At 37.7% G+C, this 108005-nt stretch overlaps 1 protein-coding gene, 1 long non-coding RNA gene and 1 pseudogene across 4 annotated transcripts; 2 read left to right on the top strand and 1 right to left on the bottom strand.

Moving 5' to 3' along the window:
- Positions 1–696: 696 nt before the first annotated feature.
- On the bottom strand, positions 697–73814 carry LOC138918317 (regulator of DNA class I crossover intermediates 1-like; annotated as a pseudogene).
- Positions 73815–73864: 50 nt separating this feature from the next.
- Positions 73865–78663, top strand: LOC138918313 (uncharacterized). The gene is made up of 3 exons (XR_011427523.1): positions 73865–74003; positions 76430–76533; positions 78526–78663. It is a non-coding gene; the product is annotated as an uncharacterized lncRNA (long non-coding RNA).
- Positions 78664–78734: 71 nt separating this feature from the next.
- On the top strand, positions 78735–97079 carry LOC138918312 (ATP-binding cassette sub-family D member 2-like). 3 transcript variants are annotated; one of them, XM_070239336.1, is made up of 7 exons: positions 78735–79971; positions 81515–81695; positions 90148–90269; positions 93619–93787; positions 94525–94619; positions 95457–95492; positions 97011–97079. In XM_070239336.1, exons 1-6 carry the CDS (start codon positions 78853–78855, stop codon positions 95457–95459), a joined length of 1689 nt encoding a protein of 562 aa, XP_070095437.1. In that variant the 5' UTR covers positions 78735–78852; the 3' UTR covers positions 95460–95492; positions 97011–97079. The 3 variants fall into 3 exon arrangements, with proteins under 3 accessions (XP_070095437.1, XP_070095438.1, XP_070095439.1); XM_070239337.1 differs by having other exon boundaries at positions 96977–97062; XM_070239338.1 differs by lacking the exon at positions 97011–97079 and adding an exon at positions 96587–96673.
- Positions 97080–108005: the final 10926 nt, after the last annotated feature.

Below are 108005 nucleotides of genomic sequence, written 5' to 3'. Positions count from 1 at the left end.
GTAATACAGTCATACAAATGTCTGAGTATGAACATTTAAAATCTTACTGCAAAAAATGTTATGTTGGAAACAAAACTTGTATTTTATAAATGAGAAATCTTGATGTAATATTTATGAAACAAATCTTAGCAATATTAAAATTAGTGAACATAAATCATTTTTTCCAATGTTGAACAATTCTTTTATAAAAGTATGAAAACATTTTTTTAATCTTGAAGAAAATAACACTTTCCTTTGAATTAATATAAGTTGGTACTTGTATTACAAAAAACATTATCCAGGGCCCACCCAGTGATATAGTGGTTAAGTTTGCAAGCTCTGCTTCAGCAGCCCGGGGTTCACCAGTTCAAATCCTGGGCAAGGACCTAGACACCTCTCATCACACCATGCTATGGCAGCATCCCACATACAAAATAGAGGAAGAGTGGCAACACATGTTAGCTCAGGGCCAATCTTCCTCATCAAAAAAAAAAAATGTTATCCAAACAAAATAGAAAATATATTGTATCTAAAACTTAATGCCAGAAATTTTTACTGAGGGTATAATATTTAATGTAAGTAGCTAAGAAAATCTTATAATGAGGTTAGAAAACATATTTGATACTTAGTATTATTTTGTGTCTTAAAATCTTGGAAGAGAACATTTTGACTAAAACATGCAAATGCACCAAATCTAACAATAAATGTGACAAGAAAGCAAGTAAACATATTTTTAATCCACAAACAGCAGCATATCATAATATAATGAATAATCACCATAAGAATGATAGTAAATTTACATATATACTATTTTCTAAAAACTTGAAGATACTAAAGAAATATCTATGCAAAGCAAATGCATAAATTAATAATATTAAAATGTTTAAAAATAAACCATAAATATATCTTGTGACTACTTCCACCTTGTGCTTAGCTGCATTTTCTCATTCCTTATTATGTTAATGAAATTCTGAACATTAAGTGAAATGCTAAATCTCAGGCTGAGATCTTAACATATTAGCTGTTCTTAAGGATTTCCTGCCCTCCAGTGGTATCTGCCTTAATATTTTCACTGCACCTTTCAACATTACAAAGAGAAGACACATCACTTATACATTTACATTTTGAAATTATATCACGCTCTATGGCAGCATCTAACTTTTCTTTCATTACAGGTTCACTCTCAGTTTGTACCCATGCATCACATCTTGCAACTTGTACAGTGCAATTACTGCTTTTGTTTTGCACAATGTGTGCTGAATCACACTGAGACTGTGGAAACTGATCTGTCTTATCTTTAAGTGAGAACTGGTGAAAATTCTATTTTGTTTATGAATTTTGGCATTGTTTTTAGCAATCCTATCATGTGGAAGTTTTGCCATCCTTTCTAAATAAAAACTGTTAGTTGTTTCTTTGGTTTTGATGGATCTCCTATTTGAATCTTCAATTTGCTGCAATATTTGATCTTCATCTTCAGACAGCTAAAAGAAATTTAGTAATTTTGCTGTAAATGATGCTTTAATTTTAAAAAATCATTCAATGACTTCAAAGCAGACATTCTTAAATTCACATCATGGAAAATTTCAAAATACAGAAGAGACTTTGGCAGGTGGCAAGTCAACCTGGACTTTTGATTTTTAAAAATCATGGAGGTTATGGATTTTTTAAATAACAAGAACAATAATGATAATGACAATCCTTGTATTAAAAATTCAAAAGAAAGGGTCGGCCCTGTAGGGTAGTGGTTAAGTCAGGCGGGCTCCACTTTAGCAGCCCAGGTTCATGGGTTCAGATCCCATGGACCTACACTACTGCCAAGCCATACTGTCTTGGCAACCCATATACAAAATAGTGGAAGACTGGCACAGATGTTAGCTCAGGGCTAATCTTCCTCAGCAAAAAAAAAAAAAAAAAGAGGAAGATTAACAACCGATGTTAGCTCAGAGAGAATCTTCCTCACCAAAAAAAAAAAGAAAGAAAGCAAAAGAGCTAAAAAAGAGAAGGGGAATTTTGTCTCTTATCAGTCTCTATAATCACATGCTACATCATCCCCCTACCCTTTCACACAGAGGAAACGATATACACCACACTCTTCAACCACTTAAAAAGAATGGAGTAGAGGTAATAACTTCGAAAGAAACAGTTGACACATATAACTTGTTCAACTATTCACTCATTGACTTTAGTCAAAAAATATCTATATTGTATCTTTTATGGGTCCAGTCTCATAAAAGAAACAACTTAAGGAGAGTATCGGCTAACAGAAAATCAAATAGACAAAAGGAAAATTAAACAGCAATAAATATCACAACTGTTACATAAAAAGTCAAATTTTAAGTACTTTTAATAGGTTTATATTTCAATTTACTAGCTTGAATTTTTCAACTTCACAAAAAATTTATCTCTTAATTACTGCACTAACCAAAATATTCTTTTAGTGAAAATCTTATATAAAAGTACTGATTAGCCAAGCTAAAAAAAAAAAAAAAAAGGCAGAGTTAACATTAAAAACCAAAATGAGGTATACGTCTCAGTTGTTTGGCACTGAAATAGGAAAAGTAAGCCCAAGAAACAGCATCAAGACTGGCTGCACACAAATTAGAGAAAACAAGCTCAATACATTTGTTTATTCAAGAAACAAGTATTTTTTAGCATCTGCAATGCAAGTGAAGCAGACACAGTTGCTGCCCTCTTAAAGCACACATTCTCATTGGTGGAAATGGCATTAACCAAATAATCACACGCGTGCATATGTAATGACAGAATGAGAAAAGCACTATGAAAAACAAGTATGAAGGACCTTGAGAGGATCATTGAGGGGCCTAATTTAGATTGAGGAACCAAAGAGGGGCTTTCAGAAGTAGCGACATATTTACGCTAAGACCTAAAGGATGAGTAACAGTAAGGCAGAGGAAACAGGATATATAAATAAATGCCCTGAAGCAGAAAAGAGACTGATAAACTAAGGAAAGTGAAATGTCGTACGTGTGGAGTGTGGTGAGAGAGGGAGAACACCAGAAGTTGAAGATGTAGCCAGACTCTAAAGTAAAATAGAAATCCACTCATAGGAATAACATGATTCAATTTAAGTTTTCAAAAGATCACGATGACTGCTAACTGGAGAAAAAGTGGAACAAGAGTGGAAAATAGATCTCTTAGGAAACAACCACAATAGTTCAAGAACAAGATGATGGTACCTTAACTAGGGTATTGACACCGGAAGTTGAGGAAGTAGATAAATATGCCAAGTATTTTGGAAGTACAATTGACTGAATGAAGTGATGGAATGAATGGGGTTAAGGAAGGCAGATGAGGCAGAAAGAAATGACAGTTAATTACTAAGTTTCTAGAGTGAGCAATTGAGTGGACAAAAAGGTATCACTAATATAGGAAATATCAATAAAACTGACTTGGGGAGAAAATCAGGGGTATTCAGTTTGAGGAATAAAAATAAGGAGATTTTTGTGAAACATCCAAGAAGAGGTATCCGCTAGGAAACTGGACATCTAAATAAGGATCTGGGCTAAAGTCATAAAGTTGAGAACTGTCATCAACTAGACAGTATATAAGTCATTGGAGCACATAACATCATCTAGAGTTTGGAATGTAGGTTAAGAGAAGAAAAGGATCCTGCAGCAAACCGTAAACACTATGTCATTTATATAGGAGGAAGGGTGGAAGAGAAGTAGACAAAGGCATAAAGTAGCACTCAAAGAGGTATGAAAAAACCAAAAGAGTGTGTTATCATAAAAGCAAAGAGAAGAAAATGTTTCAAAAAAAAAGAACATAATTTCTATTAATATTACTAAAAGTTCTTGTAAAATAAAAACTTTAGTGTCCAACGAATTTGACAAAATAGAAATCACTGGGGTCCTTCCTTAGCAAGAGCAGTTCAGATGGAAAGTGAGAGACAAAAGGTGGACGAAATGAATACGGAAGAATTGATGGAGGAGAATTCCATTAAATGTGATTTACGAGAAATGCAGCATTCCCACTCAGAACATAGCATGTCATTCCAATTATTCAGACGACAGTCTTCAGTAACACTTTAGTGTTTTCTTCATATAAGCCTTAAGGTTTTCTTTTTGTATGTATCTTTGGTTGTTTCAGGTTTTCAATTCTTATGAGTGGGTTCTTTTAAAAACTCTTTTAAAAGAAACACAACTTTATCATATACACACACACATATCCTGATAAGATTGGCTTTTGTCAATAATAATGAACACATTCATTTATACTTTAATTTTATATTTCTGTTTACGTTCTTACATTTTTAATATTTTTCATTTTTTGTTTACATTTATATTTCCACTAGTTATTGTCTCAACTATTTGTTTCAGAATGTAAAGGTACACTATGAGATATACAAAGAATTCTAAACTAGTATAGCATATATTAATAAGCAAAAAAAACGAAAAGCATAACTTACCATCTCTGAACTAGAACTGAAACAACTATCTGTGGGCCTTGGAGAGTAACTGGTAGACCAACTACTCTGTGAAGACTCAAGATCTGAAAACGAACATTTAACTCATGAAGAATGGTATTTATTAATACTCTACTAAATATATACACAGGCAGCAGATATCAGCTGGTAAAATAAGTTTAGCTAACATACTGCAGAGCATTTTAAAAGTGTGCCAAAACTAGTTAAAACTTGAGAAACTCTGCATCTTGAATTTCTGACAGAGTATTACGGGTTTATTCTACACTTAAAAGTTTTTCATCTACAAGTAAAATAAGGGTACATAAGGCAAGAAAGGAGAACAGAGAAAATTCATTTGTTTTTTTCTAATATATGAACAATGTTTTATGAAGAAATAATTTAAATAATAATTTAAAGTGTCAACCTACAGGAAGGAGGAATAAGGCAATTTATTAAGTCCAAAAGCACCAGATATTTGCTAATCTAATAAACAAAGCTTCCTTGTACAATAAAAGCTGTATTTAAAAAATCAACTCAAAGCATCCAGTCCGATATTCTTTCATTATGTGCTTAATGTGTTCTCTTATGATAGCAAGTAAAGTTTAAAAATAGGCCTGAGAAGTAGGTCATGACTCCTCACAATGCATAAATACTGTAGACCAAGAGGGACGTGCATTCACACTAAAGTAGCAACAAAAACAACAAAAAGTACCTACCACCAAATCTAACAAGAGACATGCAGAATCTACTTGAGGAAAACTTTAAAGTGCTTAAAGGTGTTCTAAACAACTATTGAAGATGCAAAATTAGGCTGAATTAACAAAAAGACATCCCTTGTTCTTAGATAGGTCTACTCAACATCATTAGTATGATAATCCACACTAAATCAATATATACACTTAGCATTTTCCTGATAAAACTAAAATATTTCTTTGGAGCTACACAAGTTGATTTTAAAGTTTATATAAAAAACAATCAAAATTAGCCAGAAAAATTCTTTAAAAAGTACAAAGGGAGGTGTAACTGTTTTAGAAATTAAGCATACCATAAAGCACTTACCATAAAAATAGTACAGTATTAGCACACAAAGATTAGGAAAGACCAGTAGAACAGTAAAGAAAGCCCAGCACATATGAAAAGTTAGTACATAAAAAAGGTGGTATCACAAATGCCTAGGGAAAAGATGCATTTTAAAAACCTGAATCAATACACATCTCACACCTTAAATCACAATAAACTCTAAATGGATTAAAGATTTAAGCGTAAAAATATAAAATCATACTAACACTAGAAGAAAACATTAAGTGAATTCATTTAACCTGGGAGTGTAGAGTCTTTCTAATCAAATCCAGAAGTATAAAAGAAAAGATGAATAAAATCAACCACATAAAAAAATACATTAATCCTTTGGCAAAGCAGGAGATATCATAAGCAAAGTCAAAACAAATCAAAAACCAATAATAAACTAGGAGGAAATATTTGTGACATATCACAAAGACCTAAATCTCTTTAATATATAAAGAGTTCTTAAATATCAAGAAAAAAAATACCAAAAATTCAATTGGTCAAAAGACATGAATGGAGACTTTAAAGAAAAAGAAATGAAAACAGACATTAAATATTTTTAAAAGACGCTCAACTTCACTTATAGAAAAAGAAAAGCAAACTTAAACTGCCATCTATACGTCTGTCTACCTATCTATTTTTATAAAACTCACAAAAATTCCCAAGTTTGAACACAATCCCTATTGGTGAGGCTGTGGAATAAAAAGGCACATTTCTGGTGAGATTGCCAAATGATGCAACAGGGAATTTGGTAATATCTATCAAAATTGAATTTTGGCAATAATAACTACACAAAAAAACAATGTATCCCCCCTTTGACACAGCAATCCTACTCCTAGAAATTATACTGAAAATGTACCTCCACAATTAAGAAACATATACACAAAGTTGTTCACCAAGCATTGTTTATAAGAACGCAATACTGGAAACAAGCCAAATGTCCACCAACAGGGCATGACTGAATAAACTATAGCCCATCCACAAAATAGATTACCAAAATTGTCATAAATAAGGGATGAAGAAATGTCTAGTACTAAGATGGAGAAATCTATAAGAAACTTACTAAATAAATGAATCCATTTAATTCATCTATAAAATATCCTATATTATACAAAATATCCTATACTACATTTAAGTGAGAAAAGTGGAGAACTAAGACCCATGTGAATATGTGTGTTTATATATTCTTAGGCTTTATTTTGAAGAAAAACAGAACACAACAAAACATAGTAAAATGATAAACCACAAACCAATAAAAAAGTTACTCATATGAGGCAAAAGGAAATAGGGCAGACAAGATAGGATAGAAACCAGACTACTGGTTTACACTTCAAAAATTTAAATTAAATCCAAAAGAAAAAAGTTGATAAAGATTTCTAGGTATCCTAGCAAAGTAGATATCCGAAAGAATCATTCCATCACAGAATATCTAAAAAGTACCACAAACTATTTTTCATAAAAAGACAGTATAGACTAAAATGACCACTCAAATATGAAGTATTTGCTACACACAGCCTACAAGCAATTAGAATCTAGTATATATATATGAAAGATATATAGGATATATACATATATATCTACATATAGAAAAGATATATCCTATAAGGAAAGCCAAACTTTCTAAAAGAAATATGACCAATAGACATGAAAGGTATTTCACAGATAAACAGGGGTGGCAAATCAACCTAATTAATAATGGGAAATATAAATTAAAATTACAATGAAATACCAGATTCCAACAATGATAAAAAGCTGATCCAGTGTTAGTGAGAATATGGAACAACTAAGAGTCTTAGCTCCTGCAAGTGGGAGTTTAACCTGGCACAACTACTTTATAAAACAATTTTGTATTACCTAGAATAGATGAAGATGCGCATAACATTTGAACTAGCCAATTCTACTCCTTGACTCATATTCAAGAGAAATTTTTTATACATGTGTGCCAGGAGAAATGTCAAGAATTGTCCAAGTAGCATTGTTTATTATAGCAAAATATTCAAAACAATCTAAATAACCAATGCCAGAAAATGTATAAATTGAGGTACATTCACACAACAGAAGGTTGCATAGCAGTAAATAAATAATCAAGTATATTAGAGTCACAAATATCAGAGTGGGTGAACAAAGAAAAGCAAGTTGCAGCAAAATATATAGCATTTGTCTCAATCTGTGAACAGTTCAAAACCAAGCAATGTAAAAGTCTATGTGTGATACCATAAAAACAAATTCAGGATAATAGTTACCTCTAGGGGGCAGGATAGGAAATGCAATTGAGAAGATCTTCAAATGTACTGATTACGTATTATTTCTTAAGCTACAAAGTGAGTACAAGGGTATCTATTTTACTATTATTCGCTAAAATGTACATATATGTTACATATATTCATCATGTATAACACATTTTATAAAAGATAAAAGTAGTTTTGAAGACAATTGCATTACTAGTATATTCTAAGATATCTAGGAAACATATTTGCCGGCAAAAACCTAAAAAAAAAAGCACTTAAAACAATTTCCACTTAAATGTTAGTTTTTTTTAAAGAAAAAAATTCACTTATACTGACAGACTTTCATAGTAGAGGTTGGCCTGCCTTTTAAAGAACACATTCCTCCTTTTTCCATCAGAATCTAAAAGAAAAATGAAATTTAAGAACTCCTAAGTATACACAATAATATCCACTTATAGCTCCCTTTTCACCCCATCAAATCATTTTACAGTACTCTTCCTTCATATTACTTTAATTCCACAAAGATAATTTTAAACTCCCAAAGAAAAATTTGCCTATGACAAACAATAAAACAAAACAAAATTGAAATTCATTTAGAAACAGCAAGCAACAGAAGAGACACTTGATAAGAAATGAAGTGACAAAAAAGAAAGGATTCAGGTAATCATAACAAATGCAGCTGAAAAAAGGAAAAGATACTAAAGCAATTTGGAGATTTATTCTGTTTTTCTTTTTCTAATTTGTTAAGTTGGATATCAGTTCATTTATTTTCAGGTTTTTTAAATAGTAAAAGCTCTTAGAGGTATCAATTTTCTACAGAACACACCATTGGTTTTGGTTTTCATCAATCTCTATGTAATTTGTAATTTATTTTCATTTCCTTTTCTTTTTTTCTTTTTCAAAACCAGAGTGTTTCTTAATTTTCAAGAAGATAAGGGAGGTTAAGCAACTTCTTTTCCTCTTCTTTAGTTCTAATTTAATGAATTTTTTATTAGAGAATATGGCTATGAATCTCTCCTTAGATAAATCTCTTAGACTTTCTTTGTGGCTTACTACATGAATTAGGTTTGCAAATATAGTAGGGACTTATAGAACACATATATTCTCTGTTGGTGGGATATACAGTTTTTGATAGACAGATAGGTAGCATAAAGGAGAAACCATCTAGTTGTTCACCAAACATGTTTCCCTTTCCTTTTAAGCATACAGCTAAAACACATTTCCTACCCTCCCTTGGAGTTGGTTTGGACACGTGATTTAAGTTCTGGTCATGGGCAAAGTGGTGTACACCACGGCCAGTGCTGGCCCATAAAAATTTTCTCCACAATCCTCCACTTCCTTTTCCCTTCTGCTATACCCAGTATCAACAAGTTGGAAACCTACCAGTTGAAGATACCAGAGTCCCTACCAGCTTGGAGCCCTGAATAACTTTGTCGAGCAAAGCCTCTTTTCTAACCTCACTATTTAATCATTTAAAAAGCCTTGTACATTCAACTCTTAGAATATTCAAGCCCCAAACCTGCACCAGTAAGACACAAGCTGAGAAAGCTATATAGACCCCCAAGACAGGCAAACACTCCAATATCCACTTCAGATCTGTTGATAGAGGATAACAGACAAATAAAATGGTCCCAAAGAGAAGAAACTAAATTATTTAAGGAATTTCCCCATCCTCTAGGATAGCAAGATTTTCACACAATGTCTGCCCAGCAGGATTTCATGATCGGCATGGATCAGTAACTCTGTATCACCTCTTCTTCTCCTTTCTGAATGGGCTTTTCATTGAATTTTTACTCTCCTTGTTTCAATAATATATATTTTATTTATATATATCTTGCCATCTTTTTATTTTTAACCTCTATTATTATGTTCTACATGTTTCTTGAAAAACTATAAAGATTATTTTTTCCTCTCAATTTGATATTCTTTGAATCTTGTTAAGAAAAATCAACCTCTTTATATTTCACATATTAATTGCTAAGCAGGTTTCATTCCTTACATTTTACCTTTCCCATTTATCTAAACGTTATTTCATTCTTTCCCATCTTGATCAGGTTTCCTAGTGTGACATCCCCACTCCCTTGAATTCTGAATGTCTTCTACGTGTCTTTATTTCTCTAGTGATTACCTTCCCATTGGTAACAACCATAATTTAAATCTTATTCCTCTACTACTTTAAAATTAAATAAGCTCCAGTTCAAGATGGCAATGTAGGAGGATCCTGAACTCACCTCCTCCCACAGACACACCAAATCTACAGCTACATACAGAACAACTTCCTCTGAAAGAAACCCCAAAACAAGCTCAGAGACTCCTATACATCAGGGGAATGAGAAAAAACCCACAGTCAAATGGGTAGGAGAGGCCGAGACACAATCTTACCATAACCCCACCCTGGGCATGGTGATCCACAACCAGGAGGGAACCCACAACTCTGAGCTTCTCCCCAAGGAGTGAATGGCTTGACCCTCATATCTGGTACTTGAACTTTTAAGACCTTCACCAAAGAGATAAGCCCCCAAAACGTCAAGTTGTGAAAGCCAACAGGGCTTGTGTCCATGAGACCCACAAGGCTACACGGAACTGAAAAACAGTTCCTAAAGGGCTCGCACAGGCTCACCATGCTGCACCCCAGGGCCTAGAGCAGAGGCAGCTCACTGACTATCCAGTCTTTCTGTGAAACAAGCCTGTTAGCTTATCCTCATAGCTGCAAACTAAGAGTCAGGCTTCTAATTAAACTCACATCTAAGGGCTGACTGTAATCCTCTCCAGTGAACTCGGAGGCTGGGTACCATCTTTCCACTCTCCCGCTGCCTCGCTCATGGTCACCAGTACCTTGCAGAATGGAACTTACATTTGAGGGTCCCACAGGACTGTAACAAATGGAGAAAGAGTTCCTAACTGGCTACCCTCCAGGGCAAAGCAAAGAGACAGTAGATTGAATCACACCCCAATCCTTCTGTGAGAGAAGCCTATTTGCTTATCTTAAATCTTTGGCCTAAGGAGCAGGCTTCTAATTTAACACACATCTACAGGCCTACTGAAATATTCTCCTAAGACCATAGAGCCCAGCGGGCACCATCTTCACAGTCCAACTCTGCCTTGCTCCAAGTCACCAGTATCTCCCAGAAAAGAGCTTGTGCACATTGTCTGGAGGCCCAGTTTTCACAGCTGCCACCCATGGGATGCCCCTTGATCAGCTGGCTCTGGTGGCCAGCAGGGCTTGTGTTCATAGATTCAACAGGATGTCAGCAAACAAACAGTTCTTATATGGCTATCACACCAGGGCTCAGTGCAGACGAGCACACAGAAATGCTCATGTCAAAGTCTTCCCATGAATGAGGTATATTTACATACTTCAAAAGCTGCTGCATCAGGGTCCAGTTTCCAATTAGACTGAATCTAGATGTTGACTGAGATCTTCCCTATTGGGACACCGGCAGGTTTTTGCACACCCTCAAATACTGGGAGCCACTAAAAATAAAGTAGACTGCTTGAACAACCACAAAGGTTTGAGAGACAAACAAGAGCTACAGCAGGGTTGAAACATAAGGTTCATCTCCTGCACGAGGCCACTTCTTCAAGACTAGAGAGGTGGCTGTTTTACAGAATGCATGGAAACCAACACAGAGAATCAAGGAAAATAAAGAAACAGAAGAAGACATTCCATATGAAAGAACAAGATAAAGCCTCAGAAAAAGACCTTAATGAAATAAGTGATTTACCTGATAAAGAGTTCAAATTAGCCATCATAAAGATGCTCACCAAGGTCAGGAGAAAAATACATGAACAAAGTGAGAATTTCAACAGAGAGAACATAGCGTAGAACGTATAAGAAAAACACCAAAAATAAATCACAGAGCTGAAAAATACAATAGAAAGGTACAAAAGAAGACTAGATGAAGCCAAAGAAAGGATCAGTGAACAAAAAGACAGGGCAGTGGAATTTACCCAATCAGAGGAGCAAAAAGAAAAAGGAATGAAAAAGAATGAAGATAGCACAAGGAACTTATTGACAGCATCAAGTGGACTAATATTTGTATTATAGGGGTCCCAAAAGAAGAAGGGGGCAGAAAATTTATCTAGAGAAATTATGACTGAAAATTCCCTAACGTGGGGAAAGAAACAGACATCCAGATCCAGGAAGCCCAGAGAGTTCCAAATGAGATGAACTCAAAGAGACCTCACCAAGACACATTATAATTAAGTTATCAAAAGTTAAAGACAAGGAAAGAATCTTAAAAACAGCAAGATAAAAACAACTTGTTACATCCAAGGAAACCCTCATAAGACTATTAGCAGATCTTAAGCAGAAACTTTGCAGGCCAGAAGGGAGTGGCACAACATATTCAAAGTGCTGGAAGAAAAAAACTGCTAGTCAAGAATACCCTATCCAGCAAAGCTGTCCTTCAGAATAGAAGGAAAGATAAAAAGTTTTCCAGACAACCAAAAGCTAAAAGAGTTTATCATCACTAGACTGGCCTTACAAGAAATGTTAAAGGGACTTTAAGCTAAACTGAAGGGCCCTAAATCAGTAACAGGAAAACATATAAAATTATAAATCTTACTGGTAAAGGTAACTATATAGTAAAATTCAGAATAATCTAATGTTGTAGGTGATGGGTTAATCACTTATAAAGCTAGTATGAAGGTTAAAAGATAAAAGTACTAAAAATAACAACTACAATGATTTGTTAATAAATACACAAGATAAAAAGATATAAGTTGTGACATCAAAAACATAAAACTTGGGAGGGCAGTAAAAATTTAGATCTTTAGAATGCATTCAAACTTAAGTTTTTAAGAACTTAGAATGTTATAAGTTGTTTTACAGAAGCCTCATGGTAACACAAAGCAAAAACCTACAGTAGATACACAAAAGATAAAGAAAAAGGAATCCTAAGCACACCATTACAGAAAATCATCAAATCACAAAGAAAGAAAAAAAGAAAAAACAAAGGAATTACAAAACAGTCAGAAAAAAATGAACAAAATGGCAATAAGTCCACACCTATTAATAATTACTTTAAATGTAAATGGACTAAATTCTCCACTCAAAAAATATGGAGTGGCTAAATAGACTGAAAAAACAAGATCCATCTATATGCTGCCTATAAGAAACTCACTTCAGAGGTAAGGACACACACAGTCTGAAAGTAAAGGGACAGAAAAAGATATTCCATGCAAATGAAAACCAAAAAAAAACCTGGCATAGCTATACGTATATCACACAAAATAGACTTTAATACAAAGAGACTTGGAGACAAAGAGAGTAATAAGAGACAAAGAAGGTCATTATATAGTCATGCACCACATAAAAACGTTTCAGTCAACAACAGACTGTGTATACAACAGTGATCCTTTAAGAAAAGTAACATATAGTCTAGGTGTGTAGCAGGCTATACTGCTGGGAGCCGTGGCTACATCATTTGATCGGCTGTTTGACAGGGTCCAGCCGATTAACGCTGAGGGGTGCAGGGTCGCCCCTTGGTGAAGAATAACCGGCCAGCCCCTCACATAGTTCTGAAACCTGTGCTGCTTCTAATTGCCCTTCGTTCCTTTTCCTTTCTTAACCTCCAGTTTTCACTCCTTTGGGTGGCTGCTTGGGAGGCACTACCTCCTGGGAAAATTAGATATAGTAAGAGAATGTGACCACCTGCAGGTAACTTTCAAGATATTTTTCAGTTAATTAATGGAGGAGCACACAGTCCCATTTGAGACAATCAGAAAGGAATCCTGCCCAGATAAGATGTCGAATTAGGTTTATGGCCTCCATCTGGTTAATGTTTCCTTCTCCCTCCAGTTCTTTGTCTAAATATACATATGCATCGTCCTTCTAAGTTTGTTGGCTAATTGGTTGATCAAGAAGTATCTATACATTATTCTTGACCTTCTGCTTTCTGTTAAAATGTTATAGAGGTTTTCTCCTAAAAGCAATAAATAATAAATAATTGGTGAGTAGAAGGGCCGAGGGGTGCAAGAATGCCCCTCGGTGAAGGATGGCCGGCCAACACCCCCAATATTTTCTGAATTATATGCATGCTTTCTATCAAGGTTATGTGTATACTTATTTCTCTTTTTTATTCTTGAAGATATATAGTTTAGTTTAGCTTTTCAGCCCTTTACTTTACTAACAATATGATACTTTCTCCGGCAGTGTACTTAAGGGACCGTTAGCTCTACAATCTAAAAGACAAAGGAATGCTTCCACTCCCTAAAGGGCGCGGAAAAAGTAAAGATGTTTAACTGCCCGCTGAGAATGCAGATAGCCCTGGGGATAAGACACCCTGGAGTCGCCTTTTGTTCCCATTAACCATCTATACTAATGGCGTAAATGATTGAGGGAGGCAGGGATGGCTCCACCAGGATGTAACCAGAGGGGCTGCTGTCCTGTCCGGAGGCCTGGACCTTCTCTCTTTGATTTAACTTTACCATGAATTACAACAGACGCCTAGGTACCTATCTCCTTTAGCTTAGAGACAACAAACACTAGTTAATTGCAGAGAAGACGATCATTAACCTTATACTCTATAGAATGGAATGCTAATAAATATTCTTGTGCTCGTTTCTTACTTCCTTATCTCTCTGAGAATATCTGTAAAACTATTTCTGTACTAATCCTGAAAAATATATAAACGACACTTGTGCACAGTAAAGTCAGACTTGCTAACACCAACCCAAGTCTCACGTCCCCTTTATTTTCCCCCTCCCTCATCGCGCCGACGCCATCCATCCCTCAGGAACCTGGACTCCGCCGGGGCGGGACCCCGGCACTATACCATTGAGGTTTGTGTAAGTACTGTAAGAGAGGAAGAAATTTTCCTCTACTCTTCTAGGTTTTTCTGGCTGATCTAAAAATTAAATTGACACGAGACAAATTAACAGGAGAAAAACAAAAGTTTAATAACATGTACACATGTGAGAAACACAATAAAACCAAGTAACTAGACAAAGCCTTCAACTTAAATATCATCTTCAGGTAAAGACAAAATAAGATGTTGGAGATGAAGAGAGTCAGGGACTTGAAAGGGAAAGAAGGCAATTCACAGGTAAGTGAAAAGGAGCAAATGCTTAGAAAACAAGTGTTTGGCCACAGAAACAGAAGAACACAGAAGGGAGTCCAAAAATCAGGCTTTTCTAGGTGCCTTCCTGTCTATCACCTAGTTCATGTTATGCTAAGGTGATAGCTTGCTTCCTGAGACAGCTTTTTTTAATCTGAATTCTTTTAGGAAGTTAAGGGGTAGGTTACAAGACAAACTTTCTAAGTCTTTTTTTCTCAGAAATAGTCAGCCTAAAACAATCCTCACGTGGGGCTGGCCCCGTGGCCGAGTGGTTAAGTTCGCGCGCTCCGCTGCAGGCGGCTCAGTGTTTCATTAGTTCGGATCCTGGGCGCGGACATGGCACTGCTCATCAGACCACGCTGAGGCAGCGTCCCACATGCCACAACTAGAAGAACCCACAACGAATTAATACACAACTATGTACCAGGGGGCTTTGGGGAGAAAAAGGAAAAAATAAAATCTTTAAAAAAAATAAATAAATAAATAAAAAAAATATAAAACAATCCTCACGTTAAAGAGACATATTTTGGGATGGCAAATTTTGTTCCCCTTTAGTATGCTCTATGAGGTTCTCACAATGATGAAATTGCCTACTGACATATTTCTCAGAATGTATCCCGTCAGTAAGCAATGCATGACTGCATAATAATAAAGGGGTGAATCCAACAAAAGGATATGACATTTGTAAATATTTATGCACTCAACACAGGAACACCAAAATAAATAAAACAAATATTAACAGACCTAAAGAGAGAAAATATACAACAATACAACAGTAGGGGACTTTAATACCCCACTTTCATCAAAGGATACATCATCCAGTCAGAAAATCAATAAAAACATATTGGCCTTACATGGCACTTTAGACCAGATAGACCAAACATACATACACAGAACATTCCATCCACAAGCAACGGAATACACATTCTTCTCAAGCACACAAGGAACATTCTCCAGGATAGACCATATGTTAGGCCACAAAACAAATCTTAATAAATTTAAGAAGACTGAAATCACATTAAACACGTTTTCTAACTGCAATGACGTGAAACTCAAAATCAATTACAAGAAGAAAACTGGAAAATTCACAAATATGTGGATATTAAATAACATGCTCCTGAACAACTAATGGGTCAAAGAAGAATCAAAAAAGAAATTTAAAAAATATCTTGAGACAAATGAAAATGGAAATACAACATACCAAAACTTATGGGATGCAACAAGAGCAGTTCTAAGATGGAAGTTCCTGGTGATAAATGCCCACATTAAGAAACAAGAAAGATCTCAAATAAACAACACAGCTTTACACCTCAAGGAACAAGAAAATGAACAAACTGAACCTAGTTAGTAAAAGACGGAAATAACAAAGATCAGAGTGAAAATAAATGAAATAGACACTAAAAGACACTAGAAAAGATCAATGAAACTAAGAGCTGGTTTTTTGAAAAGATAAACAAAATTGACAAACCATTAGCTAGACTTAACAAGAAAAAAGAGAGAGGACTCAAATAAATAAAATCAGAAATGAAAGAAAAGCCGTTACAACTGATATCACAGAAATAAAATGCATCATAAGACACCATTATGATTAATTATACAACAACAAACTGGACAATCTAGAAGAAAAAGATAAATTTCTAGAAACATACGACCTACCAAGACTAATTCATGAAGCAATAGAAAATATGAATAGACTTATTACTAGTAAAGACATCAAACCAGTAATCCAAAACTTCCCAATGTCAAAAGTCCAGGACCAATGGCTTCCACTGGTGAATGCTGCCAAACATTCAAAGAAGAATTAATACCTATCCTTCTCAAACTATTTCAAAAAAGAGAAGAGGAGACAAGTCTTCCAAACTCCTTTTATGAGGCCAGCATTACCCCGATATCCAAACTAGTCAAGGACACCACAAGAAAAGAAAATCACAGGACAATATCCCTGATGAACATACATACAAAAATCCTCAATAAAACATTAACACTTCAATCTAGGTGAATGGCACTATCCCATCAACTACCCATTTACCCAAATAATAAATCCAGGTCTCCTTCAATGTTTTCCTTCTCCCTTAACTAATCAACAACAACTATCAAATCAAGATCTTCTAAATCTTTGTGATAGCTCTTCCCTCATTTCCATCCTTACTTACACTGCTCAACTTCGAGCCCTCATTATTTTTTGCCCTGCCTTGAGTCATGCCACTTCTCAAATCTCTCATTGTTGCTAGAGTCAACTTTTTAATACTCAGATGTCATCAAACTCCTCTACTAAAATTTTTTCAGTGGCTCTGTTTGGTGACAGAAAATAAAACTGGTATATGTCATGTAAAGTCTTTTATGACCTAGCCCTTTATATTGTCTAGAATTATCTTTTGCCATTCCGCCATCGCTTGTAATTTACACTATAGTAGTAGCAATAACAACAACTGGAATGAAGTTACTTTGCAGCTTCTAAAATAAGCTATACTCTCTCACTTGTTAGTTTCTATCTATGTTGCTTCTTCATAGTATGAAGGCAGTTTGTCCATTTGGTAAACTTATTAATTGATATCCAGATCAAAAGTTTTCTCCTCTATTACATCTTCCTCCTGACTAGCCATGAAACTTAGAATTATTTTTTACTTGTCTCCCACTGCCCTTTGTACAAACCCCAATTGGAGCAATTTATCTAAATGTATTATATTTTTTTCTGTTTCTGTCTAGACCATAGCTTCCTAAAAACAGGTCCCATGTCCCTTCATCTCTGTACCTTGCAGAGTCTAGTGCATAACACAATATAAGCTTCATAAGAACAAAAACTGTTTCTTCACCACTGAATCTTCAGTGTCTAGCATATAGGAGAACGACAATAAATTCTATTAAATGAATTCATGATATGTACTCAATGTACATACTGAAGACAAAAAGACAAAACAATTAATATAGTTGAAAATATACAGTCAGATAAGACAAAAGTTTGAATCCTGGCTCAAATGTGTAACTGTGAACAAGTTATTTAATCTTTCTGAACTTGAGTCTCTTTTGCTGTGAAGAGCTTACAGGATCCGGCTCTTGTAGATTAGAACTAAGTGAAACAGAAACTAGTGACCTACTCAACAAGGAATTCAAACAAAATATCATGAGGATGCTCACAGATATGTGGAGAAGAATGGATGAACACAGTGAGCACATCAGCAAAGACTTGGAAGATATAAAAAAAAAACAATCAGAAATGAAGAATACAATACTCAAAATGAGAAATTCACTCGAGGGACTCAATAACAGAGTAGAGGAAGGAGAAGAACGGATCAGCGAACTAGATGAAAGACTAGAGGAAATCACCCAAGCAGAACAGAAAAGAGAAAAAAGAATTAGACAGAATGAGAAGAGAGTAAGGGAACTCTGGGACAATATCAAGCGTGCTAACATTCGGATTATAGGGGTCCCAGAAGGAGAAGAGAGAGACAAAGGGACAGAAAGTTTATTTGTAGAAATAATAGAGGAAAATTTTCCTAACCTGAGGAAGGAAGCAGACATCCAACTTCAGGAAGCACAGAGAGCTCCAAACAAGAGAAGCCCAAAGAGGCCCACACCAAGACATATTATAATCAAAATTCTAAAATTAAAGACAAAGAGAGAATCCTAACAGCAGCAAGAGAAAGGCCGCAAGTGCCATATAAAGGGAAGCCCATCAGACTATCAGTGGACTTCTCAGTCGAGACCCTACAGGCAAGAAGAGAATAGCACGACATATTTAAAGGCTAAACGGAAAAAAACCTACAACCAAGAATACTCTATCCATCAAGGTTGTCATTCAGAATGGAAGGAGAGATAAACAGCTTCCCAGACAAGCAAAAATTAAAGGAGTTTATCACCAAGAAACCAGTTCTGCAAGAAATGCTGAAGGGACTTATTTAAGCGGGAAAGCAATAACCACAAATAGAGATAAAAAAAAATTATCAAAAAACCCCAAAACAACAACAACAAAAGACAGGCAATAAAATCACTAGTAAGGTAAAAGGACAGTAAAGGCAGCAGATCAACTACCTGTGAAGATAATATGAAGGTTAAAAGACAAATGTACTAAAATCACCTATTTCAATGATAAGAGGGTAATAGATAGACACACACTAAACACAAGACTATATATAATGTGAAAAACATAATGTGGGAGGAGGGGAGTGAAAAAGTAGAGCTTTTAGAAAGAGGTCAAGCTAAAGAGTCTATCTACTCAATATAGACTGTTACATGCACAGTATATTAAATAGGATCCTCATGGTAACCACAAACCAGAAACCTACAACAAGCAGGACAAAAAGTAAGACAAAAGAAATCAAACATATTACTAAAGATAACCATCAAACCACAAGGGAAGAGAGCAAGAGAAAAAGAAAGGAACTGAGAAGAACTACTAAAACACCCAAAAAAAGAAAAAGTGACAAAATGGCAATAAATACATATTTATCAATAACTACTTTAAATGTCAATGGACTAAATGCTCCAATCAAATGCCATAGGGTGGCCAACTGGATAAAAAAACAAGATCCATGTATATGCCGCATACAAGAGACACACTTCAGACCTACAGACACTCACAAACTGAAAGTGAAAGGATGGGAAAAGATATTCCATGCAAATGGCAAAGAAAAGAAAGCAGGGGTAGCAATACTTATATCAGACAAAATAGACTTTAAATCAAAAACTGTAATAAGAGACAAAGACGGGCACTACATAAAGATAAAGGGAACAATCCAACAAGAAAATATAACACTTGTAAATATCTACGCACCCAACATAGGAGCACCTAAATATATAAAGCAACTATTAACAGACATAAGAGGAGAAATAGACAGTAACACAATAATAGTAGGGGACTTTAACACTCCACTTACACCAATGGATAGATCATCCAAACAGAAGATCAATAAGGAAACACTCGCCTTAAAGGACACATTAGACCAGATGGACTTAGTAGATATATACAGAACATTCCATCCAAAAACCACAGAGTACACATTCTTTTCAAATGCCCATGGAACATTCTCCAGGACTGATCACATATTAGGCCACAAAACAAGTCTCAATAAATTTAAGAAGATCGAAATAATACTGTGCATCTTTTCTGACCACAAAGGTATGAAACTGGAAATCAACTACAGAAAGAAAACCAGAAAAGCCACAAAAATGTGGAGATTGAACAAAACGCTACTGAACAATGATTGGGTCAATGAAGAAATCAAAGAAGATATCAAAAAATTCCTGGAGACAAATGAAAATGAAAACATGACACGCCAAAATCTGTGGGATACAGCAAAAGCGGTTCTACAAGGGAAGTTTATAGCAATTCAGGCCTACCTCAACAAAGAAGAAAAATCCCAAATAGACAATCTAAAAGCATACCTAAAGGTACTGGAAAAAGAACAACAAACAAAGCCCAAAATCAGAAGGAAGGAAATAATAAAAATCAGAGCAGAAATAAATGAAATAGAGACTAAGAAAACAATAGAAAAAATTAATGAAACCAAGAGCTGGTTCTTCGAAAAGATAAACAAAATGGACAAACCCTTAGCTAGACTCACCAAGAAAAAAAGAGAGAAGGCTCAAATAAATAAAATCAGAAATGAAAGAGCAGAGATTACAACGGACACCTCAGAAATACAAAAGATAATAAGAGAATACTATGAAAAGCTATACGCCAACAAATTGGATAATCTAGAAGAAATGGATAAATTCTTAGAAACATACAACCTTCCAAAACTGGACCAAGAAGATGTAGAAAATTTGAATAGACCGATCGCCAGTAAGGAGATCGAAACAGCAATCAAAAACCTCCCAAAAAATAAAAGTCCAGGACCAGATGGCTTCCCTGGTGAATTCTACCAAACACTCAAAGAAGAGTTAATACCTATCCTTCTCAAACTCTTCCAAAAAATTGAAGAGGAGGAGAGGCTTCCTAACTCCTTCTACGAAGCAAACATTATCCTGATACCAAAACCAGACAAGGACAACACAAAAAAAGAAAATTACAGGCCAATATCACTGATGACCATCGAGGCAAAAATCCTCAACAAAATACTAGCAAATCGAATACAACGATACATTAAAAAGATCATACATCATGATTAAGTGGGATTCATTCCGGGGATGCAGGGATGGTTTAACATCTGCAAATCTAACAACGTGATACACCACATTAACAAAATGAAGAATAAAAATCACATGATCATCTCAACAGATGCAGAGAAAGCATTTGACAAGATACAGCATCCATTTATGATAAAAACTCTAAATAAAATGGGTATAGAATACCTCAACATAATAAAGGCCATATATGACAAACCCACAGCAAATATCATTTTCAATGGAGAAAAACTGAAAGCTATCCCTCTAAGAACAGGAACCAGACAAGGATGCCCGCTGTCACCACTCTTATTTAACATAGTATTGGAAGTCCTAGCCAGAGCAATCAGGCAAGAAAAAGAAATACAAGGGATCCACATTGGAAAAGAAGAAGGGAAACTGTCATTCTTTGCAGACGACATGATTTTATATCTAGAAAACCCTAAAGAGTCCACTAAAAAACTTTCAGAAATAATAAAGGAATATAGTCAAGTTGCGGGATACAAAATCAATGTACAAAACTCAGTTGCGTTTCTATACACTAACAACGAAGTAGCAAAAAGAGAAATTCAGAATACAATCCCATTTACAATTGCAACAAAAAGAATAAAATACCTATGAATAAACTTAACCAAAGAGGTGAAAGATCTCTACACTGAAAACTATAAAACATTGTTGAAAGAAATCGAAGAAGACACAAAGAAATGGAAAGATAGTCCGTGCTCTTGGATTGGAAGAATTAACATCGTTAAAATGTCCATACTTCCTAAAGCAATCTATAGATTCAACACAATCCCTATCAAAGTTCCAACAACATTTTTTACAAAAATAGAACAAAGAATCCTACAAGTTATATGGAACAACAAAAGACCCCGAATAGCCACAGGATTCCTGAGAAAAAAGAACAAAGCTGGAGGTATCACACTCCCTGATTTCAAATTGTACTACAAAGCCATAGTAACCAAAACAGCATGGTACTGGCACAAAAACAGACACACAGATCAATGGAACAAAATTGAGAGCCCAGAAGTAAACCCACACGTTTATGGACAGCTAATATTCGACAAGGGAGCCAAGAGCATACGATGGAGAAAGGAGAGTCTCTTCAATAAATGGTGTTGGGAAAACTGGACAGCCACATGCAAAAGAATGAAAGTACACCATTCCCTTACACCATGCACAAAAATCAACTCAAAATGGATTAAAGACTTGAATGTAAGACCCGAAACCATGAGACTTCTAGAAGAAAACATAGGCAGTATGCTCTATGACATTGGTCTGAGCAGCATATTTTCAAGTCCCATGTCTGACCAGGCAAGGGAAACAAAAGAAAAAATGAACAAATGGGAGTACATCAAACTAAAAACCTTCTGCACAGCAAAGGAAACCATCAACAAAACGAAAAGAGAACCTAACAATTGGGAGAAGCTATTTGCAAACCATATATCAAATAAGGGGTTAATATCCAAAATATACAAAGATCTTATATAGATCAACAACAAAAAAAAACCAACAATCCAATTAGAAAATGGGCAAAAGATCTGAACAGAGATTTCTCCAAAGAGGTCCAGATGGCCAACAGGCATATGAAAAGATGCTCAACATCATTAGCTATCAGGGAAATGCAAATCAAAACTACAATGAGGTATCACCTCACTCCGGTCAGAATGGCTATAAATAACAACACAGGAAACAACGAATGTTGGAAAGGGTGTGGAGAGAAGGGAACCCTTGTTCACTGCTGGTGGCAGTGCAAGTTGGTGCAGCCACTATGGAAAGCAGGATGGAGTATCCTCAGAAAATTAAGGATAGATCTACCATACGATCCAGCTATTCCACTGCTGGGTATTTATCCAAAGAACTTGAAAACACAAAGGGATAAAGATCCTTGCACCCCTAAGTTCACTGCGGCATTATACACAATAGCCAAGACTTGGAAGCCACTTAGGTGCCCATCAAGGGACGAATGGATAAAGAAGATGTGGTATTTATACACGATGGACTACTACTCAGCCATAAGAAATGACGAAATCCGGCCATTTGTGACAACATGGATGGACCTTGAGGGTATTATGCTGAGTGAAATAAGTCAGAGGGAGAAAGTCAAATACCATATGATCTCACTCATAAGTAGAAGATTAAAAACGACAAAAAGAAAAAAAAAAACACATAGCATTGGAGATTGGACTGGTGGTTACCACTGGGGGAGGCAGGAGGGCAAAAGGGGTGATTAGGCTCACATGGGAGGGGATGCACTATAATTAGTGTGCGGGCGGGGAACATGATGTAATGTACACAGAATTCGAAATACGATGTACATCCGAAAAAAATAAAAATTTAAAGAAATAAAGAAATAAATGCATCTAGATTGGTTTTTCTCAAATAAACACATTATAGTTTCTGAAAAGGCAATAATTTTATTTCTAGACCTAAACTATAATTTCTCCAGAGTAAGGAAAAGTAGCCTAAAAAGAAATTTTTCAATAAAAGCTTACCTTAAATGAAAGTACACTGCAAATACTAAAATATGACATGAATTATCAACTGACTTAATTGGAAAGATAATGTAAAATGTACTTTACCTCACCAAGTCCAAAGTTCCACGACTGCTTAGAAGGCAATTCTTTCAAAGGGATGTTACCCCTAGGGTCACAAATAAGACAGTATTAAAGTTTGATTTATTCTCTCTGAAAATTATTGTTCTAAATTATGGTTCCCAAAGTTGGCTGCAGATCAGAATTATAAGGGAAGCTTTTTAAAAAATAAATAAGCTCCATCCTAAGGGTGTGGGTCAAATTTGGTATTTTGTATTTTAAAATCACCCCCTTGAGTGATTCAGTTCTGCACCCAGCTTTGAGAACCATGTTCTAAAATCACTTTCATAAAGTACATTTTAAAATTCAAGGTCTAACATGCTAATTTTTATTCATAAGTTTCTGAATACCTGGAAGTTTGACAGCAAAGAACCTAATTTTTTTATTTTATTAAATAAGTTCTGAATGTTTTATTCGTTGTGCCAATCCCATAAAAATGGCATATAGGTATTCTTTTTACAAATAGATATTTTAAATATTTCCATAAGAAAGTACTTCTAAAATAAAAACCTATTCTAATTCATGATTGTTAATTACCAAGATTTGACTAAACCACAATTATTACCAAGAAAGTTAGGACTATTCCGAAACTACAAGTTTTCTTTAATTAAGTATAACTGCAGTCCCATAAACTCTTGATATGTTTGCTTATGCCATTAGCATCTGAATTCTATTACTCCCTTGTTCTGATTCTATACTAACCAAGCCACCTTCCCATGGAGAGCTGCCAAAAATTAGAAAACATGCTTATCATGCCAGTAAACATTCCTATATAAGTAACCCTTCTATTTCTTACTGTAAATTAATAAATTGACATTCTGGTGAGTGTGTAAGTTTCTTGAACACATAAGTCAGTTTTCTCAAATCTAATTAACACTAAGATTCAGATAAGATGACGGCTTTGTGCTGGCAAATACGAGCACCATACTCTCAACTAGGATGATATTACTAAGATTCTGACAACTGGTAAGCCTTTGTAGAGGCCAGTCTGCCCACTCTGAGACAGCAACACCCCTACCTCACATTGCATCAATTCAACCCTTCAATACGCATTATACTAGATGCTGAATTGCATTCCCCAGATTTACCTGAAAACTTACAAACGGTTCACTGGATATATCTGGATTGTCTTCTGTGGTGCCTTCTCTTGGTAATCACTTTCAAATTTTCCTTTAAAAATAAAAGTATGCATTGAACTAAAACTCTAGCACAGACTAGTTCTTTTTTTTAAATTGGAAGCTTATTAGCATGACCCATATGGAACGAAATCACTGGTCCACACAATGTCACATAATAGAACGTCACTCTATTTTCAATTTTATACTCCTCCAAATACACACACACACACACACACACACATATCTATATTATATATAAATATGTACTAAAAACAAAAAGACCAATAGATTATTACCCTTCTCGCGTATAACACCAACCTTTTTTTTCAGAGCTGACTGGGAAACTATCCTTCTCAAAAGATGTACTAAGATTATTTCTTTCATGATCGTTATACTCTTTCTGATAGTTCTTGTTTGGCTGACACTTTTCTGGGTAACTTGTCTTATTAAAAGTAGAATTACTAAAAGTCAACTCTGGATTTGTAAAAGTACTTCTAATGCATCTCTCAGTGGAATGGTTTTTATCAGAACTAGTGACTGCACAAATATCTCCCATACTGTCAAAACCACACTTGTCAAAGGTTTTCTTTATACTCCACTGATCTATGTTTAATAAATTGATCACATTTTCACTAATAAAAGAGTCACAATTCTCTGACAGAAGGCTGGGTGTTGGCTGGTTCGCATCTTCAAGAAAACTTGAAATCTCTTTCCTATTTTCTTCCAAAATATGTTGTACTGACTGTTTTTCAATAATGAAGTCTGACTGTCTTCTCTCATCCATGGTTCCACAATCTTCACCTGTAACTATATCAGGTCTTTCAGTAAGGAAATTCCGATTTCCTGGACTTTGAGATAAATAAAAACATATTTAACAAGAAAAGCATAGAAAATTTTCATTTAGAAACTTAAACTTAAATTCTTAGAGAACATACTGAGTAGCTACTAACATTTACCTGGACTATGTTTTCAGTTTTTTATTTGAATAAATAATATTTTTTTTGGGTGGAAATTTGTCTAATGTGCCTCAGTGAGTATGAAAATAATCTACACTTAGTTTTGTATTTCAACACAAAAAAATGTGTTGAAATGAAGTATGATGTGGTTCAATTCACTGTTATATTAACAAAATATGACCAACCTATATCATGTCTTCTGTAATAAGGTCTAGTGAATACCCTAGACAACCACTGCATGTAACTGCTGCTCTGTTTAATCAGAGAAAGATATTTTGAACACACTGCAGGGAAAAATTATCCCCAGTGTTAAAACATCAAATCAGAGTTATCAGAACACTATAACAGATATCTCTCAACCTAACAAGGATATAAAAACAACTCTGAAGTTCCCAAGGGAGAGCAATACAGATACAAATGCATATATATGTAATAAAGCCAAGAGATAAGATGAATTAGATGAAAAGGTTAGCCTAGATAACTTATAAGTTCCCTTCTAATGTATAAATCATAATTCTAAGTTATGTCCAACTTGTATAAAAGAATCAAAGCTATTATACGAAATAATTAAAAATCAAGATATTCTGGGGCTGGCCCTGTGGCAGAGAGCTTAAGTTCACACGTTCCACTTCGGAAGCCCAGGGTTTCGCCAGTTCAGATCCTGGGTGCGGACCTAGCACACTGCTCATTAAGCCATGCTGACATGGCGTCCCATATAGCAGAAGCAGAAGGACCTAAAACCAGAATATACAACTATGTACTGGGGGGTTTTGGGGGTAAGAAGAAAAACAGAAATAAATAAAGATTGGCAACAGATGTTAGCTCAGGTGCCAATCTAACAAAAAAAAAAAAATCAAGATACTCTGGACTTTGTTGCCATTGACTATCCACAAATTTACTTAGGGGTGGGCTGTTCCAGAGATTGGAGGTACCAAAGAAATTTAGAAAAGAAACATAGACCGCTAAAACTGATTGATTTCCAATTTTATTTTTTAAGTTATTCATTAAACATCTAATGAGCAGGTCCACCTGCCGTGTTCCAGGCACTATGCCACGTATTGGGGACAGAGAGAGAAAAGAATTCAGTTTGGCATTAAGGAGAGAGAGAGATTTTGTCCAGGAATGTTCATAGACCGTGATCCTACACTGTTTCTCAATACGGGTCTTAGTGGTGTTTTGAGCAGAATAATGTTATTCTGTGATATCAAAGGCATAACCTATAGCACACAATAATATACACCATTCACACCAGAGAAACTGTATTACTTTAAATGAGAAAATAAATGTAAAAGCACTTCATAAATTAGAAAGCACACTACAAATGTAAATAATCATTTTTAAACAGCATTTTAAGCATTCTGACTCAGAAGAATCACTCACTGAGAGATCTGGAGAACAGAGAAATGTATAATGCACAGTTATTGCTCACAAGAAATAGTCCGGAAGGGGAAAGAAAAACTAGAAAGTGATAAGTGCTATTCTACAGTGTTACGACAGTAAATAAAAGAAATGCTTTTACTTGAGAAAAATCAAGTTGGTGGCATTTGAGTTGGGGACTGAATGTTGGGAAGGATTGCTACTTGTAAAGATGACAGAGAGAAATGATGCTAAAAATATAAAAGCCTTACTAAGATAAATCGATCCAACTTCTTTAACACTTTTTCCTATAGATAAAAGTTCATTCATTTACGGACTACAATATGGATAAATTCATTATCTAAATAAGCCTTTTATGTGCATTAAATATATATTTAATGTATGCCTGCCATGTGGTAGGGAGATAATACAGCTTATATTCTAGTGAAGGAAGATAATAACAAATAAATAAGATAACTAACCATTAATAAGTACAATGGATAAAAGAAATAAACAAATAAAAAAGATAATTACAGCAGCTTTATAGGTGCTACAAGATCAGACGATGGAACAACTTGTGTTGGAGGTCCTTTTCAGATAGCTGGTCAGGAAAGTTCCTAGCAAAGAAGTGATAAATAAGCTAAAGATACAGAATGATTAGACATATAAAGAGAGGAGTATGCATACTGCAGGGGGATGGAATAAACAGAAATACAAGATTTGCAGCACATGTGAGAAACAAAAAGAAGAGGAGGAAAGCTAGAATAGAATCAGTGAAAGAAAACTTACGGCCTAAGGCTTAAAAGGTACAAAAGGGCCCAGATCATGTAGAGCTTTATTTTGGAAAAGAGCAGTAAGAAATATTGAAAATTGCTAAGTACAAAAGTAAAACTCTCTTGCTTTTTGCCTTAAAAAATATCAGTCTGACTGCTGGGTGAATACGAATATGCTGATTTCCATCTGGCCAAAATGAAGTTAGAGAAACAAGATTTAGCCTCATTGACTGACAGAATTATAAAACTGGACAAACTGTATGAGACAATGGCTTTCAGACTTGGGCCATTGGATAGAATAGGATAACGATCCCTGACAGAGAGAAAACAAGTAAGGTGAATTCTATGACTGCTCCTAGCTTATTGCTTGGAGAGAGTATCCAAGCCACAGAACAGAGAGGGGAAATCCAGTTGGAGCCCACAGATTCCCTTTGTTGAGGAAAGAGCACTGGAAGGTCAGGAAGACTGCAGAGAACAGAGTATGCAGGGCAGAGTACCATGAAGGAGAGTGCTTCAAAGAGAGAGGGCTCCAGAGATCTACAGAAAGTTCTCAAATCTTCAGCTAAGTACTGATCAGCACATGCATATGAAGTAATTACCCAAGGCTGGGAAAAGCAACGCCCAAGATGAGAAGATTGAACAATTCCAGGAACTCAAACAGAAATGGGAAAATTTTGTGTTTCCACCAGTTAGAGTGGAAAACCTCTTAATTCAAAGGAACTCTAAGAATACAAGAAGGATATTGCCTTAGCAGGGGGCAAAATTAGCCACAGAGTGAAGGTGTATCTGGTCCTGTTTAACAAACTTTAAAGCAAGCCTTAATAAGATCATACTGTTTCCAAGCAACTAAAATCCCAGAAAAACCTCAGGAAAATTTATAGGAATACAAAAATTTCCAGACCAAAAAGATGAAATTCATAATGTATACAATCTAAAAAAAAATTATCAGGAATGCAAAAAAGTAGAAAGTTACAACCCATAATGAAGAGAAAAATCAATTATTAGAAATAGACCAAGAAATGACACAAATGATAGAATTCGTAGACAAGGACATTAAAAGAGTTATCAGAACTATATTCCCTACGTCCAAAAAGATAGATGAAAGACTGAGGATGTTGAATAGAAACATGGAAGATATAAAGAAGAGTCAAAACAAACTTCTAGAGATAAAAAATATACTGAATAGATTTACACAGAGATTAGACACCAAAGAAGATACAACTAGAGAATCTGAAGAAAAAGCAATATAATCTATATAAAATGAAACAATGAGAGAAAAAAAGATGAAAATAAATAAACAGAGCATCAATAAACTGTGACACAACTTCAAATGGACTAACTTACATGTTATTAAGGTCCCCAAAGAAGAGAGGAGAGGAATAAAAAATATCCAAAAAATCAATGGCTGAATTTTCCACATTCGATAAAAACTAAGTTCACAGATCCAAGATGCTCAATGCAGCTCAAAGACAAGAAATAAAAAGAAAAGGAACATCCTAATCAATGGATAGAAATCTATGATAGAAAATCCACCATGGAGAATCTATGATAGAAAAATCTTAGAAACAGAGAAAAATTATATATTAGATATATAGATATTAAGATAAGAATGACAGCAACTTCTAGTAGGAAACAATGCAAAAGATACCTTTCAAAAAGAAAAGAATAAAAACTTACAAATACACAGAAGCTGAAAGAATTAATTACTAGCAGCCCCACACTATAAGAAATGTTAACAAAAGTCTTTCAAGGAAAATATCACCACACGGAAATCTAGATCTACACAAAATAACAAAGACCACCAAAAATGATAAATTTGTGCTTAAGTATAAAAAACATATTTTCTTAATTTTTAACTCTCTTTAAAGCAAAAGGAACAATAATATATTTTTGGATTTATAACATTTATATAAGTGAATGTATGAATACAACACCACAAAGGCCAGAGGGGAGAAACGGAAGCATACCATTACAGGGTTCTTACACAATACTTGAAGTAGTATAACACAACTAGAATATAGTCTGTCATAAATTAAAATATATACAATAAATTCTAAAGAAACCACTGAAAAACAAAACAGAGTTATAGATAACAAGCCAACAAAAGGATAAAGTAAGTCATAAAAAAGACTAAAATCAAATAAAGGCAGAAAAGAGGGAAAGGGAACAAAGATTATATGGGAGAAATAAAAAATAAATAGCAAGAGAACAGACAAATCCAATCATATATCAATTGTTGCACTAAATGTAAACTATATTCATAACCATAATACAAGTCTCAATAAATTTGAAAGGATTCAAATCACACAAAGGATGTTCCCTGTCCACAATGGAATTAATTTAGAAAGATAACAGAAAAGTCTTTAGGAACCAAATAACAAATTTCTAAATATCTCATGGAGTGAAGAAGAAATCAAAAGGAAAACTAGAAAGTTTTTTAACTGAATGAAAATAAAACAAAACATATCAAAATTTGTAGGATGCAGCAAAGCAGCAGTTATGGAAAATTTACAGCACTAAACACGTGCATTAGAAAAGAAAAATAGTCTCAAGTCAATGACCTCAGCTTTCACCTTAAGAAATCAGGAAAAAAGGAGTAAATTAAATCCAAAGTAAACAGACAAAAGGAAATAAAGATAAGAGCAGAATTCAATGAAATAAAAACAAAAGAAATACGTGACACTGAAAGATGATTCTGTGAGAAAATAAATAAAATTGGCAAGTCTCTAATCAGAATAATCACTGGGAAAAAGGGGAGAAGAAACAACTTACCCATATTAGTAATGGGAGAAAAGACATCACTACAGAAGTTAAAGATTTCATACGCATAATAAGGAGATATTATGAATAACTTTAAGTCAATAAATTTTACAACATAGATAAAATCGATACATTTTTTGTATGACACAAACTACCAAAGCTCACTAAAAAAATAATAATCCAACTAGCCTTCTATCTAGTAAAAAATGGAAATTATAGTAAAAAAAAAAAACCTTCTCACAAAAAGAACTTCATACCAACTGACTTCACTGATGAACTCTACCAGACATTTAAGGAAGAAATGTACCAATCCTACACAAACTCTTTCAGAAAATTACACAGGAGGGAATACTTCTCAACTCATTCCATGACACCAACATTAGGCTGATATCAAAACCAGACTAAGATATTACAAGATATTACTAGAAAGTAATCTCCCTCATGAAGACTAATGTAAAAATCCCTAACAAAATTTTGGCAAATCAAATCCAATGAATGCATAACAAGGTTAGCACATTGTGACCAAGCAGGGTTTATCTCAGGAATACAAGGTTGGTTTAACATTCAAAATTAATCAATTGTGGGGCCAGACTTCTGGAATGAGAGACTGAGAAACCTGGCAAATCTTGTGCCCTAAAAGCAGTAACAGAACCAGATAACACTCACCAAAAAAATCATCTCAAATATGGGGAGTGACCAATGGCATCCAATAAACTGTGAAGCAGTACTTCAAGAAAAACTACTCAACCTTAGTAGAACCAGTGGGAGCCTGTGGAGTTTTAGCCTTAGGCTGCCACCATCCCTCCACCCCCAACTCCATGGCTGGTAGCCTACCAAGGCTGAGCTTGTCTGGAGAGGGTCGGGAAGGTGGGAGACTCATGCCCAGGGAATTTGTCAAAAATAATCATGGTCTTGGTGGCAAACTATCAAAGAAGCCCAAAATTGCAGCTGCCTGAGGCTGAGATATTTGGAGCAAGCAAAAACCATCCAGAAATTTCATAGAGAGATCCAGAAAACAAAAAGGTACAAGAGGCTTTGATAAACTCCCAGACCCTCCTGGTGGTCTGGAAGGTTGCATACATGTGTAAGGCTGAGTGCAGACTCAGGAGAGACCAGAAAGAGCTACAGGTATCTACTCATCCCTGGCTGAGTGTAAGGTCTTGTGCAAGGGAGGAAGCCTTGTTAGCTGAAGGTACTTAAACACAACCTCCAACTAATCATTGGTTGGCCTCTAAGCACTGCTTAGAGGGAAATTTATACCTTTTAATGCCTGTATTAGGAGAGAAGAAATATATCAAATCAGTAAGTTAAGCTTGCACTTTAAGAAACTAAAAAAAGACAGGCAAACTAAGCCAAAAGCAAGCAGAAAAAGGAAATCATAAACATTAGGGCAGAGATCAATGGAATGAAAAACAGAAAAATAGAGAAAATTGATAAAACCCTAAACTTAGTTCTTTAAAAAGACCAATAAAATTAGCAAATCTTCAGCTACACTGACCAAGAAAAAAAGGAGAAAAGACACAGATGTAGAACTCAAAAAGGGACATCAACACCAACCTGACAGAAACTGAAAGGATTTCAAGGGAATACTATAAATCACCTTATGCTAACAAATCATACAACTTAGATGAAGCGGATTAATTCCTAGAAAAACACATATTACTACAACTGATTCAAGAAGAAATTAGAAAATCTGAATAGATCTTTACACAAGTAAAAAAAATTAGTAAAAAGCCTTCCCACTAAGAATAGCCCTGATGCAAAAACATCTAAAGAATCCACAAATTCTTCTATTAAATAGAGCAAACACTTTACACTTTATTATATGAGGCCAGTATTATCCTGATATGAAAGCCAGACAAAAAACATAAGAAGAAAAGAAAAATTCAGACCAATTTTCCTAATGAATATGGAGGCAAAAATCATAAACAAAATATTAGCAAACCAAATCCAGCATTACATGAAGAGGTTTATATATAATGACCAAGCAGCTTTTAACCCAGGAGTGCAAGGTAGTTTAATACTTCAAAAGACGGTAATATATTACATGTTAATAGAATAAAGGAAAAAACTAGATGATAATCTCAAGGGACACAGAAAGAGCATTTGACAAAATCCATGATAAAAACGTTCAATGAACTAGGAATAGAAGGGACTTTCCTCAACCTGATAAAGGGCACCTACAAAAAAACCTACAGCTAATATCATACTTAATAGTGAAGGCTAAATGCTTTTTCCCTAAGAGTGGGAAAAATGCAAGCATGTCCACTCTTGTCACTGCTATTCAACACTGTACTAGAGGTTGTAGTCACTCAGGCAAGAAAAACAAGTAAAAGGCAACCAGATTGAAAAAGGAGAGATAAAAACACCTTTATTTATAGACAACATAATCCAGTATGGTGAAACTCCTAAAGAATCCACAAAAATACTACTAGAACTAATAATGATCTCAGCAAAGTTGAAGGATACAAGATCAATATACAAAAATTAATTGTATTTCTATACACTAGCAATGAACAATCCAAAAATGAAATTAAGAAAATAATTCAATTCACAACAGCATAAAAAGAATAAGATACTTAGAAATAAATTTAACAAAAGCAGCACACTGCTTATATATTGAAAACTGCAATACATCACTGAGGGGCCAGCCCAGTGGCCAAGTGGTTAAGTTCACATGCTCCACTTCAGCGGCCCAAGGTTTTGCCGGGTCGGATCCTGGACGCGGACATGGCACCACTCATCAGGCCACATTGAGGCAGTATCCCACATGCTACAAGTAGAAGGACCCACAACTAGAATATATAGCTGTGTACTGGGGGGATTTGCGGAGAAAAAGCAGGACAAAAAAAAAAAAGGATTGGCAACAGTTGTTAGCTCAGGTACCAATCTTTAAAAAAAAAAATCCATTACTCAGAGAAATTAAAGAAGATCAAACACAATGTAATATGGTTCAGCCATAAAAAAGGAAATCTTGCCATTTGTGACAACATAGATGAAGAGGGAGAACATTATGCTAAGTGAAATAAGTCAGACACAGAAAGACAAACACTATATGATTTCACCCATACATGGAATCTAAAACGTCACACTCGAAGCAGAGAATAGAATGGTGGTTGCCAGATGCTGGCGAGTAGGGGAAATGAGATATTAGTCAAAGGGTACAAACTTCCAGTTATAAGATGAGTAAGTTCTGGGGATCTAATGTACAAGATGATGACTATAGTTAATAATACTATATTGTATACTTGTAAATTGCATATTTGTTAATAGAGCAGATCTTAAGTGGTCTGATCACATACCCAAAAATGGTAACTATTTGAGGTGATGAATGTGTTAATTAGCTTGACTGTGGTAATCATTTCACAATGTATATGTATAGGAAATCATCATCTTGAACATCTTAAATATATACAATTTTTATTTGTCAATTATATCTCAATAAATCTGGAAAAATAAAACTCTTCAAACACACTGGAAGGTTCTCTCATGCCCCTCCAAGTCCACACCTCCCAACAGTAACCACCATTCTGAGTGCTATCACCATTCATTAATTCAGCCAGGTTCTGAACTCCACATAAATGGAATTACACAATGGTCCTCTTTTTGTGTTGAGATTCTTCCATGGAGATGCTTGTTACTGCATGTATCAGCAGTTTATTTTTTTTCATTTCTGTGTATTATTTCACTGCATGAATATTATATAATATTCTATTCTTTTGTGTGTGTGTGAGGGAGACTGGCCCTGAGCTAACATCTGTTGCCTATCTTCCTCTTTTTGCTTGAGGAAGATTGTCACTGAGCTAACCTCTATGTCAATCTTCCTCTATTTTATGTGGGATGCCACCACAGTGCGGCTTGACAAGTGGTGCTAGGTCTGCACCTGGGATCCAAACTTGCAAACCCTAGGCCACCGAAGTGGAGCATGCAAACTTAACCACTATGCCACCAGGCCAGCCCCATAATATTCTATTATTAATGGACATCTCGGTTAGTTCAAATTTGGGACCACTATGAATAAAGCTGTTACGACATTCAAAAAAAAATGAATAGGAGAAACATTTCATGTTCATGGATTGGAAAAATCACTATTGTTAAGATGGCAATTTTCCCCAAATTGATCTACAGATTCAATACAATCCCTATCAAAATCCAAGTAGGCTTTTTTTATTTCCAGAAACTGACAGGTTGATGCTAAAATTTACATGGAAATGCAAAGGACTAAGAAAAGCCAAAACATTTTCAAAAAAGAACAATAAACTGGAAGACTAATACAGTTCTCAATTTCAAAACATACAGTAAAGCTATAGCAATCAGGACAGTGTGGCACTGACATAAAGATAGACATAATTAACCGATGGAACAGAACTGAGATTCCTGGGGGAAAAGAAAAACAACTTACATTTTTGGTCAATCGATTTTCAACAAAGGTACCAAAGCAATTCAGTGGGGAAAAGATATTCTTTCCTTTCCACAAATGCAAATGGTGAATTTAGACCCTTACCTCACACAATACATAAGAGTTAACTCAAAACAGATCAGAGACCTAAATGTAAGATCTAAAACTACAAGACAGAAAAAAACATAGGAAAAAATCTTCATGGCCCTGGCTTAGTCAAAGACTTGTTAGCTATGACAACACACAAACAATTTCTAAATGAAAAAATTAATAAACTGTATCTCATCAAAATTAAAACCTTTTTTACTTCAAAAAGACACCACTAAGGAAAGGAAAAAGGTAAGCATTTCACCAAAGATACACAAATGGCTGATAAGCACATGAAAAGATGCCAACATCATTAGTCATTAGGGAAATGCAAAATTAAAACCAAAGTAAGATACTATTACATATTGATTAGAATGGCAGATATATTTAAAAGACTGACTTTACCAAGTGTTGTCAAAGGTATGCTGCAACTGGAACTCTCATACACTGCTGATGCGATGTAAAATGGTACAAATCACTTTAGAAAACAGTTTGTCAGTTTCTTAAAAATTTAATCATATACCTACCATATGACCCAGCCATTCCACTCGTAGATATTTCCCCAAGAGAAATGAAAGCATATGTCTAAACAAAGACTTCTATATGAACTTTCATAGCAGCTTTATTTGGAATAGCCAAAACTTGGAGAAAAAAGCCAAATGGTCATCAACAGATGAATAAACTGTGCTATGGCCATACAATGGAATACTACTCAGCAATAAAAAGGAATGAACCATTGATATACACAACCAACGACATAGATGAATCTCAAATTATGCTAGGTCAAAGAAGCTAGACCAAAACAAGGAAAACATACTGTATTAATGCAATTTATATAAAATTCTAGAAAATACAAACTAATCAACAGTGATAGAAAGCAGATCAGCAGTTGCCTTGGGATGGGAGTACGGGATGTAAAGTAGCCAGAGGAAGGGATTACAAAGGTGCCCAAAGAAACTACTGGGGATGATGAATGGTCATTATTTTTGACATATGTCACAACTTACCAAAGTGCACATTTTAGATAAGTTCAGTTTATGGTATGTTGATTATACATTAATAAAGTGTGAAAAAAAAATAGACCTAAGGACAAAGAGGAAACAAAAAGAACTGTTATATGGCTATTACAATTCTAGGCAAGAGGCAGTGGTGGCTTAGACTGAAATGGAACCTGTAGAGATGGAGACATGAGTAGATAACTTTAAAGTTTATTAGAATACAGAATTGACAATACTTTGTGAAACAGATATTGGGAGTTGAAGGAAAGGAAGGAATCAGGTACAACTTTTTTTTAGCTTAAGCAACTGAGTGAATAGTGGTGCCATTTACTAAAACGAGGAAGACTGAGACAGAATTACAGAGTCAAAGTTTCTCATTATGATTACCAAGAGTGATTCAAACTGGTTTTACAAGTCTAATGTCTTTTAAAACAACAAACCAGAGTTTAAATACAGACACCTAGAAAATAAAAATGGGGCACTGATCAACTACCATAAATATGAAAAAAATATTATTATGTTTATGATAAAGAAAAAGAAAGTAGTAATTCATAAAACAGGGATTATAAAACAGATGCAAAGCACCTTGGCCCAAAATTTTTTTTAAAATAAATAAATGAAAGGTAGATATGTACATCAGAAAATCGTTACTTATAACTACTTTAATTAAATGCTACATTTTACTTACAGTGGTTTTTTTTCCTTAGAAGTTTTACTTAGGTCTGTTTACGTTTCTAACTAAAACTACTTCTGTCCAGTAAAATCAAATTAATAACTCAAAGAAAGCATGCTACAGGTTCTTTATTTCCTTCAACATCTTTGCTTACCTGTTTAATCTTTCAAATAATGTTCCAAATTGTGCTGTTTTATATGATGGACTGAAAGCATCTTGATTTTTGTTTAATTCGGAAATCACGGAATTAGAATAATTAACATTACTGAGCTGAAAAAAAAAAAGGAAGAACCCGCCAAAAGGGTAAATGTACATATATACAATTTAAATAATTTACCGTAAAACCTCATTTAAGTAGACATCTATAGTTTAAAAATGTATTTTTTAGTCTAAAAGAAAGAGTGTCCTTATTGAAAACAAAATAAATACTGTTCTAATAATGAAAGCAGTGTCAGTATTTGAATGACTGCTAAAATAACAGGGTTGATCTATGGTGAGCTAACCATTTTCTCAGAGGTAAAAAAAGATTAAAAAAAAAAAGACCCGGAACACCAAGATCTTGAGTAAATAAAAGTTAAATATCGCTGACAGAAAATAATGATTTCTCCCAAGGAAACAACTGTACTTATCTCAGTTCCTCCATTTACTAAGTAATTTTAGACTGCTACTTTAATCTTTTGTTTAAAAAAAGATTTTATCTTTCTTCTTTCTCTCCAAAACCTCCCGGTACATAGTTGTGTATTTTTAGTTGTGGGTCCTTCTAGTTGTGGCATGTGGGACACCGACTTAGCATGGCCTGACGAGCTGTGCCATGTCCACGTCCAGGATTCGAACCGGCACAACCCTGGGCCGCCGTAGTGGAGCGCGTGAACTTAACCACTCGGCCACAGGGCCAGCCTCTGCTACTTTAATCTTTCTGAATATCGCTACCACTGAGTGCAAAACGGGGAAAGTATGGACAGACTCTTGTGAAAAGCAGATGTGATAACCCATTTGTTAATGAGGAAGGTACCATATAAAGATATTATAATGGCCCAACACTAATCTATCCAGCAATAATAATTCATATCTGTAGTATATTTTATGTATAAGCCATGAAACACAGAAACGAGACGTCCAAAGACAAGCAATGACAGAAAGAGTCAGAAAAAAAAAAGCGTGCAGGCAAAAAGAGATACTAAAAGTCTTTTTTTAAAAAAACGTCTAACATCAACAAAAGCTGAAAATAAAGTCTGATAACACATCTCATCTCAGCCTCAGAGAGACAGTGTCAATGGTGCAGGGACAATGTCATCCCTTGAAGCGAGAAACACACAAACAAATCCAAACAGAAGAGAATATTATATATTGGCTCAATCTACTTCTCCAGGGACTAGTAAGCCCCAGACCACTTTTTATTCTAACCTGTTTTTCAACTCATTTTCTTATGTAAGTTATAGTCTCATTTTAATTTTCCTGAAATCTCTCCAAATATATATCCAAATAAATAAATTCCCTAATACTTCACAATGTGACACCACACCTTACCAGGGACGTTAGCTTCTCTTTTCTCTCTTCTGCCATATGAAGTACAACATTATTTACCCCTTTGGAGATAATCACTAACCTGCAGTCTCTAAGTAGAAGATTATTCAAGTATAGATTACACAGGGTCTCATTCTCTATCCTATAAACTATTTAACAAAGCAAGGATGAGTTAAAGCTGATGTAGGATGCAAGTTTTAGTCTTATAAAATACAAATGGAATGGGTAACTGAATGTTTTTCATTGCATCACTCGAAAATTATTGGGGGGCCAGCCCAGTGGCATAGTGGTTAAGTTCCCACACTATGCTTCGGCGGCCCAGGGTTCACTGGTTCAGATCCTGGGCACAGACCTACATACCACTCAACAAACCATGCTGTGGCAGCAACCCATATACAAAATGGAGGAAGAGGGCCACAGGTGTTAGCTCAGCAACAATATTCCTCAAAGAAAAAGAGGAAGACTGGCAACAGATGTTGGCTCAGGGCCAATCTTCCTCACCAAAGCAACAACAAAAAATTATTGGGTCCTTAAATTAATAAGCCTAGCACAATACTTCATTTTCCCTTCTCTGAAAAGCAGAAAACATACTTCAATAAAATTGAATATCATTACATATTGTATATAACTATAATACTGTAATATATAACTACAATTTATAAATTATCATAAATTTGCTAATTATAAATTAATTTAGAAATAGTACACAAATATGACATAAAACCACCTCATGCTAAAAATGGGAGAGATTCAAAACTAAATATTCTTGTTAACCTTGTTAACAAGATAGAGCGTTTACATAACCATTTTACTCACTACCATTATATATTAGTATAGTAACCTTTAATAATTTTATATTTTTTAACTCTATGTAAACTTAGTAAAAGATCATTTCTTGGTATGTTCTATGGCGTATATATTTCAAACTTTAAAAATTTGGATGTTTTTATAATTTTAACTATAGAGACTACAAGGATTGAACATTTTAGCACTAAATATCTCTATCTATATACATATATGTGCATAGTCTTGGATGGAAGTGCATATAACCAGCTATCTTTCAAGTCATAGAAAGAATCAAGCCATCACAACTTATACTTTAACAGATTACTCTGACATCACTGAGATTATGTACTGCTATTCACAGGATCCTTTCCATATCATGTATACTGGGCCATCATGACATCACCATCTACTCCTTTACTGTGATTACAATCAAGTATTACATAACACATTGAACTATGGTCAATTTTACTATCAATAATTTTATAAAAAGATGATGATTTCAAAGACTTTTAAAGAACATTCCAGTTTTGGGATTCATAATCTTCTACAGCCCAGAGAATTAAGTTTTTGACCTAAGAAGAATTATTATACTTAATTTCTCTCCTAATTTGGCTATATCTATAGCAACCCACAACTAATATTTTTTCAATCCATAAAAAGAAAAAAAGAGCATATCACAAAAATATAAAATGCTAAGAACTAGTGATTGAAAGGGACCTGTTCACAAACAACCAACCCACTAACTGGGAAAAAATATTGGCAAGTCATATATCTGACAAAGGCTTAATATCCATAATATATAAAGAACTCACACAACTCAACAACAAAAAAAAATCAAACAACCCGATCAAAAAATGGGCGGGAGACATGAACAGACATTTCTCCAAAGAAGAAATACGGATGGCCAAATAGACACATGAAAAGAAGTTCCTCATCGCTGATCATCAGGGAAATGCAAATCAAAACTACACTAAGCTATCACCTTACACCCATTAGAATGACACAAATAACTAAAACAAATAGTAACAAATGTTGGAGAGGTTGTGGAGAAAAAGGAACCCTCATACACTGCTGGTGGGAATGCAAACTGGTGCAGCCACTATGGAAAACAGTACGGATATTCCTCAAAAAATTAAAAATAGAAACACCTTATGACTCAGCCATCCCACTACTGGGTATCTATCCAAAGAGCTTGAAGTCAGCAATTCCAAAAGTCCCATGCACCCCAGTGTCCACTGCAGCATTATTTACAATAGCCAAGATGTGGAAGCAACCTAAGTGCCCATCAACAGATGACTGGATAAAGAAGATGTGGTATATATATACAATGGAATACTACTCAGCCATAGAAAAGAACAAAATCGTCCCATTTGCAACAACATGGATGGACCTTGAGGGAATTATGTTAAGTGAAATAAGCCAGATAGAGGAGGACAATTTCTGTATGACTCCTCTCATATGAGGAATTTAAAAATGTAGACAAAGACAACAGATTAGTGGCTACCAGGGGAAAGATGGGGTGGGGGTTGGGCACAAAGGGTGAAGGGGTGCACCTACAACACAACTGACAAACAATAATGTACAAATGAAATTTCACAAGATTGTAACCTATCTAACTCAATAAAGACTTGTATTTAAAAAAAGAAAGGTACCTGTTCATTCTGCTTTTTTTTCATATGCAACTTTCTGAGGACTAGGCACTATTCTGGGAATAAAATTTTGTCTTGTAATATCTCTGTTAGAAGCTAATTCTGCTGACAAAGATGGTGGTGTGAAGCTGCAGTTTTCTATTCTGCTCAATTGAGGTTCGAACATTGTATATGAGTCCATGACTTGTGAGGACTATAGGAAAGAAGATACAATCATGTGATTTGCCAAAATATATAAACTAGAGACAAGGAAAGTTAAAATAAAAGTGAAAAAGGTCACGAGTTAGAGAAAAAGTCCCAAGTAAAGGCAAGTCATCAGTAACTGACAGTCCTTACTAAGACAAGAGAGGTTATCAACTAAGATTATACTTGAGCTCCTTTCCATCTGCCTTTCTCACCGATGGTCCCCTCTACCCTCAAGCTCCATACCTGCATGTCATCTCCTAATGACAGGAAATCTAAGTTTCATTTATCTACAATTCAGGTGAAAGATTTCCAAGAGATTTTAGTATCACTGCCATTATCTTTCTGACGTAGCTTAACTTTGGCTATTCAAAGGAAAGAATAATTAATAATATGGCATTGGACTTTCACAGTTCAAGCTTTAATCACAATCTATGTGTTTTCTAATTGATTAAAGTCTTATTTGCTAAAAAATAATTATTTGAAATATACTTTGAAAGAAAAATAATCTTGGGATCAACATGAATATTGAAAATCACAATTTGATATAAAATAAAACAGTCGGGTCACCACGTTTGAAAACATGAATCGCTCAATGATCACATGAACCCAAAGGAGAACTCCCCAAATGAATTATCCTTTGCAGCTCTTCAGTGACAGGCAGAATCAAATGCTTTGCACACAAAGGCCTAGTCTACATTACCAGAACTCCAAAGGGTTTCTCATAAGCAATCGTTAAAATATTCTTAAGGTATAGGTTTCTTACATTAAAAACTTCTAAAAGAACAATTTTAAAGACTAAAAATTTTTTTAAAGGATAACTAATTTTCTCTGATTCTCAAAAAATTTATATCACTTGATGGTGAAACTGGCAGAAAGTGAGCCACTGATGATTAAGTAGCTAGGAATTAAAGTTTTTTTCCCTTTTGCAATTACTGATTATAGCTTTTAGCTGTTTAACCCACTCATTGTTAATTGTGCTGTTTAGGCAATATGCTGACTCCCGCTAGGCTCCTATAGGTAACATCTTCCTGGTGCCTGCATCACCATGGTAATGCGTGTGTGAGCTGTTTTTCAGGAATTGGAACTCCTTGTCCACTTCAGGCCAGTTGAGACCACCAACTCATCAACTGGGCCCACGGAGATGTCCGACAGGTGACTTGAAGAGGCTAAAAACTCTCCCCTCAGATCATGCTGATGTCGCCATTTTGTGAACGTGGGTCCTATGAAGAGGCATCAAGTCTGACTACGCTTGTGCAGCTCATCATTACCTCACCTCTCCTCACCTCCAATCACCTCTCTCCACATTTCAGACCACGTTGACCCCGGCCCATATGTATCCCTGAGTCTCTGTTTTCGGGGAAGCAAATTTCAGGCTCATGAGCTCGCTTCCTCACATGGCTACCTTGTGAGTAAACCCTCTCTCTGCTGCTATCTCGTCATCTCAGTGTTTGGCTTTCTGGGCGGCGGGCAAAAATGAACCTGGTTGGGTAACAGTGGCATGTCACAATTGTTAAAATAACTTAAAAAAATTTTTGTTTAACTCTCACCTTAACTGGGCCAAGTTCTTCCTTGCTGCCTTGTCTTTGATAGTGTAAACTAATGAAAAGAAAATGTAACAGTTAAACACATAGGTGGCAATAAAATTGATTATCTTTTATAAATATTTAAAATTCATACTGTTCTATACAAATATGAAAACATATGGAACTCTTAAGTAAATCATTCCAGGGTTATAATATTACTGTGTTTTATAAAAATTACATTATTACTAGAGAGAGATTTTTATGATAAGGAAAGTCAAACTATGCATCCAAAGAACACTTAGCATGGATATTAGTTCATTGACTAAGGTCTTAATAGTTTAATAATACTGCTAACAGTCAAACAAACAAAAACTGGAGCTAGGATAATCCCTTTATACATTTTCCAATGAATAAAACAGAGTTGATAATGACTCTTTCAAATACCTAATAATATACAACCTAGCTAAAACCTACTTGTTTTCCATATCATCAATGCAGAGGTTAGACGGGACAAGATGAGGCGACATTGGAAGTTCTAAATCATGTTTTCTCAGGGGCATTTTTATGTCTCTATTCATATTCACATGATCGGTTTTCTCACAGTTTCTATAATGAAAAAGTTGCAATTAAAAATTAAGAATGAATAATAAAATCTTTTAAAAGCATTGGTTGATATACCATGGTCATTAAGTAAATGTACATCTTAGATATTTACTAAAACCACCTATATTCTATACATGATAGAAGACATTACAGTACTAGCAACTATCACAGATAATTCAAATCATCTTTTTCTTCATCATCTTACATTCTCCTCATGAAAGGGGCCCTACAAATTTTGCTTTATTTTTTGATTCCTTCAAAACTTCCCTAACCCCTAGACTGTATCAGTTGCTATATTACATATTCCCACAGCACTACATATGTTCTCTATTATAGCACCTACCATAGTTTACTGTACTTGATTAACTCTATCTCCCTCACTAGATTTTTAAACTTTAGATGCAGCAGCCTTGTCTCTCCTTATAGACGATATAACTATTTTGACCGCTTAGTACTTTTAATTATGATCCTTTTCCAGGAAATGCTTTTTACACATGCACAAACTACAGAGTTGTAGTGGAGAGCTTCTATCTTCTTATATAACCCTGCTTCCCTGGAAAAAACAATTGGTTTAGTGGCAACCACCTGCCACTCAATAATGGCATTACACCCCTCTGGTTATAAGTAATTGTTCCAGCGCTGAGACCTGACACCAGCAGAGCAAGGCAACCTCCTTCCAGCGGAATTAAAAAATTCAGAATCAGAGAAGCAGCTCTCAGTATTTCCCTGGTGGTGAAATTGGAGAGATGAGCAATGTTAGTTCATAGTGGGGTTTTTTTGGATTTTATTTTTCCTTTTTCTCCTGAAAGCCCCCTGGTACATAGCTTCTAGTTGTCAATGTTAGTTTTTTAATGTCACATTTTAAGCTTCATTGATGAAGACAGTCTGAGAGAATAAAACTAGTATCTGAAGTGAAAAAGAATCTTGGTAGTATTCAATTTCCTGACTCAAGCAGTCTCTGAGGCCCAGATGCACCACTACCCTTCCTTTCAGTTAAGTGTCTTAGTCCGTTCAGGCTGCTGTAACGGACTACCATAGACTGGGTGAACTATACAAAATAGAAATTTATTTCTCAGTTTGGAGGCTGGGCAGTCCAAGATCAAAGTGCTGGCAGATTCGCTGTCTGGTGAGGGCTCGCTTCCTGGTTCACAGACAGCTGTCTTCTCCCTGTGTCCTCAGACAGTGGTAGAGGTGAGAGAACTCTCTGGGGTCTCTTTTACAAGGGCACTAATTCCATTCATCAGGGTCCACTCTCCTGACCCAATCACCTCCTAAAGGCCCAACCTCCTAATATCACATCAACATATGAATTTTGGGGGCACACAAACATTCAGTCCACAACATTAAGTAAGTAAATATATATTTTTTAAGTTTCTGTAATTTGCAGTCATGAGTCCTAACTAATAAAATCTTGCTTTGGTAGAGGAGGAAAAATCTTTTCTCTCTACCCTTCTAAATTATCAGCTGGGGGCCTGTAACGAAAGACAGATTAACAAGAGAAAAAGCATACAAATGTATTTAATATAAGTTTTATGTGGAAAACTTTGTAAGGAAATGAAGACCCAAAGTGGTTAAACCTGAGCATTTTTAAGCTAGGTTTGATGAAGAGCGGAAAGTCCTGGGGAAATGGGACAGGACAAAAAGGGGTATCAGCTAAGTGTAGTAAACTGAGGGAAACAGCAAGGTCTGTTCATTAGAGTCCTCTCGGTGTTCCCTCTGCGTTGGAGATAACAACGTTCCTTTTCTTGGGGTATAGCGAGGGCACCTCTCACATGAAAATCCTTCCTGCACATGCTGCTTCCTCAAATTCCTCAGCTCAAAATATTCAATATGCCAAGGTGCCTTATTTTTTGGTAGTGTGGGGGATCAGAATTGGCCACCCCAAAATGTGTCTCTTTGGCATGAGGATTATTTGGGGCTGATTACTTTTAAGAAACTGCAGACAGGCGAGAAGCTCTGAAAAGTAGAAGCTACCCTCTGTAAAACACATTTACATTTGTAAGGGAAATCTCCATTTGTAAAGGTAACTCCCTCTCTGTACCAGGAAGAGGGGGGATGTCCTTATGTCCAGAAACTCCTATCAAGGCAGAAGGCAAGGACTTAAATCCGCATAATAACCTTTCTCTTGTTTACTGTCCTTTTCTGGTAATCTCCCATAACTGACTCCCTCCCACCCCCAACATGCTCCTTTGTCTTTAGCCAAAGACGGTATTTAAGATGACAACCTTAGCCAGTCTGGGAGTTAACCAGTTTTCCTGGATTTTTCCCATGATACATGTTACAAAGCTTTGTTTGATTTTCTCCTTTTATTCTGTCTCATGTCAATTTAATTCATAGCCCAGCCAGAAGAACCTACAAGAGATAGAGGAATTCTCTTCCTCCCCTACAGCAGCATGTCCTGCCCCTGTTATTTTCTGTTCTACATCCAGAATCCAATACAATACTTAGGGTAAGTACTCAAAAAACATATGTTCAATGTATGAATGAAAACAGAGTGAGGGAGAAAGGAAATATATAAAGTTAAATACATCACTGGACAGCCACATGTAAAAGAATTAAACTGGAACCCTATCTTACACCATACACAAAAGTCAACTCAAAATGGATTAAAGACTTAAATACAAGACCTGAAACCATAAAACTCCTAGAAGAAAACATAAGGAATAAGCTCCGTGACATCAGTCTTCATGATGATTTTCTGGATTTGACACCAAAAGTAAAAGGAATAAAAGCAAAAATAAACAACTGGTCCTACATCAAACCAAAAAGCTTCTGTATAGCAAAGGAAACCACCAACAAAATGAAAATGCAATCTAAAGAATGGGAGAAAATACCTGCAAATCATATTGTCTGATAAGGGATTAATATTCAAAATACATAAAGAGCTCATACAACTCAATATCAAAAAACAAGAATCGATTAAAAAATGAGCAGAGGACCCTCTGAACAGACATTTTTCCAAAGACGACATACAACTGAGCAACAGGTACATGAAAAGGTGTTCAACATCACTAATCCTCAGGGGAATGCATTCAAAACCACAATGAGACATCACCTCACACCTGTTAGAATGACTATCATCGAAAAGACAAGAGAGGGGGCTGACCACGTGGCCGAATAGTTGTTTGTGTGCTCCAGTTCAGTGGCCCAGGGTCCGCCAGTCCAGACCCTGTGCACAGAGCTATATACTGCTCATCTAGCCATGCTGTGGCAGCATCCAACATAGAAAAACTAGAATGACCTGCAACTAGGATATACAACTATGTACTGGGGCTTTGGGGAGAGAAAGAAAGAAAAAGAAGAAGATTGGCAACAGATATTAGCTGAGGGCCAATCTTCCTCACAAAAAGTAAAAAAAAAAAAAAAAGACAAGAGGTAAGAAGTGTTTGCAAGGATGTGGACAAAAGGGAACCCTTGTGCATGGTTGGTGGGAATGTAAATTGGGGCAAGCTCTATGGAGAACAATATAGAGGTTCCTCAAAAAATTAAAAATAGAACTATCATATGATTCAGCAATCTCACTTCTGGGTATATATCCAAATAAAATGAAAACAAGATCTCAAAGAGATATCTGCACTCCCAAGTTCACAGCAGCATAATTCACAGAGCCAAAATATGGAAACAACCTCAGCGTCCATCAATGGATGAATGGATAAAGATGGTGTGGTGTGTATATGTGTGTGTGTATATATACAATGGAATATTCCTGAGCCCTGAGAAAGAATGAAATCCTGCCATGTGTGACAACATGGACGGAGCTAGAAGGCATTATGCTAAGTGAAATAAGCCAGACTGAGAAAGACAAATACTGCATGGTATCACTTACGTGTGGAATCTAAAAAAAAAAAAAAAGTCAAACTCATAGAAACAGAGAATAGAAAAGTGGTTGCCAGGATCTGGCGACTGGGGGATAGGGAAAGGTTGGGAAAAGGGTACTAACTTTCAGCAAAATGATGAATAAGATCCGAGGATCTAATGTAAGACATGGTGACAACAGCTGATAACACTATTACACAAATGAAGAAAAAGAACTAAATATAGCAAATATATTTACAACAGAAACTTTTATTCCTAAAGTTTATTAATAATGTATTTACTTCTACTAAAGTGTGACTACATTTACTTGTGACAACTGTCATCTGTGGAGAAACAAAAATAGCACAGAAAGGAAAAGAGGAGACACTAACAATACTGTGATCAATTTCAATCCCTTTTTATGAACTCAGTTCTTAAGCTCTCATTTTAGCACTTGTTTTAAAAATTAAATATCAGACACAAGTTTCCTTGAGAGAGAAAAAAATACTCTGATTAAACTTTTTATTTACTTGAAGAATCAAAGTGCAGGCCAAAATGAACTTTATTTTGAAGTATTAGACTACTATAGTTAACATCCCAAGAATGTCTAAGGAATTCAAGTTATGAGATAGGAAACTAATCATTGAGGCAAAAACTTGTTCAGCTCTTCCTTTCAAACAAATTCTCCAAATAGGATAAGACAGTAAAGATATTTATTCCCTGCTCTTTAGCCAAACTTTGGTAACTATCTGCCTAGACAAAATAACATAATAATTGAAACAACGCTATAAGTTTAACCATACCTTATAAAATTAATTTTATATAACACACCACCTAAAAAAAAATAAATGGATTAAACAATAAAACATTTTAAGCAGAGACTAACAAAGCTTCTAATTTAAGAGGGCAATCAAGTTTTAAAATTACTTTCCACATCCTTTGAGTTCTAAAATTACAAAATTATTGGAAAACTAAACATTATGATCACATCAGACTCAAAACAAAATGTTACTGGAGAGGCTGACTTACCAGGTCTTTTCTTCTGGCAAGATATCTGATTTACCATATACAGGTTAAGGAGGTCTAAACTGACAGCAGAATTTTTGACAGGGGATAAAACTCCCCGTAATTTCATTTTTGATTTTAACCTTTTCTTTTCAAAATATTCCTAAAAAAATTAAAAATAAAAAGTTCTTCTAGCAACCATATAGTTTCAGGCAGAATCATCAATAATAAAAATCAATAATGCTATTAAATAATTGACTTGATATTTTTTATATTTCTGTGACACCTCCTTTACATGTTTACATGTAAATTAAAATGAATCATGATAACTTGTAGTTTGCCCAAAGACTCTAAATTACAGCTTCTTATAATCTTTCTTTTGTTAAGCGTAATGCCTTTAAAACAGAACTGTATAAAGCCATTCCCAGGTATCAAAAGATTAAAAAAAATTATCTGAATGTGGAACGTTTTTAAAAACCTGATAAAACAAATGTGATAGGCTAAAAACTTGTTTTTCTGCAAAGTATGCTATACCACAGATATAAAAAGCCTAAAGATACGCATAGCTGTGTGCCAATAAAAGTCAACTGAAATGAGAAGAGAAAAACAAAAAGAAGCTATGTGAGAACTTATCTGCAGCCAAAGCTAACTTAATTCTGTTATCTCCCCATGACTCCTAGATTTTCTTTTATACCAGACTTGTAAATAATTATCATTTTTCATTCAGTATTTATTTCTGATTGAGCAGAATTATTCTTATTTTCATTCTTTTTCTCTCAGATTACATCCTTAATTTAAGAAGTTCAAAGGCATTTGTTCAAAATTTGTTTATTGAGCAACTATTATGTATTAGACACTATAACAAATTGTGAAAACATCTTCTTCACTATATAACTCATAACACAATGGCATAAACGTGATTATAAATGTGAGATATAAAAAGTGAAAAAAGTCCAAGATGGTAAAAAATTTAATGCAAGAGGAAGTATCATTTTTCCAAGAAGTTAAGGTTTTATCACATTAATATTTCAGAATATTAATAATAGACTTTTAAGATTCTAAAAAACATAAGAACTGTAAGAGACTTGCCAGCTATCAAGCAAAAAAGTAAATGCTGCATTTTTATGCAAACTTAACCACAGATAAAAAAGTGTTTCGTTTGAGTGATGTGCAGCTCCACATTGGGGCTTCTTTAAAAAGATCACACTATGGTCAGCAATGAAATGACAGAACCTTCAGGATGTAAATATTTTTCCCCTTTGAAAAACATGACTCTGGATCATATAATTGACAGCGTCTTGGAATTAAGATATTATTTCCTAAGGCACTGTACTCTGTGAAGGATAAGACCATAATCAGAAAGAGAATGACACAAACAATTACAACTGAGCATCAGGAGTATGTAAACTACAGGTAGATGTGGGGAGAGTTGGCAGAGGGAGGGCAGGAGAAGAGGGAAGCTTTCTTAGAAAATGACTTTTTTCTAAGATAGATGGATGAGTCAGAGTTAGCCAGAGTGTGGGAAGATAATGTTCCAGGAATGAAGAAGAACAGTACAAACACTGTGTATGAAGGGAGCAAGCCTTTACTCCAGGGGACACGGCTGAAGAGGTTGAACCCTCATAATCTATCCATCATGATAACCTCTGATCTTTCTTTTCCTAGAGAGAACAAAGGTATGTAACTAATTTACCTGACAAGGTTAGGCTCAACTTTTTTTGGGGGGGTAACTTTTGCAGACAATTTCACTATTTTATTATTTGATATCAAATAAACAATAAATTCAAAACACATTTCCAATCTTTTTAGCACATTATCAAAGTTGTTAGGACAGTTAGACCTCCACATACAATTCCTATGGGGATATCTAAGACAAGCAAATCTTTATTTAGTAAAAAATGTACTAAAGCATGAGTATAAAAGACAGATTGATAAAATATTTAAAATATGTTATATGTATAGTTATGACTTCCAATGGCTTTTGGTGACATATTTCATATTATAGGATATCAAGTTTATTTCTAAATATTTTTTGTGTGGTATTTTAACTTTTTATTAAGATTATGATAGTTTACAACCTTGTGAAATTTCAGTTGCACATTATTGTTAGTCATGTTGTAGGTGCACCACTTCACCCTTTGTGCACTCCCCTCACCCCCCCTTTCCCCTGGTAACCACCAATCAGTTCTCTTTGTCTATATGTTTAACTTCCACCTATCAGTGGAGTCATACAGAGTTCGTCTTTCTCTATCTGGCTTATTTCACTTCACATAATACCCTCAAGGTCCATCCATGTTGTTGTGAATGGGACGATTTTATCCATCTTTATGGCTGAGTAGTATTCCATTGCGCGCGCGCGCGCGCGTGTGTGTGTGTGTGTGTATACATATATATACCATATCTTCTTTATCCAACCATCAGTTGATGGGCACTTAGGTTGCTTCCACATCTTGGCTATTGTAAATAATGCTGTGATGAACATAGGGGTGCATGGGACCTTTGGAATTGCTGACTTCAAGCTCTTTGGATAGATACCCAGTAGTGGGATGGCTGGTTCATAAGGTATTTCTATTTTTAATTTTTTGAATAATCTCCGTACTGTTTTCCATAGTGGCTGCACCAGTTTGCATTCCCTCCAACAGTGTATGAGGGTTCCTTTTTCTCCACAAACTCTCCAACATTTGTCACTTTTTGTTTTGGTTATTTTTGCCATTCTGACAGGTGTAAGGTGATATCTTAGTGTAGTTTTGATTTCCATTTCCCTGATGATGAGTGATGATGAGCATCTTTTCATGTCTATTGGCCATCCGTATATCTTCTTTGGAGAAATGTCTGTTCATGTCCTCGGCCCATCTTTTGACTGGGTTGTTTGATTTTTTGTTGTTAGGCTCAACTTTTTTTAACAAGTCTCATTTGGTAGAGACAAGTAAAAAATAATTAGAAGATAAATAGAAAACTTCCAGAAGACAATCAAATTTTAAATTGAAAATAGACATTTAAAAGGAGCAGCCAGGGAGACAAATAAAATCTTAAGAACGTGTCAAAGGAAGCAAGGGAAGAGCTTGTTTCAAGATGAAGGGAACAGGCAGCAGTTCTCTGAAAGAAGACTGTTCACTTCATGAAGTGCTAAATAAAGTTTGTATCACCAAAACAAAAAAGATGAAGGTTATGGAAAAGCAGATGATGACACATTAAAGTATATGAAAAATATCTTTGGAATTGAATAACATAAAGTTCAAATTTTTTTATTGAATTTTAGTTAACATAGAACATTATGTTAGTTTCAGGTGTACACGTAGTGATTTGACATTTACACACATTACGAAATAATCACTACAATGATTCTACCAACAATCTGTCACCAAAGTCATTATAATATTATTGACTATATTCCCTACATTGTATATTATACCCCCATGGTTTATTTACTTTATAACTGAAAGTTTGTACTTCTTAATCCCCTTCACCTATTTTGCCCAACCTACCACCAGCTTCACCACTGGCAATGACCAGCCTGTTCTCTGTGTCTATGAGTCTGTTTCTGTTTTGTTTGTTCATTTGTTTTGTTTTTTAGATTCCACATATAAGTGAAATCAGATGATATTTATCTTTCTCTGTCTGACATATTTCACTTGGAATAACACCCTCTATATCCATCCATGTTGCTACAAATGACAAGATTTCATTCTTTTTTACGGCTAATATTCCACTGAATAAATATATGCCACATCTTCTTTACCAATATATCCACCGATGGACACTTAGGCTGCTTCCACATCTCGGCTATTGCAAATAATGCTGCAATGAACATAAGGGTGCATATTTCTTTTCAAATTAGTGTTTTTGTTTTCTTCAGGTAATACCCAGAAGTCAAACTGCTGGGTCATATGTTAGTTTTTAATGTTTTTAGAAGCTTCCATACTGTTCTCCATAGTAGCTGCAACAGTATACATTCCCACCAAAAGTGCGCGAGGGCTCCCTTTTCTCCACATCCTCACTAACACTTGACATTTATTGTCTTTTGATGGTTTTGATTTGCATTTCCCTTAGGATTAGTGATGTTGAACATCTTTTTACATGTCTGTTGGGCATCTGTAAATGTCTTTGGAAAAATGTCTATTCAGTTCCTCTCATTTTTTTATTGAATTATTTTTTTGATATTGAGTTGTATGAGCTCTTTATACATTTTGGACATTAACCCTTTATCAGATATATCATTTGCAAGTATATTCTCCCATTTGGTAGATTGCCTTTTCATTTTGCTGATGGTTTCCTTTGCTGTGTAAAAGCTTTTTAGTGTGACGTAGTCTCATTTGTTTATCTTTGCTTTTGTTGCCCTTGCCTGAGGAGACAGATCCAAAAAATTATTAAGACTGATGTCAAACAGTTTACTGCCTAAGTTTTCTTCTAGGAGTTTTATGGTTTCAGGTCTTACGTTTAAGTCTTTAATCCATTTTGAGTGTATTTTTACACATACCGAAAGAAAGTAGTCCAGTTTCATTCTTTTGCCTAGAGCTGTCCAGTCTTCCGAATATCATTTATTGAAACAGCTGTCTTTTCCCCACTGAATATTCTTGCCTCCTTTGTTGTAGATTAATTGACGATATATTTGTGGGTTTATTTCTGGGCTTTCTATTCTGTTACATTATCTCTGCATTTGTTTTTGTGCCAGTATCATAATGTTTTGATTATTATAGCTTTGTAGTACAGTTTGACATCTGGAAATGTGATACCTCCAGCTTTCTTCTCTCTCAAGATTGCTTGGCTATTTTGGGTCTTTTGTGGTTCTATACAAATTTTAGGATTATTTGTTCTAGTTTTGTGAAAAATACCAATGGTATTTTCATAGGGGTTGCATTGAATCTGTAGATTGCTTTGGGTAGTACGGACATTTTAACAGTATTAATTCGTGAGCACATACATCTTTCCATTTATTTGTCTTCGGTTTCTTTCATCCATGTCTTATAGCTTTCAGAGTATAGGTCTTTCTTCTCCTTGGTTAAATTTATTCCTATGTATTTTATTGTTTTTGATGCAATTGTCCTGGGAGGGTTTTCTTAATTTCTCTTTCTGATAGATCGTTATTAGTGTATAGAAACCCAACAGATTTCTGTATATTAATTTTGTATCCTGAAACTTCACTGAATTCATTTATCCTAATAATTTTTGGTGGAGTTTTTAGTGTGTGTGTGTATATATATATAAACAATATATATAAAATAAAAAGTATATATATATATTTAGTATAAAGTATCATGTCATCAGTAAACAGTGACAGTTTTACTTATTCCTTTCCAATCAGGCTGGCTTTTATTTTTCCTACTAATTGCTGTGTTAGGACTTCCAATATAATAAAAGTAGTGAGAGTGGGCATCCTTGTCTTGTTTCTGATCTTAGAAGAAATGCTTTCAGCTTTACACCATCGAATATGATATTAGCTGTGGGTTTGTCACATACAGCCTTTACTATGTTGAGGTAGGTTCTCTCTATACCCACGTTGTTGAGAATTTTTATCATAAATGGATGTTGAATTTTGTCAAAAGCTATTTCTGCATCTATTGAGATAATCATACAATTTTTATTCTTTGCTTTGTTTATGTGGCATATCACAATGACTAACGTGTGCATACTGACCATCCTTGCATGCCTAGGAAAAATCCCACTTAATCATGGTGTATGATCCTTTTAATGTATTGTTGATTTTAGTCTGCTAATATTTTGCTGAGGATTTTTGCATCTACATTCATCAGGGATATTGGCCTATAATTTTCTCTTTTTGTAGTGTCTTTGTCTGGTTTTGGTATCAGGGTAATGTTGGCCTCATAGAATGAGTTTGGAAGCATTCCTCCCTCTTCAATTTTTTGAAATAGTTTGAGAAGGACAGGTATTAATTCTTTAAATGTTTGGCAGAATTCACCTGTGGAACCATCTGGTCCTAGACTTCTGTTTCTTGGGAGATTTTTGACTACTGAGGCAATTTATTATTAGTAATCAGTCTGTTCAGATGTTCTATTTCTTCCTGATTCAGTCTTAGAAGACTGTATGTTTCTAGGAATTTATCTATTTCTTTTAGGTTGTATAATTTGCTGGCATCTAATTGTTCATAGTAATATCATGATATTTGCATTTCTGAGGTGTCAGACATAACTTCTCTTTCATTTCTGATTTTACGTATTTGGGGCCTCTTTTTTTTTCTAGATGAGTCTGGCTAAAGGTTTATCAATTACCTTTTCAAAGAACCAGCTCTTAGTTTCATTGATCTTTTCTATGGTATTTTTTCAGTTTCTATCTATTTCTGCTCTGATCTTTACGATTTCCTTCCTTCTACTAACTTTGGGTTTTGTTCGTTCTTCCTTTTCTAGTTCCTTTAGTTGTAAGATTAGACTGTTTATCTGAGATTTTTCTTACTTCCTTAGGTAGACATGTATCATTTACTTGCTCTTTGATTTCTTCAATGACACACTGGTTGTTGAGCAGCATGTTGTTTAGACTCCATGTTTTGTTATTTCCAGTTTTCTTCTTGTAGTTGATTTCTAGTCTCATACCATGGTGCTCAGAAAAGATGTTTAATATGATTTCAATCTTCTTCAATTTACTGAGACTTGTTTTGTGGCCTAACATATGCTCTATCCTGGAAAATGTTCCGACCGACTTGAAAAGATGTGTATTCTGCTGTTTTGGGATAGAACGCTCTGCATATATCTAGTAAGTCCATCTGGTCTAATGTGTCATTTAAGACCAATATTTCCTTATTGATTTTCTGTCTGTATGATTTATAAAGTTCAATTTTGACACTAGTAAGAGCTGTACAGTGAAGTGGACCAAGGAACAAATGGGAGATGAGAGTGAAAGGGCATAGCAGGAAAGAGAAAGGACCCAGAGACACCTTTACTTGTCTAATAGGAGAAAATTCAGTATGTGTAAACATCAATGGAAAGCGCAAGTAAATGGAATCCAGATCACAGACAGAGAGACCTTCCTTTGATCAGAGGGAATTACTTCTGTAGTTAGAGGAGGGAAAGAGAAGATGGATGAAGAAGGAAGGTGGTTTATAGAACTGGTGGTAGAAATTTGAGATAATTCTCATCTGATAGCTTCTATTTCCTCTGAACTATGATACAAGGTCATTTAACGAGCATGAAGGGATAAAGAATAGTGTTGGGAAAGAGAGGTTTGGGGAGGTAAAGGAAGGTATGAAATTTTCAAAGAAGAGAAAAGTGACACGATTAGAGATCAACACCTTGGGAAGAGCCATGTGTCTTTCCCTTTCTGACAAATATTCAAAAGAATGATCCAGATAGAGTTAGATTACTTTTTAAAAATATTCTTGGGACAGCCTTCATTCATAGTTTATTTATTATTGAGTGTCTATGTTATTGCTAGAGACAGTTCAAGGCACAGGAGATAGAAAATGAACAAACGTGGTAAAATCCTTCTTCTCATGAAGATATTTTAATGGGGGGACAGAAAAAACAAATTTCTAAGAAAATATAGGATTACGAAAGAGTGACAAATTAAAGAGGGTAAAGGAGAGACAGCATTTGGAGGGCAGGGAGCTATTTAGATGTAGTGATCAGAGAAGGCCAATCTAAGAGGACATACTTTTGCTGAGACTCAAATGTTGACAAGCCAGACATGCAAATATCTCGAGGGAGACTATTCCAGACAAAGAACAGTGGCAGAAAGAAGGTCAGTGTGGCTTAAATAAAATGAATAGGACAAGTAGTAAGAAACAAGGTCAGAGAGGCAGGCAGGGTGCAGATCCTTCTGATTCTTTTAGACTTTGGTAAAATCAGATTTCATTCTAAGAGCAATGAAAAGCAATTGAGGCTTTTAAGCTGGGGAATGATAAATTCTGATTTGTGCCTTTAAAAGATCATACTAACCACTGTGTCACAGACTACAAAGGAGTAAAAGATAAAGCAGAAAAACAGTGATAAATTCAATTACATTAAAATTAAGAACTTTTCTTCAAAGACAGGATTGAAAAACTAAAATTAAAAGCCAAAGGACAAATATACCTGACAAATAATTCCTAAATACATAGACACAACAAGAAAAAGACAAACAACTCAAATAAAAAATGAAAAAACTACTTGGAAAAGTACCTGACAAAAGAGGAAACCTGAATGACAAGATAGTCAGTCTCATTAGTAATCAAGGAAATATAAGTTAAATTTACAATGAAGCATCAATTCACTGAGTTAACAACTATCCTGCTTTCATAATAATCACTCCCTTGCTTTTCTTTAAATTTTACTACCTTCGAACATATTTTTTCTGTTTTGGAACTTTTCGTAAATGGAATCTTACTGCTTGTATTCTTTTGTGAGTTGCTTTCTTTATCCAACTTTATGTTTTTGAGATTCATCCACACTAATTACGCGTAGTTGAAACATTTTCACTGCTCCATCATTACTTGGGTATGCCACTATTTGCTTAACCATTTTACTGCTAATGGACATTTGGGTGGTCCCCTTTCCTTCCTCCTCCCCTGTCCTTCTTTCTCTCTTTCTCCTCCTTCTCTCTCTTTTTTTTGTTTGCTACTTAACAACAACAATATCCAAACAAGCTTGTACATGTCTCAAAGTTCACAAGTGGAAGAGTTTCACTCAGATATATACTGCTGAGCTGTAATGTACATACATGCTCAACTTTACTGTGTAATGATCAATGTAATTAAAAAACAAAAAAAGGTGGTAGGTTATAAGGCCATTATACTACTCTAGGCAATAAATGATGATGATTTGAATCAGGGTGCTAATAGTATAGGTAGTGAGAAGTTATCAGACTTGGGATACATCTTGGAACTAGAATGACAACAAGAATCAACAAGGTCCTTAAGTCTCTGCCTAAGCAAAATGGTTGGTTATCAACCTATCTACAAGGTTGAGAAGGCTAAAGGAAGAGAGTCTTCCAATTTCACTTAGTTATTACCCTTGGAAAAATGCTTCAGAAGATCACTTTTTTCATAAAGCTAACACAAATAAACATATTCTCTTTATCTTTTGCTTTCTCCTTTCCTGCTTGATCAGAACCCTGGTCCTGAAAAAGGAAACAGGATAAAAAACACAATGATTAAAGAAATGGTCTCTAAAATGATTGTTGAGCCAGCCTGGTGGCAAACTGGTTAAGTTCACATGCTCCACCTTGGTGGCCCAGGGTTCCTGGGTTCAGATCCCAGGCACGGCCCTACACACTGCTCATCATGCCATGCTGTGGCAGCATCCCACATACAAAATAGAGGAAGACAGGCACAGATGTTAGCTCAGGGACAATGTTCCTCAAGCAAAAAGAGGAAGATGGGAACCAGATATTAGCTCAGGGCCAATCTTCCTCACCAAAATAAATACATAAATAAAATAAAATGATGTCATTTTAGTTGAATTAAAGATTTGGAATTAAAATCTAAAAGTATAGTGATAATTATGCTATTTTATGAAAAGAAACTATGAAAATGTTCTCAAATGTTATAGTATATACTGTTTCACAAAATTTTCTTAGATAGAAAATCCAAGAACTAATAAGAAAGACTCTACACCTATCATTAATAATGAAGCATAAAATACATCTGAATTATAAAATCAAGATAAGCAAAGAGAAATCAATGCATTGGCAAGGAGGTACCACTGAAACATTCTCATATGATAGCAATATTCTTGGTCAATGCTGCCATTTTAATTTTCCTTGTATTTCAATATTCTACTTCTATCAACAGGAAGTAGAGAAAGGACCAAAATCTATATAGGATTGAAAGAAATGTTAAGTTTATTATTAGAGCAATTCAGTTACATTACTATATCAGCTATGCATACTTGAAATCTCATAACTTCTTTAAAACACAGCTAGCTTTTATGGATGTGCTTCACAACTATGATCTCTGTGCCAAACACTGCAACGAATCCCATGATAGTGCAATATTTAATGGTTATAAATTATTTGCTCTATTAATAATAGTAGAATGCCATAAAACATTCATGACAAGATAAGCAGATATGCACAATAAATCTTTTGGATATACATGAAACTATGATCTCAAATTCAAGATTTATACAAGAATTATAAGTAAAATGACAAAATGTATTTTAGCTACATGAGATTATATAATAACATGAAAATAATAATTGCTAATGATGAGTACCATATGTCTTGCACCTTTCTAGACACTTCAGATACTTTACATGTACAAACTCATTTAATCTTCACAGGAACTCTGTAAGGTAGGTTCTATTTTTATCCCCATTTTACTGATGAAGAAACTAAGATGCAGAGAGGTTAAGTAACTTGCCCAAGGTCACACTGCTAATAAATGGTAGAGCCAGACTGAAACCTAAGCATTCTGGTTTTGAAGTTTTCAACCAGATATTATACTGTCTTCCAAGAATTTCAACTGTGAATATACAAAGCTGTTCATTTTCCAAATGATTTTCATAAACTACATGAATGACAGTTACTGAATACCCCCAGACTTCGGTACTTACTGAACTTGTACTTTAACATACTTCCCAATAGCTATGTCTTAATTGACCATTTTGAGTTCACTGAGCAAAGAATTTGATCTGTCCAGATCCACGCAGCATAAGTGCACTGCTGGCATTCAAACTTTAGAAAAGAAAAAGGAAATAAATCACATTTCATTGACCCATCAAACGCTAAGGCTAGAGAGGACATTAGAGATTAGTTTATTCTCCATCATTTTAAAACTTAAGGCAAAGAAAGCAAAGTGGGGGCTGGACCGGTGGTGCAGCAGTTAAGTGTGCGTATTCCGCTTTGGCAGCCTGGGTTTCGCCAGTTCGGATCCCAGGGGTGGACATGGAACCGCCTGGCAAGCCATGCCGTGGGAGGCGTCCCACGTATAAAGTAGAGGAAGATGTGCACAGATGTTAGCTCAGGGCCAGTCTTCCTCAGCAAAAAGAGGAGGATTGGCAGCAGTTAGCTCAGAGCTAATCTTCCTCAAAAAAGGAGAAAGCAAAGTGACTTTTCAAAGTTCCAAAATATAAGAAGTATGACAGAGCCAGCAGTATTAAACAATCCAGATTACAGAGACAGTAGGAAGAAAAATCAATTCTATAAGAAGTTCCCACATTATAAAGATCAATAGAATTAGGGACTAGCCAAAGCCTAAACACAGTCTTCATATATGTATAAATCAAGTGATTTTACTCCAGGCTGATTTTCCATTATCCAGGACACTCTTATGGCTCTCACCAAATTCTATGTACTCCATAATCCCTATTCCTATGTGCCTAAGGAAAAATTAATTAGGATTTCAAGACCAATTGCTAGATTAGCCTACTAATACTAGACCACAGTGAAAGTGAAAAAAGATCCTAACGTATAAGTCAAAGGCAATTTCATAAAAAGAACATTTTAAATTATTATTAAGGCAACCAATGCTACTAAATAGTACTATATGTCTAAATGTTTTACCAAATATAGTCACTCTCAATTACCTGCACTAGAAAAGAAAACTGCATCAGTTAGGATTCTTAAGTTACAAGAAATTGAAAGCTCCTTTGGTTAATTTAAACAGAAAATAAATTTATTAAAAGAAAATCAGGTAACCAACAAACATGTCAACAAGGCTGAGGAAGCACGTTTGGCACCTGGCAAGAACAAGGAAGTCTAGGGAGCTGTGGCATCATAGTCAAAATCAAGCCATAATTAGCCTCCTAAGAACACCACTGCCAGCACTGGTGAACACTAAACACCACTGACTGCACCAGTTCCACTCCTGGACAGTGAACACCACCCCCTGGCATCACTGGCATTAAAATTCAATCCTGCTGCAGCTCTTGCAACTGCTTCCAACTACAATAGAAGCTCTGTAGTCCCTACTTCTTTGTGTTACTAGCTTCTAATTCAAAGTACAGGACAAGAGCATCTAAGTCTCAGCTTAGGTCACATGCCTATTTGCTAGCTGCAAAGCATAGTGAAACAAATGTCTGGGTTTTTTCCCCAAGATTCCACATAGGGAGGTGGTCTGTGCCTATCACCAAAACTCATAAGGTAGGAAATACCCCCACACATAGATAAGGGGCTCAGATGCTTGGCTGCCAGTGAGTACAAATGTCCACTAAAGAGATGTAGATTAAAATTAAACTAGTTGACAATCCAAGTGACTTTTTACTTGGCTATGTCAGTGGAAAAAAAAATATGTATATATATATATATATATATAGTCCTAATAGTTGCTTCTAACAGTTTTGCTTAGGCTAACTTAAAATAAAACTGTAAAATTGTTTTTTTTTCTCCCCCAAGTGTTGACCAAGATGATGATATAGGAGGATCTTGAGCTCCCCTCTTCCCACAGACACACCAAATGTACAGCTACACTTGGAGCATTCTCTCTGAAAGAGATCCAGAAACTAGACTAGCGACTCGTACACACGGGACAAATGCAAAAATACCCAGGTTGAAACAGGTAGGAAAGGCTGAGACACACTCTCATCATAATCCCCACCCCTGCCACAATGCCATACAGTCAGAAGGGAATCCCCAACTCCACCTTCTCCCTGAGGAGCAAAGGGTTTGACCTCCACATCTAGTGCTCCAAATTTTAAGACTCTCACCAAACAGACAGACTCCCAAAACACCTAGCTCTGAAAGCCAATGGGCTTGTGTCCACAGGACCCACAAGACTATGGCAAATAAATAAGCATTCTTAACAGGAATGCAGCACTCACCAGAGCTATCCCCTCAGGGTTCAACATGGAGTGAGCAGGCAAGTATGTTTTAAGTAAGCCTCATGGTAACCACAAAGTAAAAGGCTAGAGGAGATATACAAGACAAAGAGAAAGTTATCAAAGTATACCATAGAGAAAATCATCAAATCACACAGGAAGAGAACAAGAGAGGAAGAAAGGAATAGAAGAATTACAAAACAACCAGAAAACAACAAAACGGCCATGGTAAGTCCATCCATGTAAATAATTACTTTAAATGTAAATGTTTTTTGGCTGAATGGATTAAAAAACATGACCCAAATATATGTTGCCTACAAGAGACTCATCTCAGCATTACGGACACAAACAGACTGAAAGTAAAGGGATGGAAAAAGATATTACATGCAAAGGGAAACCAAAAGCTAGGGTAGCATAATTCTCAGACAAAATAGACTTGAAGACAAAGACTGTAACAAGAGACAGCAAAGGCCATTACAAAATGATAAAGGAGTCAATTCATCAAAAGGATACAAGAACTGTAAATATTTATGCACCCAACATTGGAGCACCTAAATATATAAAGCAAATATAAACAGAACTAAAAGGAGAAATAGGCAGCAATAAATAATAGCAGGGGACTTCAAAACCCCACTTTGAACAACAGATTGATCATTGTGATATTGTAATTTACAATAAGAAATACATATTTGGATGCAACCAACATAGGAGCACCAAAGTACATAAAGTAACTATTAACAAACCTAAAAGGAGAAGTGAACTACTACATAATAATAGTAGGGGACCTAAACCCCCCTTAGATCAATGGATAGATCATCTAGACAGAGAGTCAACAAGGAAATAATGGAATTAAATGAAAAACTAGACCAGATGGACTTAATAGAACATATATAAAAACAGCAGAATACACATTCTTCTCAAGTGCACATGGAACATTCTCAAAGATAGACCATATGTTGGGAAAGAAGGCAAGCCTTAATAAATTTAAGAAGACTGAAATCATATCAAGCATCTTTTGTGACCATAATGCTATGAAACTAGAAACCAACTACAAGAAAAAAGCTACGAAAGTGACAGATATGTGGAGGCTAAACAACATAGTACTGCACAACCTATGGATCATTGAAGAAATTACAGGAGAAATCAAAAGATATCTGGAGACAAATGAAAATGAAAATACATTATACCACACCAACTCATGGGATGCAGCAAAAGTGGTCCTAGGAGGGAAAATCATAGCAACACAGGCTCACCTTAAAAAACAAGAAAAATCTCAAGTAAGCACTTTTAAACTGCACGTAACAGAAATAGAAAAAGAAGAACAAACAAAACCCAAAGTTAGCAGAAGGAGGGAAATAATAACAATTAGAGCAAAAATAAATGAAATTGAAGCCACAAAAATGGTAGAAAGGATCAACGACCAAGTGCTGGTTCCTTGAGAAGATAAAATTGACAAACCCTTAGCCAGACTCACTAAGGAAAAAAGAGAGGAGGCTCAAATAAAATTAGAAATGAAAGAGGAGAAATTAACCGATACCACAGAAATACAAAGGATCATAAGAGAATACTATGAAAACTATATGCCAACAAATTGCAAAATCCAGAAGAAATGGATAAATTCTTAGACTCATACAATCTGCCAAAGCTGAATCAAGAAGATATAGAGAATTAAAAAGACCAATCACAAGTAAAGAGATTGAAACAGTAATCAAAATCCTCCCAAAAAATAAAAGTCCAGGACCAGATGGCTTCTCTTAAGAATTCCACCAAACATTCAAAGATTTAATACCTATCCTTCTCAAACTATTTCAAAAAATTGAAAAAGACTGCATACTTCGTAAGTCATTCTACAAGGCCAACATCAAGCTGATACCAAAGCCAGACAAGGATAACACAAAAAAAGAAAATTACGGGCCAATTTTGCTGATGAACAGAGATACAAAACTCCTCAACAAAATACTGGCAAACCGAATACAGCAAAATCTTAAAAGGACCATACACCATGATCAAGTGGGATTTATACCAGGGACACAGGGATGGTTCAACATCCACAAATCGATCAATGCGATACACCAAATTAACAAAATGAGGAATAAAAAACGTGATCATCTCAGATGCAGAGAAAGCATTTCACAAGATCTAACATCCATTTATGATGAAAACTCTCAATAAAATGGGTATAGAGGGAAAGTATCTCAACATAATACAGGCCATATATGACAAACCCAAGCCAACATCATACTCAACGGGGAAAAACTAAAAGCCATCCCTCTGAGAACAGAAACAGGACAAGGGTGCGCACCCTCACCACTCGTATTCAAAATAGTACTGGAGGTATAGCCAGAGCAATTAGGCAAGAAAAAGAAGTAAAGGGTATCCAAATAGGTAATGAAGAAGTGAAATGCTCACTGTTTGCAAACGACATGATTTTATATATAGAAAACCCTAAAGAATCCATTGGAAAGCTATTAGAAATAATCAACAATAACAGAAAAATGGCAGGGTACAAAATGAACTTGCAAAAATCATTTGCATTTCTGTACTCTAATTACAAACTAAGAGAAAGAGAACTCAAGAATACAATACTATTTGCAATCACAACAAAAAGAATAAAATTTCTAGGAATAAATTTAACCAAGAAGGTGAAAGACCTATACAATGAAAACTATTAAGGCTTTATTGAAAGAAATTGATAAAGACATAAAGAAATGGAAAGATATTCCGTGCACATGGATCGGAAGAATAAATACAGTTAAAATGTCCATACTCCCTAAAGCAATCTGCAGATTCAATACAATCCCAATCAGAATCCCAATGACATTCTTCACAGAAATAGAACAAAGAATCCTAAAATTCATATGGGGCAACAAAAGACCCCAAACAGCTAAAGCAATACTGAGAAAAAAGAATAAAGCTGGAGGCATCACAATCCCTGATTTCAAAATATACTACAAAGCTATAGTAATCAAAACAGGATGGTACTGGTGAAAAAACAGACCTACAGATCAATGGAACAGAATTGAAAGCCCAGAAATCAAATGACATATCAGATTTAATGCAATCCCTATCAAAATTCTAGTGGCATTTTTCACAAAAATAAAACAGACAACCCTATTATTTGTATGGAACCACAAAAGATCCCAAATAGCCAAGGCATAATTGAGAAAGAAGAAAGCTGGAGGCATCATACTTCCTGATTTCAAACTATATTACAAAGTGACACTAATCAAACTGTATGGTATTGGCATAGAAACAGCCAGACAGACCAACGGAATAGAATATCCAGAAATAAGCCAGAAATATATGGTCATCCAATTTATCACAAAGGAACCAAGAATACACAGTGGGGAAAGGACCGTTTCTTCAATAAATAGTGTTGGGAAAACTAGACAGTCACATGCAAAAGAATGAAACTGTAACCGTTATCTTACACTGTACACAAACATCAACTCTAAATGGATTAAAGACTTGAATATAAGACCTGAAACCATAAAATTCCTAGAAGCAAACACAGGGGGTAAGCTCCTTGAAATTGGTTTCGGCAATGATTTTTTGGATTTGACACCAAAAGCAAAAATTAAAAAGTGGGACTACATCAAACTACAAAGCTTCTGCACAGCAAAGGAAACCATCAACAAAATGAAAAGGGAACCTATGGAATTGGAGAAAATATTTGCAAATCTTATATCTGATAAGAGTTTAATATCCACAATATGAGGAACTCATACTACTCAACAGCAAAAAACAAATAACCTAGTTAAAAAATGGGCAAAGGACGTACATAGGCATTTTTCAAAAGAGACATGCAAATGATCAACAGGTACAGGAAAAGGTGCTCAATATCACTAATGCTCAGGGAAATGCAAATCAAAACCACAATGATTTATCACCTCATGTCCTTTAGGATGACTTGCATCAAAAAGAAAAGAGAGAACAAATATTAGGATGTGGAGAAAAGGGAACCCTTGTGCACTATTGGTGGGAATATAAATTGGTGCAGCCATTATGGAAAACAGCATGGAGGTTCTTCAAGAAATTAAAAGAACTACCATTTGATCGAGCAGCACCAATTCTGGGTATATATCCAAAGAGAAATCAACATCTCAAACAGATATCTGTACTCCCATGTTCAGAGGAGCCTTATTCACAACAACCAAGGTATGAAGCAGATTAAGAGTACATCAATGGATGAATGGATCAAGAAAATTTGGTATATATATACACCATGGAATATCATTCACCCTTTTAAAAGAAAGAAATCCTGGGCCAGCCCAGCAGCATAGTGGTCAAGTTCGCATGCTGTACTTTGGGAGCCCGGGGTTCACAGGTTCAGATCCCAGGCACAGACCTAGCACCACGTGTCAAGCCATGCTGTGGCTGCATCCCACACAAAAAGTAGAAGAAGACTGGCACAGATATTAACTCAGCAACAATCTTCTCAAGCAAAAAGAGAGAGATTGGCAACAGATGTTAGCTCTGGGCCAATCTTCCTCACAAAAAAAAGAAAGAAATCCTGTCATTTGTGATAACATGGATGAACCTGGAAGGCATTAGATAATTAAGGCAGACAGAGACAAATAGGACATGGTACCACTTATATGTGGAATCTAAAAAAAAGTTAAAATCATAGAAACAGAGAACAGACAAGTGGTTGCTGGGGGGTCAGGTAAATAGGGAGAGGTTGGTAAAAGCATACAAACTTTAAGTTATAAGATGAATAAGTTCTGAGGATAACATGGTAACCATACCATTTGTTAATACAAAATAACATTGTATTGTATAATTGAAATCTGTTAAGAGAGTAGAACTTAAATGTTCTCACCAAAAAAGAGAAATATCTGAGGTGACGGATGTGTTAATTAACTTTCACAATGTATGCATATATCAAACCATCACATGGTATACTTTAAATATCTTACAATTTTATTTGTCGATTATACCTCAATAAAGGTAGAAAAAAATAAGATAGAAAAGACGGGAGAACAAATGAATATATCCCCAAATAATGGGGTAAACTAGATGGAATTTTATATCTGAGAAAAAGAAAAACGTGCAGATAATTAAAATAGCTTGCTATATATAAAATGTGAATCCTCAGAAGTCATTTGCTACTTTGACTACTGCAATATTAAGTATGTAGCTAGCTACCATAATTATACATTAAAGAGTCTCCTTGATTTTATGCAAATGTTCTCCTATATTTCTTACTACATTGGTAATAGCAATAAAACACAGCTCTGATTATCACTTAGGGACGTGACTTCCATTGCCTGCCCCAACTTAGATTTCAACTTTGTTTTCCATTCCTGCGTTTCATGTATTCCAACACCCGACCAAATGAAAATATAGTTTTTCTTCTCCATATATGGAGACTCCTCCCACCATATTTTGTACTGAAAACTTTCAATACCTTCAAGACCCCATTCAAACATCAGTTTCTTCATGAAATTTATATGCACTTTATAAAAAACAATTTTAAGAGTTTCTCTAATTTTTGTCCTGAAATTTAAATTACCAGAGATTTAGGTGTGGGGAGGTGGGAATGAAGCTCATCTCTTTAACAGTAATTACTATGTTATTCTAGAAAATGGATTTTTAAAGAAATATATTGCAACCATCTCTTTCAGTAAAAGTTTAAGTGAACAATATTAGTTGCCATTATAGCTACATACTGAAAATAAAATCAAAAGGCCATAACTTCTTCATAGAACACTCCACAAGTTATCAATTGTGGGAAGCAGGGATATAGATTACACTACCTTATTCTTCATTAAGATAGAAAGAATAAAGTAAAATAGAGAAGTGTAAAGAGGTTAAGAAAGGGAAAGAAGAGAAGAGAAGGGAGGGAAGGGGAGAAGGAAAGAAGAGAGAGAGAAAGGAAGAAATAAAACCATACTGACTACAAAAATATAACAGGGCATTCTGCCCCTTGCCATTCTTTCTAGTAAGCAAAGATTTAAAGGAAAACGCTAAAGAAATACTTTCTTTAAAAAAAAAAAAAGACAGGCAGTAATGTGGTCAAGGAAACATCAAGAACAACACGAACGTACATTTTACATGGAGTACGCAGGAGATGTTGAAACTACATTAGGGATTAAATACTATGGGTGTCACATATCTTAACTGTCAGCTAGTCTTGAATTTTCTTTTTTGTTTATTTTGTTTTGCTTTTTATTTTTCTGCTTAGTTTATCTTTTTAGTGGCGAGGTGCCATGCAAAAGAAACCGTTTCCAGATTGTTACAATCTTGTAATAACATCTTAAGTGTGATTCAAAGTGAAAAATGTAAACAAAATTAATAAAGCAATAACTAACAATTGAAAAAATTATTTTATGGCTTGTGTCACAGTGAAATTAATATTAACCTAAGACATCATAATGTTAACATTGTTAGCTAGCAGACTTATTAAGATTCAGGACAGTAACTAGCCTAGAAAAAGTACTTAGGTTGGTTTTCCACAAAACTAAAGCAGGTCCACCTGATGTGTCAGGAATAGTAATGATATACATTAGAATGCTATGGCTTTCATATAAATTCTTCTCTTGCAATACAAGAAAAAGTTTTTAGAGTAATATGAATTACAAAAGGTACGGTATTGAGAAAAAAAGTGTCAATCGATGAGGCAGAAATCCACCTAATATTCAGAATACAGAGCCTAATTAAAATAAGTTCTTAGAGATTGAATTCTTACAGTACTTTCACATGGAAAATATTGTTTCATAGTTACAGGCTGTAATGATAAACATGAACAGCCATCTCCTGGGTCATACAATGGAAGAGATCTTAGATTGTGAATGATAGCCCAACACAGATGTGTATTTCAGGTTATTCACAATTAAATCTTAAAAACTTTATTTCAACAATTATAATTCACTAAAAGCTTCTAAAGTTGAAGTTTTTCACTCCATTTATGGGATATTTTGAATAAATATTTTCAACTGTTTTTGAATAAAATGTCATCAAAATTTAGAGGACTTGCTTGCAAAAATGTTCAATAACAATGCAGGATACATAGATTGATTTATCAAGTAACTCTTCAAAGAGTCAAATGTTTATGAAATCCAATTAATAAAAGGCAACAAAGAAAGCAAGCTTATAACAACACGCCAAAGTATTCTTTTTTGGATTCAACATCAGTATTGTCTCAAAAACAGTGTAATTCAGTTACATTAACTGTGCATATAAAAAAATGAAAATTTTGACAACTGTAGCTTTGTTCAGTAAAATATCAAGCCTCTTTGACTACAACTGTGAAATATACATGAACTACAACCAATTCCAAGTGTATCTTGGCTACACAGGTTACATAATTTAGTAAGAGTCCTGTTTTACCCAAGATGCTATGATCCATCAAATTTCTATTTATATTATCATTGCAGAAATAATTTTATCTTTAATGTTCTGCAGTTACATGCGTCAAACTATTGTCTGCAGCTATAATCTCCTTAAAATAACTACCAAATCTGAAAGTAACTCCTGATGCTTTTTCAGCAGATTTGGGCATTCAGATTGTCATGTGACCATGAGAGATGCTAAATGCTGGCAAACATTTTGTGTACTAGTTATAGATTCATCAACTCAAATGAAAAACAAAACATCAGTATTTATCATTAAGCATTAATTTTCCTTTATTTGAGCTCCCTGCTGCCAAAAGGTTACAAAAGCATTACTAAACACTATGAAAAAGGAAACGGTTGTTGACAAAACCACTGTAGCAACAACATTCCTACTACTCTTTGTAGGCACTCTGACAGGACTGATTAGCCTCTATTCCTAGCAAATATTTCACTTACACCTAATCTAAAATTTTCCATGTTTCCTATTGACCCCACTCCCAGGCATGGCGGCTATACAAATCTCTCAGACCTTAGAATGCAATGTTACAACTAGCTGGTACAAGTGGCTAGCAGAGACAGCAGCATTAAATACTTCTCCCATCCCATCCAGCAAGTTAGTTGTACCCAGCCACTCATGTCTCAGCACACTTTATCAGCAAGTGCCCTTCATGCTATCTTTAAAAGAAGCTGTTAGTTACTTTCTATCTGGAAAGTGCCAGGCCTGGGTTATCATTGGATGTCTTCAGATTTAACCACATGTTAAAGTGAGAACGTTCTTCACCGCACACGTTGCTCATGCACTAATACAGACCATGGCAGAGGTTAAAATAAAAAAAAGGATGTTCACTGAATCTATCTGGGTTCATTTTAACGGAACCATTAATGGTAGCTTATATTTAATTAAAAAACAAAAACTCCGAAAACAAATGCTAAACTGGGCGTGCCACTAGGATCACAGGCATAAACCATGACTGTCCTAGGCAAACTGGGATGATGTTCACCGTACATTTAAGTGTTATCCCCATTTAACAGATGAAGAAAGAGATGCAGGGACAGAGGCTATTCACAGTAAAGAGAATTTATTGTAAAGCTAATTAAACTTAAGTTCAGAGCCCTTCATCTGCATATTCCCCTTCCAAGCCCTATACCTAATTTTGTAGTCACAATTTTGTATTCTTTTTTCCATTATGAAGGTCCCTCACAACCTGATCTGCTCCTATACAGAGAGGTTTAATAATTAACCCAAATTCACATAGGACTGGTGTTTTTGCTTGCTTTTTGGGGGGTTGTTTTGCTTTTAAAGATTTTATTTTTCCTTTTTCTCCCAAAGACCCCCAGTACATCGTTGTGTATTTTTAGTTGTGGGTCCTTCCAGCTGTGGCATGTGGGACACCACCTCAGCATAGTCTGATGAGCAGTGCTATGTCCGCGCCCAGGATTCGAACTGGTGAAACCCCGGGCCGCCGAAGCAGAGCGCACGAACTTAACCACTCGGCCACCGCGCCAGCCCTAGGACTGGTTTTGATTTGATCTGGAAAATATATAGTCATACAAGAAAATGGAAAAATAGTATTCATTATTTTTCCCCAGAAGAATCCTAACTGGTATCACTGTCTTGGAGTCTTTCACCACTATATTCCAAAGTACACACCACTAGCACCACAAACAAACAGTCATAGAATACTACTTTCACTGTGGTACTTCTGAATTTGAATGACTCCTCAATATCCAACAGATCAAATTTCAACTTCTCAGTCTGGTTTTCAACCTCACCATCACGCAGACACATATACACATTTTTAAGTATTTAAATAAGTAATCTTATCTCCAACTATTTACATAACATTTATTTTATTCTTTTTCTCCATCAAACTTTCCTTTAGCCTTGTTTCTGATTTGCCAAACTCTCAGCTAAAACTTTCCTATGTTCTACTATTGTTCACACTGTTTTTTTTAAATCATATATTCTGGCCCCTGATCTTTCAACATTTTCAAACTTTATGGAATGTCATATTCCCCCCCCCCCCAATAAGCTATAAATCTCTCAGAAAGAGACTAAATTTCAGTTACTTTATACTCTGACCTGGCACAGTGCCTGGTACATAGCACTCACTAAATACTTTGCACAGGTGAATATTCTAGGCCTACATTTACAAATGCAAACCTCTCCTTCACCTAAATTCAAACAGGATTTTATCTGTGCCTTCTTATGACACGGGTTGCATTCTTCAATCTAAGTTATAGAAATAAACCTCCTCCAATTAAAACAAAAAGTCTTCTTACACTGAATGTATAGTGCTGTATTTCAGATCTATAGTTGATCCCATTCTGAATAGCATATCGAGGCCCAAAGACTGGTCACATCTTTATCTTCTCCTTTCTCTCTTCTCTTACTACCACCTTCATGTCTGAGGTGGCTATGAATTTGGTGAAACAAGTCGTCAATCACCAAATACTGAAAATAAAAGAGAATCTTTTCCAAATTAAAAAGATCAGTGCTTATACCTGTCCTCTTTCAAATTTACAACTCAATGTGACTAGGAAAACACAGGGTCTCAGTGCTGACGTAAAAGTACAAAACAAAGATTAGAGTTCTAGGTCAATGATTCCCAGACAACTAAAAAAAAAAAAATTATTTAATTGGTAAGACTGACAAATGATTCATATTTTTAATTTTGTCAAGAAAGGACTTGGGACCAGCCCCGTGGCCGAGTGGTTAAGTTCGCGTCCTCTGCTTAGGTGGCCCAGCGTTTCACTGGTTCAGATCCCGGGCGTGGACATGGCACCGCTCATCAGGTCACACTGAGGTGGCATCCCACATGCCCCAACTAAAATATGTACTGGGGGGATTTGGGAAGAAAAAGCAGGGGGAGAAAAAAAGAAAGGACTTAAAATGGGAGGGGCATTTTAAGTCAAAAAAAGAATATAATTTTAGGAAAAAAAGAAAGAACCCATTAAATTGGAAAATCTGACATTATGGCTGATTAGCAAGTTTCAGGGAAGTAGACTGGGAACTGCTATCATAGATATGTCAATTAGTTTCAGCTTAGACCAAATCTCTTTACCCTAAATGAGACTTTGTTTGAAATGAAATGTTATATCTTCAAAGACGTCCACAAAGCATAACACTAAAGCCAAACCAAGTAATTTAAAAATCAAAATAAGGAAAGCTTATTTCTTCCCTAGCCACCAGTCCCTTCCCTCACAAAAAAAAATCTTACATATGACTGGTAGACTCCCCAAACAGAAGAGCAGCAAAAAGTTAAATGCCAAGTTTCTTTTATGCCAAGAAAACTTGCAAAGACCTTTGCAATTGTAAAGACGCTCCTATCAAATGATTCCGCAATTAAACTGTATATCAGGTCCCTATAATACACAACAAGAATACCCTGGTTTGATTTAGTGTATACAATCAGGTTGCTACAACCAAAATATAAACTTGCTATAGCCTGCTTCATTCATTTCCTTGGAAAAAAGGTATAAAGCCTCTTTGCAAGTGTTTTCCTGTCTTAATGCAGACCAATCTACTGTCTGCCAAATAATCCTTTCAGGTTCTTTAATACTGCCCTCCCAACCCATCTCTTCTAAGAAGCCTTGGTAAAAACTAGGTCTCCAATTTGATAATTATTTATCTCACTTCCTTTTCAGCTTTTAAGAACCTGTGTTTCATTGTTTCTCTGTAGCGCTTGTTCTGTGCAACACTGTTATCCTTCAAGGTTTAAGGTAATTTCTCTGTTCTCTAAATATCCATAGCCCTCTACATGTGCCACTTTCACAATACTCGTATTTCTACATTGCATAGCACAGCATAGCCATTAAGCATATGGTTCTCAAATAACTGTCATTGATTAGCTGGGTGACCTTGGGCAAGCCACTTAACATTAACAGTGCCTCAGTTTCCCTATCAGTAAAATGAGGATAACATTTGTACATACCTCATAGGGTTCTTCTTAAGAGTAAATGAGCTAATATACAAAAAGTTCTTAGAACAGCACTTGTTATATATTAAGTACCATTTAACTATCTAGTCTTAAAATCATTCACCTAATTCAAATCTCACCATTCTACCATAAATTCTTTTTGTGGTCCAAAGTTTTATCTTTTTCTCTTTTGAATCCCACTATACAGCTTGACAATGCCCTAAACAGGGAGGCAAGTAAAAACGTATTTGTTGAATTAATTAATGCCGAATTCTCTGATGGAGCAGCTCTGAGAGAGCTTTGTAAATGTTCTCTAGTTACTCGTCTGTATTTTAAGTTCCTAACAGTTCTCAAAATTTTCAAACAAAAACTAATCCTACAACAGAGGGAAATAAACAAGTACTCAAGGATGGTCTGAGACAAGGATTAAAACTTCTACTCTATAGCAGCTCCAATCAACTGCTAGTGATTACTAAGCACTGTCTCAGATTCTGAGGCCCTTACGGCCTCATGGTCAGAGCGCCATGATCAACTAATCTTGTCTACCTTTGTTTGCTGGGATAGTACAAAGTGGACACACTCATTTTTTCATTACCAATCTGGAGTTTGACCCTAACGAGCCCAACCTCCCCAAGAAAATTTATTTAAAATTCCATATTTTCTCTTACAACTTCACACAAGTTTTGCCTTTTACTCTATAACATATCCATGTTTACTTAAATTAAAAAATATATTTTCCTCCGATCTGTGAATAAAACTGATGCTCCAGGGAGATGTGTCACGTTTCTTCTGTGGTTTCTTAACCCCCTGGTACCTAATATCTCCAGGTGCAGCACTACCTCATTTTGAGAAACACAATCCTAGACTACACGTTTCCTGCAGTACATTGCTTTTGCATCCTCCCACTAGCAACCAAAATACTACTCCCTGAATAACCAGAAGTTATATGACAGAATAATAATAGCACCTATATTTTAATACTGCTTAAGCGTTTGTAAGATGATTTTCTATCTCATTTAATATTCACATTTTAAAGAATTCAAAAACATCAAATTATAATCATGTATCAACTAAATTGTGTGACGTTTGTAAGTGAGTTTCCACTTTTCTCCAAAGTGGAAGCATGATGCTAGAACATTAGCTAGGAATAAATCAGATAAACTTCTAAAATACGATGCTAACATATCTTCAACAGGATAAATGCTATTGCTAAAATTATCAGACATCGTTACAATACTTGAACACAAAAGCTGTCTTTCCTCTTATAAAATTCCTAATAATTTAAATGTGTTATATTCTAACCATATCATCACTGTCCTGGGTCTACTTGTGACAAAAATTGTATTTAATGGCTTAATGTTTCAATCAAAACAATTCTTTTCGTCAGGGAATTTGATCAAACGAAATTACAGGCCCACATGATTTCCATCCTAGTGGACTTGAAGGTCAACAGCAATGAACAGGTTACATAAAGCTAAATTGTCAACTCATCCTCCTTTATGTGATCAATTCTAAATACAAAACAAATTGCAAATTCTCTTGTAAGTTAAAGCAAAAAACGCTTCACTTTCCCTCCCTTGCAAAAACAAACTAAATTGGATTTATGGTGGATACGAGCCCCCACCAATGGATTAAAGGGCAGCAGGGAATGGCCTCTTCCATAACGCCTTACAAATTTGTGCAAAGACGATATATTGACGCAAAGAAATCCCTTCAAAAAGGGAGAAGCAGGGGCGAGAAGAGGGCTCAGCTGCTCAGAGGTCTCATTAGAGGAGGAGGACCCGGGAGGCGGGGGAGGGAGAGCAGAGAACCTCACCCACGGCGGGCCCCACATGTGAAGCTTTTGGAAAGACAGTGGGGGAAAAGCTGAGCTGCTTTCGGTTTAAGAGCAGAGACATGGCGCTAGGGTCCCCCGGCTTGGGGAAGATTAAAAGACCTCTCCTAGCAAGTTGCCCCCAGGCAAGGCTGTGCCCTCCCCTCCGAGGCCTAGGAAAGAGGCGCCATGACGGGAATGCACGTCCAGGGACGCAAGGCTACAGTCTCAAGCTCCAGCAGCACGACTCACCTGGAGCCCCCGACCCAGTTCATCTCCCCAAAACTTCTGAGAAGACACTGGGGTTCTGACAGCTGCACTTCAGACGGCTCCGTTCAGGGCTAAGCCACAGCTTCCTCGGTTTCAGCCCGCTCCTCTCCGGCCCACGGACCTATAGCCCAGCCTCCCTACAGCCTTTGCGGCCTGGTTAGGCTCCTTCCGCGTCTCCCGGCAGCCTCTGCGGTTTCTGCGGCGACGCTGTCCTGATAGGGCCGCAGGGGACGCCGTGGGAAAGCAGCGCGTCCGAAGGAGGAAGAACACAGCAGTTTCAACCGGTCGGGCGAAGGAACCCTCAAGAAATCAAGTGTCGGGCTGTGGCCGCAGGGTTAGTGTTTCAAACCACCCCCACCATAGTTTTATTTACTTTGGTGTAGGTCTCAGCCTTTTTCTTTTTAGGTCAAAGAACAGACTGAGGGGAGAAAAAGAAGGCAAGAACAAAGATATGGATCCGTAATCCTCAAGATGATGTTTCCATTCCCACATCACTCCACATCCAAATCCTTTAAATATCTTTCACGTGCAGTTTCAATATTCAGTACACAGTTGTTTATTAGAAATATTGCGCTGTAGTAACTTACCATTTTGTGGGTTTCTTAGAGAGCTTGATCAAAACTGGGTTTAGCTGTAAAGACCCAAAGACTTTAAACACCTTACCGAAAAAAATCTCAAAACGAAAGTTGGATTTTAGTGATCGTTTCTGTGTTATGTTTGTATATCCTCACAAAATGTTTATCTTACACACTGTTCTATGATATTTTGGTTAGAAACTAGAAATCTCCTGTACCAAACAAATGCACAAAATGGTTTTTTTTCCCCAATTGTCATGATTGTTTTCCAGATTTTTAATCTGGGCAACCTCTCATTTTCAAATATGATAGATTTTCTGTTAACTCATTGGGAAATAGTGCCTAAAATATAGTTGCCTAAAATAGGATTATGTGCCCTGGTAGACATCGTTTAATCATAGAAATACTGATTTTTGTCACAAAAATTCACCAAAGTATATCTATCATTGGTTTGAATTAAACCAAGTGAGTATAGCATTTCAGAACAAATTAGTCTTCGTCATGGAGTAGCTCATCGTTTTTCAGTAACTAAACCATACAGTCGAGTCAGAAGCAATGGCCCAGTGCGTTAGCCTTTCCTACTTTCAACATTTTGAAACAGGTACAAATTAACTAAATTAACTAGAAGGGGAAAATAATTTTATAGAGGATTGACTGACCTTTTAAAATATATTCTATAGGTAGAGACATAAAGGACAGGTTGACCAATCTGTTGAGAAGAGTCAAGAAGTGGGAGCTGGATAGAACCGTGTCTTCTCTCTGACTAGAGTCACTGCTTTCCTTCCAGTCACAGAGAGGCAGTGGAAGTGGTAAATTAGGCTAAGGAAAGATTAATCTATGAGATACATCCTCAGACAAGATATTTGCTGGGTTTTCCTTCACAGCAAAAGACATTTCATTATGAACCAGTTATTAGGTGGTTATTTGTAACAGATGAAATATTGACCTAAGATCTCATCTTCATTGTGTTTGTGGCTCACATGAATAAGGCTAGCATGACTGGTAGATAATGAGTCAAATGCTGTGCTATTTTAGGGCCAGTAGGGCAATTAGGTAATCTCGGGTCAGGAAACAGTTCAAGAAAGGAATACAGCACAGATAAAATACTACCTAGCATTTGCTGAGAAGGAAATGCATCCCAAATCTTAAACCTTAATTTGTCTTTACTGCTAAAAATTATTTACTCTCTGGTGATTTACTATCTAAACACATAATACATATTATCTACATTATACATTTTTATTCATATACTTATATATGTAGGTCTCTTTATTATAAAAATTTATTTCTGATGTTTTACTGTTTAGAAAGCATGTAGTTTTCCTAATATATGTGTATATATATAGTCTCTAATATATATATAAAGTCTATTTAATCCTGCTCTTCCATGGTTGTTGGTAATGTCCACTGTGACACTGACATTGAGAGTATCACACTTGAGAACAGAGTAATTTGATAATTATTGCTTATTTTTTAACTTTCATTCATTTTCAAGATCTTTTTTTAAGATTATTTCTCCTCTCTTAAGAAAAATTTTAATGCTTTCCCATATAAACACATGTAAAGTTGAGAAGATTGAGTGGAAATTAGGCTGAATTATGTTTACTATAGTAACAAGTGACTTTTTTTCACTCTTTTTTTCTCACCTAGTTTGAAATTCAAACTAAATTAGCATTCTTTCTGCTTTAATTGCATGGCAATATAAAAAATGAAAGAAGTATCTTGACATTCTTAGTTTCTTACTTAAATACCATATATTTCCAACTGGAATTATGTATCTGTTTTCCTATCATCTTGAATTCTTCCTCTGCCTTCCCTGAAGTCTTGAGCTTGGTCTCAGATGCTAGGACCAACCCTGACTCTTGGGGGTAGGGTAGAGTGAAGGGTGGGAGTGGAATTAAAATGGTGATAGTTACATCTGTACTTAAGTGGCTCATCATTAGGTCAAATCTCACATTAACCTTTTCCCCAGTTCTAGTAACTGGCCTCCAACCTTCCCTGCACCACAATTCCGGTAACCAAATTTCTGTCTTTCTATCTTGATTATTTTCCTCATTCTAACAAGTCTTTCACTCAAGCCAATAAAAGCTTGTTCCTATACCCTAGCTTCATTATCAGTTGATAAACTGACCTACCTACAACTAAGTGCAGGCCTGATTTGATCTCTAACCTTCTTTGCTTCTAGATTTCCCACTGCCCTGCTCCTCCCCTGATGTGGCTGTCCTATGCCAGTGATGCAGGCCACTTGCCTCGACTGCCAGCTGCTTGCTGACCGGCGTAACCCTCTGTGTAAGTGTTCTGCCTGGCTGAACATCCTCCTATCACCCCCAGCTAAGTTTACCCTGGCCCTCCACCTGTCTTATCACAGTCAGGAGATGTGACATAAAGAATTAAAGTTTATAAGGGTAAGAGATCCTTACTTTGACACGTGAGAAACGTGAGATTAGGAATAAAAGATTTTGAAAATAACCACTATAACACTATGATCTCTACATACAGACTTAGAAAGTCTCAATGGAATGAATGATAGATTGTGCTGCTAATATGGTCAGCTATAAAAGAAATTTGCATGAATTTGCCACTCATGTATTAGTCAGTCTGCTGAATTGAATGCAAACAAATGAAAAGAGACCTGTGATGATTCTTGAAATTCATATAGGTACATGGGAAAGGAGTTTTAAAAGTTTAAGGCTATTGTTACTTATGAAAAGGAGAATAGTTCTTTATTCACAGTAAACTGAATAATGAAGATCATTCAACACTGAAACAGGTTTTATATTCTAGCACAAGGGTTGGCAAACTTCTTCTGAAGAGGGCCAGATAGTGAATATTTTAGGCTCTGTTTCATCTATCCAGCTCTGGCTCTGTGGCTTGCAAGCCATAGAAAATAAGTAAATAAATAAATGGGTGTGGCTGTGTTCCAATAAAACTTTATTTATGGACACTGAAATAAAAATTTCATGTAATTTTCATGCACCACAAAATATTATTATTCTTGTGATGTGTTTTCAACCATTTTAAAATGTAAAAACTGTTCTTATCTCAAGGGCCATAAAAAAATAGGTGGCAGGCCAAATTTGGCCCACTGGTTGGGTTATAATTTGCCAACCTCTGTTCTAATTTAATGCATATCTTCCCAGGCTTCCAGTTGACTAGAAATGTGTATGTATGTTGTGGGGGGGGGGGTGGGTGTGGGGAAGCAAAAATGCTTTTGCATATTCGAAAACACACTCATCCTTACCTAAACATTTTACATATTTAAAAGTATGCAGAATTTTGCTTGACTGTTTAGCAGTTTAAGTCCTCTATTAGGGATGTAGGGAAAATTTTTTTAACACTCTTTGTTTGAATCAAATAACCAAAGTGGGAAGTAGCCAATAGATTATCTCTAAGCCTAAACAAAACAAGCAAAACAAAAGTTTGCAAAAGACAAAGAACTCTCAAAAAAGGTCCCAGAGAAGCTATTTCCACCATCTAACTCCAGTTGGATTCCCAAATGGTTAACTTTAGGTTATAAAGTCACACACCTCCAAGTAACAACTATCTAAAGGACGCAAGAGGGTGGTAGAAGTGAAACACTGCTCTTTTTTATTCAATAGTCACCTTGTAAATAAATACCAGTGCATCAGATCTCCATTGCTAAAAATAGCAGTTGTGGGGCTGGAAGATTTTTATTGTAAGGACAAGTAAACATAGAGATGGAGATATAGCAAAGAACTATTTTCTATAATGCAGAAGACTTCTCTCCTATTTATTTACAAAATATGCCCTCAATTACGACTTGTCTGATAGATTCTGGGACTTCATGAGAAACACAGGCAGAAAAAATAAAATAAAATGGGACTGAAAAACAGATCTAAGTATTTGATAGTTTGCTTTCTCCAGTGTCCCTCCCGCTTGTCTCTTTCCTCTCTCTCCCTTTCAGATTCAGTCCATACCCTTTCACATTCATTCCATATCCTTTTCACATTCATTTCATGTTGGTCCTCTTGCCCCTCCTCCCTCATCTCCCTAGCTCCTTCTGCCTCATCTCGTTTTATAGCGCTTGGAAATTTCCTTTTCTTTCTGCTCTTCCCCTTGTGGTATCTACTAAAACCTTAGAGGAGTGATGTATATTCTGAAACTTCTGTGCGTTTCTAAGTGACGCTGAGCATGCTCAGTAGCTGGGGCAGGTTTTGTCGCCCGCAGCTGCCCTGATTCGACCTTTCCCAAAATAGACATTTAACTCTTTGGACTCCTGCCTAAGGATGTAATTCGCTTTGCTTTCTCCTCATTTTCAAGGTTCAAAGGGAAGCGGCGAGGATTCCAAGGTCCCACCATCCTCACAGCCAATGAGGGGCCTGTGAGGGAGGAGCTTGGGGCAGCTTAGTGCAGCTTGAGCTTCTGAGGGAATCATCCTCAGTAGGTGCAGTGGAGTCTGAGCTCCTCTGCACCTGTCACAGCAGAACAAAATTGAAAAAAACAAAAGCAAAATTTAAGAAAAGAAGAGAAGAAATGCTGCAGACTATGGAACCCTGTAGGACTTTCTGAAACATTTGCTGGGGATTCTGGTGGATCATGATCTTTTAAAACCAATTCTTTTTGAAGCCGGTTTGGGTAATTGGGAAAATGACACATATGCTAAATGCAGCAGCTGATCTAATGAAATGGACCAGATCTAGCGCTGCTAAAAGGGCTGCCTGCCTGGTGGCTGCGGCATATGCTCTGAAAACCCTCTATCCCATCATTAGCAGGCGTTTAAAGCAATCTGGCCACAGGAAGAGAAAAGAAGCAGCTTACCCGACTGCAGAGAACAGAGAAATACTGCATTGCACCGAGACCACTTGTAAAAATTCTTCGCCTGGAGTGAATGCAGATTTTTTCAAACAGCTACTAGAACTTCGGAAAATTCTCGTTCCAAAACTTGTGGCCACTGAAACAGGGTGGCTCTGCCTCCACTCGGTGGCTCTGATCTCGAGAACATTTCTGTCTATCTATGTGGCTGGTCTGGATGGACAAATCGTGAAAAGCATTGTGGAAAAGAAGCCTCGGGCTTTCATCATCATATTAATCAAGTGGCTTATGATTGCCATCCCTGCTGCCTCTGTGAACAGTGTGATAAGGTACCTGGAGTGCAAACTGGCTTTCATCATCAAATTACTCAAGTGGCTTATGATTGCCATCCCTGCTGCCTCTGTGAACAGTGCGATAAGGTACCTGGAGTGCAAACTGGCTTTCATCATCAAATTACTCAAGTGGCTTATGATTGCCATCCCTGCTGCCTCTGTGAACAGTGCGATAAGGTACCTGGAGTGCAAACTGGCTTTGGCCTTCAGAACTCGCCTAGTAGACCATGCCTGTGAAACCTATTTTACAAATCAGACTTATTATAAGGTGATCAATATGGATGGGAGGCTGGCAAACCCTGACCAGTCTCTTACTGAGGATATTATGATGTTCTCCCAATCTGTGGCTCACTTGTATTCTAATCTGACCAAACCTATTTTAGATGTAATCCTGACCTCCTATACGCTCATCCAGACTGCTACATCCAGAGGAGCTAGCCCAATTGGGCCCACCCTATTAGCAGGGCTTGTGGTATATGCCACTGCTACAGTGTTGAAAGCCTGCTCTCCCAAATTTGGTAAATTGGTGGCTGAAGAAGCTCATAGAAAAAGCTGTTTGCAGTATGTGCACTCCAGAATTATAGCCAAGGTTGAAGAAATTGCCTTTTACAGAGGACATAAGGTAAGATAGAAATTAAGATGATGGGTGAAATGTGAGACTGTTCGAGCTGCCACTGCAGTGCTAGATACCATCTGTTGTACTGTTGATGGACCCACTTCTTTAGCGTTTTAGACTCCGATGACATCTAAACCTGTACTAGAATGTATGCTTCCTTACCCTTTTTACTCACAAGTTGTTAAAGAATTATAGAGTGCAAACTTTTCTAAAGTTTCATGAGAATAAAATTTTCAGCACTCAGTCTACTTAGCCTCAGTTACCCAAACATGCTCAGAATTATCTCTGAAGCATTTTCTTAAAACTTAAATCCTAATTGGTTGTAGAACATTAGAAGAAAATGTGTTTGGAAACTGAGTAAACACATGTCCATTGAGATGGAAAATTTAGGATGGTATTCTCTTGGTGTTACTATTGAGGGCCCTTTGTTTTTAAGAGGAAAAAAGACCCTGTCCTTTTACATGAAAGACAAGTTTAACAATTTTGCATGCCTGGTCAGCAATGGAGGGTCCTCAGTCCTAAGAAGTGCAGGAGAGTGTGTCTCACAAATGGCATTTCCAACTCTTAGTTAATGTTCAGCACCATGTTTGACACAAATAAAAAGAGGCAGTGAAATGAAATTTTGTCTGGCTTTGAGAGAAAAGCTAAGATTAGAGAAGAAATGAGGAGGAGAAAAGGAATTTCAGAACGTTATTTCTGAATACTAAAGATTTTCGACATTAAGCAGATCCCTAAAATAGTTAGCCTAATTACATAAACTTCCAGAGCATTGAAGTAACCTCAGAATATTAAATACGACCAAATTTTTTAAGGTGATGCATCTGAAATCTTAATACAAATGACTTAGTACAAATGAAATATTCAGGTATTCTTAAGTTGAAATGGTATTTTAATTCCCAAGCAGAATTATTTACTTTTTGAAGCATCATTAGTTATCAAGACAAACGTTTACAGTAGTAGGAATCTGAAGAAGAAAATTTAAAGCAAATTTAGGACTTCTACTCCCCCTTGAAAATTGTCCTTATATGTTGTATTAGTCATATTGACTTGTGATTCTTCTTGAATCATTGAACTCAGTGATTTAAATTATACCATGCTGTAGGCTTCCGGCATTTAAGACAAAATCCAGCAAATTGAGTTAGTTCGAAAATGGAATCTAATTACACATATGTGTGTCATGTGTTTATTTTCAAATATTTTTGGTGTGATCAAGAAGGATAAAGTTCTAACATTGTTTACTCATGTCTTATAGAATATCGTTTAATTTTAACCTCATGCATGTAATTTTGAAATAAAAATTATAAATCACTGACATGTACTTTATATTTACTAAGTATCATGGGTTTTTTTCAATAATATAGGTGTGACCAAATTAAATAATAATGACTCATTCTTATATTAATCTGTATTTTTTAGTTGTTAGAATCATAGATCATACTATACTAAGTAAAACAAAATAATGTGTACCTATCTTTAAAGAAAGCCTTCAGACATACAGTATTTACTTTTGTAACTCATGCTGGGTTCTTGCCTCTTTTTCCCTCTATAGGTGGAAATGAAGCAACTCCAGAAAAGTTACAAAGCTTTAGCCGATCAGATGAACCTCATTTTATCCAAACGTTTGTGGTGCATCATGATAGGGCAGTTCTTGATGAAGTATGTTTGGAGCAGCAGTGGACTGATTATGGTGGCTGTACCTATTATCACTGCAACTGGCTTTGCAGATGGTGGTAATGACATTTATGCTTAATCTTCAATATATGTTTAGGATTATTTCTCTTGAAGGTGTCACTGCTGGTTTTGTGTGAGTGAAACTGAATATGTAGCCATTTTTCTGTGGTCATTAATGGTCAGAAACAAAGGCAGACTTTGCAACATCCAATAATAATACCTGCAGTGTGAAAGGAGATAAGTGGCTCAAAAGTCCTTTCCAGTTGTGAGATATTTCAAATTAATATCTTGAAAAGCAGTGTAAGTTCTCTCCATGTGTTTTAAACTTCAGTTCTGCACATCCCATGTATTTAGTCTATAAATATTCTATAACTGGATCTGCCCTGTTTTGTGATTTGAAGAGTTGGTTGACTACATTAGGCAACTAGGAATATTGTTTTAGGAAGTGCTTCACACCATGGAAGGAGATCTCCTCTACTTGTAGGTAACATAGATAAAGCTCCTATGTAGCATGATTTGGTGGCATTGTGGGGGTAGGGGTTGTCAAGCTGCCCCTGTCTAATTCTAGCTATCACCACCCCAGTGGTTTTTACCAACATTTTTCATCTTTGGGATAACTAAGAAAGATAAGGACAACAAGAACAATATTAAAACGTTCTGTAATACTTGAGATGGGAGTTTGGGTCTTAATGGGCAGAGACAAAGGGGAGTTAATTAAAGTAGCAGCATTTTCTGCTCTTCCTCCAAAATAAAACGTTCCCCCTTCTCTTTAAAAACCACTTGGTCAAAATTGGCCTTAGTGTTGAAGTAACTAAATAAAAGCATGGGCTTTGTAGTAAGACAGAGCTTAGCTCAACTCTTGGCTTTCCCTCTTCCTGCCTGTATCCTCTCAGTCATGTTAATTAAACTCTGAACCTCCATTTCCTCATCTGTAAAAGGAGAATTGGAAAGGCTACTTCAGAGGACTGTTGGGAGGATTTAACAGAATAATGTTTATAAAGTACAGAGCATGCTCTTGACGTTCTTGATATAGAGTGACAATTATTACCTAGGAAACAAAAGGCAACACTGAGAATAAGGTAACAGAATTCACACTATTTTACGGCTATTTTTGGTGTAGAATTAAGAATTAAGTTATTTGTTTGAAGTCATCTAATAAAAACAAGTAAAAGAATTACCCTATACTTTAATATTTTGAAACAGTGCTTCAATGCTTTAACCAATTATTACAAAAAAACTTGTCAAATTTGAGTGATTCTTAACCTAAAATTGTTCATTTTAGTAAATTGGAATTTGTCAATCCCATGTGATAAGACTGTAGATATACCAAATATACTCCACAACTCAACTGTCTAATACTGTGTTTAGACCACTGGGAAACTGAATTTTATCTATTTTTATGTTTTCAAAGTTTTATTTTTCAAAAAATCATTTAAAAAGTTTATATTGAATAAGGTGTTGTTAGTAATAGTATTTTTAGACATAATCCTTTCATTATAAGATAAAATAAATTGCTTTTTCAAAAAAGTATTGGAGAAAAAAATGACACAAAAATTTATGGTCTTGAGATTAGTTTTAGTAAGACACAACAAAATTATCAGATATTCATAGTGGATCTAAGTATATGGATGTTTTAAAAGGTTCGTATATAACGTATAGAGACAACACCAATGACAAGATCATGGTGTAGTTCTCTTAGTCCTTGGAAGCACGGGTCTTATTACAAAACCCCAGAGTATTCAACATAGAGCAGAGAAAATGCAGCTATTAATGGTGACAAATTAACCCCACAGAGACCAGTAAGAAGTAAACAGTGTATGCAAAGAATCTAACAATCTTATTTCTATGGGTGATGTAATAAGATATTTAAAAATAAATCCTGAAAATATCATATTAAATTAAAGAAACAACATTAAAATTTCACATTGAAATTATTATAATCACAGTGATGCAAGTAAAATAAAGTAATTCTTAAAGCGTCTTTTCAAAAGAGGATTTTATACAAAGAGAAGCAGTATAAGAATGTCATAGAAGAAAAAAATAAATTCGTATGACAGCATTATTATGAGAAGGTGCTTCAATATCTTCTGTAATTTCTAATGTTACTATATATACGCTTATAATGTTTGTACGTATTTACTAAAGACATTTGACCTACAATGATTTAACACATGAAAATATTGTTAGCGTTTTACTCATACAAAATTATTTTTTCTAAATAATGATATATCTTTGAGGCTTTAGGTCTTGGAATTACATATCATATATTCTAATCTAATCTTCAGTCTTAATTTACACTTATGCCCTGAGTTGTCCCTTATGTTAGAGATGAATTAAATACATGATACTGTATATTTTAAAGCAAAAATAGGTGGAAAAAGTGGGTGAATGAGAGAAGAATGGCAAAGAGAAAAGGGAGAAAAAGTAGGATAGAGGAAAAAAAGACAATACAATAAAGAAGCAGGCCACTGTTCAGATCTTGACTCAGCTATTTAGTAGTTATCCATCCTTGAGAAATTTGCATAAACTTTATATGCCTCAGTTTTCCTCTCTTAACCATAGGTATAGTAATATATATCTTACAGAATTATGAAATTGTATATAATGTATTTAATGTGCTTTGAAACAGTTCTCAGCAAGTAGTAAGAATTTAGGTGGATCATTGTTAATATTTATTCTATTCTTACCATGTGGGCTCTGGCATCAGATTGCCTGGGTTCAAATGCTTACTCTTTTGCTTACTAGGCTATGACTATGGGCAAGTCATTTAACCTTCTTGTGCTTCAATTTCCTCATTTCTGAAATGGGAGAAATTATAGCAGGGTTGTTAGGAGGATTAAAGAAGAGTACATGTGTAAAACTTAGAACAATGCCTGCTTCATCGAAAATGCTCAATAGACATTTGCTGGCACGATTATTGTTGTTAAGAGAGCAAGATATTTAAAAGTGATTAGGAAGTCAGAGGTAAAAGTGCAGATAGGAGGAAGAGCCTGCATAGTTTTTTTGGAGGAGAAAAGAAAAATAGTTTTGTAGTAGATTTGTTATACCACCCACCTACAACTTCAAGTGAAATCTTATGGTTAGGACAGGATTATGTTTATATTCAAGTTTACATTACAAAATTGCATGTGGAATCATGCCATTTTCACTCAGACGAGGAGCTTAGAGGTCATCCAGTCTGGAGCCCCAGATTTGCCTCAGGGCACACAGATGGTTAGTGGAAGCACTAAGGATAGAAGACATTATGTGATTCCTAGTGTGTTACTTTTCTTACCTTCATCACGCTACCTCCATTTAGCTATATTGGAACTTAGTCTATAAGGGACTTAACTTAGTTTGAGACCAAGCAATCGTGGGAGCTAATGCTTGAAATAGAGGCATTGAAATAGTTAATTATATATAGTTTCTGTTATATTTTCTTAGAGGACATTACCCCTTTCTTTGCTTTGTATTAAGAGAAAGACTGAAATTATGTCAAGAAAATAGTTACCTGGGAGCTGTATCTCAATTTTTTAATATTATAGGCCACTTTTCTTCTCTTCATATCAAAAGCAGTTCTGGGCAAGGCCAGGGAAAGCTACTTATAGGTCCCTTCTGCCGGACCTTATCACAGACACCTGACAGGCAGTGAACAGTGCACCTAAGCCACTAGCACTGCCAGTAGCGTCCACATGTTGGTGATCTGCTAACGTGAGGTGGCACATCAGAAGTAGCAACTGAAAGCACTCTTAGGAATGGAACTGAACTCTACCATAACCCTCATAACATGGGTGATATTTTATTCCTAAAATGTACTTCCAACAAGATGATCTCCATAGCTCCTGCTGCAGGAGTATGTCTCATATTCAAATGCCAAATTGTTGAAATATAATTTTGTATTTGGGTCAGTTTACATATGACTACTCTCTTGTTGACCAATTATTGTCACAGTAATTATCAGTACATATCAAAGACATACTTTTTAGCTGTAATTAGCTATTCGTGTCAGGAGCTATAATTTTTAAAGTATAACATACATGCCCACAACGGCACAATCATTAGTGTACCACTCAGTGAACTGTCACAAAGTCAACCCATACACGTAAGCACCACTGAGAAGAAACAGAACCTTACCTTCATCCTAGAAGCTCCCATCCCAGAAACCCCTTCCCAGTCTTATCCTCATCTTCAGCCTCCTACCCCCATCCCCACTTCCTCCTGCCCCTGCCCCCATGCCACAGCAAAGGCAGGCATTTTACCGATCATTCATTAGTATTTGCTGGGTTTTGAGCCTTATATAAATAGTATCATGCAGTACGTATGAGAGTTTTAGTTGCTCCACATCTTTGTCAATGTTTGATGTGAGTCTTTTTCCTTTTAGGCATTCTTATGAGTGTATAAGCGTGCTTCATTGTAGTCTTAATTTGCATTTCTCTGATGACTGAGGAGGTTAAGCACTTTTCATTTGTTTATTGGCTACTTGGATAGCCTTTTTTATGAAGTACCGATAAGTTTTTTCTTCATTTTTAAACTGGCTTATCTGGTTTTTGCTTGTTCATTTGTAAAGCTCTTGTGTATTCTGTAATGAGTAGTTTGTCAGATACACACACAGACACACACACACACACTCAAATCTCTTTTCCCACTCTATTCTTGCCTTTTCAGTCTCTTAAGTGTCTAAGAGAAGTTCATAATTTTAATATAGTTCAATTTATCAATCATTTTCTTTGTTGTTAGTGCTTTTTTTGTCCTGTTTAAGAAATATTTGTGTCACCCAAGGTCATAGAGTTATTCTCCTATTTTTTTTTTTTTTTTGAGGAAGATTAGCCCTGAGCTAACTACTGCCAATCCTCCTCTTTTTTTTTCTGAGGAAGACTAGCCCTGAGCTAACATCCATGCCCACCTTCCTCTACTTTATACATGGGACGCCTACCACAGCATGGCGTTTGCCATGCGGTGCCATGTCTGTACCCGGGATCTGAGCCAGCGAACCCCAGGCCATCGAGAAGCAGAACGTGCCAACTTAACCGCTGCACCACTGGGCCGGCCCTCTCCTATTTTATCTTCTAGAAATTTATTGGTTTTTCATTTCACATTAAGATCATCAGTTAGAATTGATGTTTATATATGGTATGAGGTAGGGTAAGATTGAGATTTGTCAAGGTGGCAAAGATAAAACATAAATGACAAGAAATAAACTCAGATTGTAAGTCCAAAGAAAAAAGTACAGAAGGGTAGCCTGCTTTTTTAATTTTTAAAAAATTAATAGACAATTTTCTTTAGAATAGTTTTAGGTTTACAGAAAAATTGAGCAGAAAGTGTTCAGTTCCCAAATTTCCCCTCCTCCCATAATTTCCCTTGTTATTTACATCTTGTATTAATGTGATACCTTTGTTATAACTGATGAACCAATATTTATACATTAGTAACTGAAGTCCATAGTTTACATTAGGATTCACTCTTTGTATTATACAGTTCTATGGGTTTTGACAAATGTATTACATAACCTTAGTTTTAAATCCTTTCTCACCTTTTCAGTGAAATAGCAACAGATGTGACCGTGTTTCAATATATCCTTTTATTAGCAGAGCTGAAAATAGCAGTAAAATGAGAAGATATAATGTTAAATATTAAATCCTTAAGTGAGGCACTTTTGACAACGTATTCAAAATATTTGGTGAGGAAGATAAAATGTGTTGATCTGGGATACAAAATAGGTGAGTGCTTTAGGTCATGAATTTATATCTCTGACACTGAGGAATGTACCCTTCTCACAGAGGCTATGCAGTTGGCTGTTGTGAGCATGGCAAAATACTACTGGCACTGCTCTCACAGTACTTTCCAAAGAACAATCCGTAGAATAAAAGTCAAATGAAATCTGTCCAGAGCTATTTGTAATTTTGTTGCTAAAAGCACGAAGAAAACCCAATAGGCATTAATCTGCTAAAGCGACGTGGAAAGTACCATGCCATGTCAAACACCAGTTCATCTGTGCTAGTGTTTTTACTTCTTAACAGAGACTGTCAGTAAAAGCTACTATTTAAACCGCTTTTAACCCAAATTCATAAAATCCCATGATTATTTTAGATCACCAGCCAGATTCTCTATGAGCCAAAACTATTCTTAGTGCTTTAACTGATTCAGCAATTCACTATTTTGGTAGCTTGCTGAGAATCTTTCGGTAATTTTTTTGTGTCTATCTAAATTTTGTCACGCATTTAAATGTAAGAATATCTACATTCTGTTTCCAGTCTATTTATTCAATCACATTTTTCACTCCTCACTTATACCAGCACTCAAAGCCTTTCTTTTTTCATTCCTCAGGGAAACTCACTCACTTCAAGGGGGCTAACAGGAGTCCTCTAGAGCAGTGACAATAGTAGGGCTAGGAGGAACCACATTTGACTATTTGTCCTCTTTTTTTTTTTTTTAAAGATTGGCACCTGAGCTAACAACTGTTGCCGATCTTCTTTTTTTCCTTCTTCTTCTTCTCCTCCGCAAAACCCCCCAGTACATAGTTGTATATTCTAGTTGTGAGTGACTCTGGCTGTGCTATGTGGGACACCACCTCAGCGTGGCCTGCTGAGCGGTGCCGTGTCCGCGCCCAGGATCCCAACCAGCGAAACCCTGGGGTGCCAAAGTGGAGCTCAGGAACTTAACCACTCGGCCACCGGGTGGCCCCTAGACTATTGTAAAAGGGCCCCATGAACTCATGGTGATTCTCATACTCGGGTGAAATCAGTGCCTGACACCAACCCATGCTGTAACTTGATCAAGCTGTTTATCATTCAGTTGGCATTGCTTGAAGTTTCCCTTCTCTGTCCTGTTGCTTATACTATACTTATGATCTATTGAAATTATATGTGGTCTTCAAGGCCTCACTCACAGTCTACTCCTCCATGAAGCATTTCCTGTCTCTTGCAGCAAGAAATGATCTTTGCCTCCTCTAAACACCTCCCATTAACTCTCTTCATAGGCTGCCCTGCATAGTTATTTGGGAACTTATCTTCTCTCTCCTACCAAATTGTAGGCTCCCTAAGGAAAGAGTCTGAAAATCACATTTATCCTTGCATGTCCTATAGCACCTTGCCTAATTTCTTGCATATCTAGGTGTTCAGTAAATATCTGCTGAGTGCATTTTACCTTATATTATGCGTGGATCTCTTTCAAACCCAGCTGAGCTGTCTGTGAGCAAGTAAATATGAAATTATCTGGTAGTCATAATAGGGCATAAGTTAAATATTTGCACTGATATGGAGAAAAAAAACCTTTGCACTGAGATAAGTCAGAGAACAATAAATATCAAAGTTAGACTATGACTATCTATATCACTCTAATTTCTTCATTAATTTTCAGCATTTAATTTAGAACTTTGGAAATAATCTATAGACGGGCCAGATAGAGACTCAAATTGTTGGAAAGATTAAAATAATGACTTGGAGAGAACAATTTTGAAGAATGAGACTAAATTAAATAGATATGCGATAATAACTAGAGAAAATAATAACAGCTAACATTTAGAGAACTTATTATAGGCCATAGATTAGACTAACACTTCATTTGTATTTCACCTTAAAACAACTCTTTGAGATAGAATTGTTTGAGATAGTATTATTGTCTCCCTCATTTACAAATGAGAAAATAGGCATGGAGAGGATAAGTGGCAAGTTCTACTTACCTTACTACCTGCCAATAAGTAGTAAAGCCTGGATTCAAACCTAGTCTGACTCCTCTTAACCGTAATTCTGCATTGACAGTAATTTAGGATGTTCATTCATCTATCCATCCCATCCATGCATCCATGCATCCATTCAATACACATTAAGGAGTACTATGTGCTGGAGACTCTGCTGAGTACTAGGAATAAAGAATAAAACACACATTCTTGACCCTTAAGAAACTTAAAGTCCATTGGAAAGGCCAGCAAAAGTTTCCAGGGAAACCTTTACTAAAGAGTTAACTCTTGAAGAAAGAGCTAGACAAAGAAGGAAGAGAAGTATATTGAAGTCAGAAGAAATCATGTATGCAAATAGCAGAGGATAAATAGAGTGTTGCATGTTTGGGCTGCCGCTAGACTGTAGAGTGAGGGTTGGTTGAAACAGGTAGACAGAGGCTGGATTATGAGGGTCAGCTAACTTGCATTTCTATTAAAGGAACTACACTAGAAATATTTGCTTGTATTCCTATTAGTAGTATTTTATTGACCAAATCCATAGTATTTGATTGCCTAGCTGTAATAAGGGCAGGGAGTTGAATTTGGAAAAAGTTAAAAGAATGCTAAGTGAAAATAGTCATAATTCCTATAGACTTACTTTTGTTCCAAGTCTCCTTCTAAAAAAATAATGAAACAAAAGAAAGCTTTAAATAAAATCTCGTACAAATATTGTATTTTCAATAATTCATTAAATTTCTAAGAAATTGCTGGTACTAATGAAAAATTTACATGTGGTTGTTTTGGCCATAATTTCATCTGTATAAAATAAAACATTTAGTTACTTGAAAAAACTCAATAGTTTTGTAGTTTGCTTTTAGATCTAGAGGATGGCCCCAAACAAGCTATGGTTAGTGAACGGACAGAAGCCTTTACTACTGCTCGAACTTTATTGGCCTCTGGAGCTGATGCTATTGAAAGGATTATGTCTTCATACAAAGAGGTACTTGCATTTCTCATCATCAATTTGATTAAAATAAGATATATGAAAATCAAGCAAAATGTAAATTACAAGATATACTTAGTATTTTGGAAACATTTTTCTCTACCAAACATTGCTAAGAGTAAGGCAGCCCTCCCAAGTATATTGCTGCTAATACCCTTTAATTTTTACACTTTCAATTATAACTCCTCTTTTTCTGTCTATAGTATGATGTATTTGTTTTTAATTAAAAAAAAAAACCACACCCCTAGGTGTGGATTCTGGAGCCAGAGTGCCTAAATTTAAATTCTTGCTCCAGTATTTACAAATTATATGAACTTACTCAAATTCCTTAACCTGTCTGTGTCTGTTTCATCATCTGTGAGATAAGGATAATGATAGCATTGACTTTGTAGGGTTGTTGTGAGTTAATACATGTAGAATGTTTAAAACAATACATATTAAGCAGTCACTAAATGTTAGCCAATAATATTACTTATATACCTTGCAAACTTTTACTCATCCTTCCTGACAAGTCAAGCCTCACCAACCACCTCTAAAACCCTCTTGTGATTCCACCTTCTTTCCGCCTTCGTTGCAGAGTCTGGCTCTACCTTCTCTGTGTTCACAGTACACCTGGTGCTTTACCACATTGTAATTGACTATCCCCTGCACCAGGCCCTGAGTGGAAAGCAGGAACTGTCTTACTCAGCTTTACATTCTTAATATCCATTTTAATGCTTGGAATGTTGTACGTGGTCAATAAATACTTGCTGAAAGAATGGTAATGACCTGCAAATATCACAGTGTTAAGACTGGAAATCATTTTATTCAGTTCAGATGTTACATAATATTCCCATGGACAGACATTCTCACTATTACTTACTCTTGTGGCTTTTGTATCAATATAAATTGCCAGAGCATCTTTATAAATTTAGCTGCCTATTAAATAAGCCTCGAATAAGCCATATAAAAGAGTTACAAAGTTTGTGATTTACCCACAAAACTTTTCAGTCTCATTCAACAACTGATTTCTTGAATTGGGTTAAAAAAATAAAAGTAAAACCAGTTGTTTAGGGCCACGTACCAAACCAACTCAATTTTAAAAAATTTTTCAAATAGTAATTTTGATAATCTGAAGACACAGTTTTGAGGATAGGTTTTTTGATTAATAAATTACTTATTAAAATTAAATGACAAATCAAAATTTTGGCCGTCTCACATTAAAATACTTTGGTATCTAAGTCACAGAAAGAATATCAATTAGTTTTTCTACATTGTCTCCGACACAAAAACTGATTGCATTTTGCTTTATTTTGGCTGACTGTGCTTTGAATCACAGAATGTTCACTTCTAAAGAATCTTATTGCTGCTATGACAGCACATGAAAGCATCATGCATTCTCTGCTAGCTCCAGAGGGAGCAAGGGTCCTTTTTAGAGTTAGAGTTCAAGGGCAAACCCCCTGTCTTATATCCCAAAGTAATTTGTCCACAGTCACATTCTCAGGTTTTTTCAGACACTCTTGGCCCACTCCACCCTGACTCCTGGTCTACTAACTCCTTGCCTCCTGCTTTTCTTTAATTGACCTCTACATTTGGTTTTGGACTTTTTATTTTTTTATGCAAATATATTTAGCCAGGTTTCTTTTGAATCCATATTTTGTTAATCCTTAGCTCTGTTTTCCTCTGCTTGAGAACTCAGGAGATTTTTGTGGATAACATTTGAGAAATTACCCTTTAAATAGCTATAACATTAACATATAGAAATGCGATACTAATCCAGCTACAGACCTCTCACACAGTAGAAACACGGTAGAAAGCTTTTGACAGTAATATGCACTCTTTTACTGCTTGTTTTGCACACACAAAAATCTTACACAAATGTCAGCATTGTTGTATTATTCCACAATTTATTGTTTAAGAGACATTTACTAGTGACCTGCCTCGCTTACTGGTTCCAGTTTCCTAGTAAACATTTCTGTAAGGGATTGGTTTTGTGCTTTCCTTTTCACTGAGAAAGATGGTCTTGACAGGAGATGAGTCACCTTTCACAGTACCCTGACAACAAGGTGTTCTTTTAATAGAAAAACAGCAGGAGATTCAGCCTAAATTGGATCACTGGCAGGATAGGAGCAAGGTACCACTCTATTGAGCCTTATGGACTAAAGCAGAGATTTATCTCATCTTATCTTTAATCTCACCTAGAAAACAGTCATATTTAATGTTTTTCTTTGGGCATATAAATCATGTTTGGCTTGAAAAGAAGCTGAATTGTGGAATTTGGACTGAAAAGGAGTTGAAGATTTACACTGAGCTCACTCCCAATTTTGGTATCCTCTAGGAGGGATATTTTCTCTGCCAAGCTTAGGAATTTTGACAATCAATTTGACTCAGAAGCATTCATTTCTAATAAGAAAAATATGTATTTTTCTTCTATTTAAAACCTATTTTAAATTGAAAAAAGATATCAAAATAAAGGATCATAATTTCATTGAATGAACTTAAGCTTTTCACAAAATTTCTAATTTTCTGGAAATGAAATCTGTCATTTGAACGAGTCAAATCAGAAATTTGACTAAAGATTTATTTATTTATGAAGATTTTATTTTTTCCTTTTTCTGCCCAAAGCCCCCCGTACATAGTTGTGTATTTTCAGTTGTGGGTCCTTCTAGTTGTGCTATGCGGAACGCTGCCTCAGCATGGCTTCATGAGCAGTGCCGTGTCTGTGCCCAGGATTCCAACTGGTGAACCCTAGGCCGCTGAAGCAGAGCGTACAAACTTAACCACTCGGCCCCGGGGCTGGCCCCAAAAGATTTGTTTTTTTTAAGATCGGTACCTGAGCCAACATCTGCTGCCAATCTTTTTTTTCCCTTCTCTCCAAAGCCCCCCAGTACACAGTGTATATTCTAGTTGTGGGTCCTTCTGGTTCTGCTATGTGCGATGCTACCTCAGCACGACTTGATGAGCGGTGCTAGGTCTGCACCCAGGATCCAAACCGGCAAAACCCTGGGCCGCTGAAGTGGAGCGTGAAAACTTAACCACTTGGCCGTGGGGCCAGCCCCTTGACCAAAGATTTTTAAGTCTCACTAATATTCTGAAATCTTTACATTTCGTTTTTAACCGTGACTTGAATGAATAATTTTTTATGTGTTTTATAATCCCAATCAAACTTACATTGACACGTTGCTATGTTGCTCTCTTGATAAACTTTTTACCGTTACTTGTTTTAGTTATCAGATATGTTATTTATTTTTCATGTATAATAAAATAGGATCTTTAATATTAAATCAAAAAGCTTATATGATTGCGTATTTTTTTAAGTCTGTCTTGAGTATATTAACTCTATTTTATTTCTCTGTGTTGGTTTTAGATCACTGAATTAGCAGGCTATACTGCTCGAGTGTACAATATGTTTTGGGTCTTTGATGAAGTGAAAAGAGGCATTTATAAGAGAACTGCTGGCATGCAAGAGTCTGAAAACCATAGCAAGAATGGAGCTAACATAGAATTATCCCTCAGTGATACGTTGGAAATCAAAGGTATTAGACTCAAATGTTTTTGTATTTTTCCTGTATTTAAGTGTTTATCAACAGAACTAAAGTTTTTTAGAAGCTAGTCTTTAACAGATAAAAGAAACCAACATTTATTTATTTAAATAGTTATTCCTAAACTTAGTATTGCAGTGTGAGGAGTGGTGACTAACATTACCATTAAAAAAAAATTGTTACCTTTATTTAGAACAAAATTTCTAGAATTATTTTTGGAAACTGCACATATGGCAGAATGAATTGTTTGCTTTTAAAAATCAAATAACAGAATTAGAACTAATGTCATATTGTTCGTCATCATCCTATGTTTTTAAACTTATTTGGTTATCATATTTTTAAAAATTATATATAAATGTCTTAATTCCCTTTCTGGGGCACCGTGTTTTTTCTGTAAGAAAGGTTAATTTAGAGAAACAAGTAGTTGTAAAGAGTATGGCTGGGTTATATCAGATAGAGTTTAGCTTTGCTCTCATTACGATGTTGACATTAGGTTATTGGTAAGTAATGTTTCTGAGAAAGATTTTCCAAGTAGATGTGTCAAAATGTCCAAATTTACGTTAAACTTTTCTTTAGATATAGATATCTATATTTCACTTGGTTTTCTGATTTGTTACTGTGAATTATCTTTATAACGAATTTATCTATGTTGCATTATACTTTAAGTTATTTACGTAGTTAAGAATAACGTGTGATAGCTTTTGTAACTTAAGTCGTTCCTTAACTTATAGGAGAAGTTATTGATGTGGATCATGGAATTATTTGCGAAAATGTTCCCATACTTACACCAACGGGAGAAGTGGTGGCTTCCAGGCTAAACTTCAAAGTAAGATGATATTCAAAAATCTTCTGATTGTTGCCATCACACTAATAAAAAACAACACAGAATTCATGTACATTTGTTAAATACATGGAGGAGCATATGGAAAGGAGGGGAAATCAAGGAAGGTATGCACAGTGGCTGAATTACAAAAGCAGTTAATTCCTCAGAAAGCAGAAAGAAAGAGAAATTTGATGTCTACTGCTTTATTGCCAGGTTGAAAATTAAAATTACAGTTCACTGAGAGCCTATACAAGGTTCCCAAACGGTTTTTCACACCGGGTTTTCCCTCACCTGAAAAAACAGGCCAAGAGATTGTGAGGATCCATAGTTAGTGTTTTAATCCATTTGGCAGGACTCAGTGTTTTTCACGTTCTGTGATACTGGGATCTGCGTCTTCACTGTCATGTGTTAAACCTTTAAGTCTTGTCCAAAAGTCACGTCATTACCTAGAGAATCCTTCTGTGAATTCCAGGCAGGTTGCCATCTTTCTGCTTCCGCCTCCTCTCCTCACCTTTACAATGGGGAGAATAACGGTAACCTACCTTTTGGATGTGAGGATTAAACGAGACAGTTGGTGCAAAGCAGTCGGCGCAGGATCTGGCACAAAGCGAAGCCTTCAATAAATTATGATTACAGTAGTTTTGACTTCCCTCCAGTTGGAATATAGTCGAGTTGAAGTTCGTGGCTATGTCACAGCTGTGTCTCAGGCTGGTGTCTGCCGCCCTGAGCCAAGCCGTAAAAATCCCTAGAATAACTTTGCAAAAGCCTGTTAGCCTCTTGAGGCTCCTACACTTCTTTATTTTATTTTGTTTTATTTTATTTTATTTTACTTTATTGCAGTGACAGTGGATTCTAACATCACGTAGCTTTCCAGAGGTACGTTGTAATACATTTCGAATTCTGTGTAGATTACGTCGTGTTCACCGCCCAAAAACTAATTATAGTCCGTCACCTCACATGTGAGCCTCGTCGCCCCTTTGGCTCTCTCCCCTCCCCCCCTCCCCCTACGGTAACCACCAATCCAATCTCCGTTGCTCTGTGCGTGTTCGTCATTGTTTTTATCATGTACTCATGAGTGAGATCACACGGTGTTTGACTTTCTCCCTCTGATTTATTTCACTTCGCATAATACCCTCAAGGTCCATCCACGTTGTCACAAATGGCCGGATCTCATCGTTTCTTAGGGCCGAGTAGCATTCCATTGTGTATACACACCACATCTTCTCTGTCCATACTTCCCTTGATGGGCACCTAGGTTGCTTCCAAGTTTTGGCTGTTGTGAATAATGCTGCAGTGAACCTAGGGGTGCACGTGTCTTTCTGCATTGGTGTTTTCCAGTTCTTTGGATAAATACCCAGCAGTGGGCTAGCTGGATCATACATATGGTAGATGTATTCTTAGTTTTCTGAGGATACTCCATACGGCTTTCCATGGTGGCTGCACCAGTCTGCACTCCCACCAGCAGTGTAGGAGAGTTCCCTTCTCTCCACATCCTCTCCGACACTTGTCTCCTGTCTTGTTAATTAGAGCCATTCTGACCAGAGGAAGGTGACCTCTCCTTGTAGTTTTGATTTGCCTTCCTCTGATCGCTAATGATGTTGAGCCCCTTTCCATATGCCTGTTGGCCACCCGTATACCTTCTTTGGAGAAGTCACTGCTCAGATCTTTTGCCCGTCTTTTTAATCGGGTTGTTGATTTTTTGTTGTTGTTGAGCTGTCGGAGTTCTTTCTGTGTTTTGGATATAAACCCCTTATCCGATATATGGTTTGCAAGTATCTTCTCCCAGTTGTTAGGTTGTGTTTTGGTTTTGTGGATGGTTTCCTTTGCCGTGCAGAAGATTTTTTTTTCACTTTGATGTAGTCCCGTTTGTTGATTTTGTACTTTGTTTCCATTGCCCAGTCAGACATGGTACTTGAAAGTAGGCTGCTAAGACTGCTGTCAAAGGGCATACTGCCTATGTTTTCTTCTAGACGTTGCATGGTTTCGGGTGTGGCATTGCAGTCAGACCCGAGGAGGCTGCAGTTCCCCAAGAGCGAGCGTGTGGGCGGGGCCCCAGGAGTTCTCCCAGGAGGGTGTCCCTGTCCCTGTCAGCAGTCCACCGCCTGAGGGGGGGGGGTGGGGCGGGGCAGCGGCCAGGGAGCCTCTGGGCGGCGGCGCGCGCGCGCGCGGGGAGCGCGCACGGCTGCTGGGCCGCCGTCCGGGGAGGCGTCGGCCAGCCGCGCCTGCCTGCCCAGAGCCGAGCCCGGCGGAGTCCGGCCGCGCTCTGCTGCTCTCTCCTGGGCCGGGCTCGCCCGTTCCCCCGGCGTCCCTGGACGCCGCTCCGTGTCCCCGCTGGGCACAGCAGCCCGGGCCCTCCACAGCCACGGCCGCTAGCCTGAGGAGGCCCTCCTTCAGCTCCCGCTCTTCCTGCTCGCCGGACACGGACGACCAGGGCGCCTGCGAAGAGGATTCCATCTGGGAGAGGTACCTGGGGGCGTGGGCCTGGGGGCTGGTGGGAGGCGAGCGTGTCCCTGAGGAATAGGCTTGTGCGCCGAGAGGTGCCCGTCAGGCCGCGGGACAGCTGCGCGGCGCGGGCAGCGAGGGGGTCTCTTCGTGCGCTTCACGCGTTCGTGGAACGGGCGGTGTGTGCCGGGCACCTGCCCAGGGGCCAGCCTGGGGATGCGGTGCCCGGGAGTCGGGCGCTGAAGCGGCGCCCGTGGTCTTGGCTTCTTGGAAGGCCAGACGCGACGTCGGTAACGACACTGGTCTCGATGCGTTCTGAGGGGTGCAGGTCTCCCTCTTTTCGAGGCTGCGTTCCGTTGGGGTTTTCACGAAGCCTGTCGTGGCCCTGAAGCTCAGGCCGGTTCAGGGGAAGTGGCCTGTCGAGGGCCGCATAATATTCGTGTGCAGAGCCAGTGCTTTCCAAAGGCCTTGACTGGGCAGAAGTCTACCTGTTAGGGGTGCAGTGGGGGCTGTCCGGGGAGCATTGTGAGCACAGGTGTGTGTCCCACACTTGAAAGTCTGGCAAAGAAAGCGTGAGGCTGGAGGGTGCTCCGTTCGTTCCCTCCTTCCACAGAAAGTCTGGAGAGTTGACTTTGGGACTTCCTTTCCTCGGGTCGGTGCGTGTTCAGTGGTCTGGACACTTGGTGGGCAAGACTGACAGGGTGTTTGACGTACTGGACCTCGCAGCCTAGTTGGAAAGGACAGATAGGCAGCAACTAATTACCTAGGAGATACGTAAAAGCCATTCTGTGTTGAGTGCTGAGAAATACGGCATTTACTGTTAGACTTTGTGACTTAGGCAGTGATGTTGAAGCTGAGAGCAGATGCCTACAAGAAAAGGAGGACTTGTGCGGGAGAGCGTTGGGACAGGGCAAGGGAGGAGGATGGCCTGTCAGAGGAGCTGAAAGCATGCCCTGGAGACTGGGGCCGCGTAGGGACTGTAGGGTGGGGAAAACCAAACTTTTCGATTAAGGCTGGCGCTTTCTATAGGTTTTCGGAGACTAAGCGTGGTGATTCAGCACGTGGACTCTGGAGCCAGACTCTGTCACATGGGTCCTAGCTCTGCCACCTACGGGCTGTGTGAACTTGGGCAAGTTACTGTACCATTCTGTGTGTCAGTTTCCTGATCTGTAAAACGGGGATGATTATAACACACACTCCATAGGTGAGTGTAAAGGTTAGAGGCTATTTCATGTCCGTAAAGTACTTAGAGCAGTGTCTGGCCTTCAGTAGGCGTTAGTAGTGGTTGATTAAATAAATGGATAAATGCATACATAAGTATTCAAGGCTTGGAGGCTGTCCCTCGTGCAACGTGTGAACTGGAATGGATTACACCCGGCTTTGTTTCCTTTCCAGCTTGCAGTTGCTACTGACCGCATCTGTGGCACTGTGGAATTAGAAATAATCTCCCTCGACTTGGCTGCTCTTGGTAACAGAATCTAATGCTGTCCAGATTATCCCAGGGAAATAAAAGCCTTGTCAGTAGCCTAGTAGGGTCAGGCTTATTTAATAGGTATCGCTTATATTGGTTTGGCTGGTATTTGTTGGTAACTTTTTCTTGGCAAAGCTGCTCGGTTAAAAAAAGTAGATTAGCTGTAAAATAGTTCAGACCCAGAGAAAAGTAGAGAGTCGTGTAAGCAGAGCACGCCTTTCCTTGACTCTCTGTCGAGAGCTTTTGTGACTCCAGCCGCTCTCTGCCTCAGACGCGGTGCCCTCTGCGTGTGCAGTCATCTAAACCGTGCAGGGTCCGGAACCGTGGAGAATCTAAGGCAGTGCAGTCATGCTTTGCTTAACAGTGGGGCTAGGTTCTGAGGAGTGCGTCACGGTCAGGCAATCTCGTGAGCGTGCAAGCACCACGGAGTTCATAAACCTAGATGGCAGAGCCTCCTATACACCTTGGCTCTATGGGACTAATCTTTTGGGACCCCCGTTGTTGACTGAAACGTCCTGATGTAGCGCCTGACGGTACTTCCCAACTCCAAGGGCACGGGAGTGTAGCCTGTGGGGCTCTGTCAAAGAACGGAGACGCTCGAGGCCTACTCTGGACCCACTGACTCAGAATCTACTGGGATAGTTCCCGGCTTTAAAGACCAGCCATAGTCCTCATCTGCAGACATCTCCTCAACGGTTTTCCACACCGGGTTTTCCCTCACCTGAGAAAACAGGCCAAGAGATTGTGAGGATCCATAGTTAGTGTTTTAATCCATTTGGCAGGACTCAGTGTTTTTCACGTTCTGTGATACTGGGATCTGCGTCTTCACTGTCATGTGTTAAACCTTTAAGTCTTGTCCAAAAGTCACGTCATTACCTAGAGAATCCTTCTGTGAATTCCAGGCAGGTTGCCATCTTTCTGCTTCCGCCTCCTCTCCTCACCTTTACAATGGGGAGAATAACGGTAACCTACCTTTTGGATGTGAGGATTAAACGAGACAGTTGGTGCAAAGCAGTCGGCGCAGGATCTGGCACAAAGCGAAGCCTTCAATAAATTATGATTACAGTAGTTTTGACTTCCCTCCAGTCGGAATATAGTCGAGTTGAAGTTCGTGGCTATGTCACAGCTGTGTCTCAGGCTGGTATCTGCCGCCCTGAGCCAAGCCGTAAAAATCCCTAGAATAACTTTGCAAAAGCCTGCTAGCCTCTTGAGGCTCCTACACTTCTTTATTTTATTTTGTTTTATTTTATTTTATTTTACTTTATTGCAGTGACAGTGGATTCTAACATCACGTAGCTTTCCAGAGGTACGTTGTAATACATTTCGAATTCTGTGTAGATTACGTCGTGTTCACCGCCCAAAAACTAATTATAGTCCGTCACCTCACATGTGAGCCTCGTCGCCCCTTTGGCTCTCTCCCCTCCCCCCCTCCCCCTACGGTAACCACCAATCCAATCTCCGTTGCTCTGTGCGTGTTCGTCATTGTTTTTATCATGTACTCATGAGTGAGATCACACGGTGTTTGACTTTCTCCCTCTGATTTATTTCACTTCGCATAATACCCTCAAGGTCCATCCACGTTGTCACAAATGGCCGGATCTCATCGTTTCTTAGGGCCGAGTAGCATTCCATTGTGTATACACACCACATCTTCTCTGTCCATACTTCCCTTGATGGGCACCTAGGTTGCTTCCAAGTTTTGGCTGTTGTGAATAATGCTGCAGTGAACCTAGGGGTGCACGTGTCTTTCTGCATTGGTGTTTTCCAGTTCTTTGGATAAATACCCAGCAGTGGGCTAGCTGGATCATACATATGGTAGATGTATTCTTAGTTTTCTGAGGATACTCCATACGGCTTTCCATGGTGGCTGCACCAGTCTGCACTCCCACCAGCAGTGTAGGAGAGTTCCCTTCTCTCCACATCCTCTCCGACACTTGTCTCCTGTCTTGTTAATTAGAGCCATTCTGACCAGAGGAAGGTGACCTCTCCTTGTAGTTTTGATTTGCCTTCCTCTGATCGCTAATGATGTTGAGCCCCTTTCCATATGCCTGTTGGCCACCCGTATACCTTCTTTGGAGAAGTCACTGCTCAGATCTTTTGCCCGTCTTTTTAATCGGGTTGTTGATTTTTTGTTGTTGTTGAGCTGTCGGAGTTCTTTCTGTGTTTTGGATATAAACCCCTTATCCGATATATGGTTTGCAAGTATCTTCTCCCAGTTGTTAGGTTGTGTTTTGGTTTTGTGGATGGTTTCCTTTGCCGTGCAGAAGATTTTTTTTTCACTTTGATGTAGTCCCGTTTGTTGATTTTGTACTTTGTTTCCATTGCCCAGTCAGACATGGTACTTGAAAGTAGGCTGCTAAGACTGCTGTCAAAGGGCATACTGCCTATGTTTTCTTCTAGACGTTGCATGGTTTCGGGTGTGGCATTGCAGTCAGACCCGAGGAGGCTGCAGTTCCCCAAGAGCGAGCGTGTGGGCGGGGCCCCAGGAGTTCTCCCAGGAGGGTGTCCCTGTCCCTGTCAGCAGTCCACCGCCTGAGGGGGGGGGGGGTGGGGCGGGGCAGCGGCCAGGGAGCCTCTGGGCGGCGGCGCGCGCGCGCGCGGGGAGCGCGCACGGCTGCTGGGCCGCCGTCCGGGGAGGCGTCGGCCAGCCGCGCCTGCCTGCCCAGAGCCGAGCCCGGCGGAGTCCGGCCGCGCTCTGCTGCTCTCTCCTGGGCCGGGCTCGCCCGTTCCCCCGGCGTCCCTGGACGCCGCTCCGTGTCCCCGCTGGGCACAGCAGCCCGGGCCCTCCACAGCCACGGCCGCTAGCCTGAGGAGGCCCTCCTTCAGCTCCCGCTCTTCCTGCTCGCCGGACACGGACGACCAGGGCGCCTGCGAAGAGGATTCCATCTGGGAGAGGTACCTGGGGGCGTGGGCCTGGGGGCTGGTGGGAGGCGAGCGTGTCCCTGAGGAATAGGCTTGTGCGCCGAGAGGTGCCCGTCAGGCCGCGGGACAGCTGCGCGGCGCGGGCAGCGAGGGGGTCTCTTCGTGCGCTTCACGCGTTCGTGGAACGGGCGGTGTGTGCCGGGCACCTGCCCAGGGGCCAGCCTGGGGATGCGGTGCCCGGGAGTCGGGCGCTGAAGCGGCGCCCGTGGTCTTGGCTTCTTGGAAGGCCAGACGCGACGTCGGTAACGACACTGGTCTCGATGCGTTCTGAGGGGTGCAGGTCTCCCTCTTTTCGAGGCTGCGTTCCGTTGGGGTTTTCACGAAGCCTGTCGTGGCCCTGAAGCTCAGGCCGGTTCAGGGGAAGTGGCCTGTCGAGGGCCGCATAATATTCGTGTGCAGAGCCAGTGCTTTCCAAAGGCCTTGACTGGGCAGAAGTCTACCTGTTAGGGGTGCAGTGGGGGCTGTCCGGGGAGCATTGTGAGCACAGGTATGTGTCCCACACTTGAAAGTCTGGCAAAGAAAGCGTGAGGCTGGAGGGTGCTCCGTTCGTTCCCTCCTTCCACAGAAAGTCTGGAGAGTTGACTTTGGGACTTCCTTTCCTCGGGTCGGTGCGTGTTCAGTGGTCTGGACACTTGGTGGGCAAGACTGACAGGGTGTTTGACGTACTGGACCTCGCAGCCTAGTTGGAAAGGACAGATAGGCAGCAACTAATTACCTAGGAGATACGTAAAAGCCATTCTGTGTTGAGTGCTGAGAAATACGGCATTTACTGTTAGACTTTGTGACTTAGGCAGTGATGTTGAAGCTGAGAGCAGATGCCTACAAGAAAAGGAGGACTTGTGCGGGAGAGCGTTGGGACAGGGCAAGGGAGGAGGATGGCCTGTCAGAGGAGCTGAAAGCATGCCCTGGAGACTGGGGCCGCGTAGGGACTGTAGGGTGGGGAAAACCAAACTTTTCGATTAAGGCTGGCGCTTTCTATAGGTTTTCGGAGACTAAGCGTGGTGATTCAGCACGTGGACTCTGGAGCCAGACTCTGTCACATGGGTCCTAGCTCTGCCACCTACGGGCTGTGTGAACTTGGGCAAGTTACTGTACCATTCTGTGTGTCAGTTTCCTGATCTGTAAAACGGGGATGATTATAACACACACTCCATAGGTGAGTGTAAAGGTTAGAGGCTATTTCATGTCCGTAAAGTACTTAGAGCAGTGTCTGGCCTTCAGTAGGCGTTAGTAGTGGTTGATTAAATAAATGGATAAATGCATACATAAGTATTCAAGGCTTGGAGGCTGTCCCTCGTGCAACGTGTGAACTGGAATGGATTACACCCGGCTTTGTTTCCTTTCCAGCTTGCAGTTGCTACTGACCGCATCTGTGGCACTGTGGAATTAGAAATAATCTCCCTCGACTTGGCTGCTCTTGGTAACAGAATCTAATGCTGTCCAGATTATCCCAGGGAAATAAAAGCCTTGTCAGTAGCCTAGTAGGGTCAGGCTTATTTAATAGGTATCGCTTATATTGGTTTGGCTGGTATTTGTTGGTAACTTTTTCTTGGCAAAGCTGCTCGGTTAAAAAAAGTAGATTAGCTGTAAAATAGTTCAGACCCAGAGAAAAGTAGAGAGTCGTGTAAGCAGAGCACGCCTTTCCTTGACTCTCTGTCGAGAGCTTTTGTGACTCCAGCCGCTCTCTGCCTCAGACGCGGTGCCCTCTGCGTGTGCAGTCATCTAAACCGTGCAGGGTCCGGAACCGTGGAGAATCTAAGGCAGTGCAGTCATGCTTTGCTTAACAGTGGGGCTAGGTTCTGAGGAGTGCGTCACGGTCAGGCAATCTCGTGAGCGTGCAAGCACCACGGAGTTCATAAACCTAGATGGCAGAGCCTCCTATACACCTTGGCTCTATGGGACTAATCTTTTGGGACCCCCGTTGTTGACTGAAACGTCCTGATGTAGCGCCTGACGGTACTTCCCAACTCCAAGGGCACGGGAGTGTAGCCTGTGGGGCTCTGTCAAAGAACGGAGACGCTCGAGGCCTACTCTGGACCCACTGACTCAGAATCTACTGGGATAGTTCCCGGCTTTAAAGACCAGCCATAGTCCTCATCTGCAGACATCTCCTCAACGGTTTTCCACACCGGGTTTTCCCTCACCTGAGAAAACAGGCCAAGAGATTGTGAGGATCCATAGTTAGTGTTTTAATCCATTTGGCAGGACTCAGTGTTTTTCACGTTCTGTGATACTGGGATCTGCGTCTTCACTGTCATGTGTTAAACCTTTAAGTCTTGTCCAAAAGTCACGTCATTACCTAGAGAATCCTTCTGTGAATTCCAGGCAGGTTGCCATCTTTCTGCTTCCGCCTCCTCTCCTCACCTTTACAATGGGGAGAATAACGGTAACCTACCTTTTGGATGTGAGGATTAAACGAGACAGTTGGTGCAAAGCAGTCGGCGCAGGATCTGGCACAAAGCGAAGCCTTCAATAAATTATGATTACAGTAGTTTTGACTTCCCTCCAGTCGGAATATAGTCGAGTTGAAGTTCGTGGCTATGTCACAGCTGTGTCTCAGGCTGGTATCTGCCGCCCTGAGCCAAGCCGTAAAAATCCCTAGAATAACTTTGCAAAAGCCTGCTAGCCTCTTGAGGCTCCTACACTTCTTTATTTTATTTTGTTTTATTTTATTTTATTTTACTTTATTGCAGTGACAGTGGATTCTAACATCACGTAGCTTTCCAGAGGTACGTTGTAATACATTTCGAATTCTGTGTAGATTACGTCGTGTTCACCGCCCAAAAACTAATTATAGTCCGTCACCTCACATGTGAGCCTCGTCGCCCCTTTGGCTCTCTCCCCTCCCCCCCTCCCCCTACGGTAACCACCAATCCAATCTCCGTTGCTCTGTGCGTGTTCGTCATTGTTTTTATCATGTACTCATGAGTGAGATCACACGGTGTTTGACTTTCTCCCTCTGATTTATTTCACTTCGCATAATACCCTCAAGGTCCATCCACGTTGTCACAAATGGCCGGATCTCATCGTTTCTTAGGGCCGAGTAGCATTCCATTGTGTATACACACCACATCTTCTCTGTCCATACTTCCCTTGATGGGCACCTAGGTTGCTTCCAAGTTTTGGCTGTTGTGAATAATGCTGCAGTGAACCTAGGGGTGCACGTGTCTTTCTGCATTGGTGTTTTCCAGTTCTTTGGATAAATACCCAGCAGTGGGCTAGCTGGATCATACATATGGTAGATGTATTCTTAGTTTTCTGAGGATACTCCATACGGCTTTCCATGGTGGCTGCACCAGTCTGCACTCCCACCAGCAGTGTAGGAGAGTTCCCTTCTCTCCACATCCTCTCCGACACTTGTCTCCTGTCTTGTTAATTAGAGCCATTCTGACCAGAGGAAGGTGACCTCTCCTTGTAGTTTTGATTTGCCTTCCTCTGATCGCTAATGATGTTGAGCCCCTTTCCATATGCCTGTTGGCCACCCGTATACCTTCTTTGGAGAAGTCACTGCTCAGATCTTTTGCCCGTCTTTTTAATCGGGTTGTTGATTTTTTGTTGTTGTTGAGCTGTCGGAGTTCTTTCTGTGTTTTGGATATAAACCCCTTATCCGATATATGGTTTGCAAGTATCTTCTCCCAGTTGTTAGGTTGTGTTTTGGTTTTGTGGATGGTTTCCTTTGCCGTGCAGAAGATTTTTTTTTCACTTTGATGTAGTCCCGTTTGTTGATTTTGTACTTTGTTTCCATTGCCCAGTCAGACATGGTACTTGAAAGTAGGCTGCTAAGACTGCTGTCAAAGGGCATACTGCCTATGTTTTCTTCTAGACGTTGCATGGTTTCGGGTGTGGCATTGCAGTCAGACCCGAGGAGGCTGCAGTTCCCCCGAGAGCGAGCATAGCGGGGCCCCTGCGTCCCTGTCAGCACACCTGGCCGCTCCGCGGAGGGCCGAAGCAGCGTGTGGGCGGGGCCCCAGGAGTTCTCCCAGGAGGGTGTCCCTGTGGCTGTCCGCAGTCCACCGCCGGAGGGGGGGCGGGGCAGCGGCCGGGGAGCGTGGGGGCGGCCGCGCGCGCGGGGAGCGCGCGGCAGCTGGGCCGCCGTCCGGGGAGGCGTCGGCCAGCCGCGCCTGCCTGCCCAGAGCCGAGCCCGGCGGAGTCCGGCCGCGCTCTGCGGCTCTCTCCCGGGCCGGGCTCGTCCGTGGACGCCGCTCCGTGTCCCCGCTGGGCACAGCAGCCCGGGCCCTCCACAGCCATGGCCGCTGGCCTGAGGTGGCCCTCCTTCAGCTCCCGCTCTTCCTGCTCTCCGGACACGGACGACCAGGGCGCCTGCGAAGATGATGCCATCTGGGAGAGGTACCTGGGGGCGTGGGCCTGGGGGCTGGTGGGAGGCGAGCGTGTTTCTGAGGAATAGGCTTGTGCGCCGAGAGGTGCCCCTCAGGTCGCGGGACAGCTGTGCGGCGCGCGGAGCGGGGGGGGGACGGGGGGGGGTCTCTTCGTGCGCGTCACTCGTTCATGGAACGGGCGGTGTGTGCCGGGCACGGGGCCAGCCTGGGGACGCGGTGCCCGGGAGTCGGGCGCTGAAGCGGCCCCCGGGGTCTTGGCTTCTTGGAGGGACAGACGCGAAGTCGATAAGGACACTGGTCTCGATGCGTTCTGAGGAGTGCAGGTCTCCCTCCTTTAGAGGCTACGTTCCGTTGGGGTTTTCCTGAAGCCTGTTGTGCCCCTGAAGCTCAGGCCGGTTCAGGGGAAGTGGCCTGTCGAGGGCCACGTGACGTTTGTGTGCAGAGCCAGTGCTTTCCAAAGCCCTTGACTGTGCGGAAGTCTAGCTGTTAGGGGTGCGGTGGGGGCTGTCCGGGGAGCGTTGTGAGCACAGGTGTGTGTCCCACACTTGAAAGTCTGGCAGAGAAAGCGTGAGGCTCGAGGGTGCTCCGTTCGTTCCCTCCTTCCACAGAAAGTCTGGAGAGCTGACCTTGGGACAAGTCCTTCCTTTCCTCTGGTCGGTGCGTTGTTCAGTGGTCTGGACACTTGGTGAGCAAGACTGACAGGGTGTTTGACGTACTGGGCCTCACAGCCTAGTTGGAAAGGACAGATAGGCAGCGACTAGTTACCTAGGAGATACGTAAAAACTATTTCGTGTTGGGTGCTGAGAAATACGGCATTTACTGATAGCCTTTGTGGCTTAGGCAGTGATGTTGAAGCTGAGAGCAGATGCCTACAAGAAAAGGAGGACTTGTGCGGGAGAGCGTTGGGACGGGGCAAGGGAGGAGTATGGCCTGTCAGAGGAGCTGAAAGAGTGCCCTGGAGCCTGGGGCCGCGTAGGGACTGTAGGGTGGGGAAAACAAAACTTTTCGGTTAAGGCTGGCGCTTTCTATAGGTTTTTGGAGACTAAGCGTGGTGATTCGGAGCGTGGACTCTGGAGCCAGACTCTGTCAAATGGGTCCTAGCTCTGCCACCTACGGGCTGTGTGAACTTGGGCAAGTTACCGTACCATTCTGTGTGTCAGTTTCCTGATCTGTCAAACGGGGATGATTATCATACACACTCCATAGGTGAGTGTAAAGGTGAGAGGATATTTCATAGCCGTAAAGTACTTAGAGCAGCGTCTGGCCTGTAGTAGGCGTTAGTAGTGGTTGATTAAATAAATGGATAAATGCATACATAAGTATTAAAGGCTCGGAGGCTGTCCCTGGTGAAACGTGTGAACTTGAATGGATTACACCCAACTTTGTTTCCTTTCCAGCTTGCAGTTGCTACTGACCGCATCTGTAGCACCGTGGAATTCGAAATAATCTCCCTCGACTTGGCTGCTCTTGGGAAAACAATCTAATGCTGTCAAAATTATCCCAGGGAAATAAACGCCTTTTCAGTAGCATGGTAGGGTTAGGCTTATTTGATATGTATTGTTTATATTGGTTTGTTTAGTATTTGTTGGTAACCTTTTTTTTTTTTCTCTTTTCTGCAAAGCTGTTCGGTTAAAAAGAGCAGATTAGCTATGAAATGGTTCAGACACAGAGAAAAGTAGAGAGTCGTGTAAGCAGAGCACGCCTTTCCCTGACTCTCTGTCGAGAGCTTGTGTGATTCCAGCTGCTCTCTGCCTCAGACACGGTGCCCTCTGCGTGTGCAGTCATGTAAACAGTGCAGGGTCTGGAACCGTGGAGAATCTAAGGCAGTCCAGTCATGCTTTGCTTAACGGTGGGGATCAGTTCTGAGGAGTGTGTCACAGTCAGGCAATCTCGAGACTGTGCAAACACCACGGAGCTCCTAATCCTAGATGGCAGAGCCTCCTACACACCTAGGCCACATGGGACTAATCTTCTGGGACCCCCGTTGTTGACTGAAACGTCCCGATGTAGGGCATGACTGAACTGCCCAACTCCAAGGGCACGGAAGTGTAGCCTGTGGGGCTTTTTCCAAGAACAGAGACGCTCAAGGCCTCCTCTGGGCCCACTGACTCCGAATCTACTGGGATAGTTCCCGGCTTTAAAGACCAGACGTAGTCCTCCTCTGCAGACCTCTCATCAAGGGTTTTTCACACTGGGTTTTCCCTCATCTGAGAAAAC

Source organism: Equus caballus, chromosome 17 (assembly GCF_041296265.1).
Source record: "Equus caballus isolate H_3958 breed thoroughbred chromosome 17, TB-T2T, whole genome shotgun sequence".
Lineage (NCBI taxonomy): Eukaryota > Metazoa > Chordata > Mammalia > Perissodactyla > Equidae > Equus > Equus caballus.
This window is presented reverse-complemented; position numbering and strand designations above follow the sequence as displayed.

Bases quoted from the DNA above. Each gene is read 5' to 3' on its own strand.
- LOC138918312 (XM_070239336.1), top strand. From the start codon at position 78,853: ATGACACATATGCTAAATGCAGCAGCTGATCTAATGAAATGGACCAGA. The intron at 90,270-93,618 runs GTACTTGCATTT...TGTTGGTTTTAG, and splicing joins TTATGTCTTCATACAAAGAG to ATCACTGAATTAGCAGGCTA. The intron at 93,788-94,524 runs GTATTAGACTCA...CTTAACTTATAG, and splicing joins TGATACGTTGGAAATCAAAG to GAGAAGTTATTGATGTGGAT.